The sequence below is a fragment of the Telopea speciosissima genome, chromosome 3 (assembly GCF_018873765.1).
Source record: "Telopea speciosissima isolate NSW1024214 ecotype Mountain lineage chromosome 3, Tspe_v1, whole genome shotgun sequence".
Lineage (NCBI taxonomy): Eukaryota > Viridiplantae > Streptophyta > Magnoliopsida > Proteales > Proteaceae > Telopea > Telopea speciosissima.
Window position 1 is genome coordinate 26259510 of NC_057918.1, and position 124995 is coordinate 26384504.

The window sequence follows — 124995 nt, forward strand, 5'->3', positions numbered from 1 at the left end:
AATCCATGTTGAATCAGACTGATTCATGGGTTGATTCTCAATTCCTAAATCGATTTGATTTCCACCATAAAATAGCTTAGATTTTCAATTCTTGAACTGATTTAGACCGATTCGAATCGAAATTCTCTCTAATCGATTTCATTCCAAATTTCGAGTTTTAAAACCTTGTTTGGGACCAATTGCTAAGTTTCAAATTTGAGGAACTGATTCCAAGGTTTTTAGAACGGAACCCATTTAATCTCCGATTTCAAGTTTAAAATCCTTGATTACAATTTATTTTTTAGTTTACAACGTTTTAAGAATCTGGGTCGAATCGAAATTGGCCTCAACGGATTAGGATCAGTCAATCGTTACTAGATTTCTAGGATGATTTATGGGTTTAGAACATATTTTGGCTGATTTTAAATAAAATCAATTCCAATCTGATCCAATAAGAATCAAAATCGGCTGAAACCGATCTAGATCTTGATCTTGTTCTTTTAAAAATCAGATAAAATCAGATAGGTAGGGCTGTGGGCCTTATAAGTTTGAGAAACTGTCGATCCAGGGCTTGCCCTGGTGGTTCGCTACTCCTTTGGGAGAACTACGTCACGAGTTTGATCGGTGGTTCAAAGTCTCCTTAGCGACATCTAGTCCACATTTATTTGCTTTCCAAGAAGTGGAGCCTATGGGTACCATATTTGACCCCTTGTGGGTCCTCTCCTTGCCTTCTTGTGGGGCCCTGATGGAGTTGATGGCTGGTCGGCCCTTGAATTGCACCCCCCAAAAAAAAAAAAAAAAAAAGTTTGAGAAACTGATGAACAACCCCTTTCGTTGGTTCCATCTGTCATAGTACAGAATGGTATTAGAGGAAACAAAGATAACTAACAGTTACTAAAAAGACGATTTGGAAGTTGGAACAAAAACAGAAATATATTACTGCTTTCTTCTACTCCTTCATATTTAATTTCATGTTTTCTTTTCCCCAAGAAAGTATGCAAAGAACTTGGATTCTATCTAGAATCAATTCTGGAATAATGAACATAGTAGTAAGAAGAAATATCATTTAATTGGATGGGACTAGGTTTATCAACATCCTAAAGTTGGTGGTCTTGGAATTAGGAAATCATTTGGGCATAATAAAGCATTGATCCGAAAACTAGGATGGAGGTTTATTACAGAACTATAAAAGCCAAATACTTTCCAAGGACCTCTATTTTTTATCTCAAAACAATTGCAAAACGAGGCTCTTGGACTTGGAATAGCATTGCTTCTGTTTTACTAAACCTGAAAAACATGGTGATTCGTCAAATAGGGAATGATAAGTCAACTTCATGTTGGTTTGATCCCTGGATACCTTCACTCATAGGTAATTTCTTACCCAACATCAAGAACTATAATATTAATTATAATACTGTTCAGTATGTACTTTCTAATAATGCTTGGAATTGTACGTCACTTTTCTCTTGCTTTTCTTTACTTACTGCAAATAATGTTCTTAGAATCACTCTATCAGACTCTGATGATTGTTGGAGATGCCCCCTTTCTAGAAATAGGTCGTTTTCAATTAAGATCGCTACCAAATTCCTTTCATTTCCAATAAATCCCAACCCATAGTATCCAAATGGTGGAATTTTTTTTTGAAAAATTAATATGCATCCTTGGTTTAAAATCTTCTTTTGACGTATCTTACATGCAGGGATCCTTGTCTGAGCCATTCTTTCGAAGTGGATGCTCGTCAAGTCTATATGTGTTTTCTGTGGTTCTGTCAATGAATCCATATGACATATTTTCCTATCATGTGATTGGACTAAGCGTACCTGGGCTTCTAGTCCTATTGGATTGAGAACTAAGCATCTCACAGTCCCCACTATTACTGACCTCTATGCTTCTATCCTTGAAGTCCATGCATCTGATAAGCACTCTATGAGTTGGTTCTTCTCTGTTTTTATTGTAACTTGCTATTTTATTTGGAATGTAAGAAACAAAGTAATTTTAGGTACTTCTATGGCTGACCCTATGTGGGTCATCCGGGACGTTTTAAAATGACTATCTGATCTAAATATTCACCCTCCTACTAGAGGTTCATCTGATTTAAATTATACACAAAACACACTCTTTCTTTCCCAAAATTATCTGCTAATATCAAAATGAATTTCTCTGGTTTAACTGGCGCAGGCATATATGAACCAGCCCTTAGAATAATCAATTGGACTTTTAACATTTTGCTAGATGAACAAAGTAACCTAACAGATACAGGTGAACTTACTACTCATGATGAATGGGAAGCAAAATTTTTTGGGACCCTCAAAGGGATCTTTATCACCTCCAGTTTGCTGACTGGCCCAGTTCCCCAGTTCCTCTAACAAAGGGGGGCTGAAATGACCTCTCTACCCATGCCCAAACACCCTGCCCAGGTGGGGTCCACCATCCCCCTATTAGAGGAACTGGGGAATTGGGCCGGTCAGCAAACTGGAGGTGATAATTTTCCCCCTCAAAGGGTGAAAATGCATTCAAAAAGCAAGAATTCCCATCAATCCAGTATGGTTTTGTAATAGAGACCTAAGTGAATACTATAAACCAACAAATTACCTTAAACTACCTTAGAATCTTCTCGGACCTTTCTTAGAATTAACGGAAGCGACTGATTACTTTTCTAATATCCCTTTCATCTAATTGATAATCGGAACTATATCAAATCTAACCTTCTGTAGTTTTGTTTAATTTTTAATAATATTTCTTTTTTTCATTAGAAAAAACAAAACAAAACAAACAAACAGAAATGATTATTTTTAATAAATTTTTTTTTAAGATATGAAAATCGTGTTCCATGCTGGTTGGTCAGGTGGTCAAGCATCTTGGATAGGTAAGTTATCGACTTCCGTGGTGCATCAAAACCTTCATTAAATCTTCATTAGTATTATGTTTTAGCCTTTGTCTTACTCTTGATTAGACTAATTTATTAAGTCAAAATCATAAATAAAACAAAGGCCCACGTTCTCTGTCCGGAAGCGCATCTAGACATAGGGTACGTCCAGACACATGGGATGGGACGGGATAGTACGGGATTTGGATCATTTGAGGGGATCATTTCGCACACCTCCATGTGTTGGGTCCAGTTCAGAAAACTTTATCCCAAGAAACAAATAAATAAATGAAAAGCTTCATTCTGTCAATGTATGTGATTGTGGACATTTTAATGAGTTCAAGCACTGATTGTACTGTTCCATCCCTATAAATACTATACAAAATCTTCCTCCTATGCACAGATCAAGGTTATATGTATCGGTCTCGGTATATCACCAATCCATCTGTTAATCGGATTGTATCGGTTCAATATCAATGAATTTGCACATAACTAACTTGGATCATGGACAGGGTAAGATTGATATTAAATAACTTGCTACAAGCACAAGACATCACTAGAATAAGTTAGCATAACAGATTTAGTCCAAATAAGGCAACTAAACACATTATCATTATGGAAAAATATTAATCATCTGAATCTAAAGCAACAGTGTGCAAGACCATCGATTTCACGCTGAATGATCAAGAAATTTGACGCCTCGTTGTTCCCCCCCCCCCCTTTTTTTTTTTCTTTCTTTTGGATATCCTTGCTTTCACAATTAAGAACCAAGTAGTGAAATCCATTATTAGCCACATATAGATCAAAGCACAGCAAGAGGGAATGAATCATGAAGCCATTTATGAGTAAATCAGCATCAATTCATTTGTGTTCTCTGATCTTCAATCCTTAAATGATTCATGTGGACAATATTAGTTCCTTCTCCATTCCAAAGTCCCTTTGTCATGTTCATTTCTGAGTACATTTCTTCTATCATTGGTTTCCAGAGCCGAACCCGTGCATTTATAAACCAATTGGAGACCTATTACAAACCCACAGAACAAGAAGGGGGGAGGGGGGAAGAACTCATCAAGCCATACAGAGAAAAGAATGGTGCAAAAAAAATAATAAAAAAATGCAGTTCCTTTCCCTTTGTTTATGAGATGGATTATGAGAATGACTAACTAGAACATTTTAGGCAAAAAAATACCTGGCTTCTTGTCAATCCACTTTTTATTGCAAGTAAATGCTTCTCTGCGTCTTTTGGGTACCTGAAAATCCAACTCATTTTTGAATAAAACAATCTACAACCCTCCATATTTGGAGATGATATGTTAAGAGTAAATCTATAGTTTCATTTACTGAGAGGAAGTACTATGTATGATGGGCCAATAGCATATGGCAAGAAACTAGCAGATTAGTCCAAAATTTGAGCTAGGAGATCCCTTGCATCCAAGAGAAAGGGCTGAACTTTAAATACTGTCAACATATCATGGCAATTCCATGACAGGACCATTCCGTTCATATAGCTTTACCACTTTTTTTTTTTTATGGATTAGCCTTCTAGCTTAGAACCATTAAATTCTGTGCTGACCTACAACTGCAAACATAAATGATGATATTCTGAAGTCAAAGGCTCATAATCATTCTTGAAAGAGAACTCACGGATGGAGAAAGTTTTGAAACATCCAGGCTCGTAAAACAGAGACAGATCTTTCTGGCAGCCCTCTTTGTGGTCTCCATGATTGATACTCTCTTCTCTTTAGCTGCTCGAGAGCCCATTGCTTTTGGATGAAGGATGACTTGAAAGATCTCTCCTCTCTATTATGTCCGCTACTGAGTCGTCCTCCAATTGCAATGATTTGGTTGGTGATTCTCTCTCTTAGGTTGTTATATGGGAGAGAGATTGTTTGAAGAATAAAACGAGCATGTATCTGAGGGTCCAGCTCAGTTGCAGCATGAAATGCAGATACCACCGTATGGATCTCATCCAAACATTGGTTGTATCTGTTATCGATCTGAATATTCAAAAGAGCAATTATAATGTTTCTTAAGTACCAAAAGAAAGTACTAATACCATAAATGCCAAACAATTCAACTTTGGGCTGGGGCATGTCAGCCTGGTCAGATCACAGACTAAGCATTGGTCACAGCTAATTCAGGAAACCCAGTTTTTGTTCCAAACAAGAACCTGGGTGACCGACCAGGCAGGAGTCACCTGTGATCCATTGTATAACTCAGTCGAATCAGACTTTCATACCAATTCTTTGAAGTAATAATTTAAAAAGTTCAAATGAACTATAAATCAAATATATTTTCCTCAGATGCCAGAGAACTAGCATCTTGTTTTAAGTCCCAAAAAGGATAAGCACAGTGACTCAATTCCTTGTCCGGCTATTTTTCATTGTGAACCATACCTACAACAGGAAGAATCCACCCAAAAAAAAACCACATACCAGTTGCAGCAGTGCTAACAATTGACCTTTCTTCACTTCAATTTCCTGTCTTTGCAATGTGAACTCCATTTGGTCCTCAGATCTGGCATTTCCAGCAGGGTAAGAAGATTCATCAGACTCCAGTGAAATCTCACCCACACCAGAGCACTCTGAAGAAAATGAAATCTTTGCCCCAGTCCCAATCGTTCCTGGTGAATAGCTAAAATTGCCCTGATTTTCAACTGAATAGCTTGCAATTTCAGTGAGTATTTGCTGAGCCACATGGAGATATTTCGAGCCAGATAAAATATGTGAGAAGTGGAAAGGTTTACATGAACCATAGCTTAAAGAAAGCTCACTACTCTTGCTACAGGTTTGCTCTGAACTCAATCCTGTTGCTAACCCAACTTCGTGCAAAGAATGCCGAGTAAAACCAGAGCAGCTTATTTCTGAGCACTGATCTGGGATGGTGGGTAGACTTGTAATAGAGGGTTGGCATGTGGCAAGACTTAAAGACAGCTCATTGCAAGGTATAAAGTAAGAGCATGAACCATCTGCACTGAAGTTAGACTTGTTAGATGAAATCCAAAAATTGGGGCCTGAGCTACCAACATCATATGGATCAGAAATCATTCTCATGGGATTTTTCACACTAAGCTCCTGACAATCCAGAAACTTCTCAAAGTCCCATTTACCATCCAATTCCCCAGGCAAACTGCAGTCCTTGGGTGCCATAAACTCCATATCACCATGTCCCCGACTGTAGTCACCATTCACAGATCCTGTAAGTGATGAATTTGAATTGTCACAGCCATTCGAAATAAAAGTTCTCAAATCCTCCAATTGAAAGGTTGATGGGGCAGACACTGTGACCCTATCAAGATTTTTCTGCAGAGTACTGGTTGTTTCCAAAATGTTAGGAAGTGACATAGCAGAAAGAGATGCTCTTCCACTGAATTGCTCCTGAAAATCACTGTTAACAGGATGCAAGCTGCTGACTGAGGCATTTCTAGTAGCTAGTCTATGGTGGAGAAGCATATTTCTAGAAGCTGTAGCATCTGAACCAATAATCCCACCACGATTTGTTTCTGGGAAATCATCCTGGATATCATTAATTTGATCTCCCTGCAATGTTGGAAGCAAAGGATATCCAGCTATGATCTGGCTTCGGCTGTTAAAAACCAGTGAATCTGACTGTACAAATGCATCTGACAACAAGGTTGAGGGAATCCGATCTAAAACCATAGGATTTCGATCAGAAATTTCAGACGATGTGTTAATTATATCATTCTCCATTCGACAATGGGACACCAAAGAACTGTTGTACATTATATATAGCCCCTGCTATCTTAAGAGGTTTTAGGTTAACAATAGATAACACAGTGAGAGTACACTAAGAGATTGGTTAGTAACATGTGATTATTGCATATTCAAAAAATACAAGTTACAGTCAAGAAACAGTAATATCAAAGCAGACTGCCCACTGTATTCATATGCAGAATTGATAATCATTTCCAGAGGATCTCCCGATAAAGAGAACAGAACAGAAGACGGTAATTCACATATGATTTCTCTTCCAAAAGGGTTCTGTGCTCCAGTTGGTCTTCTGTCAGTCTCTGCATCTATTATTGACCAACCTTAGGGAAATATAAACCTGAAATAGCATCCATATGTAACTATGAGGCAATGCACATGCTAAGTCTGGAAAAGACAAATGAATGAGAATCATCTTCTAATGGTAAATTGCTTGCTGGGGAGCTTAGGGCACTCTTTCAGAAAACAGCAACTGAAATATAGGGCACTAAAGACACTTATACTGAACAATACAGTAAATGAAGGAAGACTTCAAAAAGAAACATGAATTTAGACACAAATGCACATCTAGGGTCAGCACCCAGCACATGTGTGACATAAGCATTAAATCATAAAGCATCAGCTGAACTTGCCATAAAGTTCAGCCAGAGATGCCAAAAACTTTTGGAGCAACTGAAACATGTGATTTTACAAATAAAAGGATATCAAATAAGAATTTTTTGCACTAAAAGGCTAGATATTCCTACATAATTGAACTCACAGTAAGAAGTACACAAACATGAATCTTGTCCCTGCCTTAGTGCTCATTAACAAGTAAACTCATCCCCATGGCAAGCATCCAAGTTTTCAATCGATTTCTAGTGTCCTCAGCCTCTTGACTCTACCATCCAAATATCATATATTTAATAGAGAAGATGATGCTATACTTTAAAGCATTTACCTTCCATTATTATCTATTAACTCTCTTTCTACTTTCAATAGCCTATTAAGTGAGATGCAATGCTACAAACACCACCCTCACCACTGATGCAAGAAGCAAGATAGCCCCAGGCCATTAGAAAGGTGTGCAAATTTTCAGGTGGAACCCAGGTAGAAACAATGTTTAAATCTCGTTTCGTTTCGGTATTTCGGTCAAAATACTGTATTTTTTCTGCAAGATTTCGGTAGGTCATTTCGGTGGGTTTTAGACCAAGTTAAGGTCTGAAACTTCATGGAAACCCTATTTTAGACTATATAAACACATGTAAATGTTCAAATTGCAAAAATAGTCACCTAAAGTGGTATTTTGGATTTGCACCATTGATTGGCAGTATACGATCGAATCCAAATGTATAACTTAGTTAATTACACATACATTACACATACACATTGTTTAAGACTTTAAGTACTAGAGGACAGAATAACTAATAAGCAATTTAAACAAGTAAATTCACTTGGAAACATAAATTCAATGACTCATAAGTCATAATATTAAGTACAATAAGTCAATAACATCAATATCCCAAATTCCCAATACAAGTCAAGTAGTCATCAAGTGACTCAAATGTCTACTAATAATAATTACTCCGCCATCCAGGATCGACCCCAATCATAGTCCGATGGAGCCGGCATGCATTGTTCTTTGACTGTAGGACATATGAATGCCACGTCATAGTCTGGGAGAAGAAATGAGTGTAGTCATCCACAGTTACCATGTAAATAGCATCATCAACATGCTGAAGGTAATCTAGGATATGAGTCACCAAAGTGTGAAGAACCACGACTACCCACTGATCCACTGTGATATGACGACTCTGGGAGCATGTACGGGTACGGCTGGTGGGTTGGGTAGGAGAAGTTGTCATCCACAAAAGACGATCCACTACGTCCCTAGATGCAGCGAAGATTCGAAGGCCGGTTCAAAAATCACCAAAGAGAAGTGGAGGAGGAAGAAATGGGCGGAAGAAAATGAAAAAAGCAAACCTTGTGAGTTCTCGGTCGAATTTTCGACTGAGACTCATGAGATTTTGACATTTTATAACTTGGGTTTGTAACATCTTGCCAATATTTCGGCGAGATGTTACAAAGTACCGAAATTTTGTAAAATGACTGAAATCTCGACCGAGTTATTGTATTTTTTCATTTCGAAGTGGTATTTCGTTTTGGTCAGACCGAGATACTCGAGATTCTTGAAATTTCGATCGAGTATTAACAAGTTTTTGTACTATGGGTAGAAATCCACCAGGGCACATGAGGGTCCTACACTTCTGGTTGTCAAACACTTAGGTTCAGTTATGTCTATCTGAAGTGCCAGAACCCTGCAGTGGGAGTAAGATGAACATTTCAGAGGGTGCTATTCATAGGTAACCAGCAAGATATTCACCTGGAAAGATTCTGGAGAAGTAGGAGTGGTTGATCAAACACAATGTGGAAGCCATTCAAAAGTCATTAGAATTGCAAGATGAATTGAACAAGGGTTCTAAAATATATTTTATGCAGTAATTTGAAGCTTAAAGGCGAGAGAGGTATACTAATCTAAATGTGAATAGACTGTAGTCCTTATAATGGAATAAACTATCTTTGATAGTCTTCTTTGGAAGGTCCTAACCAATTTGTTCTTTAAAAAAAAATAAAACCTACGTAGCCAGCTCATGAAGAGGGTGCATATAGAGCAAACAGAGATAAAATATTCATAAAGTGGAAGAGCAGATAGTTGTCTCATCAATAAGTGCCATCTTATAAATTGTAATATCACGATAAACAAGGGGAGGGAGCAAGAGAAGTAGCTTTGTGAATGGAGAGAAGGACGATGAACTCAACTCAGCCTTATTCCAACTAAATGGGTCTGGCTACATGGATCCTATTTCTCCAATCAGTTCCATTTAAAGCCATACAAGATTCCAATACTAAGCTATACATGACCTTCCCCACCACTTCTTCTATGGTTTTTTCAGGCCTACCTCTAGATCTTTTAGCTGCTTCAATTTGCAATAAACCACTTCTACGTATTGGAGCATTCAAAGGCATCCGTTGCACATGTCCACGCCACCTCAGACAAGTTACTCGCAACTTATCATGAAACTAGAAAAGATAAAATAAAGAATGAACAAAGTAGAGCAAACCTGGGCGTTGCCCCTATTCATGATAAGTGTAATACAAATAAATCAACAACATTGTTAGTGTAAGGTTGAACCCCAAGTACCCAAACAGAAACCAGCAGAAACAGAGTTTGCAGGGGTTACCGGATGCTCTGACCGGTCTGATCCACTGGTGGTCGATACAGAGCTCGGATTTCAGGCTCTGATTCACCCAAGTTGATTCAAGAATCAGAACTTCGAGAATTAACAGAGGGGAAATCAAATACAAACTATGATGGGTTGATTCTAACCTAATCCCTCATTGATTAACAAGATTTAGCATCCAATTAGACAAATAAAACAAAAATCCGGGTTTAGAGGTGTATGCACAATAAAACCTCCAGGTCCCAAGTTAGATGCATATGGATTAGGTCCATTTGAAGTAGGATTCACCAAGGAAGAAGCACATTGAGCTTCCCAACTCTATATGTAAGGATTTAGCTAAGGATAGCTAAGTTCTTACACCTTAGATCATGAAATACAGCAAAAGAAGGAGAAAATCTGGAGTTTAGTATCCTTACCAAGCTCTAATGACAGCCGGTTGCACTAATGGCAGAAAAAACTCTTCACTTCAGCCCTCCAGCCCTTCTCTCTCTTCTACCTTCTTCTCCACAGCTCAGTTTCTAAATTAGGAGATAAATAAAATGGAATTTGAGCTCAAGCTTCTATTTATGGCCTTTAGTCATTGAGGCCTGTTTGCCTGTACAGCTATAAAATATAAATTACATTAACTCTACTCAACAGGCTAGGTGGCCCACCATCACCACTCCATAAAAGTATACAAAGTAGGTAATGGGTCCCACAGTATGGTGAGACATGAGAGAGAAGACCCAACATAAGGCATGTGGGTCCCACAAAGATTAATGTAATTTGGCAGCACAACACCACCAGATGATCAGACCAGATACTCAATGGATCAACCTCTCAGATCATCCGGTGGCTGCTGTTTAACTTAATCAGCAGGCCTTTGCTTCAAGGTCTTAACCAACACATTAATGAATTTTAAAACTCACCTCTTGGTCCTCAATGGTCATTGTCCATAAATCACCAGTGTCAATGGGTGCCATGGTGGGACCTACATCATGCCAAATTATAATTAGACCCAGTTTAAGTGCGGGTATGACAGAGCAACTCCTAGTTCAGCTCTAATATGGTCGTTCCATACTTTATTCTTCCTAGTTTTGCCACACATCCATCTTAACATCCTCATCTCCGAGATACTTAGTTTATTCCTATGACACTTCTAAATTGCCCAACATTCTACACCATACATCATAGTCGATCATATAATAGTCCTATAGAATTTTCCTATAAGCTTTAAAAGAATATACAACAACAAAAAACTCATCCTTATCCCAACTTAATGGGGTCGGCTACATGGATCCAAACAAAACAAGTAGGGAAAACTGAGGTCTAAACAAAAAAAGGAGGAATGAATAGATGAGGGAAGGAGGGATGGGAAAAGAGATTAGAAATGCAAATGGAAAACGAAAAAATGCAAGATGGAGGATAAAAGAAAAATGAAAGGTAAAGGATGAAGGTAAGAGGAAAGAGGCACAACCCAGCAAATCAGGAGAATCTAAGCTTCAAAGGAATATGCCACCTCTCCACCTCATCCATCCTGTTTTAATCCTCTGAGCAACATCATCATCTATGTCACCTTCTTTATTTACGATAGAGCCCAAATATCTAAAATAAACACTTTGTGGAATCTCCCTTCCATCGATTATCACCACCTCATTATCCGTCCTAGTGTGGGTAAAGTCACACACCATATATTCTGTCTTAGTACTACTTATCTTAAGGCCTATTGATTCCAATGTTGATCTCCATAGCTCCAACTTGGCATTAATCCAAAGTCACTACATTATGATATGTATTTTTATTTATGTCCACGTATAGGAACTCTATCATAGTTTTTTTTTCTAAATCAATAAACACCATATGAAGATCTTTCATATATGCTCTAAACCATTCTATTAGTCCCCTAAACAAATAAATAGCTTCTGTCATTCATCTCCTTGGCATAAAACCAAATTGGTTATCCAAAACATAAGTTTCTTGTCTCAAACGCGCTTCAATTACTCTCCCATAATTTCATAGAATAGCTCATGAGTTTAATTCCGCTATAATTATTACAGCTTTAAATATCACTTTTATTTTTGTATAGTTGTATATTCATGTAAAAAAAAACAGAGTTTAAAATTGGATGTTAACATAGATATTTTCACCTCTATTTATGCAGATATTTTCCAAAAAGAGAAAAAGAAAAAGAAACACTGTGACAAACCCATTATCTGTAACCAGTAAGTAGAATAGAGGAGAGAAGAGAGAAAGAGACTGAAGACGAGAAGCTGGACGATAGGCAATACGTTCTATCGTACCAGCAGTATATATTTATATTAAACATAGTTGTCACGGCATCTAGGCGACCCAATGAGTTGGAGAGGGTCCAAAATCAAGGCGAAACCAATTAGGCGACCAAGGCACCTGGACGCCTAGGCGACGCCTTGAAAACTATGATATTAAAGCCAAAGACAAGAATCACAATAGGAATAAGACTATTACCTAGCTAATCCTAGATTCTAATTACAATAGGAAACTGAAAACTAATTACAATAGGAATAGGAAACAATAAGAGCCTAATCTAAACTACTTGGTCCCACGGTATGTGTCTGTAACAAATACATTAATAACTGTCACAGAATAACAGGTTATGCAGTTACAACCTTAGAGACCGAGTTGGTGCATATTAAAATGTCACACAAATTGGATCGCATCCAGTTTTGCTACCCTACTGCCAGGTAAACTTGGGTGGGAATTGTATGTAGAGCTTTTCATCTCAGAAGATTCTATGAAGCTATGGATGAATTTTCATTGACCTGCAAGCTTAAAGCATGTGCCACAGCGACTGCAATATAGATAATAGAGGCAAATGGTTCTTTCCTCTTAGTACCATCTAATCACATACACCAAGCAAAGAGTGGTATAGAAATATCAAATAGAGCAAAAGTGCACTGCCACAAGGAAGGGTATGAATGAGGTTAATAGATATTGCCAAGAAGTAATACAAGACAATACAGTTCTTAGAATATCAACCACAAGTAATGACCACTAATAAAGCACACGAATCAATTGACACAAGGTTCTACTAATTCAATAACAGTTACAATAGATACCATGAGCTTAGCTGCAAGGCGAGTTTCACATGACAAAGATTATAGTGTCTCTTAAGAAGCCACTTTTGGGCATTGAACACTTGGCAGTGGATCCATTAGATGCAATGCAAGAAAGATGAGGATAGGAAAAGAGAGGAAAACCATTCAGTTTATCAATAAGTAAAGAAGAACATCAAACAAAATACATCTGAGAGACAACTTCTAAAGAGCGTCCCGTGCATGAGGCTCCCACTACTGAGGGTCTGGGAGGGGCAAATGTACATAGCCTTACCCACACACTCCCCCCCCTCCCGCTTCGCGGAGAGGCTGTTTCCATGTTTTGAACCCGCAACCTGATGATTGCAATAACGCAACCGTTAAGTTGCGCCAAGGCTTACCTACTATCTGAGAGACAACTTTTGATCATGAAAATAGCATATAGAGATTACTTCAAAAGGAAAGAGGGGAAAAACTAAATCCAATAAAAATGAAAGGAAAAATCATCAATGAACCCTGCCTGTGGGATGAAGAAAGGCAAGGAAAACCATTTAATTTCTATACCTGTTATCAATAAATAAAGATGAAAATTGAACAATAAATGCAATTGTATGCCAGTTTTTCAACCATGTAAGAAAGATAATGTAAAGAACAGTGTATTTCCAACTCTGAGTCATACAGGAGAAGCATTTTACAATTTCAATGAATCTGTAAAATTATTATACAAGGCCGAAAGAATGAACCCTTATGTGGGACCATTCCAAACTTTCAACATACTAAATGCAGAATATCCAGTCTTTGAAGTTAGATTGTTGAAGCACATAACAGAGACAATATGTATACATTTCTAAACCATAAGAGAGCACCAAAATACATTTTGTGAAGAATGCTCCCAGGCCTAAACAATTCCTCATATCATAAACTCCAGTGCAGAACTTCAACAGAGTTTGCAGATAAATAAACTAATAGAAATTGCTAAAATAGCAACAAAAGCTAGAGGAAGTGATTGTGCAATAACGAACCTCCCATCTGTTTGCAGAAGAGTCACCACTAATCATGGAATGAACCAACTAATATGTGACACTCTCCATAGAACCTGATCAGAGAAGGGGAATTCATTAGTTCATGGATTTTTCCCGCCTTATCTCACTACAACTCAAGGTTCCTTGAAAAGAACATACATTTGATTGATGCCAAAAGTAGGTTTCGTCAGGGGAAATCAAAAACAAGAACATACACGACAAAGTTCACTAGTTATCATCGTTTTCTTTTTCCTCCAAACAGTCAAATCAAGAGCCAAAAAGGAGTTTGTCTCTTTACTACCTTTCTCTTCGTTTTGATTCATCATAAAATTAAGTTTTCCTCCCATTACAGGAAAAACAGAAGAGTGGGGTTCAGAAGGGAACAGGACTCGTGCATTATCTCTCTAAAACACCAAAGCAAGAGCAAAAGGTACCATAAAAAGTTAAAAGCTCTCTCTCCCTCTCTCTTGAATAGACCCCAAAATCCAAGTCACAGATTAAGACCCCGCCAAGGAACATGAACAAGACTCCCTCTCTTTCCAAACAGAACGAACAAAAATTTAAAGCTCAAAACTTAAACAGGAAAGGCCTTCAAATCAAAAGATAAACAACACAGAGGGACTTGTTAAAAGAAATTACAATGAAAGGATGGGAAAAGATGAGGAAGAGTCAAAAAAGCCAAAGAAAAGCCTTCCACAAGCCACAGAACTACAGAAGAGGTAGAGAGAGAGATACATGGATTACGGGACCCATTAATTAAGATAGAAGGAAGATGAGAGGAAAACGAGAATAGAAAAAAGGAGATAGAGGGAACATTACTCCCGGTGTAATGCCACTTATTTCTGTTGCAGGCTATAGAGGGCCCATCTCTATCTCTCTCTCTCTCCTTTCTTTCTGATTTTCTTTGTCGTCCCCACCTCTCTCATCAGCTGCTCCTCTGCAATCATCACAAACACGATATCTGGAATCTCTGTTCAAACTTCTGTTCATGGCAGGTGTTAGCAGCATCATTTTTCAGAGATTGAATTGCTTTATTTAGCCCTTTCAGACTATGTAGGTAACGTAGTGCGAGCACGGAAAAAGCACATATAGAGACACAGAAATTTGGACTACTTTACTACAGAATTGAGAGAGAGAGAGAACGAGAGATGACGATGATGATGTAAGCAAAGTGAAAGAGAGGGGCTAAGAGGAAATCTAACGAGAGAGCTAAGGAAATCTTTGGGCATTAATTTGGGGTAATCACATATCAGATTGGTACAATGGGTTTGCTTCTCCAGTCTCCCCTAATGGGGAACTGGGAAGCAGGGAAGGCCTACTACCCTCCTACGCTCCACTCCTTACTATGGTGTGTTTGAACTTTGATTCTTTAAAGCCTAGGCAGGCAGCAAGGCCGTAGAGATCGAGAGAGATGATGATGGCGTGGTTGCGTGATCCAACCACCCTCACAGAGCTCACTCACAGGCCTGAGGCCACAGCCAGCCTCACACCCTTCTCACCCCATGCGTCATTGGCACCAAATGCTTTGCAGAGTTGCAGTAGAAGCAGTGTCCACTGTCCAGGGCCCCAGTGTCCAGACCTCCAGTGTACCTTGTTCATGGTTGTACTTCCACGTGGCTTGCATGTGGGACCTACTTAAAATTATACGTTGTGAATGTGATGACAATTCTTGTCCATGTTGTCAGCTACGTGGCAGACATGCCAAAATGGTGTGTTGGTCCGGATCATTTTCGTCTTCAGTTCCCTGCCGGGCCGGATACAGTGGTCCAATTCCTCCCATAGGAAGCGGAAAATGATGACCTAACCCCCCGTCCGAACACACTGTCCGAGGGAGGTTAAAACACATTTCTGTCTCCCTATGAGAGGAACTGGACCATTGTACCGGATAAGGAACAGGATAGGAAAAAAATCCATGTTGGTCATGTTTGATCTACAACCATTTTGATGGATTCGACCCGGATCATTATCTGCTCCATTTCCCTGTCTGGTCCATTTTCCCAAGTACCTCTAATAAGGGGCGAAAATGACCACCTTATCCCCTGCTCGAGTGGGGTCCACTCTCCCTATTAGAGGGTTCCTCTCATAAGGGACGAAAATGACCACCTTATCCCTTGCCCGAACATACTGCATGGGTGGGGTCCACTCCCCTCTTATTAGAGACACTAGGAAAATAATAGAGGAACTTGGAGAAATGGACGGGGCAAGAAATGGATAGATAATTTTCCATTCGACTCCTCTCCAACTCCTCACAAAAAATTATCACCTCAATTTCCTCAATTCCCTCTAATAGAGGGAGGTGGACCACGCTCAGGCAGGGGGTAGGGTGGTCAATTCCCCCCCTATTAGAAGGAATTGAGGAAATTGAGGGGCTGGTACCTTTAGGGGATAACATCTCTCAACTCTTACCCAACCCTTATCTCACAACTCAACACATGGACTCCCCCAAATTAGGCCTGTAAACAGATCGGATGTAATCGGATTCGGATATTTCCTAGTCGAATACGGATACCTCTAAACGGATTCGGATGGATTCAGATGCGGATCGAATTTGGATTTTCGACCATCCGTTTACACTTCTGTCTTGTGTAACCCGAACCTTCCTCCCCCTAGTGGATACAATTCACTCTCAATCCATAGTTTTAGATCATGATTCTCTTCTCCTCTTATTCTAGAACCTGTTGAATCTTCAAAAACCCTCAAGATCGTTATTTACTTAATTTTTTATAATTAAGTATTCGGATTCGGATTTTTATCGAAGTATTTGGATTTTTTTTTCGAATATCTCTAATCAAATACGGATGCTCCTAAACGGATACGGATGTGGATCCAATTTGGATTTTTGGTTTTCCATTTACAGCCCTACCCCAAATTGACCCACTTCATTATTCAACCCGATTTTTTTTAAAAAAAAAAAAACCAAACCCGAGACTCAGGTTAGAGCTCATCTTGCTCGCACAGAACTTTGTCCTACGGCTTTGAAGTTCCACGCACAGGAAACAAACTTCGAAATCATAAGGCTCTGTCCTCTTCGAATCACTCATCTTTCTCGCACAGAATCGTTGATTTAGGGCTTTGAAGGAGGTGATTGTTGCAGCGAAGGAACTCTGATTTAGGGTTTATCTACCTCGCACGGTGGATTCTGTTGTCTGCTGTGAATTTGAGGCTTCACTGTGTTAGTTTGCTAAAAAGGGAACTCAGAATCTAGAAAATGAGTGTTCATATGATTTTGCGAAATGATTGTGTTTGCAAACTTGAAATTTTTACCAAATCATGAGATTTTATTACTTTGTATGAATTAGTGCAGAAATGCTTCTATCTTTAAAATTAATCCAATTCTGTTATTGGAAAGCCTGAGCATTTGTATCTTGAGCTGCTATTTGAACAAGGTATTTCTGGAACCTGGATGAGTGGTTTCGGAATAATTGGGTCCCCCAACCATGTTCTATTTCTAAAGCGAAAATCCATGTAGAAAGCTTTGAATTCTGAGTAGCAAAGGAGTTTTGGCACTGAGATTGTGGAGTAGTAGAAGAAAATGGAGGATTTTGGTTATTAGGGATTTCAAAAAAAAAGAAGACGAAGAGGGGGTCGGGTTAGGGTAGCCGTGGTTCTTGATCCCAAGTGTCGGATTTGGGTCATCTTTAATCCGGGTTGGGGAGAACATGGTGCAAACTGGAGACAGCCGTTGGATCTTTGAAGTCTGCGTGTCGCCATGTGAGGTAGGGTTAGGCAAGAGTTGGGAGATGTGAGAGTTGGAGAGGAGCCGAATCGGCAAATCCCTTTTTGATAGAACCGAAACCGAACCCGAATGGTCGGACTGTAAAATCAAACCGACTGGACTGATGAATGGCCGACCAAAATCCAGACCAAACCGATTAAAAACCTATAGAAAACTGATAAGAAATAGTAAAAAATTATGTTCTTTTTTTAAATACTTTTTAAGGAAAAAATAATTCTTTCTGGGAGCATGGCTCCTGGGCCCGACACATGAGGAGACGAAATGACTGTTTTCACACTGCAAAATCAATTCAACTGGACCGATGAATGGTCGACCAAAATCCAGACCAAATCGCTAAAAAACCTAAAGAAAACTGGTAAGACATAGTAAAAAAAACATGATTTTTTTGGGGGGTACTTTTTAAGGGAAAAATAATTTTGTCGAGAGCATGTCTTTTGGATACATGATGGGGCAAAATGACAGCCTCATCCTCATGAAAGATGAAAATCTCGCCCATGTTGATGCTCTTAAATAAGTTCATATAGGCCACACTCCTGGACAGAATACTATTTTCCATTTTTTAAATATTAAATGTAACACTAAAACTAAACAAATAGAATCGATAATGATGAGGCATAAAACACCCCACCTATCAGAGGCTGCCACGTGGCCGACCCGACCTCAATCCGAGAACCGAGTTGGGCCGAGCAGGAAATTGGGCCGACCCCATATCCGATAAGTCACCTGACAAAGCCTGGTTTGTGCGAGCTTTCCGGCGACTGAGGCCGAGATTATACGGGTCAGCCAGGGACTCCTAGCCGACCTCATGGCCGAGACCAACCTCCTCTCGGGCCGACCTCCATGGCCGACCCCACGGGCCGACCTCGTAGGCCGAGCCCTCCTCCATTGAGGCTCCCATAGCACCCCGCCGGGGATCTCCAGGCCACGTCAGCACATCCCGAGAATCACGGGATAAGGACCGAGCCACGATCCCAGCGCAACACAGAATCACACTCTACATGGACTCTTACCTTAATAAGAGTCCGACCCCGAAAATAACTCTCCACTCCGCTCTACGCGAGAGAACCTTCCGAAAGAAGGACTCCTGCCATACTAGGACTCTCCCAACCGTCTCATCTCCTCCTTACTCTATAAATACCCAGGTATGGAGCTCTATTCCACATCTTGCTTTTTACTACGCAGTTACGCTGTCGCGTTGAAGACCTGACTTGAGCATCGGAGAGTCCTAGGCCGGAGCCACACCGGCCCTCTTGTGCTCATTGCTTGGTTTTTGCAGGTTCATCCGCGGGCGAACCAAGTACCGGAGGTTTTCACACGCAACAGATAATAACCAGATAAAATCGGACCAAACTAGACCAAAACCAAAATCAAGCAAACCCAAAATTCAGCTTAACAGTTTGATTTTGGATTGACCCATTATCAGACCAAAAATGTGCAGCCCGACTGAAGCCAGACCAAACCGGCGGATTGACACCATTAATTACTATAGGTGATATAATGTCATCTTATCCAGCCCAAAAATCTGCACCGGTTGCACATTGGGTTGGGTCAGCCTGATATCAAGGACATTCCGCTTGGGATGGGCTTGGACAATGTTTTGACCCAATGTAATGTGGATTGGGTTACAGTTCAGGCAGACAAAATTCCGGTCTAGCAGCCAGCCAAACACCCTCGCCTTAGAATGTAAATTAATATATTATATTTTTAGGAGAAAGAACGCTAACCGGTGGTGTAACATGGCCTGTAATTGCGCCAGAGACACTCGTGTACGAAACTTGTAGAAAAAAAAGAACTTATAACAATGTAAAAAGGAATGAAAACAAGTATTTTCGTGGTTCGATAAGATTGTTTACGTCCACGGTGAGATGAGATCTATTTCACTATCGATAGAGAATAGGGTTACAGTCACTTGTCGTCACACTTCTCTCAGATTGCTTATAGAGAAAGATCCCTTGCTACAAATTTATACCAATATCTTATACATATAATTTACTGAAAAACCTATACAATCTTAAAAAAACAACTTTCTTAGGACTACCACCCCGAACCCCAGCATGGACCTGCCAGTTAATTGAGATTTCATCTTCTTAACGGCCCTTCAAAATCAGCTGATCACATGCAAGTAATGTGATACACGATATTGTACCCGGATCTTTATCCCCTCCAGTTCCTTTCTTAGCCCAATTCCCCAGTGCTCCTAACAAGGGAGGCACAATGATCTCCCTATCCCTGCCTGAACACTCTGCCCAGGTAGGATCCACCACCCCCTTATTAGTGGCATTAGGAAACTGACCAGGCCGCAGGGAAATGGAGGCCTGGAGGGGATAATTTTCCCATTGTACCCCAACAAAACCTAGATAGAGAGAGAGAGGATATGACTTGGCACATCAAATTGAAAGACAGCTAGGTTGGGTTCTTGATATGGGATGGGTTGTCATTTCAAAGAAAACTTTTGATGATGATGAAGCTTCTTGGTCACAAGTCTCACAAGTACCCCAAGGGTTGATCACATGTCTCCCAGAGCTTTACTATCTCTTTGCCTCCTTATATGGTTTAGATTTGAAGTTGCCACTGAAAGTCACAGACACCCTCTTAAAATCCATTTCCCAGCTCACACTTTTCCCAAACTCCCCCATCACAGATTCACAATAAAATCAATTACTTTAAAGTAAAACTAATGGCTCACAACAAACACTTAACTCTCAATTGTCTTCCTTCAATTCTTTCCTTTAAAACACACAACACATGCAACTGATAATAACTACTTTATATGTTTCACTAATTATCTATCATTAAAACCCTAGTTCATGAAATTAAAACCTAAATTACAATGGAATTAGCAGGAAAAATTAAGGAAATTAAGAACTAATTAATTAGTTAAGGAGAAACAAAGATGAAAGTCATGAAACATGGCTGCCCTTAATTAGAGGTAATAATTAATTGAGACAATAACAATATCCACTAATAGAGATAAGAAATATTAATTTCAAATCCAAAAAAAAAAGCCCATAATCAAGCATGAAGAGAAGATGTGGCAACAACTGCAAGTTTTTGAAGATTCAACTTAACAACAGTGTCCACAAACATCTTAGTATCTTCACCTGTATTACCTTCAGGAATGTCAACCACATAAGATTCTAACACAATTGTATAAACCTTATTTCCTTCCTTGTCATAAAACTCATTAACAGAAGTAACAGATCTATAATTCTTGAGTCTATGTTCACCACCCAAAACACTAAAGCTTAATATGTGTTTATCATCATCAAGAATCTCTAGCTTTTCCGTGCTCGTCGACGCCGGTAATCCAGAGATCACAGTGACTTCTCTGATGCTTCCAACACTTCCATCTCCCTTCTTCATATTACAACTCTTGATGAAGTGTTTGTACTTTTGAGGGTTTTCGAATTTTCGAACCAGAGGCCATACCATAGTCAGGGGAGCATCAACACGTTGGGTAATCAAAGAGGTGCAGATGTTGGAGGGGGAGGAGGAGGAGGAGCTGCCATGGAAGGTGTGGTAGGTATGAATGAGAGAGTCCAGCTCTGAGAATTCTTGTGGGCTAAGACCATATTGGGTAGCCTTCTGGTTAGACTCCATGAGATCTTCTCAGTACTCAGTGATACTCACTACTCAACCCACACACAGGTCTGCTGGTGGGGCTTTGTCTATTTGAGTTGAAGAAGAAGCATAGATGAACTAAAGGATGGGATTCTCTCTCTATATATAATGAGCCTGTGTGTGTGTGTGTGTGTGTGTGTGTGAGAGAGAGAGAGAGAGAGAGAGAGGAAACAGGGGTAGGGGTGTCAACCGGTCGGTTTGAACCGGTTTTGGTTTGGCTTTACCAGTTTCGGTGTGAGAATGAATGAGTCCAAAATATGACCCAATAAGGGTGCACTGGTTTTGATTTGGGTTCAGTTTCTTATCGGTTTGATTTAGCATTCAATAGTATGAAAAAATGTTTTTTTTAATGAATTTCCTGGCGGTATCAGTTTTGGCTTGGTTTTTAAGTTCGGTTTGGTGTCTAAACGGTTTTGGTGCAGTCCAGTTTGTTTTTCAGTATCACAAAACCCCAGTCCAAAACATGATTCAATAAGTTCATATTGATGTTGGTCAATTTCGTTCGATTTAATCGGTTTGGGCTAGGTTTTGACACCCCTAAATCCATTGGCTTGGTTCAATTCAACTTTGGTCAATTTTTGGGTTTTTTATGTAAACCAGGCTAAACTAAAACCAAACTGATAAGGCATATGGCCGGCAAATGCCAAACCAAACCGATAACTACTGAACTAATTGGTTTCGGTCTGTTATCAGTTTCTTTAACAAGCTCCTATTACTGTCTATTATCGTTCCGGTCTCGTTTTTTCATATATATATGAAAATGTAAAATAATATTGAATTTATCTTTTTTTCCCAATTTTGGTCCGACCAGTCGGTTTTGGTCTGCACCAATATTGAACCGATTAATGAGTTTGATTGGTCGGTATTTTTTGGTTTGGTCCGATTTCTTTTGAGTGGTTCAAGTCGGTCCAGTCGTATTTTTGACACCCCTATTTAAGTACTACTTTTTTTTTTAGTTGACAGATATGCCCTAAGTATTTTATATAATTTAAGAAAGTAGTCAGTGGCAGGTTTGTCCGATTTGCCAAAAGGGTGAAAGGACCCCACTAAATTAGGAAGGGCTTTTGTTAACGGACTGAGAAGAGAGAATATGCTATGCCCTTCTCCTTTACTAAAAGTCTAAAATGACAATATCATCTATTTAGAGGGGAAAAAAAGAGTAGCTTTTTAAATTTTCATTTATTTATTAGGAGAGGGTTTCGTCTAATAGGGGCCCACATTGCTAAGAAAGAGAGAAAGTATGGATCTGACTCCTCTACTTCCGCCTGCCAGGTACTGCCGTGTACCCCCACACATAAGTGCAACAGAAAGTACCACCTTACCACCGCTCGGGCAAGGTTAAGGCGGTACATTTCGCTTTGCTTGTGTATGGGGCGCACACGGTAGTAGGGGCAAGCGAAAGTAGAGGAGTCGAATTGGAGAAAGTATACGTTATTAGGATATGAGAGGGTGTGGGAAAACATCTCCAGATTGTCACAGTGAGGATCTTTTTCTTCTATTTATAAAAACAAAAAACAATATGGTTGCATGGGTTTAGTCTCATATCGGGTGTGTGCGTGTTGTGTATATCCACCATTCCACGGTCCTAAAAGTTGGTTAACCTTTTTAGGATTTGTGTGTGTTTGTGTGATTACACTTTCATCAAAAAAATAAAAAATAAATAAAAATGGTTGTACAGAATCCACATAGTAATGAAGGCTTTAAATTTCTATTAATAATTTGGGAGAAAGATAGGCACACTGTCTGTATGCCGTAAAACTAACGTGGTAACACCAATGGGGGCATAGGATAGGGCATCATATAGGAGGGACATGCCCTCCCATTTGGCATGATGAATCAAACCCAATATTATAATATGAGAGGATTCTCTGAGCAAGTGCCATAGAGGAGCACACGAATGAGGTGGGGTAAACAGTATCGTACATTGGAGGGTATAGGAAGATCATTTCATGAGAAGATGAGGGAGATAGAGACAGAGTTGCAATATACCCTGCCCCGATAGCTTAGAGAATCTAGGGGAGGATTTCCCATTACACTAGTGTAAGAAGAAATCTGCACACTATACCAATAAGGGTTTGAAGAATGATATCATCTATATGAAATCCAAATGGGACTTGCATTGCACACAAAAAAAAGAGCTTACATGGTATCAATGTAGGTCCCACTATTTATTATATGAGAGGGATATATTGGAATATGCACAAAGGCGGCCCATGCTTCCTTTTTTTTCCCTATAATATGTCATCCATATCTTTCTAAATTTTTAGTCATGTTTTCAATATTTTTCTGAGCCATTTTTTAGAATATATATTATAATTTATTTTAGTACAAGTGGTAGTAAAGTGGTTATGTTGCCATGCTTGGCAAAACGGCCCACTTATATTTGCTACGTTTTTAGGTCATCTAATGCTTTTAATTCAGAATATAGGTAGGTCATGTTGTTCTTTATTCCCCCTAATATAAAATTTCAGCTCAATCCGATCTTCACATTTTGAGGAAAAAGGGAATCAAAATTTCAGTTAAAAAAAAGATACCATTAAAAATACACAAAGAACAATTTAATATGAATGAACCATATAATGGAATTAGACAACCTAGGACAAAATGGACTCCACCTATTCCAATGGTTAGAATTTTCTAATTCATGCACCATGTGGCAAAAATCAGGTGGGCTGTTTTGCCAACTCTAACAACATAACCATTTTGCCACTTACCATTTTATTTCATTATGGGGAAGAGTTTTCTATCCTAGAGCATGGCCTTTATGGACGAGAAAACATCATGGATGGGGTTTCTACCTTTCATGGGAGGCGGGACGATCATTTCATGCTATATTATGTCTAGGTCCACACCCCCATGGAGGGTTCAGATCTATCCCAACCCGTCGTCTTTATGTGGATAACTGATCCAGATTCCAAAAACTACACTCCCATAGAGTCCTTTTTTCTTTTCATTATTTAACTTGTCCATCCTTAAAATCATCATTTAAAAAAAAAAAAAATTTCAGTACTTTTCATTAATATATGAGAAATTGAGTGATATAAACACACCCCAAAAGTAATCTAAAACACTTTTAAGTTCTATGATTTATACAATAGAACTGAGGAAGTGTGGTTTGATAACCACCCCTCCTTTTTGGTATCCTTGTAGAGGGGGTGGCTATTGTTTGTCTTTTGTTAAGTTAACATATTATATCCTTCATTCCTCTGAATAAAAAGAAATACTTTTTTCTTACCAACACACTCTAAGTACAAATCTAGTATATTAGATGTTTTTCTTCTCTTTTATTCATCCCTTGTTTTCTTTTGAAATAAATAAACAGTGACTGAGAAAGTTTTCCTTTACCGTAGAAGAAGGAAAACCCATGATCTGATCGCCGATCTCAAGGCAAAAGTAAACAACCTCATGATTCATCTAATCTTTTATAGAGTTTGAATCCAATAATAGAGGATGCAGTCATATTTATGGTTTAGTTTTAAAAATCAACTTTGATTGGTTTAATGGAGAACTAAAGTGAATCTCTCCACTATTTTAATCCAGTAAAAAATCATAGTGGTCAAACCATATAAAGGGAGAGTGTTTCTTACCCAGGAGCGTAGACTAAGCCGGCATGAAACACCCAATGAATGCCCCCAGACAGGGATCATTTAAGGGGGGAGGGATAGAGAGGTCATTTCAAGGGAGGGGAGGAGAGATAAAGAGAGGAGAGCGCTAGCAGAGGCTACGCTCCGAGACAGGACAAGAATCATTTCCCAAAAAAAAATAAAGGAAAAAATCTATCTGAACCTAAGGCAAATCCTATGCCTACTCACATCCCTATTTGTTATTATCTTTTTTCTGTATTTGAAAACAAATAATTAAAAAAATTTTATTTATGTGTGTAAGTGTAGGAAACGCCTAGGTTCAGAGAACCCTTTCCCATAAATAAATGTTCCCACCTCCCACAGGACAATGAGGAGGCAATGACTCTTTATGGGAGAATGTTCTCTATGCCGCAGCGCACCAGGCACATGGGCAGCCTGTGCAGGAGGATAGGGTGGTCATTGCGCCTACCCCCATATGCCTAGGCGCAGCCTGTGCTGCGGCACAGAGAACAGCGCCCCCCTTCTTATATAGGCATGGATACCAAACAACCCTCTTTTTTTATCTCTGCACTTACTCCTTTTGTCCTCTGCAGTCTGTTTTCCTCAGAATCATGGTTTTTGCAACTTTATTTGCTCCAATCAGATTTTTTATACCAAGGAAACATTGTATTGTAGACTTCTCTTTCTCTTAATTTCTGAACTTAAGGCATCCCCCCCCCCCCCACCCTTTTTAAATTACATTTCTGGGCTAAAAGGATTAAGGTGAACTTAGGATCATCTTAGACTTTGGTGCACAGCCTTATTGAGAAGCTATGCCCTAGATTCCGGAATCTGGACAAGGACACACTTCTTCCTCCTCTCCACTATCTAACCCTATTTTTTTTTAATTTTTTATTTTTAGGTTTGTGGGGTGGGGGTGTTAAAGAGTAACCAACCCAATAATCTGTCAGTCAATCTTATCAGTTAGGAACTTAGGATAGAAGAATAATTAAATTGAGTTGGAAGAACCACTGAGAATGGTTCATTTATTATAAGTTTAAAAGCAATGTCAAAAGATCTCTTATCACCAAATAAAAAGAAAAAAAAAAGTGCCTAAGAGAAAGGAATTCCACTAATCTTAAAGTGGTAATTCAAAAGCATTCCCAGGACAATTGCTATCCAGGGGAGACTACAGTTCATGCCCAATGGTTGCAATATAATCTATGCTTGACCTTGGCCTGGGACAAATGATCATTTTCTATGGCTTTCATATCTTCTGAGAGAGCTACATTTTTTAAGGGCTATCCAGAAGATGTGCGGGAAGGGGAAAAGAGAGGAAATGGTTATCCTGATAATATTTTGATTGCATTGGGAAGAATTTGCCTTTTCAATTGTGACCTACTTTTATTGTGGAGCATAGTGAGAAAGACCTCAAGATCATCCCTAGGATGGTTTTTTATTATTGCTAAAAGGAATTTAAGTACACATTCCAAATTTTTTATTATAGATCACTACTTTCACTTAGGTTGCATTTGTTTCGCCATAAAGTATTTTATGGGGCAGTAATAACTTACAACAACAATGAACTCAGCCTTATCCCAACTTAATGGGGTCGGTTACATGGATCCAAACAAAACAAAGTAGAGAAGATAGAGTTCAGCACCAAAAAAAGAATGGAAAAAGAGATGAGAAATGACAAATGAAATATAAGAAATAAAAGAAAAAGAATAAAGGATGAAAGATGTAAGTAAGAAGAAAGAGGCACAGCCCAAAGTCAGAATAATCTCAGCTAAATGGGGTCTGTTAAATGGATCTTTGTCCTCCAATAGGCTTTATCCGAGGTCATACTTGGTATAAGACCTAGACTATGCATATCCTTCCTCACAATTTCCCATATGGTCATTTTAGGCTTGCCTTTAGCTCTTTTAGCTCCTTCAATTGGGATCATATCACTCCTCCTTACTAGGGAAGTAGTAACTTCTGTTTTATATTTTTCCATCGTTTGATTTTTATATTGTTGGAAATCACTAATGAGCACGTTTGAACATGATTGAGTGAGAAAAAAAAAATCCAATTATATTACGAGGGTGAAATCCTCCGTGGTTACCAAGAGTACTAATGATCAAGATACCATCATTATTATTGTAAACTAACATCCTGAACAAATCTCAAAAAATATTTTATGCTGAAAAAACACAGCCTCAGTGAATTAGACCCACATTTTCTTTCAAGATCACACAGGCTAAAATTAGAAAAATCCTTGGAACATAAAATGAATAAACAAGGTGAGAGTGGATATCCTTACTTGAGCCCGAAGATTTGAAGCTCCATCTAATGTGATGAAGAAGAGATGCAATGCTTCCATCACTGGATACCTCATTCTAATGGAGGTAGCACCTCCCCAGCAATAACCACCTGAGAATGGCATGAGAAGATGCTCTATGAATTTGATTATTTTGGTTTTTTGTTTCACTTGCAATCAAGTTTGTGCTCTTTCAATTTAGCCTTGCCCAGTAGAAGCAGTATTAGTTAACTAAAAGGTCATTAAAACATTGGCAGGGACCAAGCATGGGAAGAACTAGCCTGAGGTAACCCATTTAGCATTTTGACAGAAAAGAAAGTAAAACTAATGGAAGCAAAAGAGTAAAAATAAAAACAAGAGAATTATTTTAAATTGAATTAGCTAAATATTGTGAGTAAATTGCCATATAAAAGTCAAAATATAACAATTTAAAAAACCAATGAGATAAAAAATAAAAATTTGTATGCTTGGATGGAGAATAATTCAGTACCATTAATTTCAAATAGAAACTAGACCACACAAAGAGAAGAAACTAGTCCTGATAAGCTCAGCTGCCGCTGTTATTTAAACCATCAAACAAATTGTTGAACAGTCACATGATGATTGATCATACTTTCTGTGTATATAAAATATACCCAAGAGGTACATCCAAAAAAGGTAAAGCAACCAAGAGAGAGACGTATCGATGGCTTTGCAGCATGAGAGGTAGTCCAAAAAGTGATAGAGATGAGTGGAGGTGGCAATGCTGATACCAATCATCAAGGAGAACCAGAGGGTTAGAGAATTTAAGTGGTAACAATTTGGGGTGGAAAATAAATGAGGTAGCAGAATTTCTGAAATTTTGGAAAGTGCAACAGCATCAATTCAGAAATTCAGTCCTTTTAAGCAATCAGCACTTAATACTTTTTTATCTAATTAAAAATGGGTTGCTCCTGAATCACTGCTCAATAATAAAGATACCCAACATTTATAGAGTGAAGTAAAGGAAAATAATATCCCAGGGGAAGCCAAGTCAAAACTGCCCCTAAAAGAAAAATCTAATTGCATTGCCTCCAAATAGATTTAAGCAACGAGAAACATTACCTAGAGGGTTCATTACCTGATTCCTCCAAATAATCTAAATACCAACTTTCCCCAGATAATACACAGGGTATAAATAAGTCTCATACATCTAGTACTGGAATCAGGTACTTTCATCTCATCAAGTTCTTTCAAGAATAATATGTAGCTATGGAGGGGGTAGCCCTCCTTTGCTTATGCAGTTCACACCTCTTCCTTGAATTTATTGGAACTTCCATACAAATTGATCTTTCTTCCAAGCCCATAGTACACAGATCGAGTGTTACTTCTGTTACTAAACTTCGGAATTCACCCACTAGTCCTCTTTCCTTTATGTTCTGCACATCTTTTTCTTCCCTGGACAGGTTTGTTATTACAAACAGATCCATCACCTAAAGCCACGCCACAGATAGTAGAGTAGTTCTCAACAGAAACACATCTTCCAGTCACTAGTTGAGGCCGCCGTCTATCATGTTTTATAACCTGAGGACAGAGATCATCAAGCTCCCAAATCTCCACTGATACTGATCTTACTTCCATATCGCCAGATCCAATTTCTAGGCCCAAATCATATGCACATGATTTCCCTTTCAGCAATGACTTTGAGATGGAGGTACTAATCCTCTTTCCTTTATGCTGCTCGCACCTTTTCCTACCTTTGACAGGCTTGCTTCTACAAACAGAACCATCTCCTAAAATCACCCCACATAGAGTGTAGTCCTCATTAAGACTATATTTTTCCATCATCAAGGGAGGCTGCAATCTCTCGTGTTTGAAAATCTGGGAGTGAAGGTTCTCAAGCTTAGAATCGCCTTTAGTCTCACTCCTTTCAAGTACAGGAACTTCTAGACAGATAGGCCCTCCATCTAAACCCGGACCATGCATTTGTAATTTCCCCTCTATCATCGACTTAGAGATGGACCCATTAATTCTCTTCCCTTTATGCTGACCACATCTTTTTCTTCCTTCAATGGGTTTGTTTCTACAAACAGATCCATCACCTAAAGCCACTCCGCAAATGCTACTATGGGCCTCCTCATCACTGCATTCTTGCATAAGTAATTGAGGCTGTGATCTGCCAAATTTGAAAATCCTGGAAAGGAGAATTTTAGGCTTCTGATCACTACAGATAATAGATTCAGCCTCTAAAGCAGGTGATGGGGTGGCTTTGATCCTGATTCCCATTTGCTTCTGAGGGAAACGGTGGTGCCTGTTCCATTCTTGGAGCTTTCTGGCAATGTTCGGAAGTAGGGTAGTTTTTGAACTTATTCTATCTAGTTCTACAAGGATATCAGTAGGGCGTCGAGCACCATTTCCACCTTTATTCCATGCATAATCGAAAACTCCAAGCAACAGTGCTTCTGTACTCTCAGCTTCCTTCTTGTTTTCCATCTGTATAATTCAGGAATGACAGTGAGATGGGGAACATGTGAGCTATGAATAAACAGTGTATAAAAATATCAGTACAAAGGCTCTTTCAAAAGGGAAAATAATGGCAAACACAAGAGAGAGAAATTATGTCAAGCAGAATCTGGAAGTTTAGTGTTCACTATCAATTTGTGTCAGTTCACTCATTAAATGGGAGTTTGATACAAGAAGTTGAATTGGTTATGTCATCAACGATATGATTTACAGTACAAGATTTAACGATTTTACAAAAGATGATAAAAACTAAGAAACAGAGAGTAGAAACATCATCTATCCATTATCACATAAAAACTGATATTGATGTCCGTTTTTAAAGGACTGCATTCTCAGTCCAACCAAGCAGGCTCAGCTCACTATTCATCATCAGCAAGAACCAGTAGGCGGTCTCCGATTGCTTCTGTAATGCTGGCACAATCATAGGAGTTGAAGTTTCAGACCCACTCCAAGTCCCTTTCAAAGACTTAGTTCTTTGGATGAAGGGGCAAGTGATTAGAAGAGGTTCTATTATTCAGAAAAATATTCCCCATGACATCAACAACCTAGAGTGAACACAATATACAAATTTTTGAAGACAAATACAGGGTTCTTTCAGTGATTCATTGCAAAATATGCGATTCATAAGGAGCTAGCTGATGACAATTATTTGGCATTGCATGAGAACTGAGTTGAGATTGCGTGAAGTTGGTCACATGGACGGCTTCTTGATTCTTTTTCATGTGTTTTGTATATCTTGAGAGCTATTTTCTTAGGCTGCTCCAGCTAGCCCTGTTAACTTCACCTTCTAATGCAACACTTTTAAAGAAAACAAAACAAAACTGATACACTCAAATTCGTAATCACTTCCTAGTTCTATCCAAATTCCTTTTAAAATGCAGCACAAATTATCATACTCTAAACAGATTATCACTGCTTTCTAGCAGATGGTCCTTCAAAATCACTAAGTTTTGACACCGAAATGGCAGTAACTCCCAAATTTGCTTCAAGACTTAGTCCTTTTCATGTGGTGATCTTTAAAGACTATTGTTTCTTTGTGACCATAAGACCCAACCAAATATGTGTGGACTGTGGAATCATGCCAAAGAACAGCTGGTGGTTCTTATTAATCCTGTAGATTTTCAGCCAGATAACACTACTTTAAAATTCCAGGTAAAGGGGAAAAAACATATTAAAACACTTCATGAAGGAGAGCCATATTGATAAGAAAATGGACAGTGGATGAACATGCCAGCAAATTTAGTTTTAGATCTCTGAATCTATTCACTCATTCAACCCCCCTCCCCCCTTCCAACAAAAAAAGTAGTAGTTTCACCAAACCTCAGAATCCTTGATATAAACTACAAAGAAAGAAGCAGGAAATAGTACCAAAACTGAAACTGTGACTCCGAAACCATAGTTGAGAAAGATAAAGCTGTTCATAAACAATACGCAGTAGTTAGTACTAACCGGAGCCCATCTAAATACGATTGGAAAACCCCTGGAGAAGATCTCCTGAAACAATCCAGGACCTCCACTAGGGAGCCAAGAGCTCTTATCCTCTTGATCGGAACGACCAACCCAGTTGCCATCGCCAAGATGAGAACCAGCCCGGCCATAATGCTGGAGTCTTGTCCTCACATTGTCGGCTTGTCCAAGGTACACAACGACTATTCGGTCTGGATCGAGCTCGCGAAGATTCCTCCGCACTCCTCCTCCATCTCCGCCATGATCGTCGTAGCCCGTAAAGTATGTAGCTATGCCGAGCTCATACAGCCCAGGACATGAACAACTTACAGGTAGGTTGTGTATTCTGTACCTCTCTATCCCTTCCTTTCCCAACGAATAGTTTTCCCAATCAGAAGGTCCAATCAGAATCTGAAGGAACAAATCACAAAGTACTAGCTGAAATTAACAAAAACCCAGAGAGCTAGTGATTACATGCACCTGGTAAATTCAGAGAGAGAAGATTAGACATGAAAGAACAAACCTTCCATTTAGAGAAGACGGAGTCGTGTTTGGTGCGTTTACACTCCTCTCTCTTCAGCCTGGACACGGCTAATCCTCTCTCTTTCCTTTCCATTCCATTCCGTTCCAGTAAGCTCAAAGATGAACAAGTTCCCAAAATTCACAGAGAGAAGCTCCAAAAGAGAGAGAGAGAGAGAGAGAGGGTCGAAGTTACCAAAAAAAAGAGAGAGAGGGTCGAAGATGACCGTTACTATCTGTTTTTATAGTGGTTCTTTTGCTCTTTATTACTTATTATTAATTGCTCTGTCGTCATTTTGCAGGGTCGCCTTTAATTACATTTTTGCTAGTTAGGGTTTTGCGTTTGAGGACATGAACACATTTTTTTTATTCTCTTTAAATGGCTAAGATTGGGGAAAAAAAAAAGGTTTTGCTATAAGTGAAGAGAATGAAATCCAAATTGGTTCGCCGTGATCTCTCCTGTTCCGGCGCCGGAGCTCTCATATTCCGATGCACCTCTCTCTCTCTCTCTCTCTCTCTCTCTCTCTCTCTCTCTCTCTCTCTCACAGTGTGCAAATAAGCCTCGCCGGAAAATTGCAGACCGCAAACCCCCAGCTTCTGCTCATCGACATTCATGTCCAACCACACCCAGATATGCAGAATTTGTCTGAAACTGAAGGTATGGCATTCTCAAACTTCATTGAAGTTAGCTTGCTTGTTGTCTTAGTCTAATATTCTCTACTAATATTATATCTAGTCCTCCTCACATACTCAATTGTAAAATTGATATGTATCAATTTCTGAATCAAACTCTAAGACTATCCCGGGTGTATAAACTACAATTTACAGAGTGATTTGCTCTGGTTGTTTATCTGTCAACTCATCCATCTCCTTGAAACAACAAAACAAGATGAATTAGACAAAATTATGCAACAATGCCAAATATTAAGGGGATGTCAGGACATAGATCCTATTCAGGAGAAGAAGGAATAACAGATCCTATTATAGAAGAACACGAGACAGACAGGAGCCCTGGGGCATTTCTTGGCCTAGATGTTCATTTCAAGAAAAGGGTATCTTTTTGAAGTTCAAAATCCTTGGTCCATTTTCAGAAGCAAGCATTGTGGATTAGAAAACAAAATAAAAATCATTAAACAGTCTCTAGGTTAGCAACCAAGGAAGATAAACCTGACTTTGGACACTATGCCCCAATTGGTTACCAGAAACCAAATTCAAAATTGAGATGGATAGAGACTATCCCCAGAAGTTAATGGGCCTTGAGATGAAGCTGCTGCATTTCGGGGAGGGTTGGGGGACATGAATTTCAGTGACCAGGGGGTCGGGGCTTCTTTTTTTTTTTTTGCGAAGGACGCCGCTGCAATTTCTGTAAAGTACTGTTTGCACACCATGAGGGAAAGAGAGAGATAAGAGCGTCAAGATGACAGAACTCGTCGCCTGCTTGAGTGATTGCTGAAACAGGGGAATTCATGGCCATGGTGTGCAGTAGAGACTCAATGGGGAAATAGGCAAGAATGAACCAATTTGGTTTCTCTTTCTTTTTAGTTTTAGCAAAATCAAAGGAATTGGGTTTTTTTTTCAATCTCAGACTCTCAGCCATTTAAAGAGGATAGGACAACTAGCCATGTCGTAGAGTTCCTAACTGGAGATAGCAGTATACTTAACAGCAGAGTAACCAGAACCCATTTTTTATTGGCACAAACTGGATTTGTAACTTCAGATACACAATGGTTCCACACAGATTTGTGCAAATTCAGATTTTCAATAAATTTGCAACCCAATAATAAGGCTGTTCAAAAGAAACTGCACCACAGAGTTTTGACTTCAAATATGGTTTTTATTCACCCAAGTTACAACGTGGGGTTGCAATTTCAGTTTAACACCACACTGAATTGATCTTAGATATGCATATGGTTTCTTAAGCATCAAGTTTAAGAAAAATTACATCCCTGGTATGAAGTAGTATTCCTTTGAAAATTTGATTAATCTAAAGATGGGTATTTAAATGTCAAAACTTATAGTGACGTTTGATTTCCTCAGGAGGCCATGCTTTTCTTGCCAACTTAAAATTGAAGCATGGCAGAAAATGATCAGTCAAGACCCACAATCCATGATGTGTCTTTCAGTCCTCCAGCAAACAGTACCTCAAGCTCAAGTCAATAAATTGCCTGCTAAGCTCAAGAACAAGCTCACCTTCGCAGTCAATGTAGAGCCTCCAGATGACTGGTATCAACTGGTATTTAACTGATGGCTGTGTTGGCTGAACATTAAAGACTAAGATGGGCTTTTTAACAGGTACCCTTTTTATTTCTGGCAACAGACACATGAATCAATAGAGCATTCGCAGCCAGAACTGAATTCCATACTAGTAGACATAACATGGTCCACTACTAGCAGTGATGGTTGTTGATGATTCTCTTAATCTAGTTAATTTCATAGGCAATAGTAGTATACTATGTCGTTCTTAGTCAAAATTTCTGCACTTACGGAAGAATAATAGACTTCCCATCTGATTTTTCCTCATTCTTTACTGGAATTCCTCAACTCATTTATTTTTTTCCTGTTACAGAACAGGGTTTACAATTTGTTAAATTCTTATTGGAACCAGTCTTCAACTTTTCATATTCCCTTTTATTTGTAGTTGCTAAGGCCTTGTAGAGTTCTCCTCTGGCAGCTGGACCAGTATTCAGCCACAAGCTTAGAAAAGTAGGATTCGACTTCCATGAGTTTCGAAGGTTCATCATATTCCACCAGTTTCCCTACAAGATCAAGACCCACAAGTATAGTCAGATACATGCATAAATATGATGAAAATACCATATCATCTTACATTCATCGTCATCAAATTATGATGATTGTTTCATAAAATCCTTGTGTTTCAGTTTTAGCGTGTCAATAGGCATTGATGGAACCAGAGTCTTGTCCATTTTACTCTCATCAATGGCTGAACTTCCAGAGCACCTATGTATACATTACACTATATCTTGAGAAGAGGGAAACATACCATAAGAAAGGACCATGATCATGTCACTATCTATAACGGTGGGAACTCTGTGGGCCACAGTTACCACTGTGCAGCTTGAGAATTCCTCCCTGATGACTCCTTGTAGGACAGCATCTGTTGCTGAATCAATTGATGCAGTTGCTTCGTCTAGAAACAGAATTCTATTTCTTCTAAGAAGGACTCGTCCCAGGCAGAAAAGCTGGCGTTGCCCGACACTCCAATTTTCTCCTTCATCACTCACTGTTGAACCAAGCAAAAATGATAATCTACATTGCATTAAACTGTGTACAGTCAGTATATTTCTTTTTCTTTCTGGTAGTTGGACCAACTCACCTAATGAATCCAAGAGTTTTGGAAGACGAAGAACTGTACTCTTCAATTGGCACTTCTCTATAGCCTGCAAAAGGCAACATGATGAAGTCCTTTGTAATGAAATCTCAGCTAGAGAGAATCAAATTAGTGACTACTATGCATAAATTTGCCATTATTAGAAGAATTTAAAGATTTGAGCTCAATACAATCCTGTGTATATTCAGTCATATGAAACCTGAAAATATGAAAGTCCAAATTTCCGCAGGACAGATTTTCTGATATTAGGATCAGTTTGTTTACCTCCCAAATCTCATCGTCAGAATAGAGGCCTAGAGGATCCAAGTTAGTTCGAATGGTACCCCTGAAAAGAGCCGGTTCTTGTGGGATGATGCTGAGTTTCATTCTCAGGTCCTTCAGGCCCATAGAGCAAATATCCAATCCATCTATGAGGATTCTCCCACTCACAGGTTCTACGAGACGGAACAAAGAATTTATCAATGTTGTCTTGCCGCTACCAGTTCTTCCAACAACTCCTACTCTAGTTCCTTCTTTGAAAGTACAGCTGATTCCCTTGAGAATTAGTGAAGCATTGGGGCGATATTTTATCTGAAACCAACAGAGAATTCATGGAAAAAAAAAGTTGAGATCCGCACTGGTTTGGGACACAATTGAGAACAATGATACTCAGATGTTCAAGATCTCAGGGCAGGGAAAATAACATTTACTTAGGATGTTTTCATTTTCCAAATATATAATATTTGCTATGGCTAAGTAATATCAGACACTAATCCCGTAGCTCGTACCCATTTTGTATTGTGCCACAGATAACATAGCAAGTACATGGACGGAATTCAAACGACTAGAGTCCGAAATAAAGATAAATGAATTTGAGAGATCACCTTCAAATCAACCAAGTCTATCCTTCCCCGGGAGGGCCATGAGGATGGTGGTCTTTTGTCATCCACAATTGCAGGAGGTTCTGATGGGATGTGCATGAATTGTTTTATTCGTTCAACAGATACAATGTAGTTGGCTAAGCTGCAGTACCATCTAGACATTAACACTTGGGAATTGGTCAGTGAGAGAGCATAAGAAAGAGATAGCCCAACAAATCCTGCAAAAGAGATGATAGTTCATTACAAATTGAGCTTTCCTTGACAGTCAAATAGACGGTCCTGATGATCGCAAATACCTGGAGCAACAGCACCCTGTGGAAGCAAAACGAGAAGAATAGCAATACTGAAGAGGGTCAGATTCTGGAGCCCTTCCACTCTCATGACTAACCATTCCATGGCAGCATTAGAATGAAAAAAAAGCTTTGCATCCGTGTCTATGAGCTTTAGGTAGTTCTGGAAGAACCTGTCCATCATGTCAAAAGCTCTTATCGTGACTACTCCAAGTGACGTCTCAGCTGCATAGTTCATAACAGGCGCTTTGGTTGTTCCATTAATTCTTATCAGCTCCCTTGCAGAGGCTAGGTAGTATTTCTTCAATTAAAAATCAAAACAAAATAATGTCTTCAGAATCCTCTCATTAAGAAAAACAACATAGAATTAAAGCAAATTCACAAACAAGAGCCACCTGAACATATTGTGTAGCTAATATAGCAAGAATCGCCACAAAGATAACTTGCCATGAGACTGAGGCTGCAACTCCTATGGTTGTTAATACTTCAGTGGCACATGCTATAACATAGGACATGGAGAAAGGAATGTCGAAATCCAGCACACTCAAATCTGATGATGCCTGCAAGAACGCATCCAAAATTTCCGGAGTAACCAAATGGATTTTGAAGGCAATATGACAATTATTTTTTAAAAACTAGGATCACAAGGTGCATATGAAGATCTCATGTAACATCCAGAGAGCAGGTAACCACCGATAAATGCAAAAGATATAGTCAAAACAAATATTTTTAGTATAAAGTGTATATTTTTCTATTCAGATACTTTGGCCAGATATCAGCACCTGAAAATCATAAGCAAGTGGTTCAATAATAGAAAGAGATAACCTTACCCGTGTTAAAATCCTACCAACAGGGGTTGAATCAAAAAAGAGCATGGGAGCCTTGAATACTGAACTGGTGAAACCCAAAAAGAAGGCTTTTGAAGCCTTCAATCCTAGATGGACGGTAAACCAGGACCTCAGAAATACAAACACTGCACTAGTGGCTGAAATTCCTGCATAAGTTCCAATTAAGATGGCACTGCTGATTTGAGGAATCTCGATAGCTACAGCAAGCCAATAGGCTGCACCAAGCTGGAAAGCAACAAAAGCACACTGAAAAAATATACTTAAAACAAGAAGAAGTGACCCTTTTGAGACACTCAGATAATCCAAGTATGGCTTCCAACCAACATCTCCAATCTCCTTCTCTTCATCTTCTGTTAGCTGGATTTTGGCCTGAGGAATGACTGAAATCTCCCCCTCGCTGTTCTGTTTCTTGGGGTAGGATCTCATAGATCCATCCAATCTATTATCTTCAAATTCACCCCAATGACCATTGATTTCAGGGTTCAACATTGTGGTTGCATTTTTATGAGCATTCACAAGCTGTTCAAATGCTGTTCCAGATGTCAAGAGCTCCTCGTAATTACCCATTTGAGTTATTTCTCCACCTTCCATAACCTGGAAAAACCAATAAGCAAATGATCACTATTTTGAGAAATTATAGACACATTTGGAGGGACAGTTTAAACTCTATGCATGATTACCAGAATCCTATCTGCTGCAGTGAGAAACTCGACTTGATGGGTCACTAGAATGACAGTTTTCTTTTCCATAGCATCCATAACACAGTCCTGCAAATACTTCATTCTAGTCAGCAACAACAGAAAAAATTACTTGCATATGCAAATCCATCGCATTCATGTATACTTGTATGTTTATGCATGAACTCATAAGCATCAAGGAACCCAATCTTTTGAAGACTTTAGCTTATTTTCTTACATTGAATAAAATAGCAGCTGTGTGAGCATCTACTGCACTAAAAGGATCGTCAAGGAGATAGATATCTGCATCATTGTAGACTGCTCTAGCAAGTTGTATCCTCTGTTTTTGTCCTCCACTCATGTTCAGCCCTCTCTGCCCAATTTTTGTGCGGTCGCCATGGTCAAAAGTTTCTATATCTTTCTCGAGTGCACATGCCGTAATAGCCTTATTATATATTGTCGGGTCCATTGGCTTTCCAAAGAGAATATTCTCACGAATTGTACCACTGTGAATCCAAGATGTTTGAGAAACATAGGCAACAGACCCCAATACATCAACCTACACACAAGAAACAAGTAACAAGTACCATAACTGCACTTAACTTATGTACAGGCCTGCATAAGCTTTCTAAAAAAAGACATTGTGTTTTGATTCTTACAGTCCCTGAGATTTTGGGTATTTCCCCGAGTATAGCATATAAGAGGGATGATTTCCCAGCACCAACAGGCCCACAAACAGCTACTTTTTCCCCCCTTCTTACTTCAAAATCTAACCGTCTCAGAGTTGCAACAGTTGTGTCTGGATCCCAACTGAAAGTACCAGCATGAATTCTAATTCTATTCTCTGAATTCTGTGATTGGCTTCTCTGCACATGTTCATCACTGAGCTCATCTTCCAGCAAAAATGCTTCAAGGCGATCCAAAGAGACCTTCACCTGAATCAACACAGATAAAGCCTCAGGAATCATTCTCACAGGCTCTGCCATAATTCGTAGAGCTGCAATGATTGTGAAAATGGTGCTGGCATTCAATGGGGCACTTCTCCAAAAGGCACATCCCATGAAGATTACTGTAGAGGTAAACATGGGAGACATCCAGTAAAAAACAACACCATAGGCCTTCTTAATCTGCAACTCAGTCAGCCATTTGAATTCCTTCTCGCGGAAGGACTCAATCAAGTTCTTGAATTTCTCTTCCCATGACTGTAACTTGATTATTTTTATATTGTTTAGGACCTCAGAAGTGGCTCGAAGTCGTTCATCTTGGGCAACCATGAAGAGAGATTGACAATTCTGAAGGAACTTGGCAAGCGGGACATTTAGAAAGGAACATATGAGGAGGGGAACCAAACCGGGAAGAACCCCCACACCCACAGTAAAAAAGAGCACACTGATGCCAAGAAACAATTGCACTGCAAGACTCCACCCTAAATGAAACCACCATAGGCATTCACCCATGCGATAAGCATCTACTGCAATGTAATTCACTATCTCGCCTGTTGTGTGTCCTCTCCTACCTAGACTAGAAAGCTTGAGCTGCTTTTGATAAACAGCAGCCATCAAAGTAGATCTCATCCGCATGCCACTCCTCCTTGAATTGAAAAACCAATGCCTCTGGGACAAAGACTCCATGACCTTGATGATCACCAAGCAGCCTACTAAGAAGACACCATCTATCATTTTTTCCTCCTTGTGGGCTTGATACTGCAGGAAGGCATACAGTAACAGTGGAAGAACTACGATAGCGACTGTCCTAAGAAAGGCATAGACTCCTATAATTACCATCTCTTTCATATAAACTTTAGCCAAGGCTCGTATAACCAAGTTGTGAGTATTTGTTACACTCTTATCTCTCCTAAGACAATCCCATGCATTATAAAAAATTTGGTATGCTAAGAGGGCTTCATCTTCAGATGTTAAATCTGGGACAGCATCAAGGTCTAATGGTTTTGAGTAACCTAAGCGCAGTAAAGGGTGAAGCCAGCAAAACATCAAACGACTAATGAAACTGGCTTGGCATAATTCTGTCCGATATGTATCACACTTTTCAATAAGAGGTTCAGATAAACTCTGGTCTGGGCTGTTCTGAGACGCAGTCTGACTGAAGTGTATGAAAGCACAAACAAGAAGCATTAGCTTGGCAGGCCATGACACAATGTCTAAGGTACAAATTGTTCGCATTTTTACCAACACTTCCACATTCAGTGCAGTCCCCAGTAATGAGAAGGAGACCCACCAGACTATAACTAGAACTCTTACCCATCTGATCCTCTGCAAAATCAAGGAAACAGCCAAAGATATCCAAACCAGTCCCCTGACAAAATCAACCACCCAACTCAAATTCCTAGATTTTTCATTTCTATCCAATACATCCCACGCACCAGAAATAATATATGCAGAACTAATGACAGCACAGTAGACTGAAACAGCTACAAAAAACCAACACTTTCTTGTATCCCCAGTATTGTCACTATTTCTAACAGAACCAAGAATGAGAAGCATAAAGAAAAGAAAGACAAATAGCACATTCAAACCATCTATTGTAAATCTTTGAATACAAAGAGATCCCAGATCAAACTTTCCCTCACAAAGCCAAGGCCTCGAACCTGTGAATCAATACAAAACAGGGGAAAAATTATAAAATAACCATAAACTCAATTGTGATAAAATAATGGAAGGAGAATGTCATACAATGCCAGAATGACGATAATCAATATCATAGGTACTATTAAAGATAAAAACTTCAAGGACTTGATGAATCCTAAATGAACAGGATATAGAATTGGAAAAAAAAATTTTTGGGGGAGCGGGGGTGGAGATCAATAGGGAATCATACTAAGTTATTAACTGAATAGAAGAAAGAAAATGGGGAAAATAAGATTTGGAAGAAATATTTCAGTTAAAAGAACACCATTAAAGAAAAGAAGAAGAAACAAAAGGATGGATGAGCAATCATGAATTACATCTGAAAAAGCATTATTTGGGTACCTAATGATCTCTGGAAGGAAGCCATGCTTTGGGATATTTGCCAGCTTTTCTGCATAGAAATATTAAATTAGGACATATTTAAGGAGCCTCTTCTTTGGTTTTTTGGGAAAGTATTTAAGGAGTTCACATTTTAAGTGTTTGGTAAGAATTTAATGATTCAAACGGCTAGGTGAAATGAAGAAACCTGTCTCTTGACATGGTTGTATGTCAACCACTTCCTCATGCTCTTTGTATGGTCTTTTGGCTTGTTTTGCTTCTCCAGGTCAGAGGATTGAAGGCAGAAATTTGTCTCCATGCATGTTCATGTATCACTAGTTTTCACTGGTTCTGGCCTTCTGGGTTGAATTACCAGAACCCATGCAGCTTTAGGTTTGTTGATGGAATAACATATCCCTATCATCTCCACCAACTGAATTATTTTCCTTCCCAATTTCAGTTTGAATCTCTGCAACTAAATTATTCCTTTCCCAATCCAGTTTGAGTCTCTACAGTTTCAGGTCAGATGGCCCCACACATACATCCTTGCATATACATACATGGATCCTGTGATTTTCCTTCTATTACTGACCCAAAGACTGAACCCATTAATACTATTTCCCTTTGTGCTACCCACACCTTTTGTTTCCTTCAATAGCTTTGTTCCTACAAACAGCACAGAATCATTGTTTTAAAAAGGATGGGAGGTTAGAAAAGCTAATACTTAAATGGAAGATATAAATCAAGATTCCTAAATTATTAAGGCAATAAAAGATGATTGTAACCACACTGACACACGGACCAGGATCCTCTGCAGTACAGGCGGGGCAGCGGTGCACATCCGACAGCACAGCAGAGGCCAGGTGGCACGCATGGCACACATGAAATCCACCGGTACTGCAGAGGATTTTAATGCCTTACGGACCTGTTAAAAAAAACTGACAGAGATCCATTCTAAGAAGTAAGAGCTGCCAGCTAAAATGTATGTGGTAGTACTTGATGGAGGCTGCTAGTGATTGAATCAGAGGAACAATGGAATTCTTAGGTATCAGTATCGTAACGGCCAAATATATCGGTATAACCGGAGTCCGGAACCAATACAGATCAGTTGTCTCAGTCAAAAAAAATGGATTTTTTTTAATTGAAAAGTGGCTTTTTAGTCTTGAATTCGGCCGAGACAGCCCAATACAGCCGATTCGAACTGGTATCGATATCGTTATTGGTAGTGACCAATACGATTACCGATACCATGTTTTATAACCTTGATTCCTTGTTAGCTTAACATTGACAGCCGACTCCCCCTCCCACAGGTGACACAACTTTCAGGCTTCCAATCTGAATCTTCTTCACCCTTTCCCAGCGGGTCTACTGTTATTTTCTTTCATCTCTCCATGTGCAGTGGTAACTCATTTATTTCTCTGATAAAGTTACATTCAAAGTCAAGTATCTATAAGGAAAATAAGTTGTAGATACTCATCCTTTTTTTTTGTTTCCCTTTTTAGTTGTAAGAGAGACTTGTGAGAGAAGTACAGAGTTTTCACATTTAAATTTGAGATTGTCTAAATAACACCTCTACAAGTTTAAGGAAAAATAACTCTATCCAAGAGTGTGGTCTACGCCAACACTCCCATGAGTCTATCTCATCTATTGGGGGGTTCCCCTAACAAGGCCAGTAGCCCCTGAGCCTAGACTCATGGGGGTGCAAAATGACAATCCTGCCCCCATGGAAAGGCAAAATCCCGGCCACCATGATGCCTCCATGCATGCTCTCATTGGCCTCTCCGCATGTGCAACTCCTAGAAGCCCCGGTTGCATTCTCTTTCCCCTCATTTATTTTTCTGTCAACTCATTTATTTCTCTGACAAAGGTACAGTCAACGTCAAGTATCTATAAGAAAAAGAAGTTGTAGCCAACCCATCCTTTATTTTTTCCTTATAAGTTGTAAGAGAGACTTGTGAGAGGGAAGTACAAACTTTTCCCTTTTAAATTTGGGATTGGCTAAACAACATTTCTATAGGTTTAGGGGGAAAAAAATATGTCCAGGAGGGTGGCCTACTCCTGCATTCCCATAACTCTATCTCATATATGGAAAAAGAACGTTAACTGGGCCAATAGCCCTGCGCCTAGACTCATGGGGGTGTGAAATGACTGCCCCACCCCCATGGAAATGTGGAAATCTTGTCCCCCCATGATGCCTCCATGCATGCTCTCATTGGCCGCCGTGCATGTGTAGGCTCTAGAGGCCCGGGTAGTGTTTTCCTTCCCCTCATTTATCTTTCTAATAATTCATTTATTTCTTTGATAAAGTTACAGTCAAAATCAAGTATCTATAAGGAAAATATGTTGTAGCCAACACTCACACTTTATTTTTTCCTTTTTAAGTTGTAAGACAGACTTGTGAGAGGGAAGAACAAACTTTTCCCTTTTAAATTTGAGATTGTTTAAACAACACCTCTATTGGTTTATGGAAAAAGGTTCAGGAAGGTGGCCTATGCTAGCATTTCCATGACCCTATCTCATTTATGAAAAAAAGAACGTTAACCAGGCCAGTAGCCCTGCGCCTAGACTCATGAGGGTGTGAAATGATTGCCCCCACCCCCATGGAAAGGTGAAAATCCCCCCGCCCCATGATGCCTCCATGCATGCTCTCATTGACCACCGTGCATGTGCAGGTGCTAGAGGCCCAGGTAGCGTTCTCTTTTTCCTCTTTTATTTCTTTGATAAAGTTATAATCAAAGTATTTTTTTTTTTTTTTGGACAGAAGTCAAAGTCAAGTATGTATAAGGAAAATAAGTTGTAGCCAACTCATCCATTATTTTTTCCTTTTAAGTTGCAAGAGAGACTTGTGATAGAGACAAATAAATTTTTTCCATTTAAATTTGGGATTGTCTAAACAACACTTCTATAGGTTTAGGGTTTAAGGGTTTAAGGAAAAAGAACTTTGTCCGGAGTGTGGCCTCTTCCTACACTCCTATGACTCTATCTTTCTCCTCCCCATATGAGGACGAGACAAATAGACACATGGGAGTACTGGCATAGGTTGCACTCCCAAACAGAAGACTACTTCCCATAGGTTTATGTAAAACTTGGCGCCTTCTTTTTAGTTGTTCCTGTTCTTATTTCCAAAAGTTCACCATAAGGGTGTCGAATGTGTAAAAGGATTTTCTAATTTAAAAATAACTTATCATTATGTGATTATCTAAAGTTGACATATCATTCAAACTTTTTCGAGTACACACCTTCATTTGAAAGAAGAAAAAAAAGTTTTATACTAAAAGGGCAAAAAAGTAAGGTTACAAATTATTACCTTGCAGAATGTAAAAAAAAAAAAAAAAACTCTTTAAATTTTATGAATGCATATGCAAATCTTCTCTTGACTCACCAGAGTACAAAAGTCCACTGTAATAATCTAATTACAGTTCTCTCCCTCCTAAGCCGTCTCTAAAAGCCTTTCTTTGTCTTGTTTCGAATATATTTTGATTCTTCATTTTGATCCCAACTGTTGAGATCATTGAAAATGGTGTTTTCTTCTTCACAATTCCTTTCTTGCTTTGAATCCTTAGATTTAGACATTACTTCGGTGATCCTTAATCATATTTCAAAATAACAGCAACATACCTTTTGTGATTTCTTTCTATCCAAGGATCATAGGAATGATTGATACCAATCTGTATTGGTATTAGTTTCCAACGATACCAATATGTATTGGTTGATACGCCGATATGATACCGATACTTAGATCCATGATTCCAACTTGTAATTCTTCCCAAAGTAATGCAAGTTTCTCTGAGGCTCCTTATGGTCCATTTCTATTTTAGTACCAAAGTTGCTCATGTACCAGATTGGGCCAATCACAAGTGGGCCCTGACTTTATTATGGACCTTTGGGAAAGTAGGTTGTGGACTTGTTGTTGGGCCTTGAAACCATCTGATTCCTTTGACTCAAAACTATTGGATTCGCTTGGATGGTGACGCTTGCACAAACACGCTTAACGGTGAAGGTTTTGGGCTTGTGCTTTAGGCGCATTGGGTGGGCTTTAGCATCAAGTTATGGGCTAATTGGGGCACAATTATGTATAAAAGCCCAACTTAAGGGTCCAGTTCAGCCTTAAAAAGCCCTTCAAAAATTAGAAGCGACTTCCAAGTTACAAAAAGGCCATGTTTGTTTCGTTTTCAAGTTTTTCAAGCAAATGACATTTAACATAGGACCGAGTTTCCCTCCACCCACGGTGAATGGGATCTCATTCATCGTGGGGCGGGAGAGGGCAGGAGAGGGAATCGGCAGGGTATTTTGGAATATACCAAAACCTTACAAGGAGTTTGTGAACCCTAGGATGGTGGGTGAAATGGTGAACCATCCTCTATGGTTGGAGGGAAACTTAGTCCTTTAACATATAAAGTTTTTGGGCGAGTCTTCCTTCAACCACGGTCAAGGGGAATCCAACTTTCTCCTAAATTTTTTCTTTTAATGTCATATTTTGTAGTTTACATCAAATAATACAATGGAAAATTCTATTTTACGAGAATGTTTCTTATTTTTTACATGGAATCAAATGGAGAAATGGATTCCTGTAATTTTATGAAGACAAAAGTTTTTCTAGTATGGCAAGACTAGACAATATCTTAGTCTCATACTAAGTTTTGCCACATGGAAAGAAGATGTGGCAATTTCAACCGTATGAATATGTAAAAATGATATATATTGGCCACATATTAAATTTCATATTCATATATATAATCTCATATGTATTTACATAAGTTCCCTTGTATTTTTAGCAGTCAATTTCATTTTTTTTTAAAGTTCCAATATTTTCATCGGATTTCCAAATCTTTATTTTGCCATTTGTCGAACTCCTTTACCTGAAACTTAATATGTGAAAAATATCAACCCATCCAATCTATAACGTGACAAATATTTGTATTGGTCTGGAGATATTACTCCCATTATTGAAAGTGTAAACTCACAATTCAATCATTTCTATTTTGATTTAGGTTAAGATTTGACCAATAAAATAGATGTGAAGTCCTCTATCACATGAAACTATTCGCATCCATCGGTGCAAGAATCAATCCATGACATTTTATTAAACAATAGTCCAAAATTAATTAGTACGAGAAAAAATAATCAATGATTAACCAATCAACTAGGCACTAGCTACAAGGATTTTTAATTTGGAATTCAGGGTTGAATCAGTAGATTTGCATCGAAATCAATAGGAATAAGTCCCAAAAACCTTAGAATCAACCCTTCAGATCTAAAAATCTAACGATTTGATTTTAAAAACTTTAAAATCGACTCTTTAAATCTGAAAACTCAACGATCGAGTTCCAAAAACCCTAGAATCGACTACTCATAAACATCTAGAAATGGCATCGATTACGATCAATTATGATCTGAATGACCCATTTCGATGGCTCTAATTCCAATTTTAAAAACAGTGATGGGCAAAGCAAGCACAGTATCTTCAATCATAATTTCTTGTGGGGTTAATGGGAGTGTGAGTGCGACCAGAGATCATCGAAAGAAGTCCATCAATTTTGGCTGCAATCAACCTGTTCAATGTCTGAAAAAAGGTCACCACTTTGGGATTTGTGTCTGCTTCTTCTTTTGTAGTAATAATTCATTGACACCTTCATGGTGGACACCACCTTTTCACATGTAAGGAACAGTTTTAGACAAAGAAAGAACTTCTTTCAATAGTGTAGTGGGGGAGTTCAAAGTTCCTTCAAAATGTTATTTTCAGATGTTGCCATGATTGAACCAATAAAGTCTAAAATAGGATCTTTGAATAGTGAAATTAAAAAAAAAAATTCTTTTTATGTCCAACCGGTTTTTAGTTTTATTATTAATTTTTTTTTTATATTTCTTAAAGTTTTCAATTCTTAGGAGAATTGAATTGAGTGATCATCTTGAGGTCTTCTAATGTGGATTTTATGACTTCTTAATTGTGAGGTGTTGATGTTTTGTCAATGAATCTAATTATTTTTCGGGTAGTGAAATGGCCTTTTGTTTAACTACACTGTTAAAATATGAGGCCATTATCAATAAGAATAGTAGTCGGGATACCAGAGGCTAACAAGACATCAAGAAATTTTATTTTTTTTTAAATAATAAAATAATTATCACCTTACAAAATGGATTCACTAGAGCACAATATTTTCATTATACTAATGTGATGAACACAAAGAATTATAGCACATTTCCTTTTTCTCTTAGATAGAGAAAACGTCATCATGCTGCAATCCATGTACGAATAATATCTCTTTGTATATGTGTACACAAGTATTAACTAGTAGTTTTTACCACAAAAAAAAAGAAAGTATTAACTAGTAGTGAAGGAAGTTTTATTCGCCAACCATTCAGCTGGCAATTTGAAAATAGTATCGAGTAAACACAAAACTTCACAAAACAATTTCTCAAGCCTTGTTTGATTAGATGAAAAATGAAACTAAAATAAATAAAATTTTCAACTAGTTCTTACCAAAAAAATAGAAAAAAAAAAAAAAACTAATTATATATGATGTTGGGAAAAAAGCTCTTTGAGTCTAAGGCGAACATTGTGCCTTCTTACATGAAATTTTATATTATTTTTTGTGAAAGTTGGATCGAACTGAGAGGAGGGGTGAATCAGTTCCCTTAAATTTACGACGTCTTCTGCAAACCACATAGTCGCTTACAGTCTCACCTTGCACCACCAGAATGTGGTCAAGTTTACCAAAACTGTAAACCCATGCAAAACAGGGATTAGTCTCCAACAAATAAAAGTAGACACAGAGACACGATTTACGTGGTTCATCTCACAGTATGTGAAGGTTGCTGCGTCCACGGAGCAATACCCCTCAGGGTTTTGTATATGCCCAATACTCATCAATAGTACAATTAGCCGCCACTACGGTCAGGATACCCCTTACCCTGCTTCAACCTCTCACCTCAGTGAGGGCAAAGACTTCAATCCCCAATATAAAATAGCCTTAGCCTTACAATTAGTCAACCCAACCCTTAACAGATTACACAGAGACAATGGTTTGTGAACACGTTTACCTTCTCAAAGGAAAAATCTCAACTCCAAACGAATATTTTGAGATATTCAACAAGAGGAATCAAGCACTCAAATCCATTGCTAACGATCAAACCGATGTTTTTTGACGATTTCTTTCGTGCCTATGCTCTCGAATCTCGTCGGAATGGTAGAAGATGATTTCTCCTCAATTTTCTGCTTCACTAGGGCTCCAGAGATGCATTTTTGGTCCTTTAACAAGAATATATATATACAATACCAAAAGATACTGTCTTCACAACCACACCACTGCTAAATCACTGTTGTCAACAATGACAACACTGCCAAGAGCACCAACAATTTTTTTAAACATGAAAAAATAATAATTAAAAAAAAGATAAAAGATTTGTACAATACCAGCTTAATTTCAAAATTGCATGTAGGCACCCCTCGTAAGACTCAAATTACTATAGCATCACCCCCTACAAAATGTCTCATATACTCTCCCTATTTTTATTGTTTTCCCAAAAACACCCCTCCTCCAAGGCATGAAATTGCACACTGTCCATGTAGTAAACCCTCTCCCTTTAAAAAAATATCGTGAGAGGGCATAGAGTATTCTAGTTGCTCAAAGAACCCTCTCCCATGATGTTGTTTGGAAGTAATGTGAACAAAGAAAATAGAGAGAGTTTTCATAAATAGTAGTATATGGTGCACGATTGTGTTTTCAACTGTTGAATGAACATAATCATGTACAATACATGGTCCCTCATTTTCATCCAACAGTTATAAACACGATCGTGCATCATACAAACTCAATTACACAAAAAAATATACATTGATTTTACTCTACCTACGCTTGCCTTATTTCTAGCCAAACGATTTTTATTTTTTTTATTTTTTTATTTTATATTTATGAAACTAATCAAACGAATCTTTAGAAAAAGTATGTCAAGGAGGTGTCTTTGACTGACTCTTCACCCCAGCCATGTATCTTCTGACAACTTTTTTATAACTTCATTCAAGTATTCAACTATATTATTAAATGGGATCAGTTTTGGGACTATAAACCAAAAATGACCCAACCTGAAACAATCCCACCATTCCTGGCCCCATTCTGACCATCGTCTACTGTAAAATCAAGGCCAGATGTGACCACTGAGCACTGACTCCATTCAATAATTTCCCATTTTCATTTATCTACCCCCGCTGGCCTTTCACTTTCACCGTGCATTATTCGGTTAAAAAAACAACCCTGCTTTGCATCGAGTTCACACCGTAGGTTGAAATGTCCTTTACATGTCAAGCTCTCAAGGTCACGTTGTATTATACCGTCAGATGCCCCCACTGTAGAGGATTCTAATCCGTATTATCCTTGGTATCTCATCAAAAAAGGAAAAGTTTACAAAGGTAAGATTCATGGAATAATTATCATCTCCAATTCGTGGGTACTTTCAATTTTTCCAATTCCTCTAATAGGAAGAGTGGATCCCACATTGGGTAGTATTTTCGGATAGGAGGTAAGGTGGTTATTCTCATCTCATGTGAAGAATTAGAGGAATTGAAGGGGATAACGATTCAATGTTCATGGTATAAGATCTTGTAGACCATTATTGGATATCTATATTTGTATTTTCTTATGTCACACGTGGCATAGTTTTTGTGGTTTATAGAATTGATTTATAGGTATATCTACTGGATTAGTGGATGGTCATTCGAATGAGTCACTTTGTAGTTCTCGATTTGATTGCATTTATCATGACGTATGCTTACATGTGCATTGTTGAACTGTGATGAGTATGAGGGATGCATGTCAAATTTTCTCACACATTGAGAGATATGAGGACTGATCCACTCGATGGTCAGTATACATAGGTTTGTAAAGTTTTTATTGGAGTCTGAATTGTGATATACTTGTCCAGCTAGGGTGAACAACCTGATTTCTTGTGAGATCCTTAAAGTTCAGGTAGAGATATTTTGTGATCAAATACAATTTGGTATTGTATGTGATTAGATTAATCATATCCATTTAAGTTTGACAAGTGACCATGAGACAAACTTAGATGGCCATGAGCAAGTCAATGTGGTCCAATATTCCAAGTCCATCTATCCCATTCAAGTTTCAGCTCAAAGCAAGTTAGGTAATAAATGCCTTATTGGTAAGTTCAATGTTTCAAAAAATTACATAGATTTGAGAACTAAACTAACTCCTGGCCATGGACTGCAAGCCTCTCAACAGACGAGTTACCAATTAGGTTTAGTTTGCATCTTCATTCAAAAAACAATACATTGTCCATGAAAATGGCCTAAAATTTTTTGGAAGCTTTTTCTCATTCTCTAAGGCTTTTTTTTTTTTTTGAATAGGTAGGCCATATGGACATTTGAACTCATGACCTCATAATTATTAGGTGGTCTTTGCCAATTAAGCTACCCTCATTCTCTAAGTTGGTGGTGCAGACAAAGCTTTTTATGAATTAATTTTTCTTTCACCAACCATTTGTGGTGATGTGATGTTATAATATATTGGAGTTCAGGTTTGTAGCTAACTTTCACCCCTATTGTTCATGGTCTTAAGAGAAACTGGGCTTAAACTTTATTTGAAGTATGGTAGGCATGGTTCAAGGTATCAGTATCATATATGTATCGTTATCATTGATACTATTGACAAAAAAAAAAATTCATCATTGATATCTGATACTGATACTTGACTGATATGGTAGCAATGTATCAATTCATACTGAGGGCAAAATGATCCAAAAAATTTCCCCCAAAACCATTTGATATGGTGACACGTTTTTTTTTTCTTTCTTCAACTTGGGCCACCTCTTGTAGGAAATGGACCAAGATCCTCTGTAGTATCGTCGGGTGTGCAGTGCACATCCTGCGGCATAGCAAAGGCCACGTGGCACACACATGGCACACATGGCCTCTGCTGTGCTACAGGATGTGCACCGCACACTCGATGATACTGCAGAGGATTTTTACCCGTAGGAAATAGCAATTCCAACTTCTTCTTTTTTATATCAAACAACGCGTGGGTAGGAAACACCACATGCATCAAAATACTAACATAGATATGAATTATGGATTAAGGGTGTCAATTTGTCTAGTTTTTTAACGGTTGGCCCTAAGGGTTAGGATGACTAGAATCAGACCAATAAGCTAATCCGTTTCAAAGCTGTGATCCATGACCGTTAACTAATGGGTGGGCTGGTTTCGGTTTCTAATCGGTTCCAAGCAATCCAGTTTTTTTTTTTTTTGTTTTTGAAATCCATAACACATGGTACATATATTCAATAATACCCATATTATTATTATTATTTTGCTGAAGGTCAACAAATTGGAATGAACGAAAAAAGATATTATATGATTAATTTCCAGGCATATCCGAACCTATGAAACAAAGCAAAAAAGTTTAACTTTCCACCTTCGACAATACCATCAACAAAGAGGGGAAGCTGAAAAATAAAATCAACTGCAAAATCTATATTTCGGTCTTTTGTCTATCTCCCACTGTACATCTGTAGCTATACAACTTAGGCCACTCTCCCACACATTTGAATTAGAATCCTTTGCTGCCTTCTTTACAAGGCTATCTGCTACTAAGGGTTTTTTTTGGGTAAGAGCTATTAGCTACTAAGTTGATCTCTCTAAAATAATGAGTAACAACCCCAACTGTAGATAATAAGTACTTTTACAGATTATATCCATATTATAATAAAATAATAATTTCAATCACATGCGATATGCAACATAATCATTCTATTTTTTTTTAAATAAAGTAACCAGTCCAATATGCCTCTTGTTTTATATTCCATTTATAAGTAGGAACACCACCATCCTCATAAATTAGGATTATTTTAAAGCATTTTCTAAAGTTAGAATTCTCAAATGTACATTTAAATTAATAATCAAATCTTTAGGAAAATAGTATACGAGACAAGAGGGACCAGCCAATTTAAAATACAGGGCTTGACCATATCTATCATGACCCTAAGACTTAAGAATTATATAATATATAGGGTTAGAATGTAAATTTGTTCTGTTTTCAACAGTTCCTAGTTGGTCTATTGGGTCTGGAATCATTGCGAGACCAATAACTTAATCGGTAGATCCAAAACTAGACTAATAACTTATCAGTAGATTCAGAATCAAACCAATAAACTATTGGATGGGTCGATATTGATTTCGATTCGATTTCCAATTGACAACCTTATTTTGGAAATTGAGACTCAAAAGACACCAAACATTTGACCCTACTGATAATAGACAGTTTGCTACAAAATTGCCTTCGTTACAAGTATGTTGGAAAACTACATGATTATAGTTACATAACAAAAGACAATCCATGATTATGTGTCAAATTCTCCATGGAATCGATCCCTCTGAATGATTGAGAATATTAATTAGAAACAAACAATCTCTCTCATATTGAAATGGATGATAGATCCTAACCGTGCATTTTAAACCAATTATAAAGCTGATCTATCCACATTGATTCTGATCTATGTCGATCACATGTGAATGATACTATTCTCTACACTACCATTTCTATGGCAGACAAATTCCTCTCTACGTTGGCATCATGAGAAACCTTCTTCATGCCCTAATACAATCTACACATTCACATTAAATCAATACATTGGTCCACTCTTTTTTTAAAATTTTTTTTAGGGTACAGTCTACCCCACCACATTGCCACCATTAATAATAGTACATGTATCATTCCTTCAATCCTTACCCTTTTTGTTTTGTTTTGTTTTTTTTTTTTCCATAGAAGCTTCAGCTGCAGCTGCTAATGTGTTATAAAAAGTTCATCGCCAGAAATTAATTAACATTATCAAAATTTCTATTCCTATCTTCTATTAAACTACTACTCATTGGTGGAGAAAAGACAAAAAACCCTTTTGGAGTTGTCTACTTAAACACTCTAAAATAACAAAAAATTAAAACCCAATGCAATCTAATATCTTAGAATTTAATCTAAAGTTTTCAGTTTTGCGTGACTGAGACTGAAACCGACCTCGTTCGCGTAAAAAAAATGCACAGCCCACGAAGCCCACAAGGCCCACAATTAATTAGTTAATTAAAATAATAATTCACCAACAGTCAAATTTAGTGAAAAAGTCTCAGATTTTATTAATTAAATAATTAATTCATTAAATGTCTCTCTCTGAAGTCTCACTACCCTCGACCTCGACACACATAATTAATTCTTTCGGAGGTTCGATCACTGGAGCTTGTGGGTCCCGCAAACAATCTTCCGACATCAACCGTCAAACGTCGCCGTTCAATCCCGTCAGGGAGCACTGGAGCAGACAGCCCAGGTTTTAAAATCCGGAATTAAGATTTGGATCGTCCCCGGTCACCAGGAATGGAAAACCCTAGAAGGCTAGATTTGGCCCGTATATCGCTGGACCCACCGAACCGATTCAGCCGGGACAAGGTCAGCCCATGGTTTAAGAGCATGGTATCGGTATGGGTCATTATTGTCTCCTGTTTTCTATCCGGTACAGTGATCTAATTCTTTTCATGGGAAACTACCCAAGGGAGATTAAAACGTATTTTTTCACCTCCTTATGAGAGGAATTGGATCACTGTACCAGACAGGGAACAAGACAGAAAAAAATTCGATGTCGAATTGAATATCGGATAGTTTTTACCCTTCGTTTTCCTTAAAAATCAGATTTTGTTGAAAAATGTACCTCTATTTGACCATGTATTGGTGCTGGTCGATATGAATACGGATCGCCTTAGGACCGATTTATATACAATAGCTAAAACCATGGATCAACCTGATTTAATCGATTCGATCCAATTTTAAATCCCTAGGCGGGCCTGGTTTAAAAACTTAGAATAGGGATTGACCCGAATCGATTGATCCGATCCAATTCTTAAATCCCCGGGGAGCCCTTATAAGGGTTTTAAAACCCCAAAATTAGGGTCTAAATTGTCTCAGCGAATTCTGATCAGTTCCAATTCGAACCAGATTAGATCGGATTGAAATTGGCTAGAAAACCTTAGAATTGGCATGTAGATACTTATCCCTACTAGGGTTGGAAGAATTAGCTAATCGGTTTGGGAATTGTCCGATTCAGATCAAAATTGGCAATCATTGATTTCGATTTTGTTTACCAAAAAAACAAAGATTTCGATTTTTAATGATTCAATATTACTGATTCTTGAATAAAAACACTAGAATCGTTGGAATATTCTTTGAATCTGTCGATTATAGGCTTCTTCAGACCAATTCAATCTGCTTTTGAACCAAATCAAATTAGAATCGGCAATGACCGCTTCCATTAAAACCCTGAACCTTATCGAGTCAGTCGGATCGATCCGATCTTTAACCCTTGCACCTGAAAATAAAATGGATTAATTTCCCTCTGTCACCAAACAGGGTTCAGCCAGAACCAGAAGGGCAAGTTAATCGTCCTTGTAGGGGTGTCAACGGGTCGGTTCGGGCTTTTCGGTTTCGGTGTGACTTTTATAGAAACCGAAACCAAACCATTAAGAAATATTCGGTTTCGGTTTATGATAATGGGTTGATATCGGTGTGGTACCGGTTTTATATAACTAGTAAGGTCCGGTTAGTGCTAATTTTTCTTCTCTTTCTCTTTTAAATACATAAAATATTTCAAATACAATGCATCTTTGTATCCTATGTCCTATGGCCTATGGATACAATTGGTTGGGTAATCACTAACAAAGGATATGAGATAAAGTGAGAAACTATCACAACACATTTAGGGGGCAATGGGGCATTAGGCATTTACTGATTTACTCATTTATCGGGTTAGGTCGGTTCGATTTGGGTTCGGACCTAGCGGTGCACCATCGGGCTAGCCCAAACCAAACCAAACCGAACCGTTTACCTTTCTGGATCCACAAACCGAACCAAACTAGTAAGAGTTCGGTCTGGTGTGGTTTGGGCTTGTTTGGGCCGATTCGAACCGGTTTCATCGGTTCAGATTGGGTATTGACACCCCTACGTCCCTGTCACATAAGGCAGAGTGGATCCCACATAAACATAAGGAAGCCTAGGGCTAGCCGGCTAGGCCCTACAAAACTGCCTGTGCGAGGTGATCCACCGCAGAAGCAACGCAAGCGGCAACCAACCATACTATATGCCCCCAATTTCAAAAATCAAATTCGAGCCGCGATGGGATCCCATCCCACAGTTCTTACGACCTTTTCCCCAACTTGTGAAAAGCATGTTTTTGTTCTTTACTCCGAGACAGACACAGAGAGCCACAGTGAACGCCTAAGACCTGGCACAGAGGCTGCCAGACTGCAACAGAGCCCACGGAGACCGTGCAGCATTACCAGCTATTAGAGTGCATTGTTTTGAAAATGCATTTAATGATAGAAGTGATGATGGTGGTGGTGGTGCCTTGGTGCAAGTGCAACCGAATCCTTTTCGCCGATTCGCAGTGATTTCTGCAACTACAGGTAAATGAGGTTCGTTTGCAAGAGTGTAAGAGGCTTCACTAAGAGGATTTCTTGCATTTGATTTGTATGTTAGTGTCGTTGATCTTCTGGATTTATTTTTTGTCTTTTATTTTGTCTTTGTTTCAGTAGGTGAAGGAGGTTTGAGTGCTCTGGCTCCTTGTTTGCTCTCGCCTTTTTTTTTTTTCCCGTCTGTCGTGAAAGGAACTGGCGATAGTGAGAGAGGTAATCGATTAGAAGTTAGAACACGTGATACCTTTGGATTGAGCTCGACTTTTGATGGTTTTGTATCCGGTCTTGTTCGTCAAAGCCGCCTCTTCTTTGCTCATCTGTTTTGGACCTTTTTCTCGTCGAGGTTCAAGCTCACAAAAAAATTTTGAACTCTGATTGAACCGATCTGGTTTCCTGGTTCGGTGGATGTTTGTTTCCTAAGTTTCGCAGTTTTAGTGTTCTGTTTAAGCTGTGAAGAGCAGATAGGGATAAAGTGCTTGAGTTCGTGAAAATTCACGTCCGTTGATTCTTTTTGGTTGACAGGATCGTTAGGTATCTGCGTCGTTGAGCTTCAGGGGGTTGTGAGGTTTTGCTGCTTATGCGTTGGAAGTGAAATATCTTCTTTCGTCATTTGTTCTAGTTCGAAGATTTGAGATCAGGTATCTGCATATTATCAGAGTTGTGGTATTTTGACGGCAAATGCGGAGCATCAGATGTGGATCCGCGAGGAAGTAAGATTTTCTTGCTGAACAGAGCCGAGCGTCGTTCAAATTGACCAGCATTTTCGATTGCTGAAGTTTGCAGAGATTCTGGTTTCATTTCTGGCAACAGAAGCAGTGATTTGATCGTTTTGGTTGGAGTTGGGACAGACATTCGACCTGATCCCCGTTGGGAGGAACGTATGCTCGGTGTTTATTGTCTCTGATTCAATGCGATCTCATTTACTTCCAGAAGAGTTTGAAGTTTTGTTAATTCACTAATTGACCATGCGATTTGATGTTCCGATTGAACGGCCTGTACCGTGTCGATTATAGATTTACAGTGGAGATCGACTTTGGCTGTTGTTCACCGCTGCACATTGCATTCTAAGAAAGAGTGTGCTGACTACTGCTGAGCTTCTGGCGGTACTTAGTCAAGTCCGTCGATTCTGAACAACCTTGCTTGGCTCCAGCTATCTTCTTTTCCTCTTCAAAAGCTTACTTTATCAAAGATATTCAAGATTTTATTTCTATAAGTGGAATACTCTTGCCAAATTTCTTGATGGATCAATAAAGAAAATTGAAAAAAAAAGAGGGTATCACTCTGAAGAGTTTGGTCTACTGGTCTCAGACATGTTTCTATTCGTAGGGAGCAGAGAGGGAGAGAAGGAATTCTGATTAGTCGAGGTTACAGCTCTATTGCGTGAAAGCATCTTGAAAAAATGCCCTTCCTCTTCTTGAGCATTCATCTTATCTAGCAAGTTAAAAGCGTCTTGTCATCCACTCGTCCGTGATTTCTATTATTGGAGAGAACAGTCACCACAGTTAGGGCTTATGTTTCATGTCTAAAGTAGCTTGGTGGGGACGAAGTTCTCAAGCAATATTGGTTGCTTCGTGTCTCATATTCTTCCTTTTCCTTAATTATCTCGCAGGCTGAAATCTCTCTCTCTCGTGATGGGTTTGAGAGGCTGCGCCTGTTGAACGAGGGGTTGTTTGAAATATACTGGGTCTGATGAGTCTTCAGCCGAAGCGTGGGAAGCAGGGCAAGGGCACGGATGTCGTTGAGAAGGTTGTCGTCGCTGTAAAGGCGTCCAAGGAAATTCCCAGGACGGCCCTTGTGTGGGCTTTGACTCACGTTGTTAAGCCTGGGGACTGTATAACGCTGCTGGTCGTGGTTCCTGCACAAAGTTCGGGTATGTCCTTCTCTTCCTGTCTTAATTATATGTATCTGATAACTTTTGAGGTCCGTTGAAAGAATGCCTCTAAGCTTAATGTTTTCTTTTCCTTGATGAGTATAGTATCGGTCCGCATTCACTTTCCTTCACTAATTTATGATGTTCCTTTAATGAGGTTCTTCAGTTTTCCTCGCTTACTTTTGCCTCCTTTTCTGAGGCAGCACGAGGTCTCCTGTGGTTAATTACTGACATTTCAAAGCTGATTCACCCTTCATCAACCATCTATGCCTTAGTTCTTTGTTTGATTCTTCTTGCTTACCTTTACTTTCTTTACAGAGGGAGGGAATACTGAGATCTCCTGTTAATCCCTGGCATTACTCTTGTGGTTAATCCCTGGCATCTCAAAGCTGGTTATCCTTCTTTAGCCATCTATGCCTTAGTTCTTTGTTTGACAAACGGATCTATTCCTTAGTTTTGTAGGAGGAATGTTGCTCGGTAAAAGAGGGATCCGAATCCTCTCCAATAAGAAGTGAGCCCAATAAGCATCCAATGGCTGGGCTGGCTGGGTGTGCGCCGGGATGTGTGCCAGCCAGCCCAACTGTTGGATGCCTCATTGGGGGATCTCGGCATTGGAGACGATTTGGATTCTTGGAACTTCCGGAGTTGTTGATGACTTTCATGCTTTTGGTGATTAGCGCTTAGGTTAGTTGTAATGGCATGCTTGAAAGTTGAAACTGATATGAACATGTTGATGTTAAAACTCCCAATCCTGCACTGAAGAGGAATTGTCGTGTATATAGAACTAGTAATGGCAAGTTCCTCTTGCTGTTAAACTGTTTAAAAAATTCTGCCCTTGACTTTTAAGTTAACTTTCTTTGGTTGTAGCAGAACACCGATTACAAGCCCTTGAATTTCCCATTATTTTTTGTTAGTTTGTAATTGCCTATATGATTTGGCTGAATGCAGTCTGAGGATCAAAGTATCAATATCTAGATAACTTGGAATATTTTGAGCCTTGATGAAAGTATTCTTTATTTTTTTTATGTGCCCCAATATTGTTAACTTCTGATAAGATGATTCTGATGCACAGTGGAATGTCTTTTTATTTTTTTCAGGGAGAAAATGGAGTTTTCCAAGATTTGCAGGAGATTGTGCCGGTGGCCACCAAAAGTCTCACTCTGGAACCAGCTCAGAGCAGAAGTCTGATATTACTGATTCCTGTTCCCAAATGATGCTTCAACTGCATGATTTTTATGATCCAAACAATGTGAAATCCTCATCTTTGTCTCTTCTCCTCTTTGATGAATAATGAATAATCTCTCGTCCTTTTCCTGTATCACGGAATTTAGTGTTTTTGTTTCCAAACTCATGTGTCCTTCTCCCTCATTGTTGTTTGTCAGATAAATGTCAAAATAAAAGTTGTTGCTGGATCTTCATGTGGAGCCGTGGCTGCAGAAGCCAAGAGAGCTCAAGTTAACTGGGTGGTATTGGACAAGTAATACGATAGAACAACACATTTTTACTAGCTTCAATTATCATACAATTTGGAAACATGGGTTACCAAGTGATATGTGCTTGTGATGTCACAAAATTCCATTACTTCAATTTCTGTTCTCGCAGCTTATAATTCACATTTCCTTTATCTGTGCAGACAGCTGAAACATGAGGAGAAACGCTGCATGGAGGAGCTGCAATGCAACATTGTGGTTATGAAACGTTCTCAGCCTAAAGTTCTTCGTCTTAATTTGGTTGGATCACCTCCGAAAGAACCTAAAGTTGTTTGTCAATTGCCTTCCAAATTTGAAGAAGCATCTGAAAAACATTCAAAAGGCGACAGTGAGCCTCGGAATTCCATTCGAGGGCCGGTAGTAACTCCAACTAGCAGTCCTGAGCTTGGGACACCATTCACGGCAACCGAAGCCGGAACATCTTCCTTATCGAGTGAAGATCCAGGAACTTCCCCATTTTCCATCACTGAAAGAAATGGAGATGTGAAGAAAGAGGAGTCTGTAGCCACCAAGGAAAGCTTTAACCTGGAAGGTTCTAGCTCAGACACCGAAAGTGAAAATATGAGCCCTTCAGCGAGTTTTTGCTTCCAGCCATGGATGGAAGAAATTCTCAGTTCTGGCCGCCTATCGTCAAAGCATGTTGAAGGGAGCTCACAGAGGCTCAATGGTAAATCACAGATATCAACAGCTAAAGCATTGCTAGAGAAATTCTCCAAACTTGATCGAGAAGCTGGAATTGGGGTGAACTATAGACCTGATTTTGACTACAGTGGAAATGTGAGAGAAGCTATTTCACTATCCAGAAATGCACCTTCCGGCCCACCACCACTTTGTTCAATATGTCAGCATAAAGCACCTGTGTTTGGAAAACCTCCAAGGTGGTTTAGCTTTGCTGAACTGGAACTTGCTACAGGTGGATTTTCTCAAGCAAATTTTTTGGCTGAAGGTGGGTTTGGGTCTGTCCACAGAGGAGTCCTGCCAGATGGCCAGGCAATTGCGGTTAAGCAACACAAACTAGCTAGTTCTCAAGGGGATCTTGAGTTCTGCTCAGAAGTGGAGGTTCTAAGCTGTGCACAGCACCGGAATGTGGTGATGTTGATTGGGTTCTGTGTTGAGGACAGAAGAAGGCTTCTGGTTTACGAATACATCTGCAATGGATCACTGGACACTCATCTATACGGTGATTTCTTTACAGTCCTCTATGGAAAAATTACCATCATGATTAATCAACTGTACCATTATCTGGTCCTTTTTTGTTCTGGTTTTTTTATTAGTTACAATTTATCCTTTTGAAACCATCATCATTTCAGCATTGTGTCAAAGCCCCCAACTCCCAACTTCCTCTGTACTATTCCAGGCTGATCTTATCATATGTGAACACCATTATGAACCATGATAGCACATCTAGAAAATCACATTGTAATCTCTTTTTTGGCATTTGTTAAGAATGTGTGATTTAACTGAATCCTAGAAATAGAGTCTTTGATGCAATGATATTTACTCATTTTAGAGCTAATGTTTCTACTTTTGAGTTTTGACTGGCACAAAAATTTCTTGACAAGGAACTAGGAATTTTGTAGGATGCAACCGTGATCCATTAGAATGGTCTGCACGACAAAAAATTGCAGTTGGAGCTGCACGAGGTTTACGTTATCTTCATGAAGACTGCAGGGTGGGCTGTATAGTCCACCGTGATATGCGACCGAACAATATCCTCATAACCCATGATTTTGAACCACTGGTATGGCATTCCCTCTTCTTCTCCTTTTTGTGAAAGAATTTAATGATTGTACTAATATGTTTTGCATGCCAAGACTGTCTTGTCTTGTTGACTCTAGAAGAATCTGATGCTTGGGTTTTGAAAGATACACTGGCTATTGTGACTCTTAACATATAAGATTCTTAAATGCATTAGATTTCAGTTCCCGTTGCAGTCAGAGGAAGAATGCTTTGGGAAATCTCTGTTGTTTTGGTAACTGATTTTGGCCAAAGCCATGAATGATGTCTAGGACCTTAAAGTTGAAACTCAAAGGTAGATCGAATCTGGTAAGAGAAGAGTATACAGCAAGAAGAAGAAGAAGGAGAGAAGAGATGAGAAGAAGAGAAGAGAATGGGAGAATCGATTGTGTGTGTTGAGAGTGATTCTCAACACACATATTAGCTTCATTCATTAAGTCTTCCAAATTACACAAGCCTCCCTAGGGAGGTAAGGAGAAATAAGACAATAAAGTAAAAATACAACTTAGTCATGTCTTATAACTAGACAATGACAGAACTACCCCTATACAAGATATTCTAACAACTCTAACACTCCCCCTCAAGCTGGAGAATAAATGTCATACATTCCCAGCTTGCACAATAGAGTACTAAATAGACTAGAAGAGAGACCCTTGGTGAAGATATCTGCTACTTGATCACCTGTTTTCACAAAGGGAGTACAAATGCACCCAGAATCCAACTTCTCTTTGATGAAGTGACGATCGACCTCAATATGCTTGGTTCGATCATGTTGAACCGGATTATGGGCAATGCTTATGGAAGCTTTGTTGTCACAATAAAGTCTCATTGGCCCTTCAGTTTCAAAGCTCAAATCGTGAAGAAGTCGTTTTAGCCATATAAGCTCACATACTCCATGGGCCATGGCCCTAAACTCGGCCTCAAGACTAGATCGAGCAACAATCGGTTGTTTCTTGCTCCTCCAGGTAACTAGATTACCACCCAAGAAGGTACAATACCAGTAGATCTCTGTCGGAGACCGAACCAGCCCAATCAAGATTCGTGTAGCCTTCAATCTGTAAATGGTCATGCCTGGCAAATAAAAGGCCCTTTCCTCGACAGATTTCAAGTATTTGATGATGCGATATACGCATCCGGATGTCCACCCCGGGAGCATGCATGAACCGACTCACCACTCCAACCGCATAAGAGATGTCCGTCAAGTTAGGGAGAGATAGATTAGTTTCCCAACTAACCTCCGGTACTTGCTTGCATCTATAAGAGAAGAACCACATTCATCACCAAGTTTATGATTCGGATCAATGGGGAAGTAGCTGGTTTGCACCATCATCCCCCTGTCTCTTTCGTAAGATCCAAGACAAATTTCCTTTGGCAAATGTTGATCCCTTTCCTTGATCTAGATACCTCAATACCCAAGAAGTATTTTAAGATTCCAAGGTCTTTGATCTCAAACTGCTTAGCCGATAAGACTTCAATCTATCTATCTCAAAGAACATCATTCCCAATACCACAATGTCATCAACATAGACAATGAGAGTCATGAATCGTACCATTACCTCTCCCGATAAACAAGGTGTGGTCACTTGACTGGGAATACCCATTCTTCAGAATGGCTTGTCTAAATCTCTCAAACCAGGCCTTAGGAGACTGCTTTAGGCCATAAAGAGCTTTCTTCAACAAACACACTTTCCCTTCAGCTGAGGGACACTTAAAACCAGGTGGAGGCTGCATGTACACAACTTCTGCTAAATCTCCATGAAGAAATGCATTCTTCACATCTAATTGGTACATAGGCCAATCTTTATTGGTCACTCGAAAGAAGAACCCTGATGGAGTTATGCTTGGCTACGGGGCAAAAGTCTCCGGTAGTCAATGCCATACACCTGACTATACCCTTTAGCAACCAGCCGAGCTTTGTACCTTTCCACTATACCATCGGATCTATACTTGATTGTATAAACCCATCTACATCCAACTGGAGTTCTCCCCTTGGGAAGATCAACAAGTGTCCAAGTATTGTTCTTCTCTAGAGCCACCATTTCCTTAGTCATTGCTTGCATCCATTTTGGATTGGATAAGGCCTCTGTGACATTTTTGGGAATAGAAGAAGACTCAAGAGCAGTGGAAAAAGCAACACCTGTAGGAGAAATGGAGTTATAGGAAACAAACTGGGCTATGGGATTAGTACAGGTTCTCTTCCCCTTTCTAATAGCAATGGGAAGATCTAATTCAGAAGGAGAGGAATTACCTGACTGAAGAGGATGAGACTGAGGATGTGGATCCAAAGAGGGGTTTTGGCAGGGTCGCTTGTACCATGGTTGCTTCTCTTTTTCCTTCAACAAGCATTCACCTCTTGTGAATACACCATCTTCTTTAAATCTTATCCCCTTGTATTCCTTTTGTCTGCTAGCATCACCATCACCAATACCATCAACATCAGCATCATCCACAACATCCACTTCTTTATACTTTCCAATATCAAATAGAAATGGGGAAGTAGAGGTAGGTAAAGGAGATAGGAAGGGAATGACATCCGCATTCTGTTCACTGCTAATACTCTCCCCCTGAACAGAATGGCGAGGGGAAGAAGAAAAAAAAGGAATAGACTCAAAGAAGGTGACATCTTTGGAGAGAAATCGCCTTCGGGAAGAAGGATGGTAGCACTTATACCCTTTAGTGGAATCAGAGTAGCCTAAGAAGATGCACTTGAGAGCTTTGGGATCAAGCTTGGTGCGGGCTGATTTGTTGACATGTACATAACAAACACAACCAAAGACGCGTGGAGACAAGGAAAAAACTGAGGATTGAGGAGAAAGAAGAGCCAAGGGGGATTTGGAGCCAAGGAGTGGACTTGGCATCCGGTTAATAAGAAAGGCAGCGGTAAGAAGGGCATCAGACCAGAAGGTCTTAGGCACGTGCATACCAAAGAGAAGACCCCTAGTGATTTCCAAGAAATGGCGGTTTTTGCGTTCAGCCACCCCATTTTTTGTGGGGTGTCAACACAAGCCGATTGATGGATGATGCCCTTATCAGAAAAGAATTGTTGGAGCCCCCCATACATGTACTCACCCCCCTTATCAGATCTAACAATTTTGATGTGAGTACCAAACTGAGTACTGATAAAGTGATAAAACTCCTTAAAAGCATCACAAACATCACTCTTTTGTTTTAACAAAATAGTCCAAGTAGACCGAGAATAGTCATCCACAAATGAAACAAAATAACGAAAACCAGATAAGGAAGTAGTAGGAGAAGGCCCCCAAACATCAGTATGAACAAGGGAAAAAGGTGCAGTAGATCTATTACCACGATAAGGATAAGATGTGCGACAATGTTTAGCAAAAATACAAGATTCACACTGAAAAACATAAGATGCAGGAAAGGAAGTAAACAAGTGGGGTAAGTGTCTCCTCATAACAACAAAAGAGGGATGACCCAAACGTTGATGCCAAAGCATAACAGACTCCAAAGCACTCCGGTCGTGCCGACCACAAACATAAGCTGCAGCAGTAGATTGAGCAGGTGACTGTGGCTCAAGAAGATAGAGTCCTCCTTTCTCAGTCCCACTGCCAATAACCCTCTTTGTCTCCAAATCCTGAAAGACACAATAAGAAGGAAAGAAAGTGACACAACAATGTAAGGATTTGGTTAGGTGACTCACTGATAATAGGTTAGTAGCAAAGTCGGGAACATGAAGGACAGACTCAAGGGAAATAGAAGGAGTAACCCGCACATTACCCTTACCAGAGAGACAGAGGAAAGGGAACCATCAACAACCCTTACCTTGTCCGGCGTGAACAAATGGAATAGGAATCATAGAACTGGGACATACTCATGTGATCGGAAGCTCCAGAGTCAATGATCCAAGTGGATGCAGTAGGGGTAGCAGATGAGACCTGCAGAGCTGAGGCAGAAGTAGTCAACCCTCCAGAGCTAGAACCAGTAGCTGACCCTCCAAGGTGAGACATCAACCGACGTAGGGCTGCAATATCATCCTGTGAGAGGGAATCAGGAGCTGGCTCGGACTCAGATGTCACAGAATGAGCCTTAGCTCCCCCTCGCTTGCCTCCACGGGCATGAGATGAACTACCACGCATACCAGGGGGCTGCCCATGAAGATCCCAGCACCGGTCCTTGGTATGTCCAAGCTTGCCACAATGGTCACATTTGTATCTCTCACGGCCTTTCCCCCCACTTTTCCAGTCTTTTTGGGAACTGGAAACAAGAGCAGACCTCTCTATTGATGGTACAATATCCATAGTGGTCCTACGGGTTTCCTCACTTTGCAAATAACTGCACACATCATCCAGAGATGGAAATGGAGACCTCCCTAAGATTTGCTGGTGAAGGGGCTCATATTCAGAGTTAAGACCACCAAGCAAAATAAGGATCCTTTCCTTTTCTTGGCTCCTGTAGACTTTTGCCTGATCCTCAGCATTGGACAACTCGGAGATTGGTATAATGATCATACTCCTCCCACAAGCTAATAACAGAGTTGTAGTACTCGGATATACTCCTATCACCCTGTTTCATATGAATGATTTTTGGAGAATTTGATACACTTTCGTGGAATCTCCAACTCTATCAAAAATTCTGGATACACCATCCCAAATATCTTTAGCAGTCTCCTTACTCATAAATCTCCGACCTATCTCAGGTTTCATGGAAAAGATCAGCCAAGTCATGACAGTGGAGTTTTCAGTCTCCCACTTGAGATAACCTGCATCAGTAGTAGCAGGAGCTGTGATAGACCCAGTAATGTACCCCAACTTCCCCCTACTACGTAGAGACAACTTCACGGAACGGGACCAATCCAAATAGTTGGTATTGTCCAACTTCACAACTGAGATCTGGGTGTTGGGGTTATCAAAGGAAGCCATGGTTGGGAAACCACCACTTGGGCTGCCGGCTGTAATTGGTCCACTGACCTCAGAATCTTGTCCAGACACAGTGGACATAATAGGCAAATACTTCAACAATCAATATAAATTGTTTGCGCAAGTGGGGAGTATACTCAACCCAAAACAAGGAGACAGACCAATACAAAATATGGTCCCAAATCAACCAAACCACAAGGCTGAGGCCAAGCCTAAAAAACAGCAAGCATATGAAGAGCAAAAACTTGTATAACTCAAACCAAATTCTGCTAGTAGCCAAGAACCTTTAGTCCATAATACCCAATAAGTGTATCAAGATGTAATACTATCACATTCAGCCATCCAATACAGCAGACCTCGAGAAGACAAAAACAGAGCAGCCGATACTGTAGCAAAGAGAAAAAACAAGAGCAGTCCTCTCGACCCTCCACCTTCAAGGGCAGGCTCTTAGGGCTTCAAAAAGCACTCCCATACGACACAAATGGGACAAGTTCCAAGGTCATCCAAGCTGCCAAAGGCAGAATCGAAACTGAGACACTCCTAGGCTGGCGGAAAAAACAGAGCCTGGTTTCAAGTCTTCAAAAACATCTAGCAGCAAGGCAGCATTTCTTTTTCAACAACCAAGAGCTTTGGGGTCTGAAACAACACCCCTAGGCGATGCAACTCCAATAGGTCTCATGCCAAGATGTGGAGAAGAGAAGGAGAACCAAGAAGAAGCTTCACAAGCTGGCGGTAACTTGCCAGTCTTCCTCCATTGCTTCAAGTCACCTTCAGCAGCTCTGAAACTCTCTCCAACTTAGGGAATACCACTCCCAAGACTGTAAGGAGTATAGGTTTCACATATACAGCCTCCAATGGAACCCCCTTTACATTTATAGGGTTCCAAAGAGAGGAGAAGATGAGGACTGAGCTCAGCCGACTCTCAAACCAGAGATGTTGGCTCTGATACCAAGTTGAAACTCAAAGGTAGATCGAATCTGGTAAGAGAAGAGTATACAGCAAGAAGAAGAAGAAGCAGAGAAGAGATGAGAAGAAGAGAAGAGAATGGGAGAATCGATTGTGTGTGTTGAGAGTGATTCTCAACACACATATTAGCTTCATTCATTAAGTCTTCCAAATTACACAAGCCTCCCTAGGGAGGTAAGGAGAAATAAGACAATAAAGTAAAAATACAACTTAGTCATGTCTTATAACTAGACAATGACAGAACTACCCCTATACAAGATATTCTAACAACTCTAACACTTAATAGTGTGATGAACCCTTGCCAAAAGGTGTTTTAGGAGAAACCAAAGAAAAAAATGGACCAAGTGTTATAATGACATATGGAGTCATCTATGGGTAATATGCTAATATTTCTCTGCTTGATTTATATTTGATTTTTCTGTTTCAGTTGGAAATTCAAGTGTAAAATGTAACTTGTCATAAAATTTGAAATCCATAATTTCTGAAGAAGCATTTAATGGAAAAGCAGCGAGAGATGCCAAGCTTTGAGTGGTTGAAAAGACTCAACTCAAGTTCTCTTGAAATGAAAGAGGAATGCCTGTTTTGAGAAATTGACCAAACTGAAAGTTCTCATTGATTTTACAAGGAACTATGGAATCTATTCAAGTTGGAAAGTTTCCAAGACTTCCAGACTCCAATCTCCACCTCCCCTTTTTGGAGTCTAATCCTTTTCTCTTTCTTTTTGGTACTTTTTGGAGTCTAATACCAATAAAAAAATATGTTATGAGTTGTAACCATTTGAATCTTGAAAATGTTTTGTATCAGTAAAGTAGCATCATTGGTTTTGAAAACATTTAGTGCAGACCAGAGATTCTCAATTAATGATTTTAGAGATCATTGAATAAAAGGATTTTAATTCCTGGGATTGGATTGGGCGGGACTTGTGGATCCCAATCCAGATAGGGCAACACTTATCCAGCTGATACAATTGATATTCCCACATATAACAGAGATTAACATATGTGCATTTCTTAGATATACATGGAAGTTCAAAGTGAAACAAAAAATTGAACTGTGGAAGACAGGAAATCATCAGAGACCTTAACCTGAGTCATTTTTGTCTTTGAGAATATCTGGACATCCTGATCCTATTATAAAGATTTAGGATAGAAAGGGCTAGCACTTTTTATACTCAATGCTCTACAGGACATTGCTTAATGTATCTCTGTTCTCTATGTGTGTGGAAAGATGAAAAATTGCTTTTTTGCTTGCATATACTAACAATAGGACAGAGAATGGTTTCTGAGTCAACATCCTTTTCTGATTTGTGAAGGTTGGAGACTTTGGCCTGGCAAGGTGGCAGCCAAATGGAGACATGGGTGTGGAAACAAGAGTAATTGGAACATTTGGGTAAAGTTGAAAAGATTTTACTTAATAATTCAATTTTATTGTCAATTTGCAATGGTAAATTAAACTGGCTATTGGCCTTCATTTAGGTACTTGGCTCCAGAATATGCCCAAAGTGGCCAGATTACAGAAAAGGCTGATGTATATTCCTTTGGAGTGGTACTAGTGGAGCTTGTTACAGGGCGGAAAGCGGTTGACATAACCCGGCCCAAGGGCCAGCAGTGCCTTACTGAATGGGTATGGGAAGATTTTTTTTTAATCTTTCCCTCCATGGAATAGGTTTGTGGTCTAATGATCCTTGAGTATTGATTATATCTTATATCTGGAACAGGCACGCCCATTACTAGAAGAATATGCTATTGATGAACTGGTGGACCCACGCTTGAGCAACCGATATTCAGAACATGAGGTCTATTGCATGCTGCATGCTGCATCCTTGTGTATCCGTCGAGATCCGCATTCTAGACCTCGCATGTCTCAGGTAAGTGAAAATTTGAACTTGTCTCTGAGACACTTGGAAATGTCAAATTAGCATACTAGTTTAACAGCATTGGGGAGGGGGGGGGTACTTGGATGTTTTATTTGAATAGACCTGGTCCTGTTACAACTTTGTTCCATCCATTCTGGGGGGGGGGGGGGGTTTCTATGATTTGGTTTTTATGTTGCACCTATTATTTTGTCCAATCTATTAAACTGTGTCAAAGGAATGTTGCCATGCACTTGGCAAGATGGAGAGGAATCAGAGGATGCCATTTCTTCTTCTTTGTGCTCCGGGCTAGCTTCTGTGTCTTAATTCGTAACAGTTGGTATTCCATAAAATTGTTAGTGGTCTTAGCAATAATCATGTGTAGTTTTGTCAGCTACCTACAATATTTTGAGTATCGGATCTTCCTGCAGAGAGTCCTTTCAAATTTTGGTTTTGAACCTCCCCCTTCCCACTGGTGGACTCCTAGGTCCCACCCAGTTGGGTGCTTCTCATCTCAAAAACAACTTAAAACATTCATGGACCAGGCCTTATCAGGATTCTAGGTATTGGTCGATACATATCTGTATCATTGGTGAGTACTGATATGGATTGATTTTATTGGCAAAAAAAGTGAATTTTTTGATCAAGTAGTGTTTTTTTTTTGTTATCTCGAATCGGCTCGATACAGTTGATCTGTATTGGTATTGGTATTGGTATTGGCAGTGATCAATAGGGTACCGATACCATGTTTTATAACCTTGGCAGCTTCATGGTCGAATTTTTCATAACCTTTCCTTTGTTGTGTACTGTTACATTGGAAAAAGGTACTTCGAATATTGGAGGGAGACATGTTCATGGACTCCAATTACATGTCAACACCTGGGTTTGATGCCGGTAGCAGGAGTGGGAGGATATGGTCAGAGCATCAACAGCAACAACACCAGCCTTACAGTGGTCCTCTATTGAACGAAGCATCTGAGGGATTAGGAGCGAAGCTCTCCTATGAGGCATTGAGGGCAGCTGCCTGGGAGAGAGACAAGGTAAGGAGGAGGGCTTCATGCGATGATGATCTGTAAAACAATACACAAGCTATACACACCTGGGATGAATACTTGCATGCCCTTTTTCTTTTTAATAGGGTGGTAACCTCCGATTTTGCTTGTACAGTATTTCTGTTTTAATTGGGTTTTGGGGGGGGGGAAGTAGGGAACTGTTATTATTAATGCCAATTTTGCACTTCTTCTATTAGTTGTTCCTGAATGAATTTAGAGGCAGTTTTTACAAACGAATTTGTGACAGCACACCTTGAACTATCAGCTGGGAACGCGTGACATGAAGAACAATGATGTTCTGAGCAAGGCTTTAGACACTGATATAGATAGAATAGTTGTAGCCTTGCTTGGTTATCATTAATTTGTTACTAACGTGCTGTGCAGTCATTAATGTGGGTTCCATTTTGATAGAGAATTCCACACTCATTCTGATGGTCAAATTCCAGTTTGGGAATGGCACTGATAGATAGAAAAGTAAGATTAAAAAAAGTTCATAAAATCAATGGAATAACATTTCGGATGACAAGAATTAACAACTTAATGTGGCCATTATATAACAAAAAAATTTGACGTTTGCTGACAAGCTTGCTTATATTTGGATTTCCCGCTTTGCAAGTGGCAGTGGTCCAACAAAGTGTAGCTTTGGATTCAAAATTTGCGAGTCCATTTAGTTTTCTTTGTCATCACTTTGAAGCCGAATGGTGCAAGGTTTTAAAACTAAGATCATCAAGTAAGCATTGATCTCCATCGATTTTGATTCAGATCAGATCAGATCAAAATCAGCTAGAAATCAGATGACATAGGTTGGAACCCTAGAAAATGGAATGTGGAAGAAGATGCATAGATTTCCGAAGAGCTTTGGTTTCTGGACATTTTGATACCCCAAGTCTTGTAAACTAGTTACAAGAGTTAAGTTTCATTGATGACTTTTAGTGATTAAGAAAAAAACCTCAATTGGTGTCATGTTAACATCTATTGTTTGGCTCTGAAATTTAACACATCTTATGTCCAAACTCCAAATCATGCCTTACACTTCACGATGGCCTGTGTCCTGTTGTCGTTCATTCTTTCAGTAATTGATGCCCAAATAGCGCTCTTTGTCTGCCGTCGAATGAGATGTCCATTATTGTGAGGGATAATCAGCCCATTCAAACTTGCTTTGAGTCTTGTTGTTTACGTCATGTGCATATATCTAAATGGTTTGTCTGTTACCTTGATCGGGGTTTTTTGAAGGTATTCGGCTCTCCTCCAGCCGTGGTGGGAGTTGGAGGATCCAGCCAAGCAAAAACCGGGGTGTTTGGGTCATTTTACAGGTGGATTCCCCTATGAAATGACCCGAATCCCCCTTTTTTTGCTAGGCTGGATCCTTCAGCTCCTGCCACGGCTAGAGGAGAGCCAGGTCCTTTTGGAAGTCATCTTTTCCTGAACAACTCGTTAAGATTGTACATCTTTTACCTGTTGATGCTTAATAAAATTCCCCCTCCATTCATGGGATTAAAAAAAAAAAAACCTTATCTGAATACAAAGTTTCTATTATGTACCTTATGTCTTTTTGGGCAGAGAATCGTTGCGAGGCTGTGTGGTCCTTGCATCGACGCAGGGGCCAATGATGGTGAATGCATGGGCATCAACATGAAATGGATTTTTTTTTTTTTTAATTTCAAAGGGGGTGGGTGGGATGGTAATTTCGAAAGCTCCTGTGTTTGAGTGTAGATTCCACACAACCTAGCAAAGATCTTTTTCTCCTTTTATAAGAAAAAGAATCCTGAAAGGAAGCGTGGCAATCGCACCTAGACACAAAGGATGCAAAATGATCAGCCCACACCCTCTGAAACGTAGAAATCCCACCCCTGTTGATACTTCTGCATACACTCCCATTGGTTTTAGACTTTTAGGCAACTCTCTCTTTTATGAGAAGTGATTCTCTATTCGTGAGTGTGGCTTATGCCAACACTACCATGTATATATCTCTCCTAAAACGAGGGGTAGAGATGTCTTTTTTCTTGGGAGGAGAGAGATAAACACATGGGAATGCTGGTGTAGGCTACACTCTCGGACAGAGTTATTTTCCTTTTTTTTCTAATGAGAGATTGTTTTCTGTGGGGGGAGCATGGCCCCTGTGCACTCACGAGACCAATGAGGGCCGCAGATTTTCGCTTTTCATAGGGGGTGGGGCGGTTATTTCACCCCCACTGTGTCTAGGCGTGGGCGGTACACTCCCACACAGAGAACTTTTCTCCTTTTTTATTATGGAAAAATATACTAACGCCGGAGTAGGGATTCATTCAATCCTTCTCATACCTTCTCGTATAATAAGCCGTGAGACCCATATTGACGTTCTCTAGTGTCTACTGAGAATATATGTATCCTCCCACACATTCGTCGAATTCCGTACTCGCGAGATGCGACTTTAGCTTGGGAGAAACGCTTCAAGCCGCCCAAGCAGCAATCCAGGCCAAGGTAGCGAAGAAGTGTTAACATTTGAAAACGTTTATTATGATTTTAGCAGAGAAAACGGGAAGCGTTTGAAATCCCTGGGCGCCATGTTCTCTCTCATCAGCAAGCCCTTTTCCGCCTCCCCACTCCTAAGCACACTTGTTCTTCAACGACTCACCAGAACACTTACTCGTACCAACCCTCTTCGCTTTCTCTCTAATTTTCCAATTCCTTTCCCTTTTTTTTTTTCAACTAAATTTTTAATCACCTTCCCAAATCTAATATCTGCTCTTTCAGTTTTGTCAAATCCAGACGTTTCAGATGAGAATGAATCCGTTGTATCGCTGGGTACAAGTTCCACTTTCATCCATCCTTCTGCGATCGTTCATCCTGATGCTATCATCGGTCAGGTACTCTGCTTCTTATTTAATTTTTAAATCATTCAGTCTCTGCTAGTCTGCTTCACAGATGTTAGTAAAATTTCCAACTTTTGCATTGCAGGGTGTTTCAATCGGTCCTTTTTGTACCGTTGGTCCTTCCGCAAAGATTGGAGATGCATGTAAACTGTACCCAGGAAGCCATATCTTTGGGGATACGGTGTTGGGGGAGAGCTGTATCGTAAAAACGTGAGTTTAAGATCCTTTGCTTTCAGGTTTTGGGGTTCCTTGTCTGGGTAATACCCACAAACATATTGCTTTTGTTGGAGATGTTTGCCTACTGTTTCTTCTTTTTTTTTAGTATAGATAGCTTAGCAGGACCCTACAGTGTGTTGGGCTCTGTCTGATTGTGTTCCCTAACGTTGTTCTTGTGGTAATTATTTTTGTCTTCGTGAATCTTTGTCAGGCAGTGGTGCCATTGTTGGTGAAGATCTTCCAGGGCGTACGTTCATTGGGTGCAATAACATAATTGGACATCATTCAGTTGTTGGGGTGAAATGCCAGGATATGAAATGCAAGGTCAGTCCATTTATAGATTACATTGTGCTCATTACTTATGATCACCTAAAAACCCATCCTTCCTGCAGGTTTCAAATTCTTAGTTTTTATGTGCACCCATAATCTTCATAATTCCCTAGATGTTTTTCCCCTCCTGCTTCAGTTTGGCTTCTTTTATGAATCATAATTCTACAAACAAGAAATCGATGAGAATTCCAGTCTGTTCAGTCTCTTGGGGGAAGGCAGAGAGTTTACTTTTTCTTTTCAATCTTTTGGATTACTTTGTTATATTTGTTTATTGCTGGATGTTTTAATCATAATGTTTGTAGATATAACTTGATCAGAAGGACATGATCCTCCATGACACTGAAATATGTTCTGTGGTGTGCCATGTTTCTCCATAAATGATTAACTTTATCATTGATTGAAGTGGTAACCCAACTAGCCAAGGATCTGAAAATCAAATCATTGTTAACACACCTGTTTATCCCAGACACTCTCCTGTATCTATTTTTCTTGTTGAATGCTATACCTGCAGCATTTATTTTGTCCTCAAAGGCAGCATAAAACGTAATTTTTTCCTACATGTCTGTACATCAAAATTTTCACTTTTTTTTTAAAAAAAAAAAAGGATAATGTCCAGAATGCAACTGTGCCAACTCTTATAAAAACTTTGAAGGATCAGCGAAAAATCCTTGAGAAGCAGCAGGAAGTGAAAAGTATGTAACTAATATGCTAAACCATTAGCACTCGGGTTATAAGAGTATCATGTTGTTATGCAATTCTCTTATGCTATCATGCTAATACAAGAGTGTCAGTTCTTTGTGAAGGTAGGGTGGTATGATCAGTTGGAGCATTTGGCTCAGAATAGTCTGTTGATGGATCAGTTGGATTATGCTGCACAAAAATTGTTGTTTAAATGTCATTTAGAGCACCATTACTTTTTCTTTTATTTGATTCCACAAGTACTACCATATGCATACTAGAATACATGATTGCAGCTTCTCTTTACTCAATTTGAGTGCTGTATATGCATTTGATTTAAAATTATGATACACGTCCTCACAGCTATTCCTCAACCGTTTTAGCCAGGGGATGAGTGTTACCTTGATGTTGGTGATAACAATGAAATTCGAGAGTATACATCTATTCATCGATCTTCAAAATCAAGTGACGGAACGGTATGGCAATGCTATCAGAAACTTGTAAGGTCCAATTCAACCTTTCTTTTTCTGATTGGCCTTCCTTTGTTAGGTTATTGGTCACAGCAATCTGATCATGGGCTCGTGTCATATTGCACATGACTGCAAAGTGGGTAACAACAATATTTTTGCAAATAGTACTCTTTTAGCTGGTCATGTTGTTGTGGAAGTAAGTTCATTTTTATTTGCTTTTATTTTGGAAAGTTAATACTTAAATTTACATCATGCTGTCCAGAGATAATTCAATTGTTTTAAGTGTAGGACTACACCCACACTGCAGGGGCAGTTGTTGTTCATCAATTTTGTCATGTGGGCTCTTTTTCTTTTATTGGTGGTGGCTCTGTGGTATGTGCATCTCTTGTTTGTGTAACCTTCTATTGTCATCATATAATCCAATCTCATAGTGTTTTGCTGCACCAAATACTCGTTATCTTCTTCCAAATATTTTTCTTGACTACCAAAGAGATTCTCGTGAAAAGCAATTATAATTTTTTTTGACACATGTGCATCTTCTAATCTTCCTTCTTTTATGTATTTGTTGTTTGCAGGTTTCACAAGATGTCCCAAAGTATATGATGGTAGCTGGGGACAGAGCAGAACTCCGCGGATTAAATTTTGAGGGTCTCCGACGTCGTGGTTTCTCAGCTGAAGAGGTTGGTATTGTTTGAGTTTTTCAACTTCGTCTACATTTCTATCTAATAGGCATAAACTGAAATAGTCATCTACTTGTTTAGTTAGTCTTGCGAACAAGATTAGAGAATTTCTTCCTAGTTCCTACGCATATGTTTAGCTGGAGATATCTTGCTTAGTTGGTGTTTTCAATCTATCTGTTGAAGTTTAGTCATCCTGTTAGATTCATTACCTATAAATTTGCTGAGAGATTCCTTTTGGAAAAATCTAGATCAAAAGCATGAGGATAGCTTACCGAAAGATATTCATGCCCAAGGATGTGACATCAGGAGGTATTGAGGACCGTCTTACTGAAGTGGTAATTTCATTTTCATCTTATTATTTTTGAGGGGGTATAGGGATCAGGAACCACTGTAACACTAGACCAACTTTGCACAATGAAGAATTAGCCAACTCTCCTTCTGTATGCTCTATATGGTGTAGTCTAACACTAAACCAATTTTGCAGGTGCAGAATGAAGAATTAGCTAACTTTCCTTCTGTATGCTCTATATGGTGTAATCTAACACTAAACCAATTTTGCAGGTGCAGAATGAAGAATTAGCTAACTTTCCTTCTGTATGCTCTATGGTGCAATCTATCCGTGACTCTTTTGTGGAAAGCCGTCGTGGAATTTGCAAGTTTAGACATTGGAGTGGCTCTTGAAGACATTTATGGTAAGGTATTATCTCTCTCTCCAGCCCCCTTCCATTCCTGTGGAAGACTTTTCAAGAAGTATTATGATTTTCCCATTTGTTTGGATGGTGGTGGTCATGAATGTAGGTCAAACTGGTCCTAAATTATAGAATTGGATATATTATAACATTATTTCCAGGCTTCACATTACCATAAGTGGTCTATTTTTATCTACGTCGCGATATTTTATTGTTACTTTAGGATCTTGCGTTTTATTGAACCTTTCTTCTTTGATATGTTTGAGATTTAGAAGTTGAAGAACTTACTTAAAGTTATTCAGCAGAGGAAATATTTGAATGGATTGGAAAATGGACATCAATGGCAAGATTGTTTATCACCGTAATGGTTTTGATCAGAGTCCTTCCCCCAACCAAGGGCTGAGATGTTGCTGATTTTGATGAGCAGTATTGTGCCTGGATGTACACCTACAGTCTATTATGATGAAGATTAATCTTACAAAAGAATAAATAAATAAAAGAACACAGAGTAACACAGGTATTAGAACTATCTACGTCCATGGATGAGATGACTGTGTCTTCAATTATGAGTAAGAGAGAATTGCAAGTAAAGATATTTAAATATCCACAATCTGACCTGTGAAAGAAAATGTTGTTTAACCCTGTAAACAGCTTTGATATGAATGCTTGAGTGATTAGAATTGATCACCCAAGCCCCTTTATTTATAATAACTTGGAAGTAAATCTGATCAAAGTACAAATAGGAATAATAACACCTCAGTCCTAGTCCTACTAGGAATTCCTAATACAACTAGGAAGCCAAAATAGGACTCGGCTGAGGGTAAAACAATAAAAATAAAAGAAAAGAAAAGAATCTAATCTGACTAGTTCTACTCCTAACATGACTAGGACTAATCCTAATCAGATAGGACTAGTAGGACTAATCCTAATCAAACTAGGACTGCTTACCCCAATCGTGTAAGCAGCCTATTTCAACACTCCCCCTCAAGTTGGAGCAAAGATGTCGATCATGCCCAACTTGACTAGATTGGGATGAAACAATTTTCCAGACAATCCCTTGGTAAAGATATCAGCAAGTTGATCCGCAGATGTCACAAAGGGAATACAAATCAGCCCAGCTTCTAACTTCTCTTTGATGAAATGCCTATCCACCTCAACATGCTTGGTACGATCATGCTGTACTAGGTTGTGTGCTATGTTGATGGCAGCCTTGTTGTCGCAGTACAACATCATAGGAAGACGAATAGGAACACCAAGATCTTGTAGCAAACCTTTAAGCCATAGTAACTCACAAATACCTTGTGCCATAGCTCGAAACTCAGCTTCGGCAATAGAACGAGCAATCACATTTTGCTTCTTGCTACGCCATGTGACAAGATTTCCACCTACAAAGGAGCAATACCCAGAAATAGACTTCCGATCTGCAGAACCAGCCCAATCAGCATTAGTGTATGCTTCTATCCATAGATGACCATGAGTAGACAAAAGAATTCCTTTTCCAGGAGCTGACTTCAAATAGTGCAATATACGAAGAACAACCTCCATATGAGAAGAGTAGGGATCATGCATAGATTGGCTCACAGTACTCACGGCAACAGTAATGTCAGGATGCGTGTGTGAAAGATAAATCAGCTTCCCTACAAGTCTTTGGTACTGGCCTTTATCAACAGGCTCACCCTCTTTCTCCTTGAGTCGAACAGTAGGGTCCATAGGAGTATCTGAAGGATGACAGCCTAGCAACCCGAACTTAGCCAATAAGTCTAGGACATACTTCCTTTGGGAGAGAAAAATACCTTTAGAAGATCTGGCTACTTCAATCCCAAGAAAGTATCGTAGTTTCCCTAGATCTTTAATCTCAAATTCTTGTCCAAGGAGGTCTTCAATCGTCTGATCTCATTACCATCATTGCCAGTAACCACTATATCATCAACGTAGACTATAAGAACAGTGAGTTTTTCACCAACCCTCTTTATAAAGAGTGTGTGATCAGCATTACTCTGCTTATAGCCCACAGAAATCATGGCCTTGTGGAATCGGCCAAACCATGCTCGAGGTGACTGCTTCAGACCATAAAGTGCACGCTTCAGTCTACATACTTTTCCTTGGTTTCTGTCACAAGAGAACCCTGGTGGAATGTCCATATACACTTCCTCATCCAGTGTTCCATTTAGGAAGGCATTTTTTACATCTAGCTGTTGCATATCCCATCCAAGGTTGACTGCACAAGATAATAACACATGAACAGTATTTAACTTTGCAACAGGTGCAAAAGTTTTCTGGTAATCAATGCTGTATATCTGAGTAAACCCCTTGGCCACGAGTCGTGCCTTATACCTATCCACAGTGCCATCCACCTTCTGTTTCACCACAAATACCCATTTACATCCAACAGTTTTCTTCCCAGGTGGAAGAACCACAAGCTCCCATGTGTTATTTTTCTTCAAGGCGTCCATTTCTTCATCATAGCTGCCTTCCACTTTCCGTCTTCCACTTTCCGTCTGATAAAGCTTCTTGCCAATTGTTAGGAATACGAACAGAAGAAAGAGAGGAAACAAAGGCACGAAAGGATGGGGAAAGGGAATCATAAGAAACAACATGAGATATGGGATGCTGAGTGCAAGTTCTGACACCTTTGCGAAGAGCAATAGGTAAGTCAGGATCATTACCAGGTGGAGAGGCAGGTTCTGGATCCGGGTTTGGCAATTGGATGGGTACTGGAGCAACAGTTGATTGAACCTGCTTATGCTTCCTTGCATAGGTCTTCACATTACTGGCATCAATCCTCTGAAATTCACTAATAGTCCTTTGGATAGGAGTCTGGACCGGGGTAGATTGCTCCTCCTGAATAGAAATGGTCTCCCCCTGTATAGGAACCTCTCCCCCTGACTTAGGGGGAGTACTAGGGGCAGGCCGAACTGGTTCAGACTCATGGTAAACGGACTGAAGTGGAGGTGGAGAGTCAATAGTCAGCACATCTTCACTAACACTCTCCCCCTGAAGAGGTGGGGACACATAATATGGAACATTTTCATGAAAGACAACATCCATGCTGACAAAAGTCCTGTGGGATGGAGGGTAGTAACATTTGTACCCCTTTTGGGTAGCAGAGTAACTCAAGAAAATGTAGCGGATGCTACGTGGGTCAAGTTTACCAGGGGACCTTGTATCCCTAGCATAACAAACGCAACCAAACACCTTAGGTGGGACTATAAAGGAACAAGAGTCAAGTAATAGTTCAATAGGGGCTTTTGAAAGAAGAACCCGATTGGGCAGCCTATTAATTAAATAGGCTGCAGTAAGGACAGCATCCCCCCAATAAAGGGAAGGGACATTGCGAGCAAACATAAGGGCCCTAGCCACCTCCAGAGGTGACTGTAATAAGGAAGAGGATCTTTTATTAGAAATAGGACAAGTTGAACGCGTCTGTTTAGCCAAGACACAAGGCTCACAAAAAAATTCTTCCTTATTACAGTCTTTAACTAATGCTGGAAATAAATTTGATAAAGTACCTAAGGGGGGATGGCCTAGTCTGGAGTGCCATTTATGTAAATCAGAAGAGAAAGATGCCAAAGGTAAAGCCTGAGTAGGATCGCCATCAAGCAGGTACAATCCGCCATGCACTTTACCCGATCCAATCGTCTTCCCCCAGTCCAGTTCCTGAAAAACACAGTGAGTGGGAAAAAATGTCTACAATTCAGGGATTTAGTGATACTGCTAATGGAAAGAAGGTTAGTTGTAAATTTGGGAATATGCAACACAGATGACAGTGTAAGGGAAGGAGAACAACCAATGGATCCTTTCCCTGAGATGGAGGAGAGGGACCCATCAGCAATTTTGACTTTATCCTTACCAGAGGCAGGAGAATATGTATTAAAAAGGCTAGAAGATCCTGTCATGTGATTAGTAGCACCGGAGTCTATGATCCATGGAGTGGATACTACTGATGCACAATGACCAGCAAAAGAAATATCTGTACGGGCAAAGAAGGAACCTGAATTGGCAGCAGACGTAGTAGAGGCAGTTGATGTGTTCAACATACGACGCAAAGCCTAGAGTTCTTCCTGGGAGAAACCAATGTCAGCAGTGGGAGTTGGAGCTACACTTTCAGTATGATTGGCTTTGCTTTTAGACTGAGCATGACCACGTTTGGCCTCAAAATCAACTGAGCCTTAGTGTGATATAGTTTGTGACAATGCTCACACTTAACATGCTCTTTGGTAGTAGTAGTGGAAGCAGCAACACTATCATAAGAAGCAACAGGAGTGGGACCAGCAGTCTGTAAGGCTGATCTCTCAACTTTAGGAGTCATCATCATGGCAGCCCTTCGTGTCTCTTCACTGTGAACATAAGAAAAAGTCTCCTCTAAAGTGGGGAAAGGAACCCGTCTAAGGACTTGCACCCGAATAGGGTCATAGTCATCATTGAGGCCAGCCAGAAAATCATAGACACAGAATTGGTCTACATAGGTGTGGTAGGCAGTAATATCAGTAGTAGTAGTAGGCTGGAATTGAGCATAATGATCCAATTGCTGCCATAAACACTTGAGGGTAGTATAGTATTTAGTAACAGACATCTCCTTCTGAGTTGTGGTTTGGAGTGTCTTCCTGATTTCATAAACCTGAGCACCACTTCTTGATCGACCATAAGTTCCCTTGACAGCAGTCCATATCTGAGTAGCAGTGTCAAGGAGGAGATATTGACTGGATAGATCAATGGTCATAGAATTTAAAACAAATGACATCACCATAGCATCGTTCGTAGCCCATTTAGTACGGGCAGCACCTTCTTCAGCTGGTTGTTTGGTGGTGCCAGTAAGATGGCCAGTGAATCCCCTACCAGCCACAGTCAAGGATAGTGATCTGGCCCAGATTAAATAATTCGTACCATCAAGCTTGATGGCAGCATCATAGGGAAGGAAGTCATTCCTAGTCTGACCATCCCCTCCAAGTAGCAGTAGTTGTCTTTGAATCTCCCATAGTTCAGGTAGATACCGATCCACAAATTTGAACAAAAAAACAAATCTTCAAAAAACTGAATCAGATCTGAAGTATGGGTTTTGAAGTGGCAGCAATTGCAGCCGTCAGAATAGGCTGAAACTTGGATCGAATGCCCAGCAAGTGGTGGAGAATAAGCCTGCAAAAAATCAGAAAATTCTGATGATGCAATAAGAAACCCTAATAGGGCTGGTTACAGTATCGAGTGAAACCCTGGGTTTTGAAACTGTATGAGTTTCAGCCGTCAGAACAGGCTGAAACAAGGATCAAGTATCTCCCTTGTTGTGGAGAAGATTCCCTCCAAAAATTGGCCCCTTTGGATGTGCCAATAAAAAGCCTTAAATTTTAAAAAAATTTAGGTATATCTGAATGTAGGTAATTGCAAGTTCGAAACAGATGTGGATTGGATTCAGATCTGCAATCTGAAATATGTAAGGTGTAGATCAGCAAGTGCAAGGATCAATCTCCAAAAAAAAAACAGAAATCCAGCTTGAATAATGTAGCAGCTTGATCTCGAAGGGTTGGAGGAAACCTGCGGCAGTTTCAGATCACACCAGTGTTTGTATAATCTTCAGTGAGGTGTCATTGAGGGCAGCAGCTAATTCTTCATTGAATCACCTCAAAGATGCTGCCCTGAATGAAATAGAGAGTCCGAGAGAGTTGGAGAAGAAAACCAGAAAAAATCGAGGGGGAGGCTGCTCTTCAGATCAGAGATTGCTCTTGAAGTAAATCTGATCAAAGTACAAATAGGAATAATAACACCTCAGTCCTAGTCCTACTAGGAATTCCTAATACAATTAGGAACGCCAGAATAGGACTCGGCTGAGGGTAAAACAATAAAAATAAAAGAAATGAAAAGAATCTAATCTGATTAGTACTACTCCTAACATGACTAGGACTAATCCTAATCAGCTAGGACTAGTAGGACTAATCCTAATCAAACTAGGACTGCTTACCCCAATCGTGTAAGCAGCCTATTTCAACAAACCCCTTACCATCTTTCTCACCTCTTAAAATAAACGGAACATATCGATTCATCTCCGTCAACAGGCCAACTAATGGCTTAGAAGATGTTTCTTGATATCTTGAATACAGTAAATACCTTCGATTCCCATGGACCAGCCCAATGTTATCCATCTTTGATAAAGTCCACCCGTGCCCATGCTCGAAAACTGCTTCATATTGTATTTGGCATTGCTATTCTGAGACAACCTCAACAAGTGCTCTTTTGGCCCTTGACCTAGAGTTTGTAGACTTAAAAACTGTGATGGCAATAGAGCCTATACGCAAAATAATTGTTATTGCTGATTTCTTTTGCAGCTTAATATTATATGCTTTAATCTCTATGACTAATAGTAAGTTGGGCATCCAATAAAAGGAAAGAATAATATCATTTAAATGATTCTTATTGAAGACAATTCGAGCTTGGTTTGTATTTGACAATCTTGATCTCTTGGTGCTCAGTTAGTTCTAGTTTTTAGTTGGAAAACTCCTTTCACATAGTGCCCCTTTGTTTCTTCTTTCTATTTTGACAAAAATTTCTCGTTTGCTATTATATATATATGGTTTTAAACCAACTTTTACTGTTGATCAAGTGCTTTCTCAAATATTTTGGCCTTCACAGATATTGGTTTCCACAAGTTGATACAAGTCTATATTGGTGCAAGTTAGTACTGTCCCCGGCACTTGATCTCACAGCCAAATATGAGACTCTTACTGGATCATGGTGAAAGCTCTATATGCGTCAAAGTTGGAGATTGCGGATTCTTACTGAAATTACATTCTAAAAGCTAGCTTTCTCCAAGAGATTGTTGGTTGGCTGGGGGTGGGGGAGTTTCTAGATTGGGCCTGAGTTTTTCGACACAAGCTATTTATTTAGTACTGTAATATTTACAGTATCTTACAGTTGATTGATTCTTCACTTCTTCGGGATACTTATTCTATGACTTTCTGTATTGTTTTGTTGTGTAGAATGATGCCTAAATAGACATAGATGTTGGATTAAGGGGACAATGAGATTATTAAGGTGTTTGTACTGCTATCAAATTTTATTTCGTAGTATTGGATATTTGGACAATCACAACCTTTTTGTCAGAACTGTGTTGGTTATTTCTGATTGAGAACTTATAGTTCATCTTTTTTTTGGTAATAACTTATAGTTCATCTTTAATAAACGCCTTTTATTTTGTACATTGCATTTAAAAATGATGGGTACCATTGCTCCAAGAGAATATCTGCATGATCTCTTGCATATTTTGTTATCAAATGGACTTTATTTTCTTTTTCAACACAGATTCCTGTTACTCTAACAAGCATATCTCTTTCCACCCAGGAGCAATGTCCCCCCTCCCAAATGCCTCATTTTTTTTTTACCAATAATCTCTATGCTTTTTCATCATCTCTTTTACATACTAAGTAGTTATCAAATGGGCCAATTACTACGGCCATCCTGATAATTCTGTCAAGACTCAATGTTATAAACCGGATGGAGCCCAAATTTATAGACGAGTAGACCTGAAGGTCTGTAACCTTTGTGTCAAAAATGTACTTCTCCTCACTAAAGAATTTCCCCGACTTGAGAAGAAACAATCTTCATCTATTTATTTATTATTAATTTTTTGGGTGCAGTTGTCAAGGGCCTATTGGCCATCAGGGTCCCACAAGGAGGCAAGAAAAGACCCACAAGGGATCAATATGGAACCCACATGGGTTCCACTTCTTGGAAAGCAAGTAAATGTGGACTTGGTGTCGCTGAGGAGACTTGAACCACCAATCAAGCTCCTGACGCAGTTCTCCCAAGGGAGTAGAAAATTTCCAGGGCAACCCCTAGATTGACCTTCATCTATTTGTTGCTTATCCTAGTGAAAAACAATGATAGCAACAATGATAGCAAGTAATAGTTGGATAAGGTCGAAGGTGAGTTAACTTTAGGTAATTATTATAGGACTATCTAAATTACACCTTTATAGTTGTATTTAGAACTTGTCACTTACTTTGATTGCCCCTTGTTTTATTCTTCAAAGTTTTTCAAAGTTTTTAAGTTACACATAAAAAAAAGAGTTTTTTAAAAATAATTTAAAAATGATTTGTTAACATATCATTATCAAAATTTGATATTATCTTGCACATTTTTCGAATACACATGTGAAATGATATGATTTACCATCATTAGAAGGAAAGAAAAAATGTTATACTAAAAAGGCAAAAAAGTAAACTTACAAATTAATTGACACCTAAAGGAAAACATTGTAAGGGAGTTGGGACGGTTAAACAGCTTGATAGCCATATAATGGAGAAAACGAACCACAGCAATATTTATATACAGACTGAGAAATGAACTAGAAATGAATTGATACATTTCAGTAAGCCACAAAAGATGTGACCAAAGGGTGATCAAAAATCAAATTGAATTACATTACATAATGGAAACTATTTTACAAAAAATTGGCACACGGGTCAGTCGCAAGGCGGCCAGAATCGGAGGTGTAGAAGCTTCAGATGTGTCGATCCTGTCGAATCCCTTCTTTCACTCTTCATTTTTCCAAGCATGTGTCTGCTTCTTTTGAAAACTTCGTTGGAGATGCAACAGACATCATTAAGAGTTTTCTAATAAACAGGAAATTTGTGATTCAGTCTATCTCCTTCGTACTCTTGGGCTGTTGGCCACCAGTTCTCCAAGAGTATTAAGAAGCATATCAGGTCAAGCTTGAAATTTAATTTTCAGTTTTTCATTATCTGTCTTTTACTAATGAAACGTGAGAACCTTGGACCATCAATCCATCAATGTAATGCGTTTAGCACTGTCTGCACGAAGACTTTCTCCTTTAAACCCAATCTGGAAATCGAAATCATATTTAGAAGCAAAATCCATACTCGAAAAAAATAAAAAAACAACTGGACAGAAAGAGATTGAATACCTCGATTTGGCTACTATCAGAAGAGAACCATCGTAGAAGTACTCCAAGATGTAAAACAGAAGGAATTAACTTGAACAGTAATGGGGTAGTCACCTGCATAATGGTTTGGTAAGTGTTCCACACCTTGAGCCACAAAAACAAGCTAACTCCAGGACACAGCTCTGGAATACATAACAATCACAAACACAAACATGGAACTGCCTCATTGACTACCAACCACCCCATTTCTCATGGTTGATCATCTATGCTCTGCTATGAAAAATTTTAATTTTGAGAGTTTTCCCATGAATTTTAGAAGTATTCTAGTCCAAAACCATGTTCAAGATGCATGTTTTGTGCTCAACCAAGATTCCCAAGAGTCTCTGCAACACATTTTATGTGTGCTCATGTACCTATTTACACAACCTCTCGGAAAACAATTCAATTACTGGAGGGAGGGTGTGGAGACTGCCATTGCTTCAGCAGCCTATCTGATTGAATTAGTAGCAGGGTATTGAGAGAAATAGTTCCAAGATACTCATTGATTGAACAGAAAGACTTCAAGGGTTGACATCTCCAAAATTATGTTACATCCAGAAGAACATAACGAGGTTGTATTCTCATCAGTCATTTTGGGTATTGCCATCTTTAAGGTAGAACTCATTAGTAGTCTAGTGACATACCCTGCAGCAATAAAAGTGTAAAAAGGGTTTGGCAATAAGATTTTCTTTCCACTTGTTGCCCCACATAAACACATGGGGGCATTCACTTAGCAGTATGGATGAATACATCATCCTGGAAGTCTTTATCACCATTAATGGCTTTCCCAGGATCAGGCATACAGACAATATCGCATCAGTTAAGACATGAATTGGGCTACATACCAGACTAAGAGCCGTTGTACCAAGAAGCAGCAGATACAGCTTACCCTGCAAAATGAATTAACTTATAATGTACATCATCCATTTGGGTACATCACTAACAAAAAGAGACCCAACTATACTTTACATTCTCAATAAGTTATGCATGAATGGTTGTATGACAAGTGAAAAAGTTTACTATTATTTGATCCCATGTGCCCATGATATTTACACCTTTTGTTTTATATCTAACAATTTAACAAGGGCATTGAGACCATACCAATACCTTGTTATGCAGGAATTAACAGACCGAACAAACATGGGGTCAGGGTCACTATTTCTCAATGAGCACCCAGATCCAACTTTGATACCACAGAACACTTACTAAGGGCCATGTGTGTGTGTGTGTGTGTGTGTGAGAGAGAGAGAGAGAGAGAGAGAGAGAGAGAGAGAGAGAGAGAGACCTTGTTATGCAGGAATTAACAGACCGAACAAACATGGGGTCAGGGTCACTATTTCTCAATGAGCACCCAGATCCAACTTTGATACCACAGAACACTTACTAAGGGCCATGTGTGTGTGTGTGTGTGTGTGTGAGAGAGAGAGAGAGAGAGAGAGAGAGACCTCCACCAAATGAAGATTAGAAGCACGACTAAGAAGAACAAAAGAGAATTCCCCAATCTGAGCCAGAGACATGCCCACCTACACAGACATGAGAACCTGAAAGCTGAGATACTTTGTCTAATGCAAAATGGATCATGGGAAACCAAGAGATAAAAAAAATAACTTGTTATATCTTACGAGGAGTGAGGTCTTGTTGTTATAGCCAAATCCTTTGACAACTATTGCAATCACAAATGTTTTTATAACGATCACCAAAATAACAGCTGCCAGTAAAATATCCACATGGTTCCATAGGAAATGGACATCGATCAGCATTCCAATGCTGGCAAGGAAAAGAGCAGCAAAGAAGTTGCGAATTGGTTCAACCTGCAAAAAGGATGCAGTAGGTGTTGGGGCACATCTCATCCAAATTCGACATGTAATAAACAGAGTTCCCTGCTAAAAGCAAGTACATATTCACACAAACAGATAATCTATTATGGAACACAGAATAATAGAAGGTTTGCATATAATTCCACAAAAAGATCACAAATCAAACACAATAACAGAGAAATACTAAGTTACTGCTTGGACACCCACTTCACAAAGTTTAAAATGAATATCAAGTGAGTTGGCTATCTATCTACTTGGTTGGATCAGAGAGTTCTTGACTCCCTATACTTTCTGAGCAGCCTTTATCAGGTCAATTCTATAATTGCAGGGCTTTTTGTAGGGGCTATTCTGCGAATTGAGGATCTTAGCACCACTTCTTCCTATATAAATAAATCCCTTCATCTACAATATCCCTGAATTCATATGTTGAACTTGGTAATTAGTATCAGCAAAGAAATGCCCAAATATTCATCCATCACAGCCATGTTAAATTTTCTCCAAGCCATTCATAACCATAGTTCAAGAACTCGCCGAGATCTCGGTAATATCTCTCTTTTTGAAAAAAGCAAGACGAGACTTGAGGCGAAATGAAATATTACCCCAACTTGGTCGAGTCGAGATCTCAGTTCGAGATTTCAGTTCGACCGAGATTTGAACCAAACTTACCTTTATAATGTACATATCTTGACCGAGACAGTCGAGATCTCTCCAGAACTCGACAGAGAAGTGTGCATTTGACCTGATTTTTGAGGATTTTCGATGGTAGTTTATGATAGAGATATATGTAATATGTTAAGATTGATGTCTTGTACACTTTTACATTTGTAATGTTTATTTAAGTTGTTTTGTATTAATTATATGATTTGATTGTTTTCGATTACTAAATTATGTGTAGAATAGGGCCTATTACTACGTCATCGCTTACCAACCTAAGGTCCGAAGTGAAACTCCTATTTGGACTTTGTTTTTGCAAAATCCGATAGTGTCATTGTGTTTAGATGGCCTAAAATAGGCTGAGTACCAAGTTTCAAGCCCAAACTAAGTCTAAAACCCCCCACCGAAACCAGCCTTCGAATTCAAAAAAAATTTACACCAACTCGCCAAGATCTCGGCCCAACTCGGTTTTTTGGCTGGGCGAAACCTGCACCGAAACCGAGTTCTTGAACCTTGTTCATAACTATAGTGTCATGTAGGATGCTTTCTAGTAACTAAAAACATTGCTACATTTGTGAACACAAAGTAGTGTTGATTCAATATAAAATAAAGGAAGAAGCAGAAAGAGCATCACTACAACCGTGAAGCTAAGGCAAATGAATTTATAAAAATTGCTTCTTCAACTACCCTGCAGAAAGTTCATTGTTACAACCGCTCAACCCAAAAGCTCAAACTGTTAAGGGCCACGAAAATGTATATCAACAAACACAAACACCCCCCCCGGCACGTGCAGGCCCACACACTCAGCTCTGCACGTGACACCATCATGTGGCACAAAGTGTAGGGGCACAACAACACATAACACTAACCCCTCGCACTTACCAGGGATTGAACATCCAACCACCTGGCTTTGATACCATGTTACAACCACTTATCCCAAAAGCTCGAGCTGTTAAGTAAAAGTCGTCAGGCATCTCTGCCACTTTTTAATTAGAAAACAAGAAGGAAATGGTCTTACTTGTTCAAGTGTATGTTGTGCAAGATCAGTTGTGGATATCATCACACCAGCAGCAAAAGACCCCAATTCAAGGCTTAGACCAAGTTTGTCACTACACTGAAACAATATAGAACATACAACTCAGAAAATTTTGTAACATGAACAGCAGACCACAATATTTCATGAAATCCATGAAAGCAACATACTGACACTGTAGACATTTTTGTGCAAGGGATAAACTGTAACGAAGGAAGCCAGCTCAGAGAAGAATGATACAGGCAGTAGATCCTATTTGAAGAAGTTTCTTCACCAATTAATCATTTTTTTTGGTAAGAAACCGATTAATCATATATCTATGTTCTTCTTAACTTTTGCATTCACAGACATGTAACACCTGACCAATACAGTGGCCTAATAAAAAATCCAGTCCTGCTGTCATCGCAAACCGCACCTCCTAGTCCTATCTCAGGCATATGGTACAGCACACCAACAGCCAGTGATTCATGGTTTGCAAACTCCAGGTTCATTAGGGACCATTTGATCAAGTGAACCATGCTAGGTTTGAGCATCATACATGTTTTCTAAAAATAAGTCTGCAAGCAGGATTTAAAAACTAGGGACCATGATCCAGATCAGATGGGAATCAGTGGAAATCAACTAAAGCCCCTAACCCTCGTTTCCGTACATGATCGGCCGGAATTGGGATCAGCCTCAACCGATCCGATTCAGTTTTTCAAACCCTGTTTGCAAGTCCCTATTTGGTTCTAAGTGAAGCGAAATAAAATTTTCATTGGCAGGTCAAGTGAAAAAATAAAAAAGTAAACTTCCAAATGGGGTGTTTAGATAGGAAGTAAATTGAAAAATAAAAATGTTTCCATTACTTTGGGTATTTCCATTCACTCCACTTTAACCAAATGGACTCCAAGGGATAGATGAAAATAGGGACAAGAGGATCATGTCTTAAAATGCAAGAAATTCTAGACAGAAGGAAAAACCCCTGCACTGAAAAATGGTGAATTATTGTTGTCACAAAGGTCTGTTATTTTTCCAAATGTCGCAAAGCATCTATTCTGCCACGTGGGCAGATAATATGTCCATTCTGACCGTTGGATATCGAGGACATGGTTTAGATTAGCCATATATCAAATTTCAGAGTCTAAAAGGAGCTACCCAGTGCATGAGGCTCCTGCTACTGCAGGGTCTGGGAGGGGCAAATGTACACAGCCTTACCCTCTGCTTTGTAGGAGAGGCTGTTTCCAATTTTTGAACCTGCAACCAACAGGTTGCAACAGTGCAACTTAACTGTTGCGCCAAGGCTAATTCAATCAATACCCCCTTTGGTATTAGCACACATCCTGTGCATGTCCATGCATGTGTAGCAGTACTCTAGACATTACTGTGCACTCTCCAAACTCTGAATGGGAATAGATGGTCTAGATTAAAAAAAAACGTAAAAAATAGATGGCTCAGATTTGTCTTATGGTTTTCGGAAACATCATCTTCCATTGTCTCATGCCTACTGAAAATACAAAAATGATGATGCAGATACGGAGAAAAATATGAGGACAAAGTAAATGAGTACACCAGAACTAAAGAAATAAAGATATTGATCCAAGTATTAAGAAGTGCACATTTACCCAAGCAACAAGTAAGCAAAATGCAACTGACGCCAATTGATAGAGTTCATTGGTCTGCACATATAAGATTATGGTTAAAATCTATGTTAAGATAATACATTTAACATCTAAAAAGCAACTTAGCATCAGAAGAAATCATAAAGTTTAACCTCAGGAATCCATACCTGTGATGATAGGCTTATCATCAGCTTAAGAAACCAAGGTACACAGGTACGACACAATATTGACAAGATTGCCACAAATGTAATCAAGAGAACCAGCCTAGTCAAAAGAAAGATAATTGCTAATAAACATTGTTTTGGTCACAAAATAATGTCAAACACAAATATATCTCTAGTAGTCAGGAGTTCAGGTTCAGTACTCTCTCCATTCACAAGACTATGAGAGGCGATCTAAAAATAGTTCCACACAGCTAGAAAAACTAAAAGAAAATACAGATGCGCTGCTATTTCATCTCTTCACAAGAATTAACACAAAACAAATCTGTCCTCTTTCAAACACTGTAAAGGCTGACTCATTATTTGAGCCGTGGAGGCAAAATAAAGAACAATTATGGAACATTTGTAGCGAGGGTTCTTTCTCTGTATTGCAATCTAAGAGAGGTGTGAGGATGAGCAGCTGTAACCCTATTCTCCATTGATAGTGAAACCGATCCATAATTCTTAATCTCAGTTTCGATAGAAACCGAGACAAAACCTTGAGTCGATAATGACTCATACCAAGTTTCGACCTGGTTTCAATCATATTCTGCATATTTCGGTAGTTTCAACCAGTTTTGACCAAAAAATACCAAGTTTTGATCAGTTTCAGTAGTGTCAACGAGTTTTGACCTGCCCATGACATGTTGAGTTTTGCCCAACAATACTAGGTTTCGGTCGAAACCTGGGAAATCTTGATTTAGGCCAGGGTCAAAACCGGCCTCGAAATCAGAATTTAGAACCTTGAACAGATCTTATCTCACCGGGACGTAGGCAATCTTGCCAAACCACGTAAATCCTTGTGTGCACTATGTGATTGTATATTTGAGATTTCCATTCTTTTCTGCATCATTATAGGTTTTGTTTTCTACATATGGATCAACTCTTCTCCTCGAGGACACTTACGGCCTTCCTCTTTAGGCAGTCCCTAGTCCAATGCGGCCCATCGCAAAGGAAGCACTTATCCTTGGGTGTGAACTTGTTTCTCTTGTTGAACCGCGGCTTGCCCTCCTTGCCCGAAGGGAGCTTGCCTTCCTTGCCAGAAGGAGTTTTGCTAGTGTCTTCCTTAGGATGATAAGTCGCGGAACATTGATCTCCCCCACCATTCTCACCATTTCCCTTGGTTTGTCTTATCTTTGGAATTCCATCAATGATTCTCTACTGCTGCTATGGCTGAAGCAAGGTCTTGCACGCCACGACGTTGTAGTTCTTGCACAGCCCGACTTTGGAGACCATCCATGAAGTTGAACAATAATTCTTTATCGGTCATACTCAGGACATCGAGTACAAGTTTGGTGAACTCCTTTACATAGTCCCGAATATACCAAGTATGCTCGAGCCTTTTGATGCTCTCCGTGCCAAGAAGACAACATTCTCAGGATAGAACTACTTCTTAAAGTCTTCCCATGTGTCTACGGTGCACGTACCTCTTTCTATATCAGCATGCCTCCTACTTCGCCATAGAGTAGCTATATCGGTGAGATAGAGTGTAGCGGTCCATACCTTAGTTACCTCATCTTCGAGTGCCATCGCCTCAAAGTACCTCTCCATGTTCCACAAGAAGTTATAAACCTCGCGAGCTTTTCTCTTCCCATCAAATGGTTAGGGCTTTGGTGCCTCCACCCTACAAACCTCTCGAGAGGTAGTGGCTCTCCTAGATGCTGCCCTCCTACATATTGCCCAATCCTCACTCATCTCATCAATACGAGCATTCATCTCGGTCAATGCATCCCATACTTGAGCCTTGAAGGTAGAAAACTCCTCCAACTGGGTATGTGCCATGATGTTGAGAGCACCTAGCAAGGACTCCTTGAACTCCCCCATCTAGCCAACAAGCTCCTTCCTGAGCTCCACCACTTGGTTTTCGAGCTCTTCCCCACTTTGCTTTGCAACATCGAGTCTTTCCTTGAACTCGGCCATTGCTAACTCCAATCTAGCTAGGCATGGCTCCATAGCAGGCCCAATGTCGACGCACATATCTTTGCCCTTTCACTTCTCTTTGTTGGGATTGGTCTCCCTCCCATTGACTTGCTCGCTCATCACCACGTTGTGCATGTCTGAAGTGTTAGACATGATGCCTTAGATCCTACAAGCTTGCCTCCCTGGCAACCAAAGCTCTAATACCACAACTGTCACGGCCTTAGACCTTTCTAAGCAACCGCGCCAACACTTAGCACACTCACAAGCACTAAGTCAGCCTTACTTGACTCCTTGAGGGACTTGGGAAGAGAACTAGTGAACACAAGAGAGTTTGAGTGAAAGAACTTTGTATTGCACTTGAGTTTGCTTACAAGAGCTTGAATGTTTTGCTTGCTTGGTTGATGGATGCATTTGCCAAATGAAGAACTACCTATTTATAGGCACCCACCTCTACAACAAATCCTTAAGATGCTTACTTACCAAGCAAGCAAGCAAGTCTTGTAGCTAAAGCATTCTAAGAGCAATCAAGCTTTCATCTCTCAAATTCTTAGAGTATCCATTTTAGTTCTCGTCCCAAGTCCTTTGCTAGTGTTGAAAGGCTGACTTAGTGCAAAGGAGTGCTAAGTGCCGGCGCGGTTGGCTTAGCAAAGACTAAGGCCGTGACAATATGCTCACAAAAATCAATGTTGCTTAGGAAAGTGGAAACAGGTGAGAACGTAGTTTTCCAGTTAAGATACATTCCAAAAGAAATCAAAACTTGGAAAGGTAGAAAAAGACAAAAGAAAATACAGATGCACTGCTATATCATCTCCTCGCAAGAATTAACATAGAACAAATATGTTCTCTTTCAAATACTGTAGAGGCCGACTCATTATCTGAGCAGTGGAAGCAATAAAGAATAATTATGAAACATTTGCAGACAATGGATGTTAGTTACTCCATCGCATGTCAACTGACTCAGGGCCAAGGTTCTAAAGATATTATACAGTTGGAATGGAATAAACAAATTCTTTTACTCACGATTTAGTCATGGAGATTACTCCTTGAAGAACCCCAGAAGTACCACCCAAAATCGGAAGCAATGCGAACAGCATACCGACAGCACAGTCCTGCAAAGAAAAAAAGCTTAGAACTCATGCATGACATAGTCTACACAAATTTAGTCTTATGAAGATCAACAAATGTACCCAAGTTGTATGATTCATATAATGAATTAATAAAAAATAGGTAGTTTGAATCCCAGTTAGAATCAGCGTTTTAAAGGGACATCTGGGATGATGCTTGACAGTTGTCCTGGCTTTCCCAGGTTTGTTTGTTGGATGGGTCCGGCATGCTTCAGATGCCTGACAGTTGCCCAGGATGTACCAATCTCAAAAACGCTTTTCTGAACATTGGTTAAACTAATTTTAGGGACAACTAAAGGTCACCATGTTTGGTAACATTTAGATGCCCCACTCGGCACATGGCATACATGGATGGATATGGGTGGGTCCACATGAAAGAGGACCTTACTCAAATCTCACTGGTCAAATTTCAGCCAGGAACAAGCACCCAGAGTATCTAAAAAATGCATTTAAAGCAATTTCACAGTAAGGGAATTTAGTAGCATTTCTGTAACTCTCACTTTGAACTCCCTGTTGTGGCACTTCCCTTGTTGTTTGGGGCCGAAACTTGACCATTGAGGTGGGTAAATTGGTATGGATCCATGCATGTCTGCTGTATCGCAAGTGGTAAAAGCCCAAACGTCACCAGCTGTGGTGACATCTAGTAGGACTTTTAAGGAATGTAATCTACCGGAAGATATGGGAAAAGTAGTTTGATACCTGCAGGATAAGGGTGCCTATTGTGACTTGACCATGAAGGGCATTGATACTATTTCTTTCCATCAAAAATTTCAAAACCTGCAAGCCAAATAAGATGATATCAGATGTTTCTCGAACTAATTACATACTCTTATATCATAATTTCTTCATTTCAAGTTACTAGTGAATCCTGCTTTCTTGAACTAATTAATTATTTGTCTCAACCATGGGTTTAAAACGCCTAGACCCCAGCTCTAGATTACTTTCCAATGCAACTGGATGCTAATATGGTGCTGAATCAAGGGGACCCACCAGCTAAAATTACCTGTTTCTAACTACAGTTTGGTGATAATGCATCAAGTCCAGGGAATGACCTATAACAAGGTCGAAAAGTGAGTGAGGATTACAGTCACATGTTTTGGCCAAAAGTTTTAGTGTTGGCTATGGACCTGCCACAACCCTCCTATGATGGGCCTTGGAGCTGCAGTGCAAAAGCACTCTAATTAGTTAACGTACAGGGAACAACAAATGCCAAACAAATACCAATTTGGTATTTTAATGCTAATAAGCACTCACATCAACGCTAAACTAATGCTAGTGCTTTTGCATTGCAGTCCCAAGCATAAACAAAAGAGGGTTAGCACCAGGATAGCAGCCGGCATCAAACCTTTGGGCAAACCATTTCAACAAGAGTCAATAAAATTTAAGCACACTTTATACAGATGGTACTGCAAAGATACAATATATTATGCTCGAGGCTAAATATTCACAAAGGATAGAGTCAGCCATGTTGACCACAGAGGAAAAGCCACCTAATCAAGTTTGTTTGATGCTTCAGACAAGAAACAGATAAACTTGACAAGGAAATTTTGCATCCTTTCCACTGAATCACAAGTTCTGATAAATGGGACTACATAAATTTTCTGGACCATATAAATCAGAATGGTACATTTGTCATTTAGTTTGAGAGAATTTCAATCCAGAAGAAGGTGAAAAAGAATGAAGTGGCAGAGGAAAGACGATAAGCATTAAAAAAGTAATCATTTTCTTAATAGACAGTCTGAATCACTGCCAGCTAGGCGATTTGAGTTATACAAGAAAACAGAGAAGAAGAAGACAGCAAGATTTGGAGTGCATCCTCACGTATCTTTTCTTCAATGACTCGCTTAAGTATATATCATTTTTGATATTATGTATGCAATTATTTATTTATAATGTATATGAGGATCTCTGTAGCCCACTCATACACCAGTAAGGTGAAGTGATATGATACAAAGAGCTAGAGGAACAAGGGTTGAACTTAAAATGACCTGGGGGGAATGACGAGAAAAGACATAGATGTTATAGAGTAAATAACAAATATGACTTTATATAGAGTGAAATTGCAAAACAGGATTTTTGTAGCAAGCTCCATTTAGTTTGGATAAGGTTTAGTTGAGTTGAATAGCATATGAAGGTCTATATTACTTTTTTGATAGATGAGGATCTGTATTATTTATTTAATATAAGTGGAAACAGAGAATTTCTGATCTGCTCCACCAGTGTAGCTACACTTCCATGTGCAAAGTAATGTCAAAGAGCTGCCAAAAACCATTTCATTTACCAAGAATACTTATGAGAAAGTACATTAACAGGCAGGAACCTAGGAAAAAGCATTAGATAGCTACCACTGCTGTTGAAGACATTGATAAGAATGCACCAACAAACACTCCCTCTGAAGGTTTACCACCACATAACTGCAGAAAGCATGCAATTTCCCAGATCAGTACTGCAAACAACAAAAATATGAAAAGAGACAGTAAAAAATAGCTCTTTCAATATTCTTTAAACATTTGAAACTCAAAGTTGGATATGAATTTACTTCCCAGAAGCTTGGAAATTAAAAACTTGATATAAGTATAGAATATTACATACAGAACATTTAATGACTTCGAGAACAATGTAAAGGATTCAAAAGGCAGAGAAAATGGTTCAATTATACAATACCCAAACAGATACCACACAACTCAAATTTTGTGGCAGGGTGATTGACATACATGCCATGCAATTTACCACAAAGTACAAGGTGCTAAAAAAGAGATAAACAAAATAAAACAAATTAAACAAAAGATCAGAAGAAAACATGTAGCTCATAGCAATATTCCTATTCCAAAAAGCTTTTACTCACAAATTGACATTAATTGGAGGTGAAAGAACTGGCTTAAAAAATATAAGGGACAGAAGAGAAAGATCCAAGTTAAAACTTTACAACAGACAATGGAGTTATTCAACTTACATATTTCAAATTATCATCCTTTTATTCAACATGGGGGAAAGGTTCTCTGTGCATGAGTGGCGAGTCCCACACCCAGGCAAGACCTACTAAGTTAGATATGGTAGGGGAAAGAGATTGGAAGAGGGATGCTTATTTGATTATAGGGTAGCAGATATGTGATATTTAATACCAAGTCCGATATGTTCTAGCTCCTGCCCTTTCCACTGGGCTCGTATAGATCACGCAAAAGGTAAAACCTTGATCAAAGATTGGATGGACACTAGAATCCATAGAAATTCTGTTTGTCTCAGACTTGGCATTTGAAGAACAGGTAATGAAAGAATCGACTCGACCAAGAATCAACCAAATCATGATATATGAATTCTACATTACTTGATTTCTTCAAGTTTTAAAGAATAGGATTGGGTGTATTTGGTTGCCTAGTAGAGCTAGCTCTTATCCATTTTAGTCAAAACCCTAAAGGAATGTCAATAAGGAATCATGGTACTTTAGTTTTATCAACATTTAAGCCTCAAACTTGTGGTCAGAGTCTCAGAGATAAAAAATAAGTCTAGTTCATAAGTAAAACATACTCCTGCCTAGACTTATAACTAGATAATTCTCAGGAGTCTATGTGTAATCTCCATGGTTGAAAGTTAAACATGGTATGATTCAGTAAGAAGACACCCAGACTAATCAATAGAAATATACATACCGAGGCAGTTATACCACACAAGCACATAAATAGGAAAATTTGGAGCAGGCCTCCTAGAACAGCAACAGCTCGAACAACTTTAAGCTGCGAAAGTGAAGGGAAGAATCTGAATCACAATTCTGGATATAATTTACAAGTTTTAAAAATGAGAGGCAGTGCATGAAAAAGAGCATAAAGCTATAAACCAACCTTTGTTACAGAAAACTCCAGTCCCAATGCAAAAAGAAGGAAAATCACCCCAAATTGAGCTACTGTTTCAACCTACAAAGACAAATCAGCATTAAGATGGACAGAAGTAGCAACCACTTCAACCGATTTGCATTTCAATGCTTGAACACATATATAGATATATTTACCTATGGTTCAAAAGGCCGATATTATTTATCTAGAGAATGAACCTAACCCGCCTCAGATACAAATAACTGCATATCTCACTAAGTATTGGTCTCATTAAACTATAATAAACGGTTGTTTTTCTTATATGGCTTCTAGGTTTACATTTTTTTTTCCTGAAGGTGGATATTATTTATCTAGAGAGTGAACCTAACCTGTCTCAGATACAAATAACTGCATACTCACTACGTATTGTTTTTCTTCTATGGCTCCTAGGTTTACATTTGTATTACTTTATCATTTTCAGATATTCCATTTAAACTTTTCATAAAACAAAACATAACCCTATGTCAAACTATATCCAAGAAATAATTCCATTCCAAAGGGACCAAAATAAGGAACAAAACCAACATTTGGATCCTTGTTCGAATAACATAAATTAACAACTCCCAAATAAGCTTAAGTAAAATGCTAAACATAGAAATAACACAGCAAACAAATTTCTTTTTATACATAACTAATCTCTTTGGCTGCTGACCACAAATAACAAAGTAAGCATACAACTAGAATAATAAATCTGAAAACATTTAACAGTCACGCATAGTTCTTTATTTATCATGTCATAAATAAGCAAACATATGGCAGAGTACATCAGTCCACAGAACAAATTGAGATAAAATTACAAAGCCAAACATTCAGAAGGCTTAGGTTACAGCTTTAATGAAGAAAAGCGACATACCTGAACCAATTCACTGATAAAACTTAACCCGCCCGGTCCAATAACAGATCCCGCTAACAAATATCCAGTAATAACCTGTAGATTTTTGTTGTTTAGTAACTAAATGTCTAAATTTTACTGATGAGAAAAGCTCCCATATGGATGTGAACACACTCCATAAGGGATGATGAGTAAAACTAGCATATCCAAGTAAATAATAATGCCCATACTGGTTGTCCAGCACACGCAAAAGCAATGCCACCACAGGCTGCAGATACAATGACAACTACAAGATCTGATATCAATCTGCAAAGAAAGTTCAGAAAAGCTGACAAGTCAACGTTAGTAAAAAGAAAATAACGATGATAATAGAAAGTACAGAATTGATACCCTTACCTTAAATCCAATTGTAGTACAGGATATTTTGATTTACGATTAGAAATAATAAACACATTGTCCTGAGAAAATGTAGCCAAGATTTAAGCAAATATGTTAACCATTGAAGTAGCATAGATAAATGCACCCATGCACGCAAAGTCAATGTCACTTGACACATTCCCAACAACATCGCAACAAGGCAAAATTTACAATCACGAAAATGAAACATACCTTTCTATCTATTAATGTTGGCATATCTTCGGCGTGATTCTCACTATCCAAATTAAAAACATCATGAAGTTGAAATGACCTAACAGACGAACCACAAAGAAGTAAGGGAAAGTTCAAATGAATTAAAATCTCCCTCGTGCCAATATAAACAGAAATGATCACAACTGAGAAACAGTTATCAGTATCAGTTATTTATTCACATGATTTTTTAAAAAAAAAAAAAAAAAAGAAGCTTACTTCTCTTCCTTTGTTTCATTTTTCTTGGGCTTGACTCTAGCAACAGTTTCCAGAACTGCCTGATGAATGAAAACAAAAATAGTATTTATCAACAGAAACAAGAGCACACACACACACACACAAAAAAATAAAAAATTAAAAAAAGACTCCATACTACATGCATGCGGACTCTCAAAACCATACTAATCAGCCTTGATTTGCATAACCATTTCATATTTCTAAACAAGCAAATGTGCATTATCATTCACAAACAAATTTTTCATTGAGTGGAAAGGCTGAAAAGGATTTGCATGGCAGACTGCCAATAGATGGGAATGGGATAGGTCTTGGTGAGTAATTGCATTAACAAACAAAAGTTTTGCCTTGATTTATAAATATAAATCAAAAGTTGATGCAGGAGCATGATCACCATAAATGGAAATGGCTTGATCTATTTGGGCCTTTGATTTGTGTTTTGTATCTTGGTTGTATTGGAATAGTGTGGGCCTAATATGTAGGAATAGCTTTTAAATTTGTTTGCCTTAGTTTAAATGTCGCTAGCAAATTAGTAGTATTTTATTTAAGCTTTATTAGTGGGGCCTATTGGTATGCCATATAAGGGAATGTAAATTAAATATTAAATAGCACATGACGTATGGATCTTGTGGGATCCACTCTTTAGCTGTCATAATAAAATCTTGTTAACCAAGTAAGTATTATAGAAGGGCCTTATCAGATTAGATTTTGTTTGTATTTATTGGAGCTCAATTACTTTGCTAAGTTAGTCCAAAACTCTATAAATACTGATGTATTTTTTCTTTATGAGATAGATAGAGATGAATAGAGAATTGTTTTCATGGAACTCTCTCTTTCTCTCTCTCTCTCTCCCTTATTCACCCTTGTCAAGAAAACTTCCTTAAAACTGGCCTGTGTTGCTCCATTCATAGCCTAATTTATAATCAGGAATGTAGGGCTTGATTGATTGGCTGCATCACATGTACAAACTTATGAAACTCCACCATTTTCCGTACAAGCAACTCATTGTACACCAGCAATTAGTTTGTCATAGTTAATAATGCATGCACAGTCCCTATCAAATCTGCCTGGAACTTGACTATAATGTTCCTACTTCGTTTCCAGTACACGCATAGCCCATTGTGTACCAATCTCAATGCCGGGTATTCAGCCAACAGGAGAAGATTGTGACTACAATACAACCAAAGACATAGGTGAGGTTATAGCACAAAACATTCATCAGAAAAGAGGGTTTAGCACTTTGTGTACCAATCTCAATGCCCGGTAATCAGGCAACGGGATAAAGATTGTTACTACATTACAATTAAAGGCATAGGTGAAGTTATAGCACAGGACATTCATCAGAAAAGAAGATTTAGCATGTGTGCATAGTACATGAATTCTGTAAGGCTTAGCTCATGAAAACAGATACAGATGAATTGGATCTCAACTAAGATTGTCCATAGATTCTACAGCAACTAAGAGTTGATTACTATCACAAGCAGGGTAATTGCATCTAGAAGCCAATGTCTCAGTGATGCGAATGCAACAAAAATGTGTTCAATAATCAATTTAAGATAATAGCTTCCACCATAGACAACGTATTTAATATACCATTATAAAGTCGTGAGGGTAAATGATAAACACTGAAGAGCTTCTACAGTTCCCATGTTGTCCATAAAAATCTGAAAACAATGCTCAAGGAATACATTTACCAACCTGTTGTTCAGCAACACTGTTGTTGAAGCTGCCGGGATCAGTTTCTGCAAAACAAACCATAATTCAGGTGCCCCAAAATTTCATTTCATGTTTACTATCAATTAGTACCAGTAGTAGTGATGTTTGTTGTTGCTGTTTTCAAGAGGTAAGGCAATTTCAAAGGGGCATTCACTCAGTAACGATCCATAAGGTATATTCATTTTTTACGGGACATAAGCAAGCCTATTAAAAGTAACTTGAATCCAGGCGGAGCATAAAATTTACATACATTTTCAATTACACTCGTTGTAGTAAACTGGTTATTAGAAAATGTGAAAATTTTAAGTATTGTCGAATGCTAGGGACTTTGCTCCAACAAGAGATTAGACCTTAAACCTGGAAACAGAAAAGAGTCTACTGCGCTAGGAAATCGTGGAAAATGAGTTATAAAGAACAGAAAGAGAAAGAATGAAAGGAAATAACCCCCGCATTACCCCCGCAAGACTACTAAAAAAGAACAACACAAACATAGTGATCCGCTCGAGACGAATGGAATCTGGAAAAAACTAAGACCTAGCTCATGCTCGAATGGAATCTGAAAAACAAATACTTAAATCTTAACAGAATTAGAAAGAGAGTGGAGAAGAGGTCAGATCTGCAAACCTCCAGACTGTTCACTATCAGGGAATTCCTTCTCCAAGGCACGATCGATCATACCAGCCAAGCTATCCTCCCTGGATCTGGGAAGTGTGGTATTAGAATCAGTGGCGTTGGAGTCGACCGAAGCATCGAAGTCGGAGTGGAGGAGAGACTGAGAGAGAGAAGGAGAAGAAGCAAGGCAGAGAGGAAGAAGAGATACAAGAAACACAATGAGGAACCCAGGCGAGTTACAATTCCTGCACCACCTCATTGCGACGGCGAAAAAGGAGATCAACGTCCGCCTGTCGCCGCCGAGGAAGGTTGAGTGCAGGAAGAGTTACAGTAAATCTCTGTAAAAATAGTGATACCGGTCTCAGACTCAGAGAGAAAGAGAGAGGAGAGTGTTGAGTGGTCGTTGTTCACAGAAAAGGTGTCAGCTTCAGCCTGACAGTGACTACCTCTTTTGTGTGTGCGCGTGTAACAGAGACAGAGGAGAGAGAGTTGCCACTTGGTGTTAAGCGTTAACCAACTACCATTGATTTGATGTATCATGTTTTGCATGTTCGGTATTGGATCGGGTATCCATCACCTGCAAAACCGATACGATATCGATATGACGGAACGGATCGGCTGTATCATCGGATAGATTTACCCCTAAATCTCCTTTAAAAATGAGTTTTTTTTTTTTTACATTTTACCCATTTTTCTGTATTGTGTCACCGATACAGTATTGGCACAGTATCAGGATCGATTACTTGCAAAACCGGTATGTATCGCCTAATGTAGTTGATATGATACCGATACCACAAACCACACACACAAAGATAAAAGAAAGTGCATGAGTTCTAATGGTTTGTTTTTGAGTTTGAACCATAATGAAATAGGAGTGTTGTTTTATGGGTGGGACACAAAGGCCATGTCATGTGCACTAACCAATGAGAGCACACGCAATGGTACAAAATGGGGCAAAATTTTTGCCATACATGGGGAACATGGCGGTCATTAAGGCTGCTGTTGTGTGTGGGCCCAATGAAATATTACATTCATAATCTAAAGAGAGAAGATTCAGTAAAAACTAATTAAATCATCTTTCTTAAGTCAAATAAGTAAACAATTAGGAATAGAGAAATTGATTTGATATGTTCATATTATAATTGGAACAAAAAGGAATAAAATGTGAGGAGAATATAATTAAAATTATAATCAATGGATAAATAGGGTTTTTAGTGAAATTATTGTTACAAATCAAATAATTGTCTAGGGAAGTAGTTTTCTGTTCAGGAGTGTAGCCTATGCCAGCGCTCCCATTTGTCTCTCTCTCCTCAAAACAAGGGGGTAGAGGTGTCTTTTCATGTGGGGAGGAGAAAGAGAGACTCATGGGAGTGCAGGCATAGGCTACACTCTCTGACAAAAAACTTTCTCCCAATTTTTTATTATTGTAAGGAGAAGATAACTAATATTTCTTGAAGGATCGAGTTTCCCTCCACCCATGGTGAATGGGATCCTATTCACTGAGAGGCGGGAAAGGGCGAAAATGGGTATCGAGAGGGTATTTTGAAATATACTAAAACCCTAAGAAGAGTTTGTGAACCCTAGGATGTTGGGTGAACCGTCTTCTATAGGTGGAGGAAAACTTTGTCCTTTTTTGAAATCAATCGATAATTAATTAGTGAATAATATTAAAATCACAAATGAACTTTACTATCAAATTAAGCGTCCAACTAATTTTGTATAGTAGACAATGAGATCAATGGAAACATTGTTACAAAGCAATTTCCCTATTATAACCCCCATACTCATTGATTTGTAACAATTCCCCTTACAACCATAAATCTTCTCACCAATATTAAAATCAATTCATTTATTCAGCACTTCATACTCAATGATTTTTTATAAGTTTCATTCGCTTTTATAGATATCAATCAATTAGGTATGGTTGTTTTTTCAATTAGTCCCATCATACGCAAGTCAAATAAGGATTGATTCAGTTCGGTCTAAGTTTTGACAACCTACTCTAGGTGAAAGAAGACTTTCTCCAATAATTTAGTTTAGTTCCAATGATAGAGTGTAACAATAATAATAAAGAAAAAGATCCCCATGATTTAGGAGGGGATTCCTTCCCACTCTCTCTCACATAATGAGCCGTGAGTCTCACACTAACACTCTCTCGTTGAACAAAATATGAATCCCTTGCGAATCTATATCCCACCCTATCCCACCCTTTCATTGGTGTGGTTTCCCATCCTGGAACCATGGAAACTTATGTCCATAATAACAATAGGGTTGGATATTGTGTAATCATGGTTGATTATATTAAGACCAACGGAATTACCTTGTATTATGTCCCGACATGAGTTATAAATGGGAGAGGGGATATATACACTATTTTCATACACTGGAAATTATATGCTAGAGAGGGAAACATCCCTTTTCAATGGGGGTGTTTGTACAATTGGGAATCTACACAATATTAATAATGAGAGAGATTGTGTGAGAGGGCATATTTTAGCACCCTCGTGTATTTTTTTTTCTCTTGTCAATATAGTATTATATAATGCAACGGAAAAATATTTTTTGAGCCACGCCAAAGGAAAGCATGCTAGCACCCTCTCCGGCTCTCTCTCATAAATGATCTTGTTGCCACCTATATGTGAAACCATTTCATCGCACGTCATTGGTGTGCTCCATTATATTGCTTACTCAATGAACCCTCCTCTTAAAAAAATTGCATAATTGTTTTTTGTATTATTTGATTCACATAAAATGGTTACGATCTCAATGTAATTATACTTAATTTTTTTATGAAAAAAAAAATCCATTTGACTTTCAATTTTAATTTATAAACTTGATCCAACTAATGAATAGATGACTTAGGGACTATTTACTGTGATTTTGACCTTCCAACTGGGGGGATTAGCCTAGGCCCAATTTCAAAAGAGTTTTGCTAGCTTCAATTGGGCTGACCATCCTGTCTCAACAGTTAATATCCAACCAGTCTTAAAGGAGTTTTTGTGCCAGCACCAAACGAGTTGACCTCCTAAGTTACCTTTGCTTGACATATTGACTGGAGGAGCAGATTATTTTTCCTAACAGTGACTGTTCTGTTTGGGTTTAGCTTCTTTGATAAAGAACATTTTGGTTCAATTTAGATCATTTATTATTATTATTATTCTCCAATGAAAATGAACTACGAACTAAAGTAGTTACAATTTGCAAATTTATCATATTCTCATGGTCAAGGGGAGCTGAAGCATCACATCATAGTTTACTATATTGTAAGTACTTATCTCAGTATGAGAATATGAGGAAGGGAGCAAGGAGTTAGTAATCGGCATCGGATATAGTATTAGTCTCGGCCAATACCGATTCGGATTGGCCCATATTGGACACATTTGCCCCTTAGTCCGAACGGATGGGCTGATACTGATATGAATCGGCAATTCCTCGACCAATTTTGGAGGGGGGGGGGTGCACAGAGAGCTGTAGCAATGAAGTCCTCACCTGCAAACCTACCCATGTACTAATGGATCAAGATCCAGATGACCAACTGCCAACCCTAGCTTACCTGCATTCAGCTTTCCATCTAGCCAACACTGCCAAGAACTTGTTTCTCATATTCCACAAGTGCCAAAAGCAAATATCAAATGTTGGTGTTATCAGGGTTTGGAAATGAAAAACATGAGTTGAACAAAAGAAGATAAACTAAGCACAGCTGAACTTCCACACCATTGTTGGGAAGTAAAAGTTCAAAGGTGCAATGTCACAAGTTCTAAACTGCAATTCCTATGTCAGACAAAGTTCAGGAAAATCTTGAGCACAGTAGACTTGGAAGATTTTCATATTCTGCAGTCCTTCCCTCTAAGCTTTCCTCATTTTAGACCTTGCATATCTTAAAAGCCCGGTTAAGAAATACCACCAGCATGCCATGTTACTTAGAAGTGGAAATAGTTCCGAATATGTAAATATGTAAATACTTCAGAATATGAGCATTCAAGAGAGACTACTGAAGAAAATAGATGACAACATGAAAGGATACTCTATGTGCAAGCCACCACGATCAGATGATGGTAACATACTGCCTTGCAGACTGTGCATGGCTTCGGTGGCGCATTCAGTATCCTGCCAATAAGAATAAGTGGCTTAGTGATTCTGTTCGTATAACTAATACATAATTCAACAGGACAGCAGCCCTGATCTTGCTCAAGTTGAGTAGGCAACTAATCTACCATTAAGATGACAACCAAATAAAAGGAGTTCTACGATGCAAATCATAGGTAAAATATCTTTGAGTAACAGTTGTCAGTTGATTTCTCAAAATCTTTATTTAGGTCCTGTAAATTTATGAAGTACACAAGATTTAATTAAAATCAAGTGCACTTGTACTGAGAGATTATAGCAAAAGGAGAGGGGAAAAAGAAAAAATGAAAAACAAGAAAAGAATGTAGAAAAGCACACTAGGATATCTAATCTAATAAAATAAAATGAGAACTAACAACCTAATGTCATTCAAATACACCCAAAAAAAAACAACAAGAGAAAAACAATGCAAGAGCAGCTAAATACCATAATACTCTGACTTGGAAACAGGGTGAACGATAGAGCACATTACTTTGGAGGGGGGGGGGGGTTCGATCGTTACTCGCAAGTGCAGCTCTGTCCAGGATAAATATAAACTTGAACAAATCCAATATATCTCCCAAACAGTATATGAATAAGTGGATACTTTTAAAATGGTTTACCCCAACCATGATTTTCAGCCTAGAAACTCCAGCAGAAGCATGGGTAAGAATGATACCAACTTACCCGTATACTTTGGAAGGTGAGATTTAATGTTTCATACCCTATAAGAAAAAGGGGAGGGTAAGACCAAGACACTTTTACCCATCTAGCCAAATGGGGAAGGTAAAACTAAGAGAGTCTTACCCTCCATGCTTATCAGTTTAACCATCTAGACAGCAATATTTCAGTAGATAATTTCATACATGTACATATCATAATATCACATACAAAATGAATTCATATATTAATCCAAGGCCCACCCATTTACTGATGACATGTCGTATCTAATGAAGTCTTAAGCATTACCCAAAATCCTCTACCAAAATGGTTTAACTGACGGATAAAGGGATTTTTTACCCTTACCTGGCTTTGCTATAGGGTAAGGAACACCCAATCTCAAAGAGGGGTAAGGTTGAGATCATTAGACTTTTTGAGGAGTTGAGAAGATTAAGTGCCACTAGCTTATTGGGTTCTCCAAAAGAGCTCCATGGCATAAATTACAATATTTTAGAATGCCTAGAGAGCAGAAGCACGGTCATAACCTATTCTCTATGGGAGTCCATGAAATATGAAGCTCTTGAAGGGAACTCCAAATGGATGGATGTAATTTGATGACCTTGGCCGTTGGGAGTGTAAGGAATATTATGGGCTTTTAGGATGAATTAAACCATTTGAGTCTATTCAAATCTTCTAGAATTTAAGTTGAGTGATCCAGAGAAGCCAAAGCTCTATTTTCTTTTGAAGGCCTCCGTTTGTTAACAGGGAATCATTATTATGTGGTAAGTGAAGGTCATTGAATTGATGCCTTGAACCTCTGCAACCGTAAACAGTGGAAAATTTCCACACATCAATTCAGAAACGAGTGAGTTGACTACCCCCGCTTGAGCTGTCATCTTGATCCGAACCCCCTTTTGGTTATAACTTACCAATAAGGCATTGATATGGTCTGAATGTAGACAATCTTAAAACTACACAGATCAAATCTTGATTTCCCCTTATATGATCCAATAGTATCCTGTCCGATTGACATCACATATTCATATGTAGTATCTACATTAACATTACTTACATAATATTTAAATTTAGTAATTACAGAATTCTTTAGGACTTATTCTCTTATTTAGGTGGACGGAATACAACTTTTTCATCATTTTCCTTTTTATTTTTGTTAAAAATGTATTTTATCTTATGTAATTGTCTGTTTAACAAAAAGCCAATAATAAGTAATACATAATCGGATCTGATCAGGTTATTTTCTAGTTGGACTTTTGGATCCTTGTAGGATTTAAATTACATCAGATTGGATTGAACAATTTTCTGATCGGATTTGGCTTGGATCAGGGTGATCCAATTCAAGTGGACCTGTTGACAGCCCTAACACCCCCCCCCCCCAATCCCAAATGATATAAACAAAAAGGGAATCGGCAGAGAAAGGAAAAAATACCTCAGGAAAATTACTTCCTATCATTTTTACATTTTCTGTTATGAATTAAAAAATAAATAAATAAATAAAACATAGAATTACTGAAAAGAGATCATGAGTACCTCAAAATCAGCAAAGGCAACTGGCATTCCACCCTTGGCACGCATCTTTAGTACATGGTATCCATGATATCTAGTAGTAACAAGGATGGTGTTAACGGAATAAGATCTATAGGGAAACAAATACTAGATCAAGTCCCAAAGTTGCCCAAAAATAACCAGTGGAGGAAACCTAATGAATAATAAGTGTTCTTTTCCCTAATATGAATGCATAAAATTGGGACATGGATAAAACTTACTGGGTTAGAACTTGCTTCAGTTCTTCTTCAGTGCAATTTGGACCTAGATTTGCAATAAATAAAGTTGAACATGACTGTACTTCTCCTGTAACAGTCTTTTCTGACTGCTCCTGCAACAGTAAATAAAAAAAAGAACTGCCCAGTCACAAAAATTCATAAAAGACCAAATAAGAACCACTTGTTAAACTTAAATCTGACAACTGTGAGTAATACATCAGATTAATGTATCGGAAGGAACTTGATCAACAAGACAAGAAAATGTATCATCAAGACTTACATTTGCAGTAGCTCCAGCATTATCAGGGTCAACCCTTGTCTCACCACTGAAAATTGCAACACATGAAGAGGAAGTTACATTTAACATAGAGACAGAGTTCACAAAATACATTAGTCCACAACATTTGATATTAGGAGAGGACTGTTATATCTTAGTATATAGGAAATTCAGCCCATTTAGCATTCCAACTAAATTATTGTTCCTTATGAATGCAATTGAACCTCTCTGCAGTAGCTAAATCACCCTTGATGCTGGAATTAGGTTTATCGCCAGATGGTTCATCCGATCCACCATCTCCTGAACGTGCAAAATGTGCCAAAACATGTGCAAGTGAGCTGTAGAATCAAGTTCAGGTGACTGTGTTCTCTAGTGAATGCTTAAACACTTTTTCAGGAAAAAGGCACGTGAAGAGAAAACCAAGATAAATTGTGGGTATTCTGACAGAAAAAAAAGAAGGTAAATTGCGGATAGAGTCAACAACAGTCTGAATCAAATGTAACAACACAATTGAAAGTTTAGCATTAACTATGAAAAACCTCTTTTCAATTCCCTGTCACTAAAATTCTTGATATGCAACATTTTATTACCATCATTGCTCCAGGTGTCTTGAGCATCAGATGCTGCTTTCAGTCTTTTATCAATAACGACATAGGCTCCACCCCCTGAAAATGATAAAAACATTTTCACAAATTATATAAAGGTCAAAATAACCTTATGTCACTGCTCCTAAAACAAAGCCTGAAATTTTTATCATTTCAATTTGAAATACTCAAAGAGCCAACAATTTAAAATCCACTTTTTTTTTTTTCTGGTAACAAAATACCAGCAAGCATCTCCCACGAATGGCCAACCAAAGAACTGCTCCTACCCCACACCTTCGAATTAGTAACACCAAAACCTTCCACTAAAAAAATTACTACCCGTCAACTTGGCCAATCCTACCACCACACCTAGCCCCCCAGAAACCTCTTATGATTACATACCCGACTTCTTCCCCTCCCCTACCACTTCGTCTAATGGATCTCCCTCTTCCCAAAGCTGGTAGACGTAGAATAGCTACTTCAACCTTCCCTCCTTTTTCTGAACCGAATAGTTGAGAATTTCAATAACTAGGAAGCCTGCTTTCTCTATCAAATTGGAATGATCTCAAATCCTCTCTGAGCTCTCTCTCTCTCTCTCTCTCTCTCTCTCTCTCCTTCCTCCAACCTATTTAATAGGTCAATTTCATAGTCTCCCAATCAAAAAGGACATTTGACAACTTATTGGCCTCATTTGCGTATCCCAAAATAGGTCATATTGCATAGCATCTCAATTCCTCTTGGGCTCTTTTCTCTTTCCCCAAAAGGCTCTTCATGCTTGATTCATGACAAGGTCAGGATTCATCAACAGCCAGTCGGTCCCACCTGGCAAAATGGTTCAAGCTGGTCCTTTAGCTTCTGATTTCAGTCTACATTTTGAGTTCATGGGAATAAAGTTGAGTTCTAAGAGGTCCAGTACTGTAGCAAAGTGGACATGTTGCTAGGCCAAGCACAACATATATCTGATTTGAGCCATGTGGAGGGCTCACTGGCCACTTGGAGCCTAAAAGCAGATGCGTCTATGTCCCTAGATCAGTCACAAGTGACATTTGGTTGAACATCTCAGCCATATAACCCCCCATTGTATCATACTTATCATACGAAATGGCAAATTCTGTTCAGCCTAAAAAACATGACAAATGGATAGGGGAGAGTAGGGCATTCCTGTTCACCAAATTTGGATGCAATGATAGCCTGCCACTTGGCATTTACTGTTGCCCAACCTGCTAGGTCCAGCAAAGAATATTGCACTGCCACCTTTATTGTTATTATCATTCTACTAGTCTAAATTGAGTTTGGGCACATGATGCAGTTAAGATTGTCCAATTGGGTCAATTGGGTCTCAGAAGACTTTATTTTTGCCCATGATTGGTTCTATAGACCTTGAGCTTTTTATTTTTGGGCTTATTGATGTAATGGGCCTAATTTCTAAGCCCTTAAGTGGGGATAATGTTAGTACACGGGATTAGTAGTTAAATTGAGTGTTTGAATTAGATTAGGATACTTAATAGCTATATAGAATTCTGTTTTGAATTTATTTACTTTATTGAATGCATTAGAGTGAATAGAAACCCTTTTATGAGTCAAATTAGGAATTTTAGAAGGTCTATATATGTAATACATCTCCCATCAATTAGAGATGATTTGAGTAAAGAATGTGAGTTTTTTTTTTTAAGAGTTTTGGTGCGCTATTGAGCAGTGCATACGGGATTGGTATCCCAAACCTGATTTCTTCTCTCTTCTTCCTCCCAAGAAGACTGATCTCATTTCTCTTCCCTCCCCTTCCATCAGTCTGATTTCTTCCCGCAGTTGCTTCCTTTATTTCAGATCTGATCACAGATTTGATTATTGGGCCTGCTTGCATATGAGATCCTTAATCTGGATTTTCAGATTGCATTAGCATAACTCCCACCATTTCTCGCTTGGCCTTCATTTCAGAGGTCAATGCTTGCCAATCCTCTAAAGTTAGTCATACTATAGTTTAAGTTGTTTATTTTTATTTTCATATTTGCTGCAATGTTCCATATCCATGTCCAAAATGGCAAAACCCTACGTCCATCCACAACTAAGCAAAAACTTAAAACTTCCATTTACACATTCTACTAGCTTCCAATATACTCAAAACCATTACAAACCTTAAAATCTGATTCCCTACAGTATTTCTTCCATAGAGCAGTCCTATATCCGCTACCTCCTCAAAAATTTAAAAAAAAAAATTCCTTCAATATACAACAACAGCTTTGTGGTAAAGAAGATACAACCAGTGTCACACATGACATATATCACATTACCTGCTGCACGTTTTTGCCTTGAATTTGACCTTGCCAGCTCAATATGTAGGATAGCTCCAGTTTGAGGGTCAAAAGATATACCCTGGGATCAGTAGGTAGAATAAACAACTAAGAAAATATCAAATATACACATGTCCTAATTTGATGTTTCATATATGGTGTAAAAACAAATAATATATGACCTGAACTCTTCTGGCACAAGTCAACATTGAAAACTTCTTTTCCCTAGACTCTACATTCTGTCAATTCTACAAAGATCTTACCTAAATTTTGAATAATAACCTTCATCAACTATTTAATCCTTTCAGATACCATCATACCAAAGAAGTAACTTGAAGAATGTTTTATTTCACTTGTTTACTTATAAAACCATTGTCTGATATCTTACTTTAAAATTTACCACAAGCTTCCTATTTCCCAGTATATTTTCACACCCACTTGCAAGTTCTCATGCACGTACGTATGTATAGTTTAATGTAAAGCTATAAGAAATAACAAAATAAAAAGTATAGAATATCCAACTAGGATCTATGTGTTACTGTAAATTCTCACATTTAATGCATTCAGTGCTGACATTGCTGACTCATGATTGAAAAAGGAAGCAAATGCAACAACCTGCAAACAAGAAAGAAGCCTTTGAAATTACATTTTCAAATATGAAATTCATTTACATTGTGGGGGGGGGGGGGGGGATCCCTTTTCCGTTTTCTTTTCGGTTGGGGGAACTTGTGGAGTTTGTAAGGCATTATGCTGTGCAAATGTCATACTAATAAATGCTGGAACTTAGTTGGAGCATTCGATGGATTGATGGAATAAATAAGAAACCAGAGTAGTAGGTCTTCTTCATTGCTGCAACTAATATCATTCATTTCTTGACATACTTAGAGGCACTCTGGAAGCACAGTCATTAATACCAATCAGGAGATTAAGCAGGATGAAAATTGAAGCTGGTTTGACACAGGCTCTGTCCAACAAAAACCTAATCTGACCTATAAACAGCCCAAGACAGGTGAGTTGGAGCAGGGCAGGAGATTAAGAACAGAAAGTTGATAAGAGAATACAAGAAAGGAGTGGGAACATGGGCGATAACAATCACAACCTTTAATAAAGTGTCACTCTTAGTTGCAATTCAAACTCACCATGTACCTACCAGATAAAACCTTGACCGGAACAAAAACCTGATTTAAGACATACCAAACCCAATCAATTGGAGGCAGGAAGAGCAAGTGCCGACTGAACCTGGTTGTCTTGGCCAAACTTGTCCAATGCAGCCACTTCACACAGAACTTGGCAGGTCCGTCGGTCCAGTAAGTGTTTTAGTAAGTCCGGTGACCAAGCTAACCCAGCATGCCAGGGTGAAGGGGTTGCCAGGATTACTGGTTCAAACTACACCCCATACGAATGGTTGGAGGTATGCATTTTTCAGAATTGACGTATTGGAAAGGATAAATTTACAGAGACAAAATAAAATTTAGGAAATTCTCAGTCCAAAATCCAACATTACCTCCAACAACTTAATAATGACAAAATCTTCTATCGAAGAAGTGAGAATCAAATAAGTACCAACCGGTATCCAGAAATAGGCCAATGCGGAATTTATCAGGTGGAGATGTTGAACTACTTAAAAGCGAAAATTTCACTTCCACAAAACCCTAGCTAAGAAACTGGGGCAAACAATCTGCAATCATGAATTCGGAATAGATAGAATAAGTAGAGTAATAAGGAAGGGAGACCTGATTGCCACGGCCGGTGTACTTAAGCTGGCAGGAGTCGAAGCCCGGGCGCCTGCGGAAAAGATTGTGGATCTCTCGGGGTTTGATATCGTCAGGGAGGCCCGACACGAAGACGGTGCGGATGTGCTGCATGTCTTGACCTCCTTGGTTGTTGTACCCCAAGCTCTGCTGTTGCTGCTGCTGCTGGAATGGCTGCTGGTAATGGAGGTAATAGGGATCGTACGGCGGCGGCGGCTGATGATGAAGATGTTGGATCGCCGTCGGGGACATGTCGGGGATGGCAACGGTTTGTGGGTGCATGATGGACGGATGAGACGGAGGACGGACGATAGGGTTCTGGAGAAGCTGGTAGTGCTGGGGACGTGGAGGGGCTTGGGTTTGGGCTCTCATGCTCAAACTCGTCACTCGTCAGTTACTCATAGCAGCGGCGACGGCCATGGCGTGAGCCTTGTTACCCCATTCATCATAAGATCATATTACACACTGTGGGTGGGAGCTGATCTGTCATATGCTCTCTCTCAAGTGAAGTCTACACTCAACTAGACAGACTACGTAGGATCAATACAGATCCTCTACGGCGTGCTGCCCGGCCTGTGATGCTCAGACAGAGCGCTGCATGCAATGTCCGCCTTACCCCTGCTCGGGAAAGGTGCTTGGGCAGGGGTAGGGCGGACATTGCGCCTGGCACTCTGTCTAGGCCGCATAGGCCGCTACGGGTAGCATGCCGTAGAGGATTTGTATTGATCCTACGTGGTCTATCTAGTTGAGTGTAGACTTCACTTGAGAGAGCATATGACAGATCAGCTCCCACAGTGTGTAATATGATCTTATGATGAATGGGGTAACAAGGCTCATGCCATGCGCACAATGTCTGCCTTACCCCTGCTTGGGCAAGGCACTTGAACAGGGGTAAGGCGGACATTGCGCCTGGCACTTTGTCTGGGCTGCACAGGCCGCTACGGGCAGCGCACCGTAGAAGATCACGATCCGATTACCAGATGCAATCATTCATTTCACAATTTAATCCACGAAATTTATGAGATCAAGATACGATACACATGACAGATCATGTATGTACAAGGGCCGAGGGCAGATCACAGTTGGAAATTTCTAATTGGGCTGGGTCAATGTTGAGGCCTCGGGCTAAACCAAGAAACCAAATTAGGACTGACTGAAACAAGAAACTCAACCCAAGCAAAAATGAAAAAAATTTGATAAAATAATTTTTTTTAACTTTCATTATTTTTTAGGGACCGAGTTTCCCTCCACCCACCATGGGATGGAAATGGGTATCGAAAAGGTATTTTAGAACATTCTAAAACCCAAGGAGGGATTTGTGAACCCTAAGATAGTGGGTGACCATTCTCTATGGGTGGAGGAAAACTTTGTACATTTTCTAATAATGGGCCAATAAGAGCCTGTTAAGCTACCCTGATAACACCAACCAAACCGAAAGCGAACTTTGGGTTAACAATATGGTTTTGGTTGGCTCCATATCAGCCTGATCGAAACCAAACTGAAACGACTGATTAAACATTCAACCACAACAAAGTAGATCATGCTACATATTATTTCAAAAATGTTCTTACCATTCCGTGGAAGTGGTGGTTCTGCGATGAAGTCAAATCCTAACACGATGCTGAAAAGAATGGAAATCACAAACATTTCGTGATTCAGCAAAATTACCTACGTCCACACCCACAGTGAGATGAAATCTGTTTTACTATCAATGGAGAATAGGGTTACTACCGCTCATCAACACGCCTCTCTCAAATTTCATACAGGGAAAGAACCCTCACTACATATTTATAGCGAAACTCTATACAAGAATTTTACCGAAATACCCATAGTCTTTAAAACAATCTCCATTCAGACACCCTCGAGGCCTACGGCCTTTTAACGGCTCTTTGCAATCAACCCACAAACCAAGCAACGGAATACAAGACAATGTACCCCAACAATGTTGTACCCACTAAGTTGCAAATAAATACATGTCATTAAAATTACAAGATTTTCAATGCCATAAATAGAAAACAAAAATAATGAATATCCCAATTTTCAACACCCTTTCTGCATTTTCTTAACACTTACAAATTATGTAAAGTGAAAGTACTGAGCATATACGCTTTAGGCTGTAGCAACTCTTGTAGAATACACGATATACATTGGATCTGAACGACCAGGGTTGGGAGATATATCCACTGCCTGAAAGAACATGCAAATATATCAATCAAAAACTTCTCTAAAATCTAAATAGCGGATCCATATAATTTGTTTTTTGAGTTCTGAGAAGTAAATGCAAAGAAAAAAATTTCTATTCACCATAGGTAGTTAATGTGCTGTGAGAGAAGAATAATTTGTATTTTGATATAGCAAGGTAGAGTTATAAAAAAAAACAAATCTGTATTAGTGCATGAGGAACCACTCAAATGCTCGACTCAGCCCAACCAAGGCCCCATCTCATTAGTTCACATTTCCACAAGGTAAATAATCAAAAGGGGTTATTTAACAAGGTCTGGAACCATTTGTTTGAAAAAGGCTAGGATCATTACACACTGTGGAGTCGAAGAACACCATAAGAACAAAACAACATAAATGCAGAGCATCGTGAATTTGTTCTATTTCAAAGTTGAGATATGGCCAGCACATGTCAAGATCAATAAAGAGTGTACCTAGTGCACGAGGCTCTTGCCACTACGGGATCTGAGGAGGGTCATAATGTACGCAGCCTTATCCCTGCTTTCGCCAAGAAGCTGTTTCCACTTTCCAGACTCCAAACCAGTGAGCACTTGGTCACAATGGAGCAACCTTACCATCGCACGGTTGCACCAAGCACATGTGAAGCTCAATGCGGACAAATTTTGTACTGAATCTAAATTGCAATGGCATGAACCATGCAGAAATGTCTGAAGGAACTACACGTCTGGTCTAGAGCAAAAAGGGCTGCTTCAAGCGATAGAGATGCCGGAAATCAAATTGATAAAACCTAGTAAATGGATGCAGCAGATAGGATGCATTGATTTAGGGATGGTCTTGTTCGGGGAGAGGGAAGGGGGAAGAAAAGGTCCTCAAATAACCTAAAGTGCCACCAATGAACGGCATAATTCAAAATGCTATGACACTACCGGTGGGTAAATGATTTTTCAAAGTTGTTAATCAATGCCACCTCTAAAATAATATCAAGTGAAGGAGTTCTTGAGCATTTAGACTGTATTATGTTATCAATAAAGCACAACTTTAAAAATTTGATTCCACTGAAAGAAAATTCTGACATCAAGTACCTGAGGAGGTTCAAAGCCTCCAGCATAATGGAAATAGGACCCAACAATCAGAGCATGATCAGCATCACCAGTTGATGTCCATATAGAGATTGCTTTTGTCCAAAAGCAACGATTTGAAAAGCTGATAAGCATAAAAATAAAAAATCATCAAGATTCAATACAAAGAGGGAGCACAATCAATAACACAGTGCTTATAAAAAAAATCAAAAACATCATGTTGTATTTTGTGAGATTATTAGACCAATTCCTTAATTTCCATGCTTCAGTTAAGCTTAAGCTGAAATAATTAACCCGGGGGGGGGGGGGGGGTTGGGGAGTGCGATAAAAATATGTATATGAACATCTACCAAAGATGAATTAAGAAAATGAAAATTAGCATGCTACATCACAGATCCTACAAGGTTTCTCTCTAGAAAAATGGTATAGTACTAAGACACTAAGGTATAATAACTAAGAGTGACATTTAATGAACTTCTAAATACAAAAGTGAGGCTGGATGACTGATCACTATTTAAAACTGGCAGTTTGTTTCTTACCTCTACCAATGACACAAAATGAAAATAAGCATGCTGTGCATCATTTGATCCTTCAAATTTTCTCCCCCCAAAAAATTGATGTAATGGTAACACCGGATCAATTTTAGCTAAGAGTTAAGAACTGAAACTTCTTCCCTCGACAAGAAGGCTATGTATCTCTTACAATAGTGTATGAAGGCAGATATATTTTATTCAATTACATATTAGTACACATAGATGCAGCAGTTCAGCAAAATTTTGTCATACTATTGGAAAATTCAAGGAATAATTTCTAAACAAAATTCCTCTGACAAGTTATAAACTTTCCAAATATAATTAAAGAAATTTTAAGTAGGACAGGCACTAAATCCTTACCTCATTATGGCTAAACCTCCAGGCTTAAGAATACGAGACATCTCCTTGAAAACATCAATTGGCTTTGACAAATAATCAACACTAACCTGCAAGACATTACACATTGACACAGAAGGCAATGCCACCCACATCTAATTGCGAAAGTGATATCTAGATATGATGATTTTGATCAAATCTTAACTAGAGTATACTCAGAGCACTGAACCACCACCCACCCAATGATGATGAGAGAACCTGGAATTGAGCGTTCTATTTTCACTTTCAGTTGAATTAAACCACTGACTAACTATTGATTCCAGGACATATGATTTTGTCATAAGGATATTCACTTTTTTCTTTGTCGTATTAATTTGAAGTTAATAAAAAGTTTCAAAATGTGTTTATGGTGATTTCTTCTGTTGTTTTTTTCTTCATAACTACAAAAGTGAACTTTAAAAGTCGGTGAATAAAAGTACAGTCAAGATGATGTCAAAAACCTTAAAAAATTATTTAAAAGCACAGCAAGCATGCAAGATATATTGTCAACTACTGAAATGGCCAATGTTAAAATGACAATTTGAAAAAACCTGGGAAATGCAATACGACCAAGTTTAGTGAATTAAAAAAAAAAAGAAGGTAAGACCGTAAGAGTAGATCAGATTCAACGAAATGTGCATACCACATTAGTAATAACATCAAAAGAGTTGTCTTCAAATGGAAGCTTGGGGTTGATATTTAAATCTTGTACAACGTACTCTGTTAGAACCTGCAAAGACAGTTAATACATTAAAAATTGGGTGAAAGTTTCTTTAGCTCACAAAAAACATACGAGGTTCATGTTTACAATGGGATAAGGCTTAGTAAGTTCACTTAAGGTTCAATCATCAATAAGGACTAAGAGACAGAAGAGGATGTTGGTCAAGGAATTAATGTTGAGTGGATGAGGTGGATAGGAGTTTCTGTGAGTTGTGTGATCAAAGCTTTCTTTCAAAGCTAAGATGATCAAGGTTTTAATTATCCTACTGTATATACTAACCGATATGTATCGTATCTTTAAGGTACCGATACAATACCTAAAAAAATGCATCTATTGCATCGGGTCAATACAGGACCTGATATGATTGATACCTATCAATATGCTCAAAACCTCTCTTATACTACTAAACACGATCTATGATTGCAAAACACTTGTCGAGAGCTCCTGTAAGGGATTCTAATAAATAAAATAAAAAAAATTTGGCAAAATCAACTTGATTTCTTGCTTATACTGGCAAAAACAACCTAGTAGTGTTGATTTCATCATCATTTGGAGATTAAACAACCTGCAATCAAGTATTGAAACCAGATTTGTACAAGAACCATCTAAAAGAATTTCAAATTTTTTGCTCAAATATTGATTTTTAGTGTCCTTTTTAATAAAGGATCACTAAATTAGAGAAAAAATAATCTGCATGATTGCATAAAAAATAATCTGAATTTTTGTTGTTGTAATTTGTAGTAGTACATGTAAGAAACCTCATCTTGTATACATAATCAATTGAATGCACTTGTCTCATTATACTTTGTTCTCCTTTTAGTACATGATATATTTTACATATTGCTTGTTTAGAGTATTTTATGCTTCAATACTGTATTTTGCATGTATCCTGAGCATTTCCATTTGTTTCTTGACCATTTCCATGCATAATTTTAGCATATCTTGTGTCTCTAGCCGCAATGGTAAGGTTGCTATATTGCAACTTGATGGTCGTGGGTTCGAACAAGGAAACAGCCTCTCCACAAAAAGTGGGGGTAAGGCTGCATACACATGCTCCTCCTCAGACCCTACAGTAGCAGGAGACTCGTGCACTGGGTAAGCCCTTTTTTGTGTCTCTTCGATACGATACGATATGTTTCTTAAAATCACCCTTCCGATACGATACCCCTGATACCGATACTTTAAACCATGAAGACGATTATAAGACTCAAAATTCTTCACAATGACACTGCAAAATGGGCCATAAAGAAACAACATATAAATAGAATGAGTTTAACTAAGATAAGGATGCTGAGATGGATAAGATGGAAGACAAGGATAGAATTAAAGTATATCCAAGAGAACTTGAGAATTGCAGAAATAGTTGATAAAGAGATGAAAAATCAATTGGAGTGGTTTGTCCATGTGAATGAGACCAATGAATACACCAATGGGAACCAATATGGTTTACCTTGGAGGTTCTAGAAGGAAACAGAGCCAATTGTGGAGAAATCTTATTGGGGTGTCTCAAAATAATGGAGAATTTTTGGAGATTAAAAATTATTGGATTTAAAATTCAAAAGGGTTAAAACAAGCATGATTATACACTTGGGACTCAAAGGAGCACATAGAGCATCTATGTATAACAGTTACACAAGGGATAGAGAACTAAGTTGGGTATCAAGAAGAGATTATCATTAACCTTTCTTCCATATAATGTACTCCTTATTCCCTGGGTGGGAGGGGAGAGGAAGTTTGGTTTAGCCAAAGAAAGATTTCGAATTGCACTTCCCAGCCTTCCCCTCTTCGTTCCAGTGAGGCTTTACTAGTAAGGGCGCTCGTTCGATCATAACTGCTCCCAGGATGTTGAAATAACCTTTGAGTCCAAATACATAGCAGCAGTTTTTAGCAACCGTCCAAGGAAAGAATTTTTTGGTATGCTTCATCTTTTGGGTTACCCTATTTCGGTCATCACTTACATGAAAAAGAAAATATAACAATTCTTTTTGCCTCAACTCCAATTAGATAAACTTCTTTTAAAGCTAATCCTTTCTAGGCACAAGTTGGCATAGAAATACTACTCCACATATCTATAGTATTGAAAACATGTCCTTATATTATAAAACATGACTAGAAAATAACAGAAATTTTCTTGTTCTTCTTCTCTTCCTCAAAAACCATACTCGTAACTTTCTAAATATTTTTTGGCAAGAGTTGCTACAAAATATCACCAACTTCACCATTTTAATATATTAATGATATAAAACCCATTTTAGGAATATTCATATTCCTTGCGCTGTATAATTAGGGTATATTGCTGAAACTTTCAAATTTGCACTTAATTCTTTTAAACCATGATAATAGATAGCCTTTAACATATGCTAACAAATATGGTTAGTACAAAGATCTAACAAAATCGAAAATAAATTTCAGCATCTCTAAGAATTGTATCAACATACTGGGTTCCGTTTGAGCTCTTCTTCATTCATACCCATGCCTACTATCCTTTCTTGTTTGTATCCTGCTGGAAAATGGCTCACCTAGATGCAAAACAGAAGATCGTCACATTTTAGTTTGTTCAACATATTTATTTAACAAAAAAGTGATAAGAGCATAGAACATCATGAATCTTACCCAACTGCTACATAAATCCAGATGACTTACTCCTGGACTATTACTGGGAGGGAAGACCTTGGAATAGTACTTAGTCAGAGCAGCAATGGCTGGATCATCAATGTGTGTCACAAAGCGTGGAGTCTCATAGAACAAAGAATCTGGCGACCTACCAAAGTCAACCATTGAACTTGAGAATTTACATCTATAATAAAGGTTAGTGAGTATTATGTTCAGTTTGATCATTATTATAATTATTATTTCCACCTACCTTTTGTGACTATTTTCTATTATCCTTTATTTAGTGTAATATGGTAACTTTAGCCACTATCTTAAATGAAGTAACTGGCTTAGAATCATGCAAGGTGGGCGTTCATATTAAAGCTAAATAAATAAAGCAGCTCCAGATGCAGAATAGCATTTTTTTATTTTGAGAATATCATATAGAAGGACGGTAAAGCAGAAATACTCAGTAAATCAGGCAAAGATGATAATCCAGCACAAGTAACAAGCTTAGAACAGATACTCATCAAATCGCTTGAAATCCTCTTCCTTGAAAGGAAATTGTTCTGGCCATTCTACATTCTTCAGCACCTTTCAGACCAGCAAAAAAAAAGCTCATCAGGAATCCACTAGGAGTCCAAACATTTCTAAGAACTGCAGTGACATTCAAGCTATGAAAAGGTCAATGTAATGCAAGCACAACCAGGAACCCGAACATTGGCAATATTAGGCAAATTGGAACAGATAAGAGGTACTTCAATAACATGGTGAGCTTGTTATGCGTTTATGCCACACAGAATCATAAGTCAATTCCCATGTTACATGCAAATGTTGCAAATTTCCTTTCCCTTTGGTGGGGAGGGGATGAAATACCTAACAACTGAAAAATATGTCAAAAATATGCAGAGTTTTCAAAATACCAATAAAGAACGAATGATAGGAGATTTTAAAGATGCAGCATATACACTACTCACATAATTATGTCACAAATATTATTAACTTGGCTGTCATCGCATGGAAAAAGGAAATAAAATGGAACATCTTCTTAATCTTCTTCCTTTCTTTCTTTCTCTCTCTCGCTTTTTTTTTTTAATTTAATGATACCATTTTGACTAATTACTTGTCCATAAATCAGTATTATTCAGATGAAGAAGCAAGAACTCTCTAAAACTGAAGAATTTGCAGTGTATAACAAATTGATATTCCGGAAGAAATTACACTGTCGAAATAAGATATCAAATGGGGTTTATTCGTTAATATAGAAATTCGTGGGTAATTATAGCCGAGAATTGCTAAGTTGGCATGACGGGCGACATCTGGTCAGTCTCGAACACAAAGTGGAAATTTAACTTTCTTCCAATTGCAAATCTCATTCCTCAGCTCCAACACATCAAACTTTAGAATCTGATAAACCCCAAAACGAGTAAAAACACATATGCTCATGTTGTATTCAGTCCTGGCCATGAAAATTGATTCTATTGGAAATGTGTCGTCCATTCACCAATTCAATTTTCAAAAAAACCAAGAGGAAACCAAGCAACCAGAAACGCCAGGAAAACACAATTCAATCAGATTTGTTAAAATCCGATCATTAAATTATTGATTATCATGTGAAAATCCCATTTCTATTGATTCTATCACAATCTACTTTACATTTTAAAAAGAACCCAAATGCTAAAACGTGAAAAAAAAGAAGGTAATTGGAGACCAATAGAGAAAAGAAGGGAACGGATGAAGGTTCTCACCTGTTCAACGGAAGAGCCACCTTGCTGTCTTGCTGAAGCAAAGAAAGACTGTCCTCCACCTCTACCTGCCATGCTCATAAACTGACTCAAAAATGAAGCACCAAAACCCAATACCAGACGACGAGGCGTTCCGCGTCCACTGCTCCACTTTTTCACTCTCACTATAGGGTTTGGAGCAGAAGCATTAGTTGCAGGAGAAAGAAAGGCACCCACCAAAACTGGTCGCCTGTGTTGTATTTTGTATCCAACGCGGAGAGGCGAAGCCATTTTATCGCTTCATCGCTTTTCCCTCCACTGCTATACTATTTTTATTATATAAAATCGGAATCGGTTCAGTCAATCGGATCAGTTACCAGAATCGGCATTGACCCATTCGATTTCCGATTCCAATTTTCATAACCCTAGTAGGGATCTAGATATTTGTACATGTCAAACCAATAAAGGAGATCACAATGGCATATGTAATGAGGAGAGAAGGAAGGACACATATTTAACTTGAGGGGATAGAAGAGAGAGATTGTGCCCATTCTTTGGGGACTGAGTTTGGGAAGTAGTGAATGGCATTTTGAAGTTCTAACATATAAGGGAGAGTAATGATGACAATTGGCTGATTTGAATTCGTGCCCAAACTCATTTCTAGGTGTTTCGGGATTGGATCATTAGGTTTTTAGATCGGAGTAGTCGATTCTAAGGTTTTTGGGATCGATTCTAATTGATCATGATCTCAAGTTCTCAATCGCTTCGACCTGATTCATAGTTTAAAAGTCCATGGGATGAACCCTTCATGTGAAAAGAAAATTAAGTTTTTCTTTAAAGGATATGAAGGCCATCGACAAAGGAATTCCTTCTTCATTGTTGCTAAACGGCAAAGGGAATTTTAACTTTAATCAATCTCAATTAAATAATCATTAATTGATCCATATACCCGAGTGATTGAGTGAACCATTAATTAAGCCCAGAAGAGGAGGATCCGGCTCCTCTCCAGGGAGCTCAACGCCCAAGGCATACCCAGGGGGTATCCAAGGGTTAGATTATGCCGCACACATCTCAGCACACGCCTAGGGATGTGTGCGACACAGCCCAACGGTTGGATGCTCCCTGGGCATGCTGGGTTCCCTCGAGAGTAGCTCAATCTATGACAAAATTAGATTATTTTACGAAAAATAAACCCGTGGATATAATGGTCAATTATAATATAAAGTATGCTTGGCTCAAGAGAATGGCTAAGGGCTAAGGAGTGAAAATTTTAATTCTCCAAAACTAGTTACAAATCGTTCTAACCGGTCACGGTTCGGTTCTATTTTGATCCCAAAATATCTATCACACTAATGGCTTGGACCTAAACTGATCATTTAATTAATCAGTTCGGTTGGTTTCGATTTAGTTATTCAATTCGGGTCCAAAACCAACACCCTTCATATGAATATGAGTGGCGATTTGTCAACCTGGGAGCATTCATAGAACTTTAACTGGGCCAAAGCCCATCTTGGCCTAGAGTTTTAACCTGATGTTAAGGTATAGGCCCATCCGAAGTATAGAATGGTTTTTTTCTTTTTGGGTAGAAAGAGATGAAACTCTATTAAGTTGATCGGGTTACCCTCCTGTAATCTGTAGCAATAACAGAGAAGCATGGATCAGAATTGAGCTAAAGAGTCCTACCCACACTAGAATGAGCCCTCTTGGATTGGGAATCTGCCACAGAATTGGCATCCCTTGGACTGGTGGGGATGGTGTGCGATCGACTCTGGTGGTTAAACATCATTGGAGAGAAACTTTTTTCAATCGTATCAAGGTTCAAGGTATTGGTATTGTATCGAACATATACCGATATCAATGCGGTGTATTTGTTTGTACTAAGGGCAAAATGGTCTAAACATATTTTTTTTTTTAAAACATGTTGAACATTTATAACTAATGGCTAATGAGAAGACTCTCTAGTTGGGTTTTTAGTACAATTAAGGTGACGTATCTCTTTTGTGCTTGATTTGTCTTCATTAAGAAACTTGTAAGGTTAAGCGGTTTGTTCAGACTGAGAATCTTACTAATAGTACTAAAGCAGTACTAAGTATGAAACAGAGCCCATGGGTTTTGCCTCTCTTTCAGTAGTTGGGCAATTAAAATCCTCTGTAGTACCGCCGTTTGTGTCATGTGTGCCACGTGGCCTCTTCTGTGCCTCAGGATGTGCATCGCACACCCAACAGTACTGCACCGGATCCTAGTCCGTAGTTGGGTGCTTGTGCAAGTTTGGATTTAGTCATTAGTGTATTAATTCTGCATTAATATTGATGTAGATAAGTATTTTTAGTGGTAAGTTTGTAAGTGTATTGATAGGAACGGTTGAATCGTCATCCTCTGGCAAAAATATTACAATAGTAGTTTTATTGACCGGTTTTGGCGGTCTAAAAGATTTTTTTTGTTTTTTTTGCAACTATTTATATTATGGGAAAAAGAAGGTTGTCAGATGACTCAGACTACATGGTGGTGTTTGCGCTTAGAGCCTTAGACACAAGAAGAGTGAATGAATACCCCCGATGAAATGAAAAATCTCACCCTATTGGATGCCTCTACGTGCACTCTCATTGGTCCCGACATTGTTGTAGGAGCCACAGAGCCTGGCAGCGATCCCCCTCCCTTATAATATATTTAAGGAAAAATCTTGTTGTAATCAAAGTTGGTGAAAAATTAAAACCGTAACCTTCTTTTTTTTACCCTTTTAGTATCACTTTTTTTTTTTTTCCCAATCAAAGTAAATCTTATCATTTTACATGCCTACTCAAAATATGTGAATCTGTTAATAATGATATAGTAATAAGTCATTTTCAAATTATTTGAAAACCTTTTTTACCGTTACATTAGATAATTTTTAATCAATAAGAGGTTGCAACTTCTCACTTTACCAATTTGGTGAAAATAGCATACTCCCTATATTTAAACAACAAATTTTGTATTGGGAATGATGGAAAATTTTCTTTTCTTACAAACAAACAGGGGGCAAATTTTGTTTTAAAAGGTGTCAACATAGTGTGTTGGTAAGGACCGTGGCGGCATGGCCCTTAGTCATCATCAGGTCTTGGGATCAACTCCCATCTTCACTTGATTTTTCTATATGGTTATGGTAACTATTTCACTTGAAGTGTTGTTTTGTCTGTGTAACTAGTTGGATAATGGCTATTTCATTGAGGCTAAATGTTAAATTTGGTGGTCTCTATCAATTGTACCGTCCATCATGTATAGATTCTTGTATTTTAATATTTATTTATATTTATAAGAATTACATACAATATTACAATTATTAGGAATAAAAAATGAAACAAAAAATATAAAATCAATTAAAAATAATTGATTGGTAAGAGGTAGAAGTAATGCAGACGAAACTAAAACTAAACAATGAAGACGAAAATGATGAAGAAAAAAGACAAAATTCCATAAGTGTTCATGCTAAAAATAGTTTTTTCTTTTTTCCTTATACTTCAAAATTTATCCTCTATTTAAATCTATATGATGTCTTAATTCTTTCTTACATTGATTAAATTATTTTAGTTATACCCTTCATCAATCTTAGCTCTTAATGCTCTTTTCATGCTTGAAGTATTCATGTTGTAATTTATATCTATAATAAAAACAACTTTATAAATTTGGTATTCATTGATAAGTTTTTTTAATGTTAAGGGTTTTATTAAATTTGTCATTTTATACATGCTTTATTTTTGAAATGTATTAAAAAAAATTATAATAAATATATATTTCTATATTAAAAAATTCATTAAATAGTACATACCATTTGATAGTTGATGAGTTATCAACAATGGCATTAAAAAGCTTATTTTTTTTTGTTTTTTTGGTAAGAAAAAAAGCTTCTTATTGAAGATACCTATGCTATACAATTATTTAAACATCATTGTCATTTTTCCTTCCCCCCATGCATCCTTTTTTTTTATTTTGAGAGGTCACGTGTAACACATCTATCTCACCAGTAATAATAAAGAAATGTCCAATGAAGATAGAAAATTCATTGCTTAGTTGTTTACGCAATTCCGCCTTTGTTGTCCAAGGCATTCCAACCTTATTATTGAAATATTGGTAGTAAACCACTAACCAAGCAAGGAGATTTTGGAGTTGTGTATATAAACTCTGCCATGGACCTTATTTTTGTGCCATAAGATATTTCATCTAGCCTAGTTTTCATGTCAGCCTCATATCACATGTCATGTTTTAGTCTAATTGCATATTGCTATGCAAAGCTTGACGGAAAGACTGAAAAACGTCAACCTATTCCTTCACAAGAATCAAATATAGTTGAAAATAGAATGGAAAATGGTAAACGATATATGATTCGTCCAACTTTGAAAAAATGATATATTGCTAATCTAGATCTCAACCAATCTATCCAATATTCAAAAGGGCATTGATTTAGAAGGAAT

At 38.7% G+C, this 124995-nt stretch overlaps 9 protein-coding genes and 1 long non-coding RNA gene across 15 annotated transcripts; 2 read left to right on the forward strand and 8 right to left on the reverse strand.

Moving 5' to 3' along the window:
- Nucleotides 1–3568: 3568 nt before the first annotated feature.
- On the reverse strand, nucleotides 3569–6759 carry LOC122653537 (homeobox protein ATH1-like). The gene is made up of 4 exons (XM_043847397.1): nucleotides 5281–6759; nucleotides 4490–4842; nucleotides 4035–4095; nucleotides 3569–3866 (listed from the first exon to the last, which is right to left on the reverse strand). Exons 1-4 carry the CDS (start codon nucleotides 6586–6588, stop codon nucleotides 3702–3704), a joined length of 1887 nt encoding a protein of 628 aa, XP_043703332.1. The 5' UTR covers nucleotides 6589–6759; the 3' UTR covers nucleotides 3569–3701.
- Nucleotides 6760–8788: 2029 nt separating this feature from the next.
- Nucleotides 8789–12901, reverse strand: LOC122653541. The gene is made up of 3 exons (XR_006331829.1): nucleotides 12572–12901; nucleotides 11586–11596; nucleotides 8789–8905 (listed from the first exon to the last, which is right to left on the reverse strand). It is a non-coding gene; the product is annotated as an uncharacterized LOC122653541 (long non-coding RNA).
- Nucleotides 12902–20614: 7713 nt separating this feature from the next.
- LOC122655024 (abscisic acid receptor PYL2-like) lies at nucleotides 20615–21262 on the reverse strand. Its single transcript, XM_043849273.1, has one exon. The coding sequence runs from the start codon at nucleotides 21200–21202 to the stop codon at nucleotides 20615–20617; it is 588 nt and encodes a 195-aa protein (XP_043705208.1). The 5' UTR covers nucleotides 21203–21262.
- Nucleotides 21263–28086: 6824 nt separating this feature from the next.
- On the reverse strand, nucleotides 28087–31696 carry LOC122656935 (protein EFFECTOR OF TRANSCRIPTION 2-like). The gene is made up of 3 exons (XM_043851638.1): nucleotides 31539–31696; nucleotides 31019–31426; nucleotides 28087–29539 (listed from the first exon to the last, which is right to left on the reverse strand). The coding sequence occupies exons 1-3, from the start codon at nucleotides 31629–31631 to the stop codon at nucleotides 28457–28459; spliced, it is 1584 nt and encodes a 527-aa protein (XP_043707573.1). The 5' UTR covers nucleotides 31632–31696; the 3' UTR covers nucleotides 28087–28456.
- A 2383-nt stretch (nucleotides 31697–34079) lies between these two features.
- LOC122655026 (ABC transporter C family member 8-like) lies at nucleotides 34080–41130 on the reverse strand. The gene is made up of 12 exons (XM_043849278.1): nucleotides 41064–41130; nucleotides 38218–40163; nucleotides 37797–38117; nucleotides 37562–37648; nucleotides 36864–37475; nucleotides 36429–36593; nucleotides 36040–36334; nucleotides 35747–35961; nucleotides 35148–35453; nucleotides 34869–34932; nucleotides 34536–34775; nucleotides 34080–34290 (listed from the first exon to the last, which is right to left on the reverse strand). The coding sequence occupies exons 1-12, from the start codon at nucleotides 41128–41130 to the stop codon at nucleotides 34163–34165; spliced, it is 4446 nt and encodes a 1481-aa protein (XP_043705213.1). The 3' UTR covers nucleotides 34080–34162.
- Nucleotides 41131–56284: 15154 nt separating this feature from the next.
- Nucleotides 56285–68937, forward strand: LOC122654377 (inactive protein kinase SELMODRAFT_444075). The gene is made up of 9 exons (XM_043848442.1): nucleotides 56285–56849; nucleotides 57947–58098; nucleotides 58232–58326; nucleotides 58483–59519; nucleotides 59920–60080; nucleotides 67232–67308; nucleotides 67395–67542; nucleotides 67637–67786; nucleotides 68596–68937. Exons 1-9 carry the CDS (start codon nucleotides 56669–56671, stop codon nucleotides 68845–68847), a joined length of 2253 nt encoding a protein of 750 aa, XP_043704377.1. The 5' UTR covers nucleotides 56285–56668; the 3' UTR covers nucleotides 68848–68937.
- Nucleotides 68938–71201: 2264 nt separating this feature from the next.
- On the forward strand, nucleotides 71202–81683 carry LOC122654378 (probable acyl-[acyl-carrier-protein]--UDP-N-acetylglucosamine O-acyltransferase, mitochondrial). Of its 3 annotated transcripts, none has more exons than XM_043848443.1 (12): nucleotides 71202–71254; nucleotides 71309–71451; nucleotides 71557–71669; nucleotides 71761–71885; nucleotides 72107–72215; nucleotides 73283–73375; nucleotides 73449–73565; nucleotides 73658–73741; nucleotides 73945–74049; nucleotides 74298–74384; nucleotides 74611–74741; nucleotides 81357–81683. In XM_043848443.1, exons 2-11 carry the CDS (start codon nucleotides 71367–71369, stop codon nucleotides 74728–74730), a joined length of 1038 nt encoding a protein of 345 aa, XP_043704378.1. In that variant the 5' UTR covers nucleotides 71202–71254; nucleotides 71309–71366; the 3' UTR covers nucleotides 74731–74741; nucleotides 81357–81683. The 3 variants fall into 3 exon arrangements, with proteins under 3 accessions (XP_043704378.1, XP_043704379.1, XP_043704381.1); XM_043848444.1 differs by having other exon boundaries at nucleotides 71572–71669; XM_043848446.1 differs by having other exon boundaries at nucleotides 71572–71669; nucleotides 71806–71885.
- A 1439-nt stretch (nucleotides 81684–83122) lies between these two features.
- LOC122655027 (K(+) efflux antiporter 4-like) lies at nucleotides 83123–100159 on the reverse strand. Its single transcript, XM_043849279.1, has 20 exons — nucleotides 99913–100159; nucleotides 99271–99314; nucleotides 97558–97616; nucleotides 97321–97399; nucleotides 97108–97169; nucleotides 96942–97017; nucleotides 96733–96807; nucleotides 95850–95921; nucleotides 95661–95744; nucleotides 94359–94427; nucleotides 92713–92790; nucleotides 91910–91998; nucleotides 88937–89033; nucleotides 88773–88826; nucleotides 87157–87252; nucleotides 85290–85478; nucleotides 85113–85190; nucleotides 84513–84557; nucleotides 83650–83742; nucleotides 83123–83567 (listed from the first exon to the last, which is right to left on the reverse strand). The coding sequence occupies exons 1-20, from the start codon at nucleotides 100157–100159 to the stop codon at nucleotides 83505–83507; spliced, it is 1749 nt and encodes a 582-aa protein (XP_043705214.1). The 3' UTR covers nucleotides 83123–83504.
- Nucleotides 100160–103428: 3269 nt separating this feature from the next.
- Nucleotides 103429–111795, reverse strand: LOC122657022. 3 transcript variants are annotated; one of them, XM_043851759.1, is made up of 10 exons: nucleotides 111328–111795; nucleotides 110147–110209; nucleotides 109607–109676; nucleotides 107313–107402; nucleotides 106947–107022; nucleotides 106726–106771; nucleotides 106449–106558; nucleotides 106213–106282; nucleotides 103925–104007; nucleotides 103429–103777 (listed from the first exon to the last, which is right to left on the reverse strand). In XM_043851759.1, exons 1-10 carry the CDS (start codon nucleotides 111715–111717, stop codon nucleotides 103747–103749), a joined length of 1029 nt encoding a protein of 342 aa, XP_043707694.1. In that variant the 5' UTR covers nucleotides 111718–111795; the 3' UTR covers nucleotides 103429–103746. The 3 variants fall into 3 exon arrangements, with proteins under 3 accessions (XP_043707694.1, XP_043707692.1, XP_043707693.1); XM_043851757.1 differs by having other exon boundaries at nucleotides 106449–106561; XM_043851758.1 differs by having other exon boundaries at nucleotides 106449–106561; nucleotides 107313–107387; nucleotides 109595–109676.
- A 1565-nt stretch (nucleotides 111796–113360) lies between these two features.
- LOC122656607 lies at nucleotides 113361–120868 on the reverse strand. 2 transcript variants are annotated; one of them, XM_043851203.1, is made up of 8 exons: nucleotides 120575–120866; nucleotides 119353–119420; nucleotides 118848–118995; nucleotides 118673–118753; nucleotides 116157–116243; nucleotides 115499–115584; nucleotides 114609–114729; nucleotides 113364–113532 (listed from the first exon to the last, which is right to left on the reverse strand). In XM_043851203.1, the coding sequence occupies exons 1-8, from the start codon at nucleotides 120839–120841 to the stop codon at nucleotides 113455–113457; spliced, it is 936 nt and encodes a 311-aa protein (XP_043707138.1). In that variant the 5' UTR covers nucleotides 120842–120866; the 3' UTR covers nucleotides 113364–113454. The 2 variants fall into 2 exon arrangements, with proteins under 2 accessions (XP_043707139.1, XP_043707138.1); XM_043851204.1 differs by lacking the exon at nucleotides 116157–116243 and having other exon boundaries at nucleotides 113361–113532; nucleotides 120575–120868.
- Between the last annotated feature and the right edge of the window lie 4127 nt (nucleotides 120869–124995).

Excerpts from the sequence above, each read along its gene's own strand:
- LOC122653537 (XM_043847397.1), bottom strand. The coding sequence starts at position 6,588 with ATGTACAACAGTTCTTTGGTGTCCCATTGTCGAATGGAGAATGATATA. Across the intron at positions 4,843-5,280 it reads TGTTAGCACTGCTGCAACTG|ATCGATAACAGATACAACCA; the intron begins GTATGTGGTTTT and ends TTGAATATTCAG. Across the intron at positions 4,096-4,489 it reads TTTCAAAACTTTCTCCATCC|GTACCCAAAAGACGCAGAGA; the intron begins GTGAGTTCTCTT and ends TTGGATTTTCAG.
- LOC122655024 (XM_043849273.1), bottom strand. The coding sequence starts at position 21,202 with ATGGAGTCTAACCAGAAGGCTACCCAATATGGTCTTAGCCCACAAGAA.
- LOC122656935 (XM_043851638.1), bottom strand. The coding sequence starts at position 31,631 with ATGGAAAGGAAAGAGAGAGGATTAGCCGTGTCCAGGCTGAAGAGAGAG. Across the intron at positions 31,427-31,538 it reads CCGTCTTCTCTAAATGGAAG|ATTCTGATTGGACCTTCTGA; the intron begins GTTTGTTCTTTC and ends TTGTTCCTTCAG. Across the intron at positions 29,540-31,018 it reads TCGTATTTAGATGGGCTCCG|ATGGAAAACAAGAAGGAAGC; the intron begins GTTAGTACTAAC and ends TGAATTATACAG.
- LOC122655026 (XM_043849278.1), bottom strand. The coding sequence starts at position 41,130 with ATGGGTTCAGTCTTTGGGTCAGTAATAGAAGGAAAATCACAGGATCCA. Across the intron at positions 40,164-41,063 it reads ATGTATGTATATGCAAGGAT|GTTCGAGGCCTTGGCTTTGT; the intron begins GTATGTGTGGGG and ends ATTGATTCACAG. Across the intron at positions 34,776-34,868 it reads AAAACTCTTGGATTCATTAG|TGAGTGATGAAGGAGAAAAT; the intron begins GTGAGTTGGTCC and ends TTGGTTCAACAG.
- LOC122654377 (XM_043848442.1), top strand. The coding sequence starts at position 56,669 with ATGAGTCTTCAGCCGAAGCGTGGGAAGCAGGGCAAGGGCACGGATGTC. Across the intron at positions 59,520-59,919 it reads ACTGGACACTCATCTATACG|GATGCAACCGTGATCCATTA; the intron begins GTGATTTCTTTA and ends GGAATTTTGTAG. Across the intron at positions 67,787-68,595 it reads CTAGACCTCGCATGTCTCAG|GTACTTCGAATATTGGAGGG; the intron begins GTAAGTGAAAAT and ends CATTGGAAAAAG.
- LOC122654378 (XM_043848443.1), top strand. The coding sequence starts at position 71,367 with ATGTTCTCTCTCATCAGCAAGCCCTTTTCCGCCTCCCCACTCCTAAGC. Across the intron at positions 71,886-72,106 it reads GAGAGCTGTATCGTAAAAAC|TGGTGCCATTGTTGGTGAAG; the intron begins GTGAGTTTAAGA and ends TTTGTCAGGCAG. Across the intron at positions 74,385-74,610 it reads AGGACCGTCTTACTGAAGTG|GTGCAGAATGAAGAATTAGC; the intron begins GTAATTTCATTT and ends CCAATTTTGCAG.
- LOC122655027 (XM_043849279.1), bottom strand. The coding sequence starts at position 100,159 with ATGAGGTGGTGCAGGAATTGTAACTCGCCTGGGTTCCTCATTGTGTTT. Across the intron at positions 97,617-99,270 it reads ACAGTGTTGCTGAACAACAG|GCAGTTCTGGAAACTGTTGC; the intron begins GTTGGTAAATGT and ends TTCATTCATCAG. Across the intron at positions 83,568-83,649 it reads CTGATAGTAGCCAAATCGAG|ATTGGGTTTAAAGGAGAAAG; the intron begins GTATTCAATCTC and ends TTCGATTTCCAG.
- LOC122657022 (XM_043851757.1), bottom strand. The coding sequence starts at position 111,717 with ATGAGAGCCCAAACCCAAGCCCCTCCACGTCCCCAGCACTACCAGCTT. Across the intron at positions 106,772-106,946 it reads GATTTAGCTACTGCAGAGAG|TGGTGAGACAAGGGTTGACC; the intron begins GTTCAATTGCAT and ends TGCAATTTTCAG. Across the intron at positions 103,778-103,924 it reads CGTGGTGGCTTGCACATAGA|ATATGCAAGGTCTAAAATGA; the intron begins GTATCCTTTCAT and ends CGGGCTTTTAAG.
- LOC122656607 (XM_043851203.1), bottom strand. The coding sequence starts at position 120,841 with ATGGCTTCGCCTCTCCGCGTTGGATACAAAATACAACACAGGCGACCA. Across the intron at positions 118,996-119,352 it reads GATTTCAAGCGATTTGATGA|GTCGCCAGATTCTTTGTTCT; the intron begins GTATCTGTTCTA and ends TGACTTTGGTAG. Across the intron at positions 118,754-118,847 it reads TGGATTTATGTAGCAGTTGG|GTGAGCCATTTTCCAGCAGG; the intron begins GTAAGATTCATG and ends TTTTGCATCTAG.